The 131,967-nt window shown below is 45.2% G+C and overlaps 1 protein-coding gene across 1 annotated transcript; it reads left to right on the forward strand.

Annotated features, from left to right (window-relative positions):
- The first annotated feature begins 5,521 nt into the window (after positions 1-5,521).
- Positions 5,522-117,997, forward strand: LOC106561431 (uncharacterized). The gene is made up of 2 exons (XM_014125398.3): positions 5,522-5,790; positions 104,182-117,997. The coding sequence occupies exon 2, from the start codon at positions 104,385-104,387 to the stop codon at positions 116,850-116,852; it is 12,468 nt and encodes a 4,155-aa protein (XP_013980873.3). The 5' UTR covers positions 5,522-5,790; positions 104,182-104,384; the 3' UTR covers positions 116,853-117,997.
- The last annotated feature ends 13,970 nt before the right edge of the window (positions 117,998-131,967 follow it).

A 131,967-nucleotide genomic window follows, 5' to 3' on the forward strand; every position in this document is an offset into this window, starting at 1 on the left:
TCCATTTCCTATCTCCCTCTCTTTATTAAACTGTCTGAGTCTAAGTGAAACTGTGTCTCAGCTCTTCCTTGGAGAAGCTGGCTCAATCAAGCCCCTAGTGGAGGTTTGTTAGAACTGCACCACCTCACTGCACCACAATTGTGCTTGTGATCTTTCTATGGCAGTGCCATGGCACAAAAACGAAGACATTTTAGACACCAAGTCCTAAGTAAGAGTGACAGACAGACTCTCATTCCTCCTCCCATTGGCTTATTATGGTCTTACTGTCTTCCCACTGCTGCGTGCTGTTTTCATGTCTTTACCATCCTTTTTAGAGTAGAGCTGTTTGATTCCTCAGCAGACAGTAAACAAACACAGGCTTTCTGTGGGTGGATTAACACTGGATCTGCCACTGAAGACTCAGATTAAACAATAAATCAGCCGCATAAGGGCTGTGTGTGTCTGTTTTGGAGTCCTGCACGGGTCAGTTTTTTGGAGTCGCTCCCGCTCGGCGCCGGCCACATCATTTCAGAGCCCCACCCAATATCCATCATCAGGACAGATATTTCTCCACAACCTGACACACCGAATAGAATCGTACCGAGAGCCGGTCTGTGACCCACCAAATAACATAAATGTATTTAATAATTTTTATGACTCCAGAGTAGTAGGCTATGTCCATTCTATACATGAATGAATATGTCTGCATGTCTATTCAACATTTGGATGAAAGGAAACCATCCCATGAATTAAGATCAAATGCATATCTTCTTATTTTCACAATGCAATGCACACATTGACAACTCAAATCGCTTTGAAAAAGAGCCTTCTAATTAGCCTTCTTCTTACCTAATGAAAGCCTATAGGCGACATAACCAATACCTTTACATTCAATATTGTTCAGATAATCAAATAGTTTAACTGAAACTTATATAAACAATTCCCAGATTCGAATGGGCTATAGGTTGCAAAAACAGGCTACATTCATAGGCTACTGGCTACTCAAACATTTGCCAGCCTCACGGGTTTAAACTTGATATGGCCTGCGTATGGTAAATTAACAAAAGCCTGAATGAATGTAATAGTTAACTGATAATTAACTGAATTATTGTAAACATCTACTGAGTTGTTGCCCTCCTTGTCCACAATGACTCCAAAATCCTTCCAAACAGGGGATTTCACGAACGCAGCACCTCTTTCCACAATGGTGTATTTCATCATCATAGCATTTATTTCTATTTCTCCTGTTACATTAACCATTTTCACGTGAGCTAAGAGTTGGGGGAAAAAACTTGCCAACGTATTGTCGCGTGGCGGAAAGGAACATAAACTTGGCACGTGCATGGAATTAGGAATGTTTCAGCACCATACAAATAGTCTACTAATGGACAGTTCCCTGCTCCACTCTCTCACTGCGTTGCTGGTAGCTTCGGCCTGGGCTATGTCTGCCTCATTGCTCACATAGCCTAATAGAATTCGCAGCACAATTCAACACAACAAGCTCCTAGGTTTGTAAAAATATATAGAATGTTGATTTAAGACGTTTCGACCCACAACATAATTGTTCTGAACCACGAGCTCACCCACGGGTTGAAATAATGTTTTTACGTGGAACCGCTAGTATCTTAGCCGACGCATGACTAGTCTGTGTGTATGTCTCTAGGTTGAAAAGATGTGTGTTCCTTAGCAATAAAGTTTGCCGAAATAATCCTGTCACACACACACACACACACACACACACACACACACACACACACACACACACATTTCCCCCAAACTTCATCCCCAACTCCAGGCCTGGGCTGCCTCTCATAACAACCAGGGAAGGCAGCCCCATAACTTTAAACACTGTTTTGTGGAGCTGTGTAAATTTGACCCCATTATTCCATTGAGAGGGTCTGTGTATGTGGTCATGTAGCTGTTGAAGGGTCCCCAGAAAACAATATACCCCCTCTCTCCTTCTTCTTGTAGTCCCTTCCATATGCACTCTCTTTTCTTTCTGTTTTACCTCTGTATCATTCCCACTCTCTTGTCTCTTTCTCTCTAAGAGTTATTATACTATACTGGTCTCTCTACTTTTGATGGGTTTTAAATACTACCCCACAAAAAATTAATTTTCCTGCCATTTTTCCTGCACGTACCTTACAGTTTTATTTCCCCCACATATTCAACGTTCACCTTCTCTCTTTTTCTCTGTGTATATCCCCTCATTATCTTGAATTCTCTTAATATTAATGAATTGTGCTGAAATTTTAACACCATAACACCAAATTAACCTTAGACTTTTGTTAGACTTGTTTGCTTTTTGTTGGTGACAGGCAGACCAGTGTTTTTCTGTTAAAGTAACAGTGCTTCAACAGGGGAGGGCACCATATGGGATGTGGGGGAGGGGTGGGCAGGCGGGCGAGCGCAGGCGGGAGGGCGCAGGCAGGGCGGATGTAGTGACGTTGTTTTGTGGTGGTGGCTCTTTATAATTTCTACTAGGATCAAGGCCCTGACTACTGCCTTACCATGAACTGGAGCATGACCTGAACACTTTCCAGACCAAATTGAAGGTGAAGGGAAACAAGTTCTGGGAATTTTATGGGAATATCGCAGTGCTGAATGAGTGCAGGGAGGTCGAGTTGGAGTTGCAGCTTGAGGAAGTGGGACACAAATAAAGTTTTAGGTTCCTTTTATGTTCAGTAATCGTCTCCATTTCATTCTGACTGAGGCCCATCCTCTCTCTCTCTGATGTTTCTGTAGTTTCATATACAGACCTTGAATTTGGAAGTCTCAGAGGTTATACTTTATTTGGATAGCTTGGATAGTCCATCTGTAGATGTTCTACAGATGGTCATACTATCAACAAACTATCTGTTGATAAGCAATTGCTTGCTAAGGTTGCGGTTAGGTTTAGAAAAAGGGTTAGGGTAAGGTTTAGGGTTAGTAGATTGTTAGTTGAAATGTTACTGATAGTCTCTAGATAGTCTACAGATGGGCTATCCAAATAAAGTGTTACCATCTCTCTTTCTCTCAGAACCTCTCTTTCTCTGTCTCCCTCTCCCCCTCTTTCTCTTTCTGTCTCCCTCCCCCACTCTTTCTCTTTCTGTCTCCCCCTCTTTCTCTGTCTCCCTCTCCCCCTCTTTCTCTTTCTGTCTCCCCCTCTTTCTCTGTCTCCCTCTCCCCCTCTTTCTCTTTCTGTCTCCCCCTCTTTCTCTGTCTCCCTCTCCCTCTCCCCCTCTTTCTCTTTCTGTCTCCCCCTCTTTCTCTGTCTCCCTCTCCCCCTCTTTCTCTTTCTGTCTCCCCCTCTTTCTCTGTCTCCCTCTCCCCCTCTTTCTCTTTCTGTCTCCCCCTCTTTCTCTTTCTGTCTCCCCCTCTTTCTCTGTCTCCCTCTCCCCCTCTTTCTCTTTCTGTCTCCCCCTCTTTCTCTGTCTCCCTCTCCCCCTCTTTCTCTTTCTGTCTCCCCCTCTTTCTCTGTCTCCCTCTCCCCCTCTTTCTCTTTCTGTCTCCCCCTCTTTCTCTGTCTCCCTCTCCCCCTCTTTCTCTTTCTGTCTCCCCCTCTTTCTCTTTCTGTCTCCCCCTCTTTCTCTGTCTCCCTCTCCCCCTCTTTCTCTTTCTGTCTCCCCCTCTTTCTCTGTCTCCCTCTCCCCCTCTTTCTCTTTCTGTCTCCCCCTCTTTCTCTGTCTCCCTCTCCTCCTCTTTCTCTTTCTGTCTCCCCCTCTTTCTCTGTCTCCCTCTCCCCCTCTTTCTCTTTCTGTCTCCCCCTCTTTCTCTGTCTCCCTCTCCCCCTCTTTCTCTTTCTGTCTCCCCCTCTTTCTCTGTCTCCCTCTCCCCCTCTTTCTCTTTCTGTCTCCCCCTCTTTCTCTGTCTCCCTCTCCCCCTCTTTCTCTTTCTGTCTCCCCCTCTTTCTCTGTCTCCCTCTCCCCCTCTTTCTCTTTCTGTCTCCCCCTCTTTCTCTGTCTCCCTCTCCCCCTCTTTTTGCTTTCCTTATCCTTCTGCCTTTTTTCTTCCTCTCTCAACGTCCCTTTCCTATTTCCTCCTTTCTTTTGCTTAGTCTCTTCTTTCCCATCTCTTTTCACTGCTTCTTTGTCATTTCATTTTCCCTTCTGTCCTTTTGCCTTTCCTCAACCCTCTCTCTCCTTCTCTCCCTCTCCTTTTCTAGGTGTCATGTTCTGGTTTGGCTTGGTCTGCTTAGGTCTGTGTGTGGTTGCATTGGGGGCAGGGCTACCTAACTGCCTTGCCTGCCTGGCTGCCTGGTTGGGTTGAGTGTGGTGGCGTTGGGGGCAGGGCTACCTAACTGCCTTGCCTGCCTGGCTGCCTGGTTGGGTTGAGTGTGGTGGCGTTGGGGGCAGGGCTACCCAACTGCCTTGCCTGCCTGGCTGCCTGGTTGGGTTGAGTGTGGTGGCGTTGGGGGCAGGGCTACCTAACTGCCTTGCCTGCCTGGCTGCCTGGTTGGGTTGAGTGTGGTGGCGTTGGGGGCAAGGCTACCCAACTGTCTTGCCTGCTTGGCTGCCTGGTTGGGTTGAGTGTGGTGGCATTGGGGGCAAGGCTACCCAACTGTCTTGCCTGCTTGACTGCCTGGTTGCGTTGAGTGCAGTCAGTGTGCCCATCCCCTCTCATAATTACAGTCCTTTAAGGCCCATTTTCCCGTCTGATGGGGAGAGCATTCACTTTGGCACGAGAAGAAAAAGAAGGGGAGCGAAGGAGGAAGGGAAGGGAAAGGAGAGGAGAGGAGACAAAAAGGCAGAACGGCGGGCCGAAGGCTGACAGATGTAAAGTGTCGTCCTCATTTTTGTTTTTCTTTTAATTAAAGAATGAAAGAAGAGTGAGAGAGGAGTTGGTGACACACACAGTCATTCCTCCGGTTCTAGAGAGAGCCAAGCAGTCTGTTTGATCTGATGTTTCCTACAGCAAACCCTAATTAGAACCTCCGACAGCCCCCTGATTAAAAGCATTTTTTTCTTTCTCCTTTCTTCCTCTTTACTTTTCTTCTTCCCCCTGTCTATTTTTCTCCAAGACTGTCATAGCAGTCTTCCTCCTCCCTTTCTCTCTCGTTTCTCTTTTTCTCTTTTTCTCCTACTCCCTCTCCTCTACCAACCCTTCTCACCCACTTTCTCTCTTCTATTCCCTTCTCTCTCTCTATCTCTCCTTACTTCTCCTTCCTCCTTTTTTCCCTTCATCCTCTCAATCATTCTTACTTTCTACCCCATCTTACTCTCTTTCTCCTTGTTTCTAATCTTCCACCCTCTTTCTCCTTTTCGGTAGCCTTTTTCCCTCTCTTTACCTCTCTCACACACTTTCTCTCATATTTTCTCTATCTCGCAATTTCTGTCTTGTACTTTTCTCTCTCCCTCCCAATCGACCTTCTCTCTGCACTGCACTGCTCTGGCAGGAGAGTGGGACGGCAGGTTTTCTTTGGCAGTCTGATCCCCTTCTCTTGGCTGGGACAGGCCCTGGAGTGTGCTACTGGCGGGGAGTGTGGAGGAGACGGAGGGAGGAGGGTAATGGAAGGAGGGAGGGAGGGAGGAGGCGTGGTCTGCAGCTGGTAATGAAGACTTCTCTTTTCATCCTCAGAAGGCAGTCTGTGTGGACGGGCCCGGGGGCTGCACGGCTCCAGTGCTCTCTCTGTCTCTAACGTGTGCTGAGTGCTGCTCCACTCCGCTGTGTGCTCCACTCCGCTGTGTGCTCCACTACGCTCTGCGCTGCCGCCTGTGTGACTGTGTCTGCCTGCGCTCCGCTGAGGAAGACAGAGAGAAAGAAAGAGAGAAACTACTACTACTACAGATATGAGGCTTTCCCCAGCATTGGCTGTACTGTACTGCTCCTGAGGTAAGAGTTTAGACTACTACTGCTGCTGTGGATGTGTTAGTGTGCGTGTCTGGTCTGTACCAGTGGGGTCTACAGTATACGTCTGTCTGTCTGGATGTCTGTCTGTCTAGGTGTGTGTGAGGGGGTGTGGAGGGCAACCCTCTTCATCCATCCTCCCACCTCAAACTCACAAGTTCACACGCATACACACATGCATACACACATGCGCATACACACACACACACACACACACACACACACACACACACACACACACACACACACACACACACACACACACACACACACACACACATTGACACACATACACACTCTCTCACAGATATTTTTCCATGATGTACGCTTCTTCTTTTTCAATTTTTGACAGTTTGGTGATGCTGAGATTGTCTCTTTTAAAAAGGACTCTAAGTAATGAGCATTCTCTACCAGATAACACTTTGCATTAGAAAGATTGTAATCACTGCATGTGTGTGCCCAATACATAGTTTTGGTGGGTGTTTGTGTGTGTGTGTGTGTGTGTGTGTGTGTGTGTGTGTGTGTGTGTGTGTGTGTGTGTGTGTGTGTGTGTGTGTGTGTGTGTGTGTGTGTGTGTGTGTGTGTGTGTGTGTGTGTGTGTGTGTGTGTGTGTGTGTGTGTGTGTGTGTTTACACAAGTGTTTATGTGTGAATGCAAGTTGAGTCATTCCTGTTAAAGGTTTATCTTAAGAGTGATGGAATGTCTAAGGTGTTCAGTAAAGTATGTCAAATGGGGTAACTAATCTAAGTGCTAGGCTGAGTTGGGCTGGGCTACTAGGCTGGACTAGACTGGGTTCGACTAGACTGGGCTAGACTGGGCTGGACTAGAATGGGCTGGACTGGGCTGGGTTGGGGTGGACTGGGCTGGGTTGGACTTTTTTCAGGTTTGATTAACCTCTAGGGGACACAAGATATCAATCCCGTTAGCGGGATTCTTTGACAACATCCGGCGAAATGTAACATTAAACATTCTTGAAAATACAAGTGTCTTACACCATTCAAAAGATTAGAATCTTGGTAATCAAACTCCGTGGTCTGATTTAAAATAGCTAATACAGAGAAAAAATGGCATGCTTTTCTTTGAGAAGAGCGATCAACAACAACAAACTTTTTCCGCCATGACAGGTATGACACATTCACATCCAACGGTAAAAATATGACTTACATTCTGATATCTTGCTCTTATTTCTCATCCTGGGGGTCCCAGTGATCAAATGAAGTGCCGTTTTCTTTGATAAAATCCATTTTTATAGCCTAACACGAAACATTTTGTAAACCGCTTGTGTCGTGAATTCCGTGTCTATCAACTTTTGACGAAGCATTCGATGTAATTACACACACTAAACATACGTTTATATAGTCACGGTTGGTTTCATTGCAATCCTCTGGATGTTTGTAACACAGCCAAACTTAATGGTTCTTTTTGTGGGGCATATTGACCGAAAGGAACTGATTTGAATACAACGAGCAATAACATCATTGCGCACCAATAATATTAGCGATGTTTCGTTGATTGACTGTATTTCTGTCCAATGGTCACTGATCTTCTTGAAATCTAGCTTGGTAGATAGCCAATGAGCTGAGGTAAACGCCAGTATGTGATGGTTATAGGTTGGAACACCAGCCCTTGTCAGTAAACGCACGCGAAATGAACTTCATTCGCCATTGAAGATCAGACTTGTTGAAGGCACACGCCATTACGCACAGTTGTATTTTGTGAAGAGTAGTTTCAGGGATTGTATAGAAAAGATTATGGCGAATAAATCTGGAAAAGAGAAGTCGAAGGCTAAGTATACAAATTTGCAAACCATTTTAGAAGAAATAGATAGGGAGAGTGAGACAGAATATTTACTTGACGATGAATCTTTGAGTGACCATAGCTTTGATTCGGAGGCTGAGGAAATGTTTCTGCATGGAGAGGACATTCTTCTGGACTGATAGGTGCTAATGCTGTTGTTTGAAATATAAATAATTTGATATTTTTTGGCAAAATATATTTTTTGGTGGAATTTATAGAAATATAATCAGTAATGAAATGTGATGAAATGTGTAACACACTATGTATTGCCAAAGTACACATTGGCAATACATAGTGTGTGTATGACCCATAACCTGTGTGTTTGTTTGGGTGGATGTGTGTATGTATGTATTCAATTTTTTATAAAAATGGAATGGAGTAGAACAGCAAACACACACATGGCCACTGTTGGGGGGAGGGCAGGCAGGCCCACAACAATGGCCGTAGTTGAATGGAACAGCACTTCACCATAGTGACTGTGACATAGTGACTCTGCTGTATATAATACATATCTGTTTATTTTACGTGATGATACAAGGCTCAGACATAACAAATATTTTTTGACCAATATTTTTTGCACTTTAAAAAAAAAAATGTGTTTGTTGGAATTGCATTTTGTTACTTTGTATATAGTTATTTGCACTAAAAATGTACCTTTTTTTTGTACATATTTTTTTACCAATATTTTTTGCACTTTTTTATAAAAAAAAATGTGTTTGTTGGAATTGCATTTGTTACTTTTTTATATAGTTATTTGCACAAAAAATGTGCCTTTTTTTGACCAATATTTTCTGACAAATATTTTTGGCACTTTTTTAGAAAAAAAATGTGTTTGTTGAAAATGCATTTTGTTATGTTTTTATATAGTTATTTGCATAAAAATGTATAAAAAATTGAAAAAACTGCTACATTTTTATAAAACTTGTTTTTTTTGTGTTAGAATTGCATATTGTTATGTTGTATATAGTTATTGGCATACAAATGTATCACTTCACCAATTCGGTCACTTGGATACATTTGGGCAACTTGTGTGGGACACCTGGGTGACTTCATGCTAAATGTCATGTAGCTCACTCATTCCTGAAGTTATCAGTCTGAAACTTTGCACAACTACAGTTGCCCTCTTGTGTTCTCCAACTAAATTGTCCCCAGCATCCTATCTGACTGTTTGGCATTTGTTGTACATTGAAAGATGATGCTACAACAATCACAAAACAGAAAACGTATGCTCTTTCTTTCTCTTTTCTTCTACCAGATCTATTGTGTTATATTCTCCTACATTCAAATGAACATTGCCACAAACTTCAGAATGTTTCCATTCAAATGATACCAAGAATATGCATATTCTTGCTTCTGGGCCTGAGCTACAGGCAGTTAGATTAGGGTATGTCTTCAGGCGGAAATTGAGAAGAAGGGGGGGGTAGCCTCAAGAGTTAACTGGTGTGTTATCTTGGCTGGACTTTACTATGCGTCTTATGTCTTCTGACTTACTGTAAACGTCTGACCTGGACTAGTCTAAACTGTGCTTTGCTGTGTTTAGCTGAGCTGGACTAATCTGGGATGGGCCGGGTCATGCCCTCTCCCTCTCCCTTATGTGTGAGTAGGAGGACAAGAGAGAGAGAGACTATGTGTATGTGTCTGTGAAAGAGACAGTGAAAGGTGAAAGAGGCAGTGAAAGGTGAAAGAGACAGTGAAAGGTGAAAGAGACAGTGAAAGGTGAAAGAGACAGTGAAAGGTGAATGAGACAGTGACAGGTGAATGAGACAGTGACAGGTGAAAGAGACAGTGAAAGGTGAATGAGACAGTGACAGGTGAATGAGACAGTGAAAGGTGAAAGAGACAGTGAAAGGTGAATGAGACAGTGACAGGTGAATGAGACAGTGACAGGTGAAAGAGGGGTGAAAGGTGAAAGAGACAGTGAAAGGTGAAAGGTGAAAGAGGCAGTGAAAGGTGAAAGAGACGGTGAAAGGTGAAAGGTGTCAGTGTGTTTATTTGCTCTGCTGGTTGCTCTGCTGTGGGGCAGGCCGATCCTCTGGGCTGTTTAGAGCTCATCTCTGTAAATAAGACGGAGAGAGAGAGAGAGACTGAGAGAGAGACAGAGTGGAGTGGGACAGGACAGGATACAGCCTGCATGCGCTCCTCATCTGCAGCCCAGTGACAGCAGCTTTGATGTGAGTCCTACTGGATCTCTCCCTCTCCCGGCCGGCACCACCAGATCTGGCCCTGGCCCGCCACTTCACCCCGCCTGCTTTCATCCACATTCCCAGGGAAATCCGTCCATCTGCACTCGTTCACCTCCCCCTCTTCTAGGCCCGCCATCCCCCATTTCTCAGTTCCAGTGCACCCTGAGACCCTGCAGTGAAGCCTTCACCCCCTATCATCACAGACTCTTATGTGTGTCACAAAAGGCACCCTATTTCTTATTTAGTGCCCAATGTGCTTTGGTCAAAAGTAGGGTGCCATTTGGGATGCCTCCCTATTCTCATATGGCTCTTATTTTATTGTCTCCTTTCAATTGTCTGGTCTGGTCTGATCCTACTGCTCCTACTGCTCCTACTGCTACTACTGCTACTACTGCTCCTACTGCTCCTACTGCTACTACTGCTACTACTGCTCCTACAGCTCCTACTGCTACTACTGATCCTACTGCTACTACTGCTACTACTGATCCTACTGCTACTACTGCTCCTACTGCTGCTACTGCTATTACTGCTGCTACTGCTACTACTGCTCCTACTGCTACTACTGCTCCTACTGCTACTACTGCTACTACAGCCTCTACTGCTACCACTGCTCCTAATGCTAATACTGCTACTACTGATCCTACTGATCCAACTGCAACTACTGATCCAACTGATACTACTGATCATACTGTAACTACTGATCCTACTGATCCAACTGATACTACTGATCATACTGCAACTACTGCTTCTACTGCTACTACTGCTTCTACTTTTAATACTGATCCTAACTTCTTCTACCTCTACTACTGATCCTACTGATCCTACTGAACCTACTTCCCCTACTGCTCCTACTGAACTCCTACTACTTCTCCTACTGCTACTACTTCTCCTACTTCTCCTACTGCAACTACTTCTCCTACTGCAACTACTGATCCTATTGTTCCTACTGCAACTACTTATCCTACTGCTACTACTGATCCTACTGATGCTACTGCTCCGACTGATCCTACTGCAACTACTGCTCCTACTGCTACTACTGGTACTACTGATCATACTTCTACTACTGCTTTTACATTTACATTTACATTTAAGTCATTTAGCAGACGCTCTTATCCAGAGCGACTTACAAATTGGTGCATTCACCTTATAATATCCAGTTTACTGAGGCTACTGCTAATATTGCTACTACTGATCCTACTTCTACAACTGATTCCACTTCTACTACTTCTACTACTGCTTTTACTGATCCTACTTCTACTACTGATCCTACTGCTACTACTGATCCGACTGCTACTGCTGCTTCTACTGTTCCTACTGCAACTACTGATCCTATTGATACTACTTATGCTACTTATACTACTGCTCCTACTGATCCAACCCTAACTACCTCTCCTACCTCTACTACTTATCCTACTTCTACTACTGCTCCTACTCCTTCTACTGCTACTACTTTTCCTACTGCTCCTACTGCAACTAGTTATCCTACTGCTACTACTGCTCCTAATGCTGCTACTGCTACTGCTGCAACTCTGCTCCTACTGCTATTACTGCTACTACGGCTCCTAATGCTACTACTGCTACTACTGCTCCTAATGCTACTACTGCTTCTACTGCTACTACTGCCTGTACTGCTACTACTGCTACTACTGCCTCTACTGCTACTACTGGTCCTAATGCTACTACTGCTCTGCCTGCTACTACAGCTCTGCCTGCTACTACTGCTACAACTGCTTCTAATGTTCCTACTTCTCCTACTGCTCCTACAGCTCCTACTGCTCCTACAGCTCCTACTGCTACTACTGCTTCTACTGCTGCTACTGATCCTACTGCTACTACTGCTTCTACTGCTGCTACTGCTACTACTGCTTCTACTGCTGCTACTGCTACTACTGCTACTACTGATCCTACTGCTCCGCCTGCTACTACTGCTACTACTGCTTCTACTGCAACTACTGCTCCTACTGCAACTACTGCTCCTAATGCTACTACTGCTCCGCCTGCTACTACTGCTACTACTGATCCTACTGCTACTACTGCAACTACTGCAACTATTGCTACTACTGCTACTACCGCTGCTACTGATCCTACTGACACTACTGCTCCTAATGCTACTACTGATCCTACTGCTACTACTGCTACTACTGATCCTACTGCAACTACTGCTCCTACTGCTACTACTGCTGCTACTGATCCTACTGATCCTACTGTAACTTCTGCAACTACTGCTTCTACTGCTACTACTGTTACTACTGCTACTACTGCTCTGCCTGCTACTACTGCAACTACTGCTCCTACTGCTACTAATGTTGCTACTGATCCTACTGCTACTACTGCTTCTACTGCTTCTACTGCTCCTAATGCTACTACTGATCCTACTGCTACTACTGCTTCTACTGCTTCTACTGCTCCTAATGCTACTACTGCTACTACTGCTTCTACTGCAACTACTGTTACTACTGCTACTACTGCTCCGCCTGCTACTACTGCAACTACTGCTACTACTGCTACTAATGTTGCTACTGATCCTACTGCAACTACTGCTCCTAATGCTACTACTGATCCTACTGCTACTACTGCTTCTACTGCAACTACTGCTACTATTGCATCTACTGCTACTATTGCATCTACTGCTATTACTGCTCCTACTGCTACTACTGCTACTACTGATCCTACTGCTACTACTGATCCTACTGCAACTACTGCTACTATTGCATCTACTGCTACTATTGCATCTACTGCTATTACTGCTCCTACTGCTACTACTGCTACTACTGATCCTACTGCTCCTGCTGCTACTACTGCTACTACTGCTACTACTGATCCTATTGCTTCTACTGCTACTACTCCTCCTACTGCTTCTCTGCTCTGTGTCTGGTACTTCTGGGGGAGATGGGCCTTTCCGGAGCCTATCCCTCCCGGAAAAATCCTAAGTGACTTTCCATTCGTTTTCTGCCTCTGTCGGGCAATGAGAAGGATGGTTTCCCAAATGCTCTCCTGAATAGTGTATAGAAGCCTGGGCTAATTGAAAAAACATAAGCTTACGGTCTGGTCTGCCATGGAGGAGAGAAAGGAGACGGTCCTTGTGTCACTGGGAACTGTGAGAATGGACTTTCCAGAGCTGTCTTGAGAGGGGGAAGGGGAAAGAAATTGAAAAATACAGAGAGAGGATTATGAAAGACCAAGAAAAGAAGAGAGGAGAAAGAGGGAAAGGGAAAAATAAACAGAGAGAATAGAGTGAGATAGGGGGATACATAATGTAAATAGATTTAAAAGGAGAGTGAGAAAGCATCAACAGAAGAAAGACGTGATTCTTCAGTAGAATTCGTCAGTTATGGCATAGTGTATTTTGTTTCTGTAAGGAGTCTATAGTGTGCAACAGTAGCATGTATAAAGGGGGTTATAGGCCTGTAGGAGACTGGGATGACACACACACACACACACACACACACACACACACACACACACACACACACACACACACACACACACACACACACACACACACACACACACACACACACACACACACACACACACACACACACACACACACACACACACACACACACACACACACACTGACAGAAGAGAGACCATCATGGGATTGTTGGCTGGTCATTAGAGCACCACAAGGCACCAGTAAAAGCAACAGTAAAACACGCTTTACTGCAGTCCACCCGAACTCGCTGTCTGTGTCCTAGTCTTCCCTATAGGGAGTCTTTACAGGAGTTGAACACACTTTACTGCAATCCTCATCAACAGTGAGAGTGTCTGTACTGTAATCAGCCCACCTCTGGGTCTTTAGGGCACTTTATTCTGCTATACTGCACTCACTCTTCCACCATGGCGGTGTGCATGCCTGTCTGCCTGTGTGCCTGACAGTCTGTCTGCCTGTCTCTCTACCTCTCTTTCTCTACCTCTCTCTCACTTTCTGTCTTTCTCTCTCCTTCCATTCTCCCTATATCCCTCCCCCTTTCATCATTGTTTTCCTGCCTCTGTTTGCGGTGCAGTCTTGTTTGGTGGTGATTGAGAAACTGTCACAGGTTGCAGGTGCCACATTTGTCACACACATGTTTGCCAGTGGCTGCTGTTGTTGCCAGTGGCTGTTGGTTGTTGCCAGTGGCTGTTGGTTGTTGCCAGTGGCTGCTGTTGTTGCCAGTGGCTGCTGTTGTTGCCAGTGGCTGCTGTTGTTGCCAGTGGCTGTTGGTTGTTGCCAGTGGCTGCTGTTGTTGCCAGTGGCTGTTGGTTGTTGCCAGTGGCTGCTGTTGTTGCCAGTGGCTGTTGGTTGTTGCCAGTGGCTGTTGGTTGTTGCCAGTGGCTGTTGGTTGTTGCCAGTGGCTGCTGTTGTTGCCAGTGGCTGCTGTTGTTGCCAGTGGCTGCTGTTGTTGCCAGTGGCTGTTGGTTGTTGCCAGTGGCTGTTGGTTGTTGCCAGTGGCTGCTGTTGTTGCCAGTGGCTGCTGTTGTTGCCAGTGCCAGTGGCTGTTGGTTGTTGCCAGTGGCTGCTGTTGTTGCCAGTGGCTGTTGGTTGTTGCCAGTGGCTGCTGTTGTTGCCAGTGGCTGCTGTTGTTGCCAGTGGCTGTTGGTTGTTGCCAGTGGCTGCGGTTGTTGCCAGTGGCTGCTGTTGTTGCCAGTGGCTGCTGTTGTTGCCAGTGGCTGCTGTTGTTCCCAGTGGCTGTTGGTTGTTGCCAGTGGCTGCTGTTGTTGCCAGTGGCTGCTGTTGTTGCCAGTGGCTGTTGGTTGTTGCCAGTGGCTGCTGTTGTTGCCAGTGGCTGTTGGTTGTTGCCAGTGGCTGCGGTTGTTGCCAGTGGCTGTTGGTTGTTGCCAGTGGCTGCTGTTGTTGCCAGTGGCTGTTGGTTGTTGCCAGTGGCTGCTGTTGTTGCCAGTGGCTGTTGGTTGTTGCCAGTGGCTGCTGTTGTTGCCAGTGGCTGTTGGTTGTTGCCAGTGGCTGCTGTTGTTGCCAGTGGCTGCTGTTGTTGCCAGTGGCTGTTGGTTGTTGCCGAGGTCCACAGGGCTTACAGAGGAATGCATCTCCTGTTGACTTCCTCTCTGGGTGGTTGAGATCTCTGTTTGTTAGGGCTCTGTGAACCATGAAACCATGACCCCTAAGCCCCCATACTGCCTTTCCCTCTGCTAGTTAATGTTACATTACACTTCACCCTTGTAGGCCGGGTGCAGACACAAACACAGATTGACAGACAGGCACGCATGCGCACACACATATCTGTGTCTCACCAGTGACGACAAGAGCAGATTCACTCTCATGTAGCTGCAAGAGTAAACACACATACACACGCACACACACGCGCACACACGCGCACACGCGCACACACAAACACACACACACACACACACACACACACACACACACACACACACACCACCACTTGAAAAGGAAGGAAAGTTGAGTCCGTTACATATAGTTGACTTTTGTGACCGATGGTGATGTCATGGTTACGTCACAGGAATGGCATATTGTGAAATGATGTGTATTTCTAACTTAGCCTGATCGCAGATCTGTTTGTGCTGTCTTACGAACTCCTGAGGTCATTGTTAAGAGTTGGCAAGACAGCACAAACTATTTCTAACTGGCTTCAGTTAGATAAATGTGAAAATAGATGGGCTCTGGTAAAGGTTAGGCACTCAGTTTTATTGGGGATGGTATGTTCTTGATTAGGATGTGTTCAGTTCTGACTCACTGTGGTGTTACGCCCCAGATACTGCTTAGAATGGGAGATCTTCTGTGAATTATCTGCACCTCTGTTGTGTTTGGTGCTCACCACAACACTGTCCCTCAGCAACACAATCACTATTGTGCTGCTTACTCACAGAACAACTAATATACACACACACTGAACCACAGCTGGACTGAGCACACACACACACACAAATGCGGCGAAAGCACACATGCGTACTCATGCACGCATGTGTACACACACACACACACACACACACACACACACACACACACACACACACACACACACACACACACACACACACATACATACATACATACATACACACACACACACACACACACACACACACACACACATACACGCACACACGTACACAACCACACTCCCATACACACACACACACACACACACACACACACACACACACACACACACACACACACACACACACACACACACACACACACACACACACACACACACACACACACACACACGCATCCTTTCCTAGCTACGTTCAGCAGCAGGCAGCAGCAGGTCTGTAGATGATGTGTAATAAATAGGATTTGAAGGCTGAGGCTCTTGAAGCAAAACACAGAGTGAGAAAGAGGGGTAGAGTCCCTCAGGTTCCATCCTGTCAACTTGCTTTTCTCCTCCTCCCTCTCTCCTTCCCGCTCCTCCTCAAACAGGACACATTAAAAAAAATCCATCCTACTGTATGTCTCTGTGTCAGGTCACACCTTCCATGTGAAGGGCCTCTCCTCAGCTCCCCTGCAAATCACCCCCAGAACAGGCCTGGCTAGAGAGAGACTGCTGGGGCTGACTGGCTGTGTGTGTGTGTGTGTGTGTGTGTGTGTGTGTGTGTGTGTGTGTGTGTGTGTGTGTGTGTGTGTGTGTGTGTGTGTGTGTGTGTGTGTGTGTGTGTGTGTGTGTGTGTGTGTGTGTGTGTGTGTGTGTGTGTGTGTGTGTGTGTGTATGCACAAAGCTGTGTGTGTGGTTTATTTCTGTGTATTTGTGTTTGGTTTTTATCTCTCTCCCCAGCTCTCTCTCTCTCTCTCTGCTGATAGATTAGTTCCTTAGATCACCCATCATGTGTTTATTGGATGCTCTGTCCAGCAGGCAGATTATTGGCCTGCATATTTGCGTGGCTCTCAGAGTGCAGAGCCCAGCAGAGCTCTGATTACTTCTGACAGGGACAACAGGAGTTAAGACTGCCAAATAGAGGCCTTCTGAGAACCTCATCCATTATCAATTATCCGCCGAAATTGTTGCAACTCCTATTACTAGCCTGTTCAACCTCTCTTTCGTATCGTCTGAGATCCCCAAAGATTGGAAAGCTGCCACGGTCATCCCCCTCTTCAAAGGAGGAGACACTCTAGACCCAAACTGTTACAGACCTATATCTATCCAACCCTGCCTTTTTAAGGTCTTCGAAATAAAGTTAACAAACAGATCACCGACCATTTCGAATCCCACCGTACCTTCTCCGCTATGCAATCTGGTTTCCGAGCTGGTCATGGGTGCACCTCAGCCACGCTCAAGGTCCTAAACGATATCATCCGCCATCGATAAGAGACAGTACTGTGCAGCTGTATTCATCGAACTGGCCAAGGCTTTTGACTCTGTCAATCACCGCATTTTCATCGGCAGACTCAACAGCCTTGGTTTCTCAAATGACTGCCTCGCCTGGTTCACCAACTACTTCTCAGACAGAGTTCAGTGTGTCAAATCGGAGGGCCTGCTGTCCGGACCTCTGGCAGTCTCTATGGGGGTGTCACAGGGTTCAATCCTCGGGCAGACTCTTATCTCTGTATACATCAGTGATGTCGCTCTTGCTGCTGGTGATTCTCTGATCCACCTCTACGCTGACGACACCATTCTGTATACATCTGTCCCTTCTTTGGACACTGTGTTAACTAACCTCCAAACGAGCTTCTATGCCATACAACTCTCCTTCCGTGGCCTCCAACTGCTCTTAAATGCAAGTAAAACTAAATGCATGGTCTTCAACCGATCGCTGCCCACACCTGCCCCCTTAAGCATCTCCAATGTAAAATAAAATCTAGAATCAGCTTCCTATTTCACAACAAAGCATCCTTCACTCATGCTGCCAAACATACCCTCGTAAAACTGACCCTCCTACTGATCCTCGACTTCGGCGATGTCATTTACAAAATAGCCTCCAACACTCTACTCAGCAAATTGGATGCAGTCTATCACAGTGCCATCCGTTTTGTCACCAAAGCCCCATATACTACCCACCACTGCGACCAGTACTCTCTCGTTGGCTGGCCCTCGCGACATATTCGTCGCCAAACCCACTGGCTCCAGGTCATCTATAAGTCTTTGCTAGGTAAAGCCCTGCCTTATCTCTGCTCACTGGTCACCATAGCAGCACCCACCCGTAGCATGCGCTCCAGCAGGCATATTTCAGTGGTCACCCCCAAAGCCAATTCCTCCTTCGGCCGTCTTTCCTTCCAGTTCTCTGCTGCCAGTGACCGGAACGAACTGCAAAAATTACTGAAGCTGGAGACTCATATATCCCTCACTAGCTTTAAGCACCAGCTGTCAGAGCAGCTCACTGATCACTGCACCTGTACATAGTCCATCTGTAAATAGCCCATCCAATCTACCTCATCCCCATACTGTTATCTATTTTATTTATGTTTAATCTTTTGCACCCCAGTATCTACTTTCACATTTCATCTTCTGCACATCTATCACTCCAGTGTTTAATTGCTATATTGTAATTATTTTGCCACCATGGCCTATTTATTGCCTTACCTCCCTTATCCTACCTCATTGTATAGACTTTTTCTACTGTATTATTGACTGTATTCTGTTAATTCCATGTGTAACTCTGTGTTGTTGTTTGTGTTGCACTGCTTTGCTTTATCTTTGCCAGGTCGCAGTTGTAAATGAGAACTTGTTCTCAACTAGCTTACCTGGTTAAATAAAGGTGAAATAAAATGTTAAAAAAAGAAATCTCCTACAGGCACCAGTGGAGAGAGAGACAGAGAGAGTAAAAGAGTGAGGGAGAGAGAGAGAGGGAGCGCACGGGAGAAAGTGCGCGAGGGAGAAAGAGGGGGAGACTGGGGGGCTTCTGGATTGAGAGCTGGTGGATCACTCATAAAGCTCAGTCTGCATGGGACTGTGTGATCTATGTGTATGGCATACCACTGTGTGGCTGTGCTGGTGAGCTGAATGGTTTTGAAGTGAGGGTTATAGAAGACTTGTAGACTTAAGGGCTGATTGTAGACTATACTTAGACTGAGAGAAGACTAGTACTCTAGTCTCTGCATTCCTGCTCTTTCCCTTCTGTCTTTCCTTCTGCATTCCTGCTCTTTCCCTTCTGTCTTTCCTTCTGTTTCTCTCTCCTCCCAGAGGGTGTGTGTTGTGATGTAAGGGATGCAGTACTGTTGCAGAGGGTGTGTGTTGTGATGTAAGGGATGTAGTACTCTAGCAGTGACTGTTGTTTTGTAGTGGCATAAGGGCTGTAGTCTAGCAGTATGTTGGTTGTATATGTTACAGTGACGTGAGGGCTGTAGTGGCGTGCGGGCTGTAGTGGCGTGAGGGCTGTAGTGACGAGAGGGCTGTAGTGACGAGAGGGCTGTAGTGACGAGAGGGATGTAGTAACTTGAGGGCTGTAGTGATGTGAGGGCTGTAGTGACGTGAGGGCTGTAGTGGCGTGAGGGCTGTAGTGACGTGAGGGCTGTAGTAACGTGAGGGCTGTAGTGACGAGAGGGATGTAGTGACGAGAGGGCTGTAGTGATGTGAGGGCTGTAGTGATGTGAGGGCTGTAGTGACGTGAGGGCTGTAGTGGCGTGAGGGCTGTGGTGACATGAGGGCTGGGGTGACGTGAGGATAGTAATGATGTGATGGTTGTAGTGACTTGAGGGTAGTAGTACTTAAGCAGACTGTAGTACTCCAGTGGTATGTAGTTTACTGTGGTACTCCAGTGGTATGTAGTTTGTATATGTTGTAATGTTATAGTGAGGTGAGGGCTGTTGTATACACTGAGTGTACAACATTTTAGGAACACCTGCTCTTTCCATGACAGACTGACCAGGGGAATCCCTTATTGATGCCACATGTTAAATCCAGTCCAATCAGTGTAGATGAAGTGGAGGACACAGGTTAAAGAAGGATTTTTAAGCCTTGAGTCAATTGAGACATGGAGTGTGTGTGTGACATTCAGAAGGTGAATGGGCAAGACAAAATATTAAAGTGCCTTTGAACGGGGTATGGTAGTAGGTGCCAGGCACACCGGTTTGTGTCAAGAACTGCAAATCTGCAGTTTTTTTGCGCTCAACAGTTTGCAGTGTGTATGAAGAATGGTCCGCCACCCAAAGGACATCCAGACAACTTGACACAACTATGGGAAGCATTGGAGTCAACATGGGCCAACATCCCTGTGTAATGCTTTCGACACCTTGTAGAGTCCATGCCCCGACGTGAGGGCAAAAAGGGGTTTTGCAAAAGGAGGTGCAATTCAGTATATTGAGCTCCCTTCGTCTTTCCCTCTGCGTTCCTGCTCTTTCCCTTCTGTCTTTCCTTCTGCATTCCTGCTCTTTCCCTTCTGTCTTTCCCGCTGCATTCCTTCTCTTTCCCTTCTGTCTTTCCCGCTGCATTCCTGCTCTTTCCCTTCTGTCTTTCCCGCTGCATTCCTGCTCTTTCCCTTCTGTCTTTCCCGCTGCATTCCTGCTCTTTCCCTTATGTCTTTCCCTCATGTCTTTCCCTCTGCGTTCCTGCTCTTTCCCTTCTGTCTTTCCTTCTGCATTCCTGCTCTTTCCCTTCTGTCTTTCCCACTGCATTCCTGCTCTTTCCCTTCTGTCTTTCCCTCATGTCTTTCCCTCTGCGTTCCTGCTCTTTCCCTTATGTCTTTCCCTCTTTCTCTCTCCTCCCTCTCCCTCTGTCCTGCTTCTCGCTCCAGATGTGGCATTGTTTGGACGTATTTGTTTTCAACTGCGGCCAGCAGAAATGCAGTTCTGATGTCATACTCTATTTAAAGGGAAAGGCCATGTACTGTGTGGAAGACAGCTGAGAAGTTGTGGGTGATGTAGAGCTTTAAAGGTTATGTCTGCTGACGATTTGTCACGGACAGGCGACCACTAGTACTGAGGGATTAGTGCTTTTTGAGTTTGGTTTTTGATTTTGGTTTCGATAATTTTTTTAAACATTAAATGCATTATGAAATAGAGCTTTTTAATTAATGGAAATTCCTAAGTCAAAAATAGTGAGAATTCAATTGCCAAAACATTGAAAATATATTTTCTCTGTCAGGCCCACATTGGGTAGACATCAATAGAAAAATAGGAAATTACTATGAAATAATACATTATTTCAGTTGTGTATATCACTTAGTTTTCATTTGATGGCTTTATTATTTTAAATTTCTTAAAGTCATCATCTCATCTCTGCTCAAGCAGTAGCAGTCTGCCAGCCAGACCTAACGTTATCTCTTTGCTCACCATACTGTACTATCTTTAGTCATCCTATTTAGCTAGCCTGCCTAAGTAGCCTGCAGAGCTGTCTTCGCCTCTTCCTCTCTGATCCGTCTCCTTACGGAAAATTGATGGTCATTATAGTTCATTATCACGTTTTTGAGCTGAACTAGGTTTAATATTTGTTTAATAAAAACTACAACTCCCTTCAGCCCAGCGTCCCACATACTGTAGTTCTTGATTTGAATGTAGATAATATGTGACAACAACCATAGGAGTTGGCTATGCAACACAAACAAATCTGGGACCAGGCTAACTACTTCAACACAGTGAGACAGAAACAGTTTCGCCTATAGGGATTAGTCTTCTGGAGATACACTATATATGCAAAAGTATCTGGACACCCCTTCAAATTAGTGGATTTGGCTATTTCAGCCACACCAGTTGCTGACAGGTGTAAACATTTGAGCACACAACCATGAAACGGCTTAGCCGTGAGGGGGTAGGCCACACAAGCTCACAGAATGGGACCTCCAAGTGCTGAAGCGAGTATTGCGTAAAAATCGTCTGTCCTCTGTTTCGGGGCCTGTGGTACACTAAATGACCAAAACTATGTGGACACCTGCTCGTCGAACATCTCATTCCAAAATCATGGGCATTAAAATGGAGTTGGTCCCCCCTTTGCTGCTATAACAGCCTCCACTCTTCTGGGAAGGCTATGCACTATGCATTTGGGCAGGTAGCGTTCTCCTGGCGTCTTCAAAACCCAGATTCGTCCGTCAGACTGCTAGATTGTGATGCGTGATTCATCACTCCAGAGAACGCGTTTCTACAGCTCCAGAGTCCAAAGGCGGCAAGCTTTACACCCCTCCAGCCGACACTTGGCATTGTACCTGGTGATCTTAGGCTCGTGTGCAGCTGCTCGGCCATGGAAACCCATTTTAGGAAGCTTCCGACAAACCGTTCTTCTGCTGACGTTGTTTCCAGAGGCAGTTTAGAACTCGGTATTGAGTGTTGCAACTGAGGACAGACAATTTTTACTTGCTTCAGCACTCAGCGGTCCCATTCTGTGAGCTTGTGTGGTCTACCACTTCGTGGCTGAGCCGTTGTTGCTGCTAGACGTTTCTACTTCACAATAACAGCACTTTCAGTTGACCGGGGCAGTTCTAGAAGGGCAGAAATTTGACGAACTGACTTCTTGGAAAGGTAGCATCCTATGTCACTTCAGTAAGGCCCTTCTACTGCCAATGTTTGTCTAAGGAGATTGCATGGCTGTGTGCTCGATTTTATACACCTATCAGCGTGTGTCTGAAATAGCCGAATCCACTAATTTGAAGGGGTGTCCACATACTTTTGTATATACAGTGAGGGAAAAAAGTATTTGATCCCCTGCTGATTTTGTACGTTTGACCACTGACAAAGAAATGATCAGTCTATAATTTTAATGGTAGGTTTATTTGAACAGTGAGAGACAGAATAACAACAAAAAAATCCAGAAAAACGCATGTCAAAAATGTTACAAAATGATTTGCATTTTAATGAGGGAAATAAGTATTTGACCCCTCTCCAAAACATGACTTAGTACTTGGTGGCAAAACCCTTGTTGGCAATCACAGAGGTCAGACTTTTCTTGTAGTTGGCCACCAGGTTTGCACACATCTCAGGAGGGATTTTGTCCCAGTCCTCTTTGCAGATCTTCTCCAAGTCATTAAGGTTTCGAGGCTGACGTTTGGCAACTCGAACTTTCAGCTCCCTCCACAGATTTTCTATGGGATTAAGGTCTGGAGACTGGCTAGGCCACTCCAGGACCTTAATGTGCTTCTTCTTGAGCCACTCCTTTGTTGCCTTGGCCGTGTGTTTTGGGTCATTGTCATGCTGGAATACCCATCCACGACCCATTTTCAATGCCCTGGCTGAGGGAAGGAGGTTCTCACCCAAGATTTGACGGTACATGGCCCCGTCCATCGTCCCTTTGATGCGGTGAAGTTGTCCTGTCCTCTTAGCAGCAAAACACCCCCAAAGCATAATGTTTCCACCTCCATGTTTGACGGTGGGGATGGTGTTCTTGGGGTCATAGGTAGCATTCCTCCTCCTCCAAACACGGCGAGTTGAGTTGATGCCAAAGAGCTCCATTTTGGTCTCATCTGACCACAACACTTTCACCCTCTGAATCATTCAGATGTTCATTGGCAAACTTCAGACGGGCATGTATATGTGCTTTCTTGAGCAGGGGGACCTTGCGGGCGCTGCAGGATTTCAGTCCTTCACGGCGTAGTGTGTTACCAATTGTTTTCTTGGTGACTATGGTCCCAAGACAAGATCCTCCCGTGTAGTTCTGGGCTGATTCCTCACCGTTCTCATGATCATTGCAACTCCACGAGGTGAGATCTTGCATGGAGCCCCAGGTCGAGGGAGATGGACAGTTCTTTTGTGTTTCTTCCATTTGCGAATAATCGCACTAACTGTTGTCACCTTCTCACCAAGCTGCTTGGCGATGGTCTTGTAGCCCATTCCAGCCTTGTGTAGGTCTACAATCTTGTCCCTGACATCTTTGGACAGCTCTTTGGTCTTGGCCATGGTGGAGAGTTTGGAATCTGATTGATTGATTGCTTCTGTGGACAGGTGTCTTTTATACAGGTAACAAGCTGAGATTAGGAGCACTCCCTTTAAGAGTGTGCTCCTAATCTCAGCTCATTACCTGTATAAAAGACACCTGGGAGCCAGAAATCTTTCTGATTGAGAGGGGGTCAAATACTTATTTCCGTTATTAAAATGCAAATCAATTTATAACATTTTTGACATGTGTTTTTCAGAATGTTTTTGTTGTTATTCTGTCTCTCACTGTTCAAATAAACCTACCATTAAAATGATAGACTGATCATTTCTTTGTCAGTGGGCAAACGTACAAAATCAGCAGGGGATCAAATACTTTTTTCCCTCACTGTATAGTGTATGAAGGCCTGATTTACAGTACCGTAAAGATTTTACTAATATACACAATGCCTACTATCTCAAGTTGGGCTTTGGCTCGACTCTATCCAGAGATGTGATCATAGTGTAATTGATAGTAAGCCGATACTGCAGTAACTACAGTGTACTTCAATAGGTTAATTAAGAAGTGCCCTGTGCCCACGATTGCATAGGAAAGTATGGCATTGGCAGAGGGCACTGTTCCTGATGATCGAGGGTAGTCACATGCTCCCTGCCCTGCTACCCCTGGCTCTCTGCTGTAATTGGCCCTGTCAGTCACTGAGCCTGGCACCTCATGCCACTGTGGAATGGGATAATGAAGCTCCCTCAGTGTGTGTACTGTGTGTGCGTGTGCGCGCAGATGTACTCTACTCTGCAATGTGTGTGTGCATGCGTGTGTGTATGTCTGTCTCTGTGTTTCTCTGTCTCTGAAGAATACTTGATGTTATATGTTAATACTCACAAGTTCAATATTCAGGCCAAAATAATATCATTGACTCTGTCTTCCATAGGAATCGATTGTTTCCCCTCCTTAGGGAGTTAACATTAGAAATGGCAACAGAGGGGGCAGTGTGTTCTCTCTCTCTGTCTCTCTCTTCCTCTATGATGGCTGAGCTGATTGTGCCTCTTTACTGAGCCTGTCAAGTGTCAACACAGCAGAGGTCCCAGCTAACAGCAGCAGCAGCTGACTATCAGGCCCAAAGCTAGCTATCAGATTCCCCATGGGTGCATTGCCTTCAACACTGTTAGTGCTTCAAATACACACGTGTCCCCGCTTTAAACAGCAAGGAGGCAACCCCTATGTGAACAGTTTCCGGTTCAAACAGGCATGTTTGCTAGAACGGATACTCTCTCTCTCTCTCTCTCTCTCTCTCTCTCTCTCTCTCTCTCCACCACTCCTTCTCTTCTCCCTGGTTTGGGGTGTTTGCTTAAGGAGTTCAGTGGCCCCCATGGCAATTTGGGGGTTGGAAATTGCAATGAAATTAGTGAAGTTAGGGCAGGGAGTTTTGGGCATGTTTCCATTCAGTCATTCAGACACTTTTGTGCATAGACACACACGCACACACTTTCACCCCCCCCCCCCCCCCCCCCCCCCCCTTCCCATACATACACATAAACCCTGTTCCATACCCTGACCCTGCTCCATCAAGATGCTGCCTGCTGTTGTTGCGGCCCACATCCAGACAGGGCTTACAACCTTCCACCACAGCTTGTTTTTCACAAGAATTGTTGCTCTAAGACACTCAGCTTTGAGTTTTATAAAAGCGCAGGCCATTCTATGATCCCCCAGGATTGAATGTGTCAGTCTAAGAAAACAGGGGTTTGAATGTTTTAAAAGCATCAGGTTTGCTCATCGCTGTGGAATGAGGGTTGAGGTCTTGAAAGGTCTTGAAAGCGCAGGTGATCTAAGTTTAGGCTGTGTGTCTTCATCGGGTGTTCAAGGCTGTTTGTGGCAACTGTTTGTGTTGTAGACGTCTAGAGTTACGTTCAAGACATACTAGTTTTTCTCTGTCAGGTATTTGAGGCGGTTTTTGAACAGACGTTTCTGTTGTGTTGTAGTCATCTAAAGAGATGCGTTCAAGACATACTAGTGTGTTTTGGTCTGGAACAAAAACACTGTGTTGCAGCAGTGTAAATATAATTCTGGTGTTGTTGTTTTATGTGTGATGTATTTGTTTGACTGCAGATGTGTGTTTGGACACAGAAAAGCTGCATGTGTCCCTCTCTCAGAAACAGGAACATAAATGATCTTATAGATAGATTTAAAAAAAACTGTGGTCAACATCAAAGGCGCACACACACACACACACACACACACACACACACACACACACACACACACACACACACATTGACTGGCCTCATCCAGCGCTGCACATTTTTCTCCCTTCTTTCTCCTCCAAGCCAAATCATCCACATGGACAAAGCATAACATTGTTGTCTCGAGGGCCAGAGGGTCAAGCACATCTAGGTGATCAGTGCTTCTGCTCCACATTGTGTTTATGATGAGATGTATACACAGGACCCAGCACTGAGGGGAAGTGTATACACCCCACATCCATCCCAGAGCTCACACAGCTGGCAGGGTCAAACATTCAAAGGGTCAGTGTGCGGGGGTAGGGTGGGGGTGGAGGGAGATCATCACTGCCACGTACTCATAGAAACATAAACACACACACACGAGGGTGCGGCGCGCACACACACACACCTTTGTATGCATGTGAGCAAAACCGATCACATTCACACTAAAACAGACACACAACTAACTATACACACGTGTGTGCATAGTCACACATGCATGCAAGCACGTCTGTACACACACACACACACACACACACACACAGAATACAAAGAACACACAGAATTCATTCAACAGAATACTGTACACACAATTCATTCATTTATTCATAAATGTGGGGCGCAAACATTGCCAAGCGTCCTGATTGATTGATTGATCTTGAACATGGGTGGCAAATTCACAAGCTCTGTGTGCAGCAAAATTCATATGTCAGCTGTCTTTCCCTTCTCTCCCTCTCTCTCTCGCTCGCTTGCTCTCTCTTTCACTCTCTCTCTGTCCATCGATCACTGTCTTCACCTCCCTCTCCAATCCCCTGCCTGTCTGTCTATCCTCACCACACTTTGATTAGGGCAAGTGTAGTATAGTAGAGTGATGTGGGTGATGTAGATTGGAAAAGCACAGTGGTGAAATGATGGGGTTCTTTTCAAGCTGTTTATGAAGAGATGGGAAGAGTCATTTGAAATTGCAGCCAAAAGCCAAACGAATGTATTGTCATGCAGAGACATCTGGGGAGGGAGGGAGGGAGGGAGGGAGGGAGAGAGAGAGAGAGAGAGAGAGAGAGAGAGAGAGAGAGAGAGAGAGAGAGAGAGAGAGAGAGAGAGAGAGAGAGAGAGAGAGAGAGAGAGAGATTACCCCCAGTGTGTCCAATCTGAGTGTGCTGTCTCACTGCAGGGAAAGAGGTGCAGTTTGCATACACTTCTTATACGGCTCACACACACACTATTTTTTTTAAACACATTTTTACAAGACTGAAACAGTTGGTCCGAGAGCTGGAGAGATGGGTGGTAGAGGAGCTAAAAGAGGAGATGAAAAAATGAAGAGGTGGGGTAATGAATGATAGTAAAGATGGAGGTTAAAAGATAACAAGAGAGTGGTGAAGGAGGTAAAATGTACCTTAACATTTCAATTTCCTTCTCTCTATGTATTTTACTGAGCCAGGGTGTTTTCAAGTGACTGTAGGCCTAACATTCAGGTCTACCAGCGAGAAAGTAAAGATAGTGCAGTTGTTTGGCTTATTTATTTTACATTTTATGTAGCTGTTTCCCAAATGGGCTCCCGAGTGAGCGGTCTAAGGCACTGCATCTCAGTGCAAGAGGTGTCACTACAGTCCCTGGTTCAAATCCATGCTGTATCACATCCGGCCGTGATTGGGAGTCCCATAGGGCGGCGCAAAATTGGTCCAGTGTCGTCCTGGTTTGGCCGGGGTAGGCCGTCGTTTTAAATAAGAATTTGTTCTTAACTGACTTGCCTAGTTAAATAAAGGCAGCAATTTTGTTTTATATGGGGAACATGCTAATTCTTGCTGGGCCATTTAGTTTTCTTCGAAAAGCAGGAATAGTTTAAAATAGTTTCAAACCAGGGAAGGAAGGTGAGTTGTCATCAATCAGGCAGCCTGTGATTGTGCTTGTGTGTGTGCATGTGTACCTGTGTGAGCAACCCAAGTAATGCCTCCTCTCCTGCCCTCCTGTCCTCTCTCTGTCATCTCTATATAAGAGAGTGCATAGCAACTCCCCCTGTCCTCCTGCCCTTTAGTATTCAGCCTCCGTGCAGCAGTGTACGTCTCATTTCCGTCGTTGCATGTAGCTCTAAACGGCCAAGGATATGAGAAGAAAGAAATTTGTTATGTGAACCATGTGTGACTCCTGACACAGATGGGGTGAAGGATAAAGAACTTTGGTATTTAGTATTTTATTAGGATCCCCATTAGCTATAGCCAAAGCTGGACCTTCTCTTCCTGGGGTCCACACAAAAAATACATGACATAATACGTAACAATAATAGCCAATTACAGCTGAAGGACAGAACTGCATAAAATAACATAATACATAACATTAGAAAGGTACAGAACTACATAAAAAAAGACAATACATAGCATTAATAAACATACGAATACTGCAGTGATCCTTTTTGTTACAGCTGCTTACTGTTCCAATTGCAGGTCTGGATCCTAATCTCTCAGAACCAGTTGAGAATCTCACAACATTTGGAACCACCCGTCTCCTTGGTTTTCCCGTTTGACATCAATACTATTCATAATGAAAATGTCATTCACAGATGCTACTGAATGCAAGTGCAATGAAAACAACTATGGAAATGCAACAATTCTTCCAGCTAAGGCTTCAACCACAGTTTTCACACTAGCAACCGTACCATTCAGCGCATAAATGAGCTACAGATGGAATTTCCTCCCCGCTAAGGCTTCAATTTAATCTTTCACCTCAGCAACCATGTTGGAGTTTCCTCCAGCTAAAGTTTCAATTTTTTAAACAAGATTTTTTACTTTTTAGAGACCCACCACTCCACTCCGTTCAATAAATTAAACAGAGTCATCATCAGATTGTGGCTTCTCCGAAGTATTTCACCTCGTGCTCAAAGCAATGAGATATAAATCGAGTTTCTTCCCCACTAAGGCTTCAATTGAATCCTTTACTTTAGCAATCGTGTTGGAGTTTCCTCCAGCTCAAGTTTAAATTGAATCCTCCACTTTAGCTACATGTGGACTTCTTAGAGATTCATCACTCCACTCCTTTCAATAAATTGAACAGAGTCATCATCAGATTGGGGCTTCTCCAAAGTCTTTCATCCCCTGCTCATAGTATTGAGCTACAGATGGAGTTTCATCATGTAACATTCTTCGTCGTCTGAAGAGGAAGAATCATCGGACCAAAACGCAGCGTGGTAAGTGTTCATGCTTTATTTAATAACTGAACACTAAAACAAAAGTAACAAAGAGAATACTGAAACAGTTCCATAAGGTGCAAACACTAAACAGAAATGAACTACCCACAAAAGCCCTGTGGGAAAAGGCTACCTAAGTATGGCTCCCAATCAGAGACAACGATAGACAGCTGTCCCTGATTGATAACCATACCCGGCCAAAACAAAGAAATACACAAAATGTAGAAAAGGGCACATAGAATGCCCACCCTAGTCACACCCTGGCCTAACCAAAATAGAGAACAAAAACCTCTCTATGGCCAGGGCGTGACACATCCCCACTAAGGCTTCAATTTAATCCTTCACCATAGCTACATACGTGGCCTTTTTAGAGATCCATCACTCCACTCATCATTATCATTAGATGGGCTTCACTTATGTCCTTTGCCCTGGCTAGTGCATAGAAATGAACTAAGCCAAACATTTGCTGTGTTACAGTCTACCGCCCATAAAGGGTTAACTGAGGTAAAGTGCGTGGCCTTTGGACTTATTCATAAAATTAATCAAGTCCCGTTGATATGGAGTTTCCTCCGATTCTCTTGGGAGTTTCCTCCGTTTCTCTTATGGAGTTTCCTCTAGTTCTCAAAAACTTGATTTGTATTTCCATTTTCATTCCCTGCACCACACTCACACCCAGCAGCATCCACCAGTAACATGCAAAATAAGAATACATTATCATTCACTTCAATAAGACTTTGCTCTACTGACTAACATCAGCAAGCTGACTAGACTATCATAACATATGGAGCAGTACGTCCTTACTCTACTGAGGCTTTGCTTACAAATGCATTCTCAGAGCAGGCGCTGATATCCCGATGCCAAGGGTACATCTTATCTTTAACTTTAACCCAAACACCAGATGTGCTCGGGAGGAAGATGCTACAGCTATTTGGGTCAGAGGCGTTGTGCTGTGATGTGCTGTTTTATTAGTTTTTTTTAACCATTTACTGCAATGGGCTAAATCAGGGTGTTTCCTTAAAAAGATCTGCTTTATCAAACCTCTATCATGTCGAATATAGAGTTCAAATGTATAACATTTTGAGTTTGTATCCCAATATTACACTTCATATACGTACATCAGAGAAGACTGATATATAACAAAACCATTAGATTTAAAAAAAAAAAAAAAAAAGGTGATTAATTATAGAATTAGGAAAAATATGAATAACTTTCCACTCAAGAGGGCAATTTGGTCATTTTATTTATTTTATTTTACCTTTATTTAACCAGGTAGGCAAGCTGAGAACAAGTTCTCATTTACAATTGCGACCTGGCCAAGATAAAGCAGAGCAGTTTGACACATACAACAACACAGAGTTACACATGGCGTAAAACAAACATACAGTCAATAATACAGTAGAAAAATAAGTCTATATACAATGTGAGCAAATGAGGTGAGATAAGGGAGGTAAAGGCAAAAAAAGGCCATGGTGGCAAAGTAAATACAATATAGCAAGTAAAACACTGGAATGGTAGATTTGTAGTGGAAGAAAGTGCAATGTAGAAATAGAAATAATGGGGTGCAAAGGAGCAAAATAAATAAATAAATACAGTAGGGGAGGAGGTAGTTGTTTGGCTAAATTATAGATGGGCTATGTACAGGTTCAGTGATCTGTGAACTGCTCTGACAGCTGGTGCTTAAAGCTAGTGAGGGAGATAAGTGTTTCCAGTTTCAGAGATTTTTGTAGTTCGTTCCAGTCATTGGCAGCAGAGAACTGGAAGGAGAGACGGCCAAAGGAGGAATTGGCTTTGGGGGTGACCAGAGAGATATACCTGCTCGAGCGCGTGCTACAGGTGGGTGCTGCTATGGTGACCAGTGAGCTGAGATAAGGGGGGACTTTACCTAGCAGGGTCTTGTAGATGACCTGGAGCCAGTGGGTTTGGCGACGAGTATGACGCGAGGGCCAGCCAACGAGAGCGTACAGGTCGCAGTGGTGGGTAGTATATGGGGCTTTGGTGACAAAACAGATGGCACTGTGATAGACTACATCCAGTTTATCGAGTAGGGTATTGGAGGCTATTTTGTAAATGACATCGCCGAAGTCGAGGATCGGTAGGATGGTCAGTTTTACGAGGGTATATTCGGAGGCATGAGTGAAGGATGCTTTGTTGTGAAATAGGAAGCCAATTCTAGATTTAACTTTAGATTGGAGATGTTTGATGTGAGTCTGGAAGGAGAGCTTACAGTCAAACCAGACACCTAGGTATTTGTAGTTGTCCACATATTCTAAGTAAGAACCGTCCAGAGTAGTGATGCTGGACGGGCGGGCAGGTGTGGGCAGCGATCGGTTGAAGAGCATGCATTTCGTTTTGCTAGTATTTAAGAGCAGTTGGAGGCCAGGGAAGGAGAGTTGTATGGCATTGAAGCTCGTCTGGAGGGTTCACAGTGATCAAAAAAGGGACAGAATTATACAGAATGGTGTCGTCTGCGTAGAGGTGGATCAGAGACTCACCAGCAGCAAGAGCGACATCATTGATGTATACAGAGAAAAGAGTTGGCCCAAGAATTGAACCCTGTGGCACCCCCATAGAGACTACCAGAGGCCCGGACAACAGGCCATCCGATTTGACACATTGAACTCTATCAGAGAAGTAGTTGGTGAACCAGGCGAGGCAATCATTTCAGAAACCAAGGCTATTGAGTCTGCCGATGAGGATGGGTGATTGACAGAGTCAAAAGCCTTGGCCAGGTTAATGAATACGGCAGCACAGTATTGTTTCTTATCGATGGCAGTTACAATATCGTTTAGGACCTTGAGCGTGGCTGAGGTACACCTATGACCAGCTCTGAAACCAGATTGCATAGCGGAGAAGGTACGGTGGGATTCGAAATGGTCGGTAATCTGTTTGTTGACTTGGCTTTCGAAGACCTTAGAAAGGCAGGGTAGGATAGATATAGGTCTGTAGCAGTTTGGGTCAAGAGTGTCCCCACCTTTGAAGAGGGGGATGACAGCAGCTGCTTTGCAATCTTTTGGAAGCTCAGATGACACGAAAGAGAGGTTGAACAGGCTAGTAATAAGGGTTGCAACAATTTCAGCAGATTGTCTAGCCCGGCTGATTTGTAGGGGTCCAGATTTTGCAGCTCTTTCAGAACATCAGCTGACTGGATTTGGGAGAAGGAGAAATGGGGAAGGCTTGGGCGAGTAGCTTTGGGGAGTGCAGTGTTGTTGACCGCGGTAGGGGTAGCCAGGTGGAAAGCATGGCCAGCCGTAGAAAAATGCTTATTGAAATTTTCAATTATAGTGGATTTATCAGAGGTGACAGAGTTTCCTATCCTCACTGCAGTGGGTAGCTGGGAGGAGGTGTTCTTATTCTCCATGGACTTTACAGTGTCCCAGAACTTTTTTGACTTTGTGTTGCAGAAAGCAAATTTCTGCTTGAAAAAGCTAGCCTTGGCTTTTCTAACTGCCTGTGTATATTGGTTTCTAACTTCCCTGAAAAGTTGCATATCACGGGGGCTGTTTGATGCTAATGCAGAACGCCACAGGATGTTTTTGTGTTGGTTAAGGGCAGTCAGGTCTGGAGAGAACCAAGGGCTATATCTGTTCCTGGTTCTACATTTCTTGAATGGGGCATGCTTATTTAAGATGGTGAGGAAGGCATTTACAAAAAATAACCAGGCATCCTCTACTGACGGGATGAGGTCAATATCCTTCCAGGATACCCGGGCCAGGTCGATTAGAAAGGCTTGCTCGCTGAAATGTTTCAGGGAGCGTTTGACAGTGATGAGTGGAGGTCGTTTGACCACTGACCCATTACGGATGCAGGCAATGAGGCAGTGATTGCTGAGATCTTGGTTGAAAACAGCAGAGGTGTATTTAGAGGGCAAGTTGGTTAGGATGATATCTTTGAGGGTGCCCGTGTTTAAGGCTTTGGGGTGGTACCTGGTAGGTTCATTGATAATTTGTGTGAGATTGAGGGCATCAAGCTTAGATTGTAGGATGGCTGGGGTGTTAAGCATGTCCCAGTTTAGGTCACCTAGCAGCACGAGCTCTGAAGATAGATGAGGGGAAAGCAGTTCACATATGGTGTCCAGAGCACAGCTGGTGGCAGAGGGTGGTCTATAGCAGGCGGCAACGGTGAGAGACTTGTTTTTAGAGAGATGGATTTTTAAAAGTAGAAGTTCAAATTGTTTGGGTACAGACCTGGATAGTAGGCGGTGTTGCAATCTGCAGTAGATTTTAACACCACCCCCTTTGGCCATTCTTTCTTGTCTGAAAATGTTGTAGTTAGGGATGAAGATTTCAGAGTTTTTGGTGGACTTCCTAAGCCAGGATTCAGACATGGCTAGGACATCCGGGTTGGCAGAGTGTGCTAAAGCAGTGAATAAAACAAACTTAGGGAGAAGGCTTCTAATGTTAACATGCATGAAACCAAGGCTATTACGGTTACAGAAGTCATCAAAAGAGAGCGCCTGGGGAATAGGAGTGGCGCTAGGCACTGCAGGGCCTGGATTCACCTCTACATCACCAGAGCTATAGAGGAGGAGTAGGATAAGGGTACGGCTAAAAGCTATAAGAATTGGTCGTCTATGACGCCCAGAATAGAGAGTAAAAGGAGCAGGTTTCTGGGGGCGATAAAATAGCTTCAAGGTATAATGTACAGACAAAGGTATGGTAGGATGTGAATACAGTGGAGGTAAACCTAGGCATTGAGTGATGATGAGAGAGATATTGTCTCTAGAAACATCATTGAAACCAGAAGATGTCATAGCATGTGTGGGTGGTGGAACTGAAAGGTTGGATAAGGTATAATGAGCAGGGCTAGAGGCTCTACAGTGAAATAAGCCAACAAACACTAACCAGAACAGCAATGGACAAGGCATATTGACATTAAGGAGAGGCATGCTTAGCCGAGTGATCATAAGGGTCCCGTGGGATTCATTCAGCTAGCCAGGCCATAGGTAGCAAGCTGGCAGAAGATGGAGGGAGGTCTGTTTTTAGCCACCTCGTGCATTTCCGTCTGTAGATTAGTGGGGTTCCGTGTGGTAGGGGGGGATCAGTCCAATTGGCAAAATAGTTATAGTTATAGTGGCCCAAGAAAATTGTCCGATAGACCTATTCAGATAGCAGCCGATAAGACAGCTAACGATTAGCGGGCCGCAGATGGGTGTTCAGGTTACGTCGCAACGGAGGGGCCAGTTGGATAACTCCCTCGGGCAGATAACGTCGGTAGTCCAGTCATGAAGGCCTGATGGGGCTCCGCATCGGCAGTAAAACGGGTCCGGATAGGTGATTGTAGCCCAGGAGTGGCTGATGGAACACTTCAGCTGGCTAGCTCTGGAGTAATTGATGTTAGCTCCAGGACCGACGTTAGTCAATAGTCACTCGGGTAGCAGCTAGCTAGCTGCAAGATCCAGGTGTAAATGTCCCGAGCAAGCGGTAGAAATCCAGGGATATGGAGAGAAAATAGGTCCGGTATGGTCTGGTCTGAGTCGCGCTGTACAAAACTGGGGATAGCTTTTTGAGCTGAGGGATAGCTGATGACCGCCAACCGTGGCTAGCTGAACTCCAACGTTAGCCAGTGAACTGGCCAACCTCTGGCTAACCTCTGGCTAGCTTCTGTTGTGGATTTCAGATTTCAGATTTGAGGTAAATAATACTTTTTTAATTATTATTTATTTATTGGTGAGGCGGGTTGCAGGAGAGTGTTTTGAGGTTGAGTTTTTAGAAATAAATATATAAAAAGATATGCGAAGAAAAGATGTAAATATATATATTCATGGGACACGACAAGACGAAGGACAAAGATGTCTGACTGCTACGCCATCTTGGAAGGAAACAAATTTGACTGCAGGAAAGGGCTACATCTATTTTGGGGATCTCAAACTAGGCTGGGGAGCTCAAAGGACGCTGCACCTCTCACCTCACCATCCCTCCATCACTCCATACCTTCTTCTATCCATTTCTGGCAGACTGAAGTTTAAAGGGATACTTCAGGATTTTACAATAAGGATGCAATAAGCATGCTAGCAGATACCCATGGACTTCCAGTTATTGCGCTAGTTAGCAATGGTTTGCGAAACTACGTCTAACTTCATACTGGACTCAGAAACATACATAAAAATGGTATCCACAAGTTAATCTGGCTCTGGGGAAGTAGATAAAGGGCCTCATTGCCAAAATCCCGAAGTATCCCTACTGGGATGGGCATCCGTTTCCTACTGCTTGACTCCGTCTGGAACTCCGAGAAACCTGAGGGCAATATAACAAGAGAAAGATTATTCGACTGGGAATCGGAGGTAGCACCCTCGGCTGTTGTATTAAAATGTAGGACAATTAGTTAGCTTTGCTGGTGTGATATTTATGACCGTTCCGGCCCCTTGCACCTTATCACGTGTGCATATATATGTCAGTGTGGAAGGCTGAGTGTTTTGATTGGGGGGCACTTTCATTACCGTGCCCTCTTGTTTACTCTCTAAGGCCTGCCCCTTCATCAGACTGCACCCATGCTCTGATGACAGCCTTTGATCCTCCTGACCTATCCCCTTCAGCCTGCATTTTCATCCGCACTATTCACCATGAGGGTCATTATTACCCCCAGAGTCCCCGGAACCTGGGATGCATCCGTAGACAGTATGTTTTTACACTGAGGTTGCCCTCCTTTCCCCCGCCCGCCCTTTGCCAGAACGAGAGGCCATATTTCTCAAAAAGGTTTGAGGTTGAAACGAGAGCATACGGGTGCTCCACTGCCATCGTCGACAAGGCAATTGTGAGGGGAGACATTGAACCCCCGGTTGACTGGGTACCCGGTGCCACACAAGGGTCTTGGGCAAGACCCAAGCGCTTGATATTGGAGACCGAGGTGGAAGACACGGTTCACCGGCAACCCGCATCCCCTTCGGACGCTGCCGACGCACCTGCCCACAGGTTCGCCATGAGGCTGTGCCTAACAGGGAAAGGGGGGATGGAGCCGGTCGGGCGCAACTCAGGCGACATGGAGAAGCGGGGAACTGAGCTCGGGTGACGGCCAAAGCCACACTCCCGGCCCAGAACCCGCGCCAAGGGAAGGTAGAAGCGCAGGGCATGGTCCCCCTACCATACCCAGCCCTCAGAGAGTCATAGATACTCGCGCCATTTACCTGCGCTTCATTGGTCTGTTTCACTTGACAACCCTCCGATCTGCATTTGTTAGATGGCCCTCTGACATACAACCATTTTGTATGGTTATATCTGTGTTCCATTTCTTGTAATGTCTCTTATTGCCCGCTTTACTATCGTCCTGGGCTTATAGATCGAGACCTGCTGCAGATATGGGTACGGTCCGGCGCGAGATTTACATCCTCTCCCGTGGGTTTTCAAGGGCCAGCGAGAGTCAGCGTTAGCCTGGTGGTTAGAGTGTTGGGCCTGTAACTGAAAGGTTGCTGGATCAAATCCCTGAGCTGACACAGTAAAAAACTGTCGTTCTGCTCCTGAGCAAGGCAGTTAACGCACTGTTCCCCGGGTGCCGGGGATGTCGATTAAGGCAGCCCCCCACACCGCTCTGATTCAGAGGGGTTGGGTTAAATGTGGAAGGCACATTTCAGTTGAAGGCATTCAGTTGTACAACTGACAAGGTATCCCCCAAATGGCTGTTAGCTAGATGCTAACTGGTGATCTGGTCAGCCACTGCTTGTATAAATCTAGATGAGGTTTCAATTGATCCCTATTTGGCATCACTTTTCTTTGGGACCCATTGTTATGATATTTGGATGCAGTGTAGTTTGATATCAATAGCCTTCACAGTGAGAAGGTTTCACACATGATGATGAAAAAGGCACTTTCCCCGACATTCATGAATATCATGTTCACTGTAAATGTTGCAAATGTCAACTTAAGTACAAATCACGTAATTTACAATGAAGTTCAGACACGATGATTGCACAGGTCGTTTATTTGCATTTGCTTGAATCCAGGCCTTGCTGCTTACACACATAGGTATGACATACTGTAGCTAGGTATACGTCTTTTCTAAAGGATTCTCTCCAAACTTGACTTTCACATACTATTTTAGCTGCTCTTTTAAACTAACAGCCTTCCTTCCAGCTTCCCTCATATTGTCTGATACGAGTAGCAGATAGATATATGGACCAGACCAGATCAGACAGATATATGGACCAGACCGGATCAGGTAGAAATATGGACCAGACCAGATCAGATAGAAATATGGACCAGACCAGATCAGATAGATATATGAACCATACCAGATCAAAGCCAGACGAATGTGTTATCACAGCTGATAATGTGAGTGTCTCCTCTCCCATCTCCTCCCAGTCAGTGAGCATGGGCCCCAGCGGGGATGCCCTTTTAAGCCCCTCTGCTTGGGGCCATAGTTGTGTTTTTCTATCCCTGGGACGTCTGACCTGTTCCATGTTAGCACAGTATTAAATCATGGCCATGTCCACAGCATTATCATAACCTTGTTGATCCTGCCCATCCTATGGTTCCAACTTGTTCAAATCCCACAGAGTTACAAGAGACACGCTGTGCATAGCATAACACACACACACATTAGCATAACACATAGCTTTGTGTAGCTCATATTGCACAGTAAATATTTTTTCTTAACTCTTATTTTTCTTAAAACTGCGTTGTTGGATAAGGGCTTGTAAGTAAGCATTTCACGGTAAGGTCTACACCTGGTGTATTTGGCGCATATGATAAATTCAATTCGATTTGATTACAGATATCAGAGGATGAGAAGAACCATGCTGTTTTTAGCTCATCAAATCAAATTTGATTTGTCACATACACATGGTTAGCAGATGTTAATGCAAGTGTAGCGAAATGCTTGTGCTTCTAGTTCCGACCATGCAGTAATATCTACCAAGTAATCTAACCTAACAATTTCACAACAACTACATTATACACACAAATGTAAAGGAATGAATAAGAATATGTACATAAAAATATATGAATGAGCGATGGCCGAACGGCATAGGCAAGATGCAGTAGATGGTACAGAGTACAGTATATACATATGAGATGAGTAATGTAGGGTAAGTAAACATGATCTAAAGTGACATTGTTTAAAGTGGCTAGTGATACATTTATTACATACATTTTTTCATTATTAAAGTGGCTAGAGATGAGTCAGTATGTTGGCAGCAGCCACTCAATGTTAGTGATGGCTGTTTAACAGTCTGATGGCCTTGAGATAGAAGCTGTTTTTCAGTCTCTCAGTCCCAGCTTTGATGCACCTGTACTGACCTCGCCTTCTGGATGATAGCGGGGTGAACAGGCAGTGGCTCGGGTGGTTGTTGTCCTTGATGATCTTTTTGGCCTTCCTGTGACATCGGGTGGTGTAGGTGTCCTGGAGGGCAGGTAGTTTGCCCCCGGTGATGCTTTGTGCAGACCTCACTACCCTCTGGAGTGCCTTATGGTTGTGGGCGGAGCAGTTGCCGTACCAGGCAGTGATACAGCCCGACAGGATGCTCTCGATTGTGCATCTGTAAAAGTTTGTGAGTGTTTTTGGTGACAAGCCGAATTTCTTAAGCCTCCTGAGGTTGAAGAGGCGCTGCTGCGCCTTCTTCACCATGCTGTCTGTGTGGGTGGACCATTTCAGTTTGTCCGTGATGTGTACTCCGAGGAACTTAAAACTTTCCACCTTCTCCACTACTGTCCCGTCGATGTGGATAGGGGGCTGCTCCCTCTGCTGTTTCTTGAAGTCCACGATCATCTCCTTTGTTTTGTTGACATTGAGTGTGAGGTTATTTTCCTGACACCACACTCCGAGGGCCCTCACCTCCTCCCAGTAGGCCGTCTCGTCGTTGTTGGTAATCAAGCCTGCCACTGTAGTGTTGTCTGCAAACTTGATGATTGAGTTGGAGGCGTGCATGGCCACGCAGTCATGGGTGAACAGGGAGTACAGGAGAAGGCTGAGAACGCACCCTTGTGGGGCCCAAGTGTTGAGGATCAGCGGGGTGGAGATGTTGTTACCTACCCTCACCACCTGGGGCCTGCCCGTCAGGAAGTCCAGGACCCAGTTGCACAGGGCGGGGTTGAGACCCAGGGTCTCGAGCTTAATGACGAGTTTGGAGGGTACTATGGTGATAAATGCTGAGCTGTAGTTGATGAACAGCATTCTTACATAGGTATTCCTCTTGTCCAGATGGGTTAAGGCAGTGTGCAGTGTGATTGCGATTGTGTAGTCTGTGGACCTATTGGGGCGGTAAGCAAATTGGAGTGGGTCTAGGGTGTCAGGTAGGGTGGAGGTGATATGGTCCTTGACTAATCTCTCAAAGCACTTCATGATGACAGAAGTGAGTGCTACAGGGGCGATAGTAATTTAGCTCAGTTAACTTCACTTTCTTGGGAACAGGAACAATGGTGGCCCTCTTGAAGCATGTGGGAACAGCAGACTGGGATAAGGATTGATTGAATATGTCCGTAAACACACCAGCCAGCTGGTCTGCGCATGCTCTGAGGACGCAGCTGGGGATGCCATCTGGGCCGGCAGCCTTGCGAGGGTTAACACGTTTAAATGTTTTACTCACGTTGGCTGCAGTGAAGGAGAGCCCGCAGGTTTTGGAAGCGGGCCGTGTTTGTGGCACTGTATTGTCCTCAATGCGAGCAAAGAAGTTGTTAAGTTTGTCTGGGAGCAAGACATCGTGGTCCGCGACAAGGCTGGTTTTCTTTTCGTAGTCCGTGATTGACTGTAGACCCTGCCACATATCTCTCGTGTCTGAGTCGTTGAATTGTGACTCTACTTTGTCTCTATATTGACACATAGCTTGTTTGATTGCCTTGCGGAGGGAATAGCTACACTGTTTGTATTTGGTCATGTTTCCGACCACCTTGCCCTGATTAAAAGCAGTGGTTCGCGCTTTCAGTTTTGCGCAAATGCTGCCATCAATCCACAGTTTCTCGTTGGGGAATGTTTTAATAGACTCTGTGGGTACAACATCACCGATGCACTTGCTAATAAACTCGCGCACCGAATCAGCGTATTCATCAATGTTATTGTCCGACGCTATGCGGAACATATCCCAGTCCAGGTGATCGAAGCAATCTTGAAGCGTGGAATCTGATTGGTCGGACCAGCGTTGAACAGACCTGAGCACGAGCGCTTCCTGTTTTAGTTTCTATCTATAGGCTGGGAGCAACAAAATGGAGTCGTGGTCAGATTTTCCGAAAGGAGGGCAGGGGAGGGCTTTATATGCGTCGCGGAAGTTAGAATAACAATGATCCTGGGTTTTGCCAGCCCGGGTCGCGCATTCGATATGCTGATAAAATTTAGGGAGCCTTGTTTTCAGATTAGCCTTGTTAAAATCCCCAGCTACAATAAATGCAGCCTCAGGATATGTGGTTTCCAGTTTACATAGAGTCAAATGAGGTTCTTTCAGGGCCGTCGATGTGTCTGCTTGGGGGGGAATATACACGACTGTGATTATGATCGAAGAGAATTCTCTTGGTAGATAATGCGGTCGGCATTTGATAGTGAGGAATTCTAAGTCAGGTGAACAAAGGGACTTGAGTTCCTGTATGTTGTTATGATCACACCACGTCTCGTTAATCATAAGGCATACACCCCTGCCCTTCTTCTTACCAGAGAGATGTTTGTTTCTGTCGGCGCGATGCGTGAAGAAGCCAGGTGGCTGTACCGACTCTGATGATGTATCCCGAGTGAGCCATGTTTCCGTGAAACAAAGAATGTTACAATCTCTGATGTCTCTTTGGAAGGCAACCCTTGCTCGGATTTCGTCTACCTTGTTGTCAAGAGACTGGACATTGGCGAGTAGTAAGCTCGGGAGCGGTGCGCGATGTGCCCGTCTACGGCGCCTGACCAGAAGACCCCTCTGTCTACCCCTTCTGCGGTGCTGTTGTTTTGGGTCGCCGGCTGGGATCCGATCCATTGTCCTGGGTGGTGGGCCAAACAGAGGATCCGCTTCGGGAAAGTCGTATTCCTGGTCGTAATGTTGGTGAGTTGACGTTGCTCTTATATCCAATAGTTCCTCCCGGCTGTATATAATAAAACCTACGATTTCCTGGGTTAACAATGTAAGAAATAACACGTAAAAAAATGAAATAACTTGACTAAGTAAGCCAGGATCTGTGTATCTCATACTGTGCATATCAGAACCACACTGTCTCTATTCTAAGTGTATAATGTAAGTATTAATCAATCAATGAAATGTATTTATAAAGCCCTTTTTACATCAGCAGATGTCACTATACAGCAGAAGTGCTATACAGAAACCCAGCCTAAAATCCCAAACAGCAATTATAAACTGGGTGGTTTGAGCCCTGAATGCTGATTGGCTGACAGCCGTGGTATGTCAGACCGTATACCACGGGTATGACAAAACATTTATTTTTACTGCTCTAATTACGTTGGTAACCATTTTATAACGGCAATAAGGCACCTTGGGGGTTTGTGTTATATGGCCAATATACCATGGATAAGGGCTGCACTCCATATACCACACCCCCTCGTGCCTTATTGCTTAAGTATACAACCGTCTGCAGTCACGGCACAATGTAGCCACTCAGCAGGTACAGTACCAGAACTGCAACACTGTTGCTTTAGTTTACAAACACCTACTGTGTCATACTGAGGCATAATGCCTTTATGATTGAGAGTTATGGCAAAGCAGTAAGCATTGTAGCTTGCTTTTATAACTGTGGATTTGAGCTAGCATTAGCATTGCGTGATATCAGTTTAGGGCTTAGGTTAGGACTACAGCATAAAACCTGAAAAGAGAAAAGATGGATGATTTAAATGAAGCCCTGCCAACTAGGAGGCCCATTATCTCTGAGTGTGTGTTTGACAGCACTACGATGTCTAAGCCAGCTTCCTTTTTACCCTATTTACCTCAACCCAGCCTACTGTGGTATGCGGTCATGTCGGGTTGACGAGGCAACTTTAAAGAACGAGGAAGGAGGAGCCAGCGGCTTTAGCACTGTTTAGCATCCTACTGGCCAGCTACTGATGAGAATGCTCAAATTCTGTTCCAATTCTCCAAACATTCTTAGGAAGAACAGCTAGGTCAATTGATAGAAATGCATCCTCTAGCCCCTCTTCCCTCTCGTTCCCATCAACCCCATACAAATTCTGGTCTGAATAAGGCACACACACACACACACACACACACACACACACACACACACACACACACACACACACACACACACACACACACACACACACACACACACACACACACACACACACACAGACACACAGACACACAGACACAGAGTCGTGCGAGGCAGAGCTGCAGGTATGCTAACAACATAAACGCTGTGTTGCGTTAGCCCCAGAGCATAAAGGGTTTTTCCTGCTGCGGCCCTGAAAAGGTAAAACCTCTGAGGTTGTTAGGGCTTATCTTCCTTTCAACAATAAGAACCTTAATAGGCACATCAAGTCTGGAACCAACAGGAGCCTGAACAGCTTCTACCCCCAAGCCATAAGCCTGCTAACTAGCTACCTGGACTATCTGCACTATCTGACCCCCCTTTATACAAACTCTTTTGACTCATCACATCCGCTGCTGCTATTGCTTATTATCTATCCTGTTGCCTAGGCACTTTGCCCCTACCTATATAAACATATCTACCTCAATTACCTCGTACCCCTACACATCAACTAGGTACTGGTACCCCGTGTATATAGCCAAGTTATCGTTACTCATTGTGTATTTATTCCTGGTGTTATTATCTTTCTATTATATTTATATTTCTCTCTCTGCATTGTTGGGAAGGGCCCGTAAGTAAGCATTTCACTGTTAGTCTACACCGGTTGTTTACAAAGCATGCAAATAAAATTTGATTTGGATATGAGGTACAGTGCCGTGAAAAAATATTTGCCCCATTTCAGATTTTCTCTATATTTGCTTATTATTGACACTGAATGTTATCAGATCAACCAAAACCTAATATTAGATATACAAAACCTGAATAAACTAATAATGCAACAAATGTATACTTAATATGTTTTATATATAAAAACAAAGTTATGCAACACTTTTTCCCTGTGTGAAAAAGTAATTGCCCCTTTACATTGAATAATCGGTTGTGCCAACTTTAGCTGCAGTAACTTCAACCAAACACTTCCTGTAGTTGTTGATCAGTCTCTCACATCACTGTGGAGGAATTTTGTCCCACTCTTCCATGAACAACTGCTTTAACTCAGCAACATTTGTAGGCTTTCGAGTATGAACTGCTTGTTTGAGGTCCTAACACAACATCTCAATCGGGCTTAGGTCTGGACTTTGACTAGGCCATTACAAAACTTTACATTTGTTGTTTTTCAGCCATTCTGATGCAGACTTGTTTGTGTGTTTTGAATCATTGTCTTGCTGCATGACACAACTGCGCTTCAACTTCAACTTACGGACAGATGGCCTGACATTCTCCTGTAGAATTCTCTGATACAGAGCAGAATTCATGGTTTGCTCAATGATGGCAAGTCGTCCTTCAACTTTCTGTCATTTTTTAGCGTGTTCCCTCACTCTTTTCCCCTCTCAATCCCTCTCTCTCTCTCTCTCTCTCTCTCTCTCTCTCGCTCTGTTCCTCCAGACACAAGCACAGCCCCTCTGTCTCTCATATCCCAGCGGGGTAAACCACCGCCTCTCTTGACCCCAAGAGACCCCACACTAGTCCTGTTAGTCCTCATCTCTCTATGCCATGTAAAGCTACGGTTGTGGTCCCGTCTCCACTCTCCAAAGTTGTCTACTAATGTGACACACTTAGAGGAGGGTGGAGGGGAGAAGGGGAGTGGAGTTGGAGAGGGGGTTGGAGAGGAGAGGGGAGGCCCAGACCAGAATGCCTGCTATCGGGTTTCTCTCTATCCAGAGGAGCTGGGTCCGTGCCAGGCCCCTGCCATAGTCCTTCTCTGCATGTTCCCAGAGTCACTTTACTCGCATCATGATTATTAAATAACATGCTTGGGCTGCCGCTATTCCATTTCACCCCCGTTATTACAGAAGATATTCGCCATTACTGCTGACATTCTGTTTTCCACTAGAGAGAGGGAAGAGAGGGGGAGAACAGCTTGTCTCAATTCTGCCATTTGTTTGGGATCATATAGTGTGCATCTCCCTCTATAGATATTATTTATACATAATAGACAATTAGTCCTTACGAACTGCTGCTTCTGCTGAACTTCTGCAGAAGACCCAAAAAGTCGGCAAATCACTCCAAACGTTCTGCTTGAAGTTGTTTGATGAGAATGTAGCTCACTGCACGCTGCTCTGTGATTACCCTGTACTTTTCCATCACTTTGTCTTTATCACTTTCACTCCTCCTTTACTTTCCCCTCCACTTTCTCTCTCTATCTTCTTCTACAACAATCACTGTCTCCTTTTCTGTCTTCTTTTTATTTCATGGCGTGTGTCTTGAGAGTCAATGGCTAAAAGACCCAAAGATCTTTTTGAACAGTCACTCAGAGACCACGGAACCTTCAATCAAAGGGGCAATCAAATCAACAACTCATCAAGTCTACAGCAGGGGTCGGCAACAGGCGGCAAAAACCAGCCTGTGAGTGTTTTTAGTAAATAAATATATATATACATTGCTTTCAGAAAGTATTCATACCTCTTGATTATTCCAAGGGGTATGCTACAGCCTGAATTCAAAATGGATTAAATATAGTTCATTTTCTCACCCATCTACACACAATACCCCTTAATGACTAAGTGAAAACATGTATTTAGACATTTTTCCTAATTTATTCAAAATGAAATACAGAAATATCAAATTTGGTATTCACACACCCAGTACATGTTAGAATCACCTTTGGCAGCGACTACAGCTATGAGTCTTTATAGGTTAGTCTCTAAGAGCTTTGCACACCTGGATTCTACAATATTTGCACATTATTCTTTTAAAAATTCTTCAAGCTTTCTCAAGTTGATTGTTGATCATCGCTAGACAGCCATTTTCAAGGATTGCCATAGATTTTCAAGCCGATTTAAGTCAAAACTGCAACTAGACCACTCAGGATCATTCAATGTTGGTAAGCATGACATGAAGTTAATTTCATTGCCACATTTTTTTGCAGTTTAACTTTAGTGCCTTATTGCAAACAGGATTCATTTTTTTATTTTATTTTTGTACAGGTTTCCATTTTTTTCACTCTGTGTCATTTAGGTTACTATTGTGGAGTGATCCATCCTCAGTTTTCTCCTATCACCGCCATTAAACTCTGAAACTGTTTTACAGTCACCATTTCACTATGTTGAAATCCCTGAGCAGTTTCCATCCTCTCCGGCAACTGAGTTAGGAAGGATGCCTGTATCTTTGCAGTAACTGGGTGTATTGATACAGCATTCAAAGTGTAATTCATAACTTCACCATGCTCAAAGGGATATTCAATGTCTGCTTTTTTTTTTTACAAATCTACCAATAGTTGTCCTTCTTTATGGGGCATTGGAAAACCTCCTTGGTCTTTCTGGTTGAATCTGTGTTGAAATTCACTGCTCGACTGAGGGACCTTACAGATAATTGTATGTGTGGGGTACAGAGATGAGGTAGTCATTCAAAAATCATGTTAAACACTATTATTACACACAGAGTGAGTCAATCCAACTTATTATGTGACTTGTTAAGCACATTTTACTCAATAACATATTTAGGCTTGCCATAACATGAAACAAAGCATGACAGAAACAAAGCATGTCTAACTTTTGTTAATAGGAAGGAAATTGGCCCGGGCTATCTTTATGTCTATTTTAGATTATGGGGATATTATCTATATGCATGCAGCAGCATCTACACTTAAACCACTATGTGTTGTTTTGTAATTTTCTATATTGTATGTTGTATATATGTTTGATGTATTTCTGCAGGGCTCATCTGAAATAGAGACCCTTGTCTCAGTATGACTTCCCTGTCAAAAAAAGGTTTCATAAAAATGTAGAATAATAACAAAGGTGTTGAATACTTTTGAGCTTTTTATTTTTAATTAATCTGTACATTCTAAAAACATTATTTAATTTGTGTGTAGGCCAGGGGCAAAATCTGCAACACAACAAAATGTTGAAAAAGTCAAAGGGTGTGAATATTTTCTGAAGGCACTGTATAATTTTGTTTCTTTTAGTTTTGAGTAAAACAAGACAATAAAATCACCAGGAATTCAGCAGAAAAAGAAGAATATTTTTTTTGTATTCCCACAAATAAAAAAATAAATATATGTTATCATGTCTCAATGTAATCAAGATATGAAAGTATTGTTATTTTCAAGTAGTGCTGAGTGATTAGTGCTTTTTGAGGTTGGTTCAGTTTCAATTTTTTTTATTTTGGTAATTTATTTAAATGAGTTTTAATGACTCCACCCTACAGATCAAGTCAGAAGTTTACATACACTTAGGTTAGAGTCATTAAAACTCGATTTTCAACCACTCCACAAATTTCTTGTTAACAAACTATAGTTTTGGTAAGTCAGATAGGACATCTACTTTGTGCATGACACAAGTCATTTTTCCCCCAAAATTTTACAGACAGATTATTTCACTTATAATTCACTGTATTACAATTCCAGTGGGTCAGAAGTTTACATAAACTAAGTTGACTGTGCCTTTAAACAGATTGGAAAATTCCAGAAAATGATGTCATGGCTTTAGAATCTTCTGTTAGGCTAATTGACATCATTTGAGTCAATTGGAGGTGTACCTGTGGATGTATTTCAAGGCCTACCTTCAAACTCAGTGCCTCTTTGCTTGACATCATGGGAAAATCAAAAGAAATCAGCCAAGACCTCAGAAAAACAATTGTAGACCTCCACAAGTCTGGTTCATCCTTGGGAGCAATTTCCAAATACCTGAAGGTACCATATTCATCTGTACAAACAATAGTACACAAGTATAACCACCATGGGACCACGCAGCCGTCATACCGCTCAGGAAGGAGACGCGTTCTGTCTCCTAGAGATGAACGTACTTTGGTGCGAGAAGGACAAATCAATCCCAGAACAACAGCAAAGGACCTTGTGAAGATGCTGGAGGAAACAGGTACAAAAGTATCTATATCCACAGTAAAACAACCTGAAAGGCTGCTATAGCAAGGAAGAAGCCACTGCTCTAAAACCGGCATAAAAAAGCCAGACTACGGTTTGCAACTGCACATGGGGACAAAGATCGTACTTTTTGGAGAAATGTGCTCTGGTCTGATGAAATGAAAGTAGAACTGTTTGGCCATAATGACCATCGTTATGTTTGGAGTAAAAAGGGTGACGCTTGCAAGCCGAAGAACACCATCCCAATAGTGAAGCACGGGGTTGGCAGCATCATTATGTGGGGGTGCTTTGCTGCAGGTGGGACTGGTGCACTTCACAAAATAGATGGTATCATGAGGTAGGAAAATGATCTGGATATATTGAAGCAACATCTCAAAACATCAGTCAGGAAGTTAAAGCTTGGTCGCAAATGGGTCTTCCAATTGGACAATGACCCCAAGCATACTTCCAAAGTTGTGGCAAAATGGCTTAAGGACAACAAATTCAAGGTATTGGAGTGGCCATCACAAAGCCCTGACCTCAATCCCATAGAAAATTTGTGGGCAGAACTGAAAAAGCGTGTGCGAGCAAGGATGCATACAAACCTGACTCAGTTGCACCAGCTCTGTCAGGAGGAATGGGCCAAAATCCACCCAATTTTTTGTGTGAAGTTTGTGGATGGCTGCCCGAATTGTTTGACCCATGTTAAGCAATTTATAGGCAATGCTACCAAATACTAATTGAGTGTATGTAAACTTCTGACCCACTGGGAATGTGATGAATGAAATAAAAGCTGAAATAAATCATTCTCTATACTATTATTCTAACATTTCACATTCTTAAAATAAAGTGGTGATCCTAACTGACCTAGGACAGTGAATTTTTACTAGGATTAAATGTCAGGAATTGTGAAAAACTGAGTTTAAATGTATTTGGCTAAGGTGTATGTAAACTTCCGACTTGAACTGTACCTCACGAAGCAACAGCTGCTCTCTCTATCACCTCACGATCGCCCACTGTTCTCTCTTCAGTGGAAGAAACAGACCAGACAAGTAGATGCGCAATGGATTATGGTAATCGTAGTTAATTACCAGATTTTATGCGCTAAACATTGTAGAATATTGGCCTGTTGAAAACTACAACTCCCTACTACATCACACAGTTCAGGCTGGATCTGATTTATATCTAGGGAAATGTGTCTCATTGAACTCACAGAAAAAATGGAACAAAATGGATTTCAAATAATTTCACAGATTTTGGTCAATCAGTTGTTTAAAAAAAGAAAAATTGCTGAAATTTCTGTTAATCGCTCAGCACTACTTTTTAGGCTTAGATGTGATGAATTTGCAGTCTACAAATTATTATAATTATGTTCTAGCCCCCGACCATCCCAACAATTGGCCCGACAATCGGCCGCCTCTGAATCTAGATGCCTACCCCTGGTCTACAGCATCTCCTCTGAATTCTTCTATAGACCCCTGCTCGGCCCCTATTCATAAAGCGTCTCAGAGAAGGAGTGCTGATCTAGGAACATTTTTCCTTTCAGATCACAATAAAGAAAACTATATAAACAACAAGGGCATCAGATCCTAGATCAGCCCTCATACTCTAAGACACTTTATGAATACAGGCCCTGCCGGTTTTCAGCTCAGTCCCCAGGTCTAATGGCATAGAACAGTGATGGATGGAATGTTCCTACACCATATGCTAGAGATGCTCAGTATCACTCACAGTCAATCGGTCTTGAAATTATCTCCCTGTATTAGCATCGTTCTCTATAGCATTGAGTCATGTAGGGCCTGAATGATTTTTCACAAAATATTTCCTACCCTGCCAGCCTATCTCCCATGAGGCAACCTCAGGAACTCTTCAGGCAGGAGCTCCTCGGTTTAAATTAGGGGTGAGGAGACAGAAAGATGTTGAAAGCTAAAAACAGCAAAATAACAGCTAGTGTCTCTGGTCCTGGAGAGATAGCCTAATCCCTGATCTGTTTGTGTCAGTGACAATAAGTTGACAAGACAGGACAAACAGATCTAGGATAGGCTAGTGGAGAGACATACAGGAACAGCAACCATGTCTGCATCCCAAACGATATCCTATTCACTTTGTAGTGCACTACTTTTGATCAGGGCCCATACCATAGAAATTCCTGGAAATAGGGAGTGTAGAAGTATTAGCCTCCTGCTCTTAGACCTGCGCTTAGTAGAAACAACATGGGCCAGAGAGATTCAGCCTAGTGAAACCCACAGAGCCATGTCTCCCCCCTCTCACTCCACCACCCCGGGCCAGGGATGAGGTGATCCACACGGGGAGGAAAGTGGGGCGGTGGGGGTGGTGGATGGGGATAAAGCCGAGGCAGTGGGGAATCAACAAAAAAAAGTAGTCTAGAGCCCGGGCTGAGAAAGTGCGATAGGGCGAAAAACGCTGAAGTAAGCTCTAGTGTTAGTGGCGGTGTCATATCCCAGACTCCCTTACTGCTGGCAAGGCGCAGCACCCGGGCCAAGACGAGCTGGATGCTTAATTACAGCTGACTCGTTACAGCACCGTGATTTATTTCTGCTTTTCACACCCCTTCAGAAGAGTGTGTGGGAACTTACACACTGCGGGTCTGCTGTGGTGTAGGAAGTGTTGTGTGTGTATGTGTGTGTGTGTGTGTGTGTGTGTGTGTGTGTGGCTCTGGGGTCATGTGGGGAGAGCTGCTGTGCTGCTGCTGCCGGGATGTAATCATGCATTAGGCTTGTTTTCCTGCAGCCCCAGCTGTGTGATCTGACAGATAGTTTTTAATTTTTTCCCACCCCTGATGTGTGAGTGTGACAGGGCACAGACTCACGGTTCAGTTTAGCACAGCTTTCTTTGCTCTGCTTCTGCAGAGGGGGAAGAATCTGTCTGTCTGGGCAATGACATCAGGGATCTGGAGAGGGAGGGAGTGTGACGACTCTGAGGATGGACGGGTGGAGACAGGAGTGAGGTGGGGTTAACATGAGAACCCCCACTGAGGAGCTGATCTCCATCACAGAATGAGGGAGAGACAGGGGAAGAGAGAGAGTGAGAAGAGGACTCTTTAAAAAGGATGAGAAAATATGTTCCACTTTTAGTCTGTGTGCACGTCTAAAAATAGCCTCCTCCCTCTCTGTCTGCCACTGCCCACTGGGGCACGCTGGTTAAAGTCTGTTCTGCTTGCTGAGAGCGAAAGAGGTTGGGTTATTGATGGAGAGAACGAGAGGAGGAGGGTAGAAACACTAGAGGTGAAGTTTAGGAAAGACACTAACAAATAGAGGAGAGAGAGAGAGCGAGAGCAAAAGACAGAGCTCTGGGAAAAAGCAGCCGGGGGAGAGAGAGAGGATGCTCTCAGAGAGTTTATAAAGCTTTCCTCCCCTTTCTCAGTCTGTCCATCTGTCTGTCTGTGTGTCTGCTTAGGGGATCAGACATACAGCCATGCTATCAACTGTTCCCTCTCACTCAGTCATCATCATCCAGGCAGCCAGGGAGCCAATTGGGCTCGGCACACCACCATTACACACCTATTTGGCCCCAAGGCTTTTTTGTGAGCCTTGCTGCAGCAATGAAACTAACCTAGTGCTTAGAAATTTGCAATAACATACAGGCTTTTACAGGGCTCAGTGGCAAGGCCCTTCTCTGAGAGGTTCACCACACATGCAGACCGTGAATCACATCATACACAACGACAGTCACCCTATTATTAAAATGCCTGCCTGCCTGCCTCCTCCCTTTTCTAGTCTCAGGGACTGACTGTCATAGCTAGCTACTGTACCAGTAGGTACAGTAGCTAGCTAGAGAGGAATGGACTCTCAGAGAGAGAGAGAGAGAGGGGAATGGACTCTAAAAATAGCAGGATTTCCTGGGACGTTGAGATCTTCCACCCCAGTAATCCAAAACAATCTCTGTCTGTCCCAATCAACCTCTCTGTCATCTACAGCTACCCATGGAAAAGAATGTAGAGTAGAATAGAGCATATTACAAACGAATATAATAGAGCAGAATAGAATAGAATAGCAATAATTGCACATCAACAATGGTAGGAATGCAGGTTTAGCAACAATCAGACATTGTTGATGGTATAAGATGTAAGAGCTCTCTAAACTGAGGGCCCTTTCTGAGAGCTGGGTCTCGCCCAGTGTCATATCTCTCTTCGACATGGACCAAACTGGAGCACATCTGGTTTAGGGCCAGTAGAAGAGGTGATGAACCCTGTTGCTGCTGCTGAGCACCTACTGTAGAACAGCCTCTGAATGACCCACAGTACAGACCGGAGTTGCCCCTAGACGCTGATCTTGGGTTAGTTTTCCACACTAATGGTCAGAGTAAGGATTGGGGGAGGGGAGGCTAACTTCACCCTATTTGGGTTGAACATTCCTGCTACAACCGGAGCTATACTAAAGACACCCTCCCCACTCTTCTCCTCACCTCCATTCCTCCCTGCCGCGCTTCGCTCTCTCACTCCCTCTATACACGCCGAGATTGCCAGCAATTACATATGTTCAGACGTTTGCTCAGACGACTTAAAGAGTGAGCGCATCGCCTGCCAAGGACACGATTACAGGGGCGCAATTACTCCCCGGTATAGCTGATAAATGACTTACGGGCCCTTTAAACTTCGAACTTCGCTACATCAGCAAAATCACACTACTATGCTGGCTCTGGCCTGGCTCTGGCCTGGCTCTGGCCTGGCTCTGGCCTGGCTCTGGCCTGGCTCTGGCCTGGCTCTGGCCTGGCTCTGGCCTGGCTCTGGCCTGGCTTTGGCTGGTTGGCTCTGGCATTGCAAACTAGTTTGTTCTTTATTTTTTATTACATTTTTTCTACAATGGAACATCAGCTGGGGAGTATGAGGAAGGATAGAGGGATTGCGTCACTGATGAGAAGGAGAGGTTATGTAAGCCTGTAGTCGAGTAGGAGCAGAAGCAGCGGCAGCATGAGGCACAAGGCCAAGTGCAGCCCAGTGCTGACTGACTGACTGAGCCCCAACATTCTGACCAACCAGGCCAGACGCCATTCATAAATTCGCCTTAGTCAGGAGACAGGCACATACACGGGCCGCTGGAGTGCGGAGTGTGTGGAGTGTTCCGTCTCGTAGGCACGATAAATATGGACCGTATAGCTATCACACACACACACTCCTCCCAGTCCAGGTCTGGGAGGAGATCCCTCAGGAGATCCCTCAGGAGACCATCCGCCACCTCATCAGGAGCATGCCCAGGCGTTGTAGGGAGGTCATACAGGCACGTGGAGGCCACACACACTACTGATTTTGACTTGTTTTAAGGACATTACATCAAAGTTGGATCAGCCTGTAGTGTGATTTTCCACTTTAATTTTGAGTGTGACTCCAAATCCAGACCTCCATGGGTTGATAAATTGGATTTCCATTGATTATTTTTGTGTGATTTTGTTGTCAGCACATTCAACTATGTAAAGAAAAAAGTATTTAATAAGATTATTTCTTTCATTCAGATCTAGGATGTGTTGTTTAAGTGTTCCCTTTATTTTTTTGAGCAGTGTATATATATATATATATATATATATATATATGTATATACTGATAGATTAGTTCCTTAGATCACCCATCATGTGTTTATTGGATGCTTTGTCCAGCAGGCAGATAATTGGCCTGCATATTTCCGTGGCTCTCAGAGTGCAGAGCCCAGCAGAGCTCTGATTACTTCTGACAGGGACAACAGGAGTTAAGACTGCCAAATAGAGGCCTTCTGAGAAACTCATCCACTATCTTCTATAGGCACCAGTGGAGAGAGAGACAGAGAGAGAGGGGGAGGGATGAAGAGAGGGAGGGGAGAGAGCGCGCGTGGGAGAAAGAGCGTGAGGGAGAAAGAGGGGAGAGAGAGAGAGAGAGAGAGCATTTAGAGGGCTTCAGTCCTGAAGCTCTGGATTGAGACCTGGTGGATTAATGGGCTTCCTCTCTTCTCGGGCCTGGGATGCAACGTGTGCCAACACAAATGCCCAGGCACGCGATGCAGAGTGGCATGACGGCTGGCAGTCAGTGAGGGCGAAGGCAGGCAGGCTGGGTATTTCTGTACTGTAGCTGAGGGGTGTGGGGCTAGCCTGCTACAACAGGAGCTATACTAAAGACACCCTCCCCACTCCCCTCCTCCCAGCTCCATTTATGTCGTCAATGACAGCATTAATGACACCAATGAAGCTGGAAAGACAGCACAAACACATCTGGCTAGCATGGGGCTGGTCGTATGGCCGGGGCGCGGTGCAATGTGGTGCGCTCCAGTGAGGGCCCACAGAGGCACCACACACCCTGGCTTGTCCCTGCATCTGGGCCCTGTAATGGACTGTGACAGGGCTTCCGATCTCAGCAGGCCTGGCCGAATGGTTTGTCCATCAGAGGCTGCTCAGAGGTGCAACAGTAGCACACTCCACACGTACACAGGTTGACACATAAATAACAGTGTCACATTCCTCACCTCCTTTTTTGTGTAAAAGGAACGTTTTTTCCCTTTCTTTCTTCAGACTCAATGTTTCTTGTGGAGGAAGTGTAGGAGTAAGAGGGAAAGTGGACTAACACCGTTAACCGCAGTCATTTTGTACTTACTACTTGTTTATACATGCATGTATTTACTATTGCATGAAGTGGTGAAGAACACCTGCAACCCACTGTAACCTAATCTAGGAGTGCGTCCCAACAGTTTAATGTGGCCTCCTCTACTTGTCTCCTTTCCTTCCATTTGGAAGGACCTGAAAGAACTGGGCATGATAGAAAATCCCTCGATAGTCTTCTGCTTTTATCTATCCATCTTTCCATATCAGTGCAGTCAGTAAAGGAGGCAAGAAGAGGGGGCCATTATAGACTGTGTAGATAAACCCCAGCAGTTTTTTTTCTATTTGTTCTATTCTACCACTTTTGAGCTTTTATTTCCTGGTTTATGGAGCCCCTCCCTCTGCTCCAGCCTACAGCTTCATTCTCTGTGGTGACTCATATACTGTCTCCACCCCTTCAATGAACTCAATGACTCCTCAGCCCCAGTGGTTTAATGTTTGTTTAATTGCTCTAAGCGTGTTCTATAAATGTTAGATTTCATGCCCTCTGCATAGGGGCTCTCCCATATGCCAGTCCAATTTTCTCCTGCTTTTCTCTCCGTCAACTCCCAGCCCTAGTAGACAGAGTTTATAGGGCACAATCAAACGGGAAAAGCAGTGCCTCAAACTCAAGCTAAAAGTCCCTCGTCTACTCTAGATACTCTAAGTGTATGTGTGCGTGTATGTTTGTGTATGCGAGCGAGCATGTGTACGTGCACACTTTTCTGCCTATGCAGTAACTCATGTCATACGGATGTGAAGTGCCATAATGCATTCATAGACTTCGTGTTGAAATTGACAGAAAGCAGTAGCAGAACGTGTATCCATTCCAAGTGCTACCCAGCGGGATTTCATAAAGTTCTGCTTATCCACTAGCAGCATGCTTCTAGTGTATCTAAAGCACTTTTACACTCTTAGGAGTTCGGGTCCCTGGTGTGGTATCGTCTGAAAATCACTCACACTCATTCATTCTATCTCCACTCCGGTCAAATTGTTGACATATCACAGAAAAGTTTTCTTTGTCAAGGTTTACATAAATACTCTAGTAAGTGCCTCTTGAAAGGCAACATTTTCCATAAGTCCCAGGTTATGCGAAAAACGTTGTCCAAAGTACACAGCCCTTTACCCGGCTTGATCTTTAGCTTGGCCCAGCTGCCCACCTCACACGCAGGCTCCAGGAGCCAGAGGGGCAGGGCAGAGCCCCGGCAGACAGACTCACAGAAGGCCACTTTCTCTGATTTTCTACACTCCCTCCACCTCCAGGCCTCCAGCACTGGTCTCTACTGTGCCTCACCAGGACTGTCCACACAGAGGGGGAACAGATTGGGAATAGAAGCAGCCTCTGCTAGGGGGTTGGGGCTTTGGTCTGGTCTCCTGCCTCCAGCCAGCCACTGACCCATAATAAGACCTCCTGTTCATCATGGCACATAGGGAATGTACTGCCTGCTGAGAGAGGGTGGGCAGGAATGGTATTCAACCCGGGTTGACTGAGTTTGTCAATCAGTAATTAGGTTAGTTACTGTATAAATTGCAGGTAGGATTCCATTAGCTAGTTTTCTGTGATTCTGTTAGCAAGCTAATTCAGTTCGCTCTTAGCTGGTAGGATTTCATTAGCTTGCTACAGGTAACTGCCAAAATAAAGGAAACACTTCAGTAAATGAGGGATACAAAGTATATTGAAAGCAGGTGCTTCCACACAGGTGTGGTTCCTGAGCAATTCCTAAGCAATTAACATCCCATCATACTTAGGGTCATGTATAAAAATGTCTGGCCCAGTTAACCATTAATTTGTCAACCATGACAATGGCCCCATCCACAGGGCAAGAGTGGTCACTGAATGGTTTGATGATCATGAAAACGATGTAAACCAAATTGTGTCGCATCCCTGCATACCTCCAATAGAGTTCCAGACACTTGTAGAATCTATGCCAAGGCGCATTGAAGCTGTTCTGGTTCATGGTGGCCGAATGCCCTATTGAGGCACTTTATGTTGGTGTTTCCTTTATTTTGGCAGTTACCTGTAGCTATGATTTGGTTAGCGGTTAGCTAGCAGATAGCTTAATAATTCCGTCAGCTCTTAGCTAACTGTTTATTCAGTAGAGGTGTTGTTGTCTCCACAGCTCGCTTAGATCTAGAAAGGAACTGAAGGTGGGTGTCAGTGTGTCTGAATCAGTGCAGGTGTTGTCGTAGCCAAACCTTTTGAACTACCCATAACCGTTCCCCCAGACTACAGCTGAATAACTGGTGGTGTTGTGTCCCTGTTTGTCCTGATCCTACTGGTGATCTGACTGGATGGATCTCTGAATAATGTCTCAGTATTACTACTGACCCTGTCTGTCCAGTGGAAGCGAAGGGACTGGATCAATACCTGTGTTGTGTGGTGTAAAGGGCTGCTAGGGGCCCCTAATGCCACACAACAGGTCTGGGATCAGTGCTGGTTCTGTTCTAGCCGCTGTTGGTCAGTGCTGCATGCTTCTCTACTGGGGCTAGGGCTGAGGCCTCGATGAATGGCTCCTTGCAGTGGCCGTACAGAGCGTCATTCTTCTCCAAGCCTCATCTGGGGCTGACATCCTAAGGGGGGAAGCCTGGGGAGCAGGCAAGTCCCAATGTTTTTCTATCCCACCATTAAAGGAATGGTGGATGTATTGGGTGCTGTTTTAATGTATTTAAAGAAGAAAATAAGTTAGTGTCCAGTGATCAAGGGTGAGGGAACGGACGGAGGAACTAACAACAAGGACAATAGTTAAAATATAAGGGCCTTCGAAGGCATTCTCGCTCTCCACCCCTGTCTCTCTCTTTCTCGCTTTCTCCCTCTCTCCTTCTTTCCCTATATCGCTCTCTCTCTCTCTCTCTCTCTCTCTCTCTCTCTCTCTCTCACACACACACACACACCTCTGAGATGTGGTGGAGGGAAGGGAAAACATCCAGCACAGTGAGTAATGCCAGCCCCATAATTTCCCCAGGAATCTTAAATACCCCTGCCCCCCCCATTGGCACACGCGGGGACGGGCCTCTGCACAAATACTCCACTCAGTTGGAGCCCACTATTGCCAGGCGCCCCTGTCTCCTCTGTTGTCATCAGGCCAAGATAGGACAAAGCATTCCAGGAATAGCACCCCACAATAACCACCATCCCCTCCTCCTGCGCACTCACTCACCTGCCCCCCCCCCCACACACACACATACACAGGGGCCCTTGACTCTGCACCCCATCTCCTGTGCGCCCACATCTGACTGTAACCGTGTGAGGGTTAATGGGGGTTCTCATGGAGCAACAGCTTTTTCACAGGAAGCCTATTGCAGTGCCGACACAGGCCAGATCCCAAGCACCCATCACTAGAAAGAAGGAATGAGTGACTGTTGATCTGCAGTGCCTCTAAAGAGAGGAATGTACAGTATATATATACCTACTCATTTCTGGATTTTTATTTATTTGACTATTTTCTACATTGTAGAATAATAGTGAAGACATCAAAACTATGAAATAACACATATGGAACCATGTAGTAACCAAAAAAGTGTTAAACAAATGAAAATATATTTTATATTTGAGATTCTTCAAAGTAGTCACCCTTTGCCTTGATGACAGCTTTGCACACTCATGGCATTCTCTCAACCAGCTTCATGACGTAGTCACCTGTAATGCATTTCAATTAATAGGTGTGCCTTGTTAAAAGTTCATTTGTGGAGTTTCTTTCCTTCTTATTGTGTTTGAGCCAATCAGTTGTGTTGTGACAAGGTAGGGGGGTATACAGAAGATAGCCCTATTTGGTAAAAGACCAAGTCCATATTATGGAAAGAACAGCTCAAATAAGCAAAGAGAACCGACATTCCATCATTACTTTAAGACATGAAGGTCAGTAAATACGGAACATTTCAAGAACAAGTGCAGTCTCAAAAACCATCAGACGCTATGATGAAACTGGCTCTCATGAGGACCGCACAGGAAAGGAAGACCCAGAGTTACCTCTGCTACAGAGGATAAGTTCATTAGATTTTACTAGCCTCAGATTACAGCCCAAATAAATGCTTCACAGAGTTCAAGTAACAGACACATCTCAACATCAACTGTTCATAGGAGAATGCGTGAATCAGGCTTTCATGGTCGAATTTCTGCAAAGAAACCACTACTAAAGGACACTAATAAGCATAAAAGACTTGCTTGGGCCAAGAAACACAAGCAATGGACATTAGACCGGTGGAAATCTGTCCTTTGATCTGATGAGTCCAAATTTGAGAATCTTGGTTCCAACCGCCATGTCTTTGTGAGATGCAGAGTAGGTGAACGGATGATCTCTACATGTGTGGTTCCCACTTTGAAGCATGGAGGAGGAGGTGTGATGGTGCTTTGCTGGCCACCCTGTCGGTGATTTATTTAGAATTCAAGGCACACTTAACCAGCATGGCTACCACAGCATTCTGCAGTGATACACCATCCCATCTGGTTTGCACTTAGGGGGACTATCATTTGTTTTTCAACAGGACAATGACCCAACACACCTCCAGACAGTGTAAGGACTATTTTACCAAGGAGAGTGATGGCATGCTGCATCAGATGACCTGGCCTCCACAATCACCCAACCTCAACCCAATTGAGATGGTTTGGGATGAGTTGGACCGCAGAGTGAAGGAAAAGCAGCCAACAAGTGCTCAGCATATGTGGGAACTCCTTCAAGACTGTTGGAAAAGCATTCCAGGTGAAGCTGGTTGAGAGAATGCCAAGAGTGTGCAAATCTGTCATCAAGGAAAAATGGTGGCTGCTTTGAAGAATCTCAAATATAAAATCTATTTTGATTTGTTTAGCACTTTTTTGGTTACTACATGATTCCATATGTTTTATTTTATCGTTCTGATGTCTTCACTATTATTCCACAACATAGAAAATAGTAAAAATAAAGAAAAACCCTTGAAAATATATAAAGCCATCCTAAGGCTGGAGAGGAGTGGGGCAGAGGGAAGGAGGGAGGGGGGATGAATAGGGTCCTGTGCTCGGCCCCGTGGCGGACTGAACCCCTCTGTTTGGCCTTTTTTCTGCGCAGGCACACAAGGCTGCCTGTGAGGAGCAGGTCGGAAGCAGGAAGTGGCCGTGTAAGGCAATCTACTAGCCACTGCAACAGAGGCCCTTTTTAACCAGGGAGAGGAGCGAACGCACCCCTCGGTCCTGTCCCCCGTTGTTCCTCATGCCGCACAGCAGCGACACATCAGACAGTCCTCCGGCTGCTCACACAGTGTGTCCCCCAGGCGAGAGAGAGAGACTACTGCTAATCCTATTCTAGATCAGATAGGACAGGGGCGAAAGGGTGGGGAAAGTGATTCAACAAAAGACTGATGCAGTCTGTGAAACTATTTGACAGTGAGGAATCAACATTTACTAGTTTGCGAGGGGACATTGAACTTCACCTCATCACTCCCTTATTTTTCACAAGAAAACCTCTGCATGACCTGTATGGAGGGTCAGTGGGTCAGTACTCTGGCCATCCTCATGACCTAAGACCTTTATACTTCCTTACTCTTCTTCCTGTCTGCCCTGACCCTCAGCTTCTTCTCAGGCGAGATCAGAGACCACTCAAGGTCAAGATTAGCTCCCCCCCACTTGGTATTTATAGCCCGGCTTTTGCAGCTGCAAATAAAAAGGGCTTCTTCTTGCAAAGGTGGCCCGTCGGCAAGGCACTTTGTTTAAGTGCTGGGGAAAGGAATGCAAAGCACTCCAGCCCAGTGCCATAATTTTACCCCTTCATTACATTTTTTCTTAATTTATTTTTGTAGGGGGTAGATCAGCTTTAATATTGCAGATAGATTGTAGCTTCCATCAATGTAATTGTCTGCATCACTCCCAATCCCTCATCTTTTTGGGCAAATACATGTACGTACATACATTTACAGATATACAGTTGAAGTCGGAAGTTTACATACACCTTAGCCAAATACATTTAGTTTTTTCCAACTGCTTAAACACGTTTTCAAAACTCTACACACAATTCCCAAAACTGCACACAAAATGCCTCACATCTCCTTCAAAATTTAACACTGCATTCAAAATGCCATAAACACATGTCAGAATGAAGCATTTGCATCAAATGGCAAACACTGCTTTCATAATAGTACATTTTTGGATATACCATGTAAACACTGTTGTTCTAAATCTAAAGCTCTTTGGTCTTTCATAGGCTTATATCTACATTTCAATACAATGTTCTACAGTGAAAGTCATCTGCTGAGAGGTAACAAGTACACTGTAAACACCAATGCAATGTAGAAACAAAATATTTATTAGGCCAAACATTACTGTTGTATAAAGTAGCATACAACAAAACCATAAACATATGTAAACCAAAAGTATATTATTTAGAATACAGTAAAGAACACAATTGTGTGTGTGTGGGGTCCTGGGGGGGGGCAGTCCAGGAATTGGTAGGGGGGGCAGTCACCAGTGCTAAGCTACGCTTCATCTCTTCTCCGGGCTGGGTCTGGCCACAATACTTCGTCCACATCACAAGATATGTTTTCTCTTGCCAAACATCGAGGGAAGCATCTCCTAGCATGGCGTATCCAACCTCTATGTCCTCACATGCGTCCTCCATTGCCTGGAGAAGCGGCATGCGGCCATAGGGTTGGCGATCATACACTTTCCAGCGCCAGGCTGAGAAGAATTCCTTGATGGGATTTAGAAAAGTTGAATATGGGGGTAGGTACAAAACTACAAATTGTGGATGGGTGGCAAACCAGTTTTGGACCAGAACAGCCCCGTGAAAACTAACATTGTCCCATAAAACCACAAATCTAGCAGGCTCCTGATCTGGATCAGGGACAAGCATTGTGTAAATTGCATCCAGAAAAGTGAGCATATGGCCGGTGTTGTACGGACCCAGTGTGGCATTGTGATGGAGGACCCTGTTTTGAGTGATGGCAGCACACAGTTATATTACCGCCACGCTGTCCAGGGACATTAGTAATTGCCCTCTGTCCTATTACATTTCTTCCGCGGCGCCTGGTTTTGGGGAGGTTGAAGCCAACCTCATCCACATAAATAAATTAATGGTGAATTACATGGGCATCCAGCTCCAATACTCTCTGTAACAGACAAAAGGATATACAGATGAGTAAATATGGTATGTCTTAAGTACTGGAAATAGTGTTGCATACATACCTCTACAAAGTCATGTCGCATACTCTTGACTGTCAGAGTTTCTCTCAAATGGCACCTTGTAAAGTTGTTTCATCATCACTCGGTGCCGTTGGAGGATGCGTTGTATGGTCGACAGGCTTACAGCATTGATGTTAAATATGGTGTCATTATTCAAGATATGCTCTCTTATCTCTCGAATCCTAATTGCATTGTTTGCCAAAAACATATTTATAATTGCAGTCTCTTGTACATCTGTAAACAAGCGTCCTCGTCCTCCATGATGTCTTTGCCTTTCCACTCTGAACAGAATTCAAACACTGTTTACAGTTCCTATGCTGAACACATACTATGTACAAAAAAAGGTAGTACAGCATGATAACCAACCTCATTCATTCAATGCAGTGCAGTAAATGGATGGCTTAGAGTTACAAATGTTTATGCAATACTATGCAGTCATACGTATTTTACAGTACATTACTGTAATGCTAAAATAGTCATTAGATAGTTGCATACCTGTTCTCATTTCTGAAGGTTCAAATTATGGACGCCACTGTAAATCGACTCAAGTTGGGCTGGACTCTCAGTCCAGCCTCTCTCATGGTCAAACCGTGGTTGATCACATGATCAAGTGTTGCCCTAATCTCATCAGAGATGGCTATCCTTCCTTCTCTTCTTTGCCCTCGTCCTCTTCTTCCTTCTCCTCCAACTCTTTGTCTTCGAATTTGTCCTCGTTGTTGGCCCCTGCCTCTCCCTCCAACTCCTCTTGCTCTCTGTCCATTGTTGGCATCCATTGTTCAAAACAGGTAATCTGACCTTTGACCTATTTATAGGCCTATACTACAGTAAAGCAGTGATTGGTTAGTGAACAGTTAAGCAATTAGTGTTTGCACATGTGAGGAGTGTGTGTGTGACCTGGTGAATAAGTGTAGCATTTTGATTGGTTGTGTTTGGAAAAGGAAAGCAAGTCACTTCCTGTTAGATTTTTGTGTTTTAGGTAGAGAATTGTGTGTAGTGTTTTGAAAAAAGTGTTTTATGCAATTGACAACTGAGTCAAAAGCTGAGAAATAGCTTATGGTTTTGGATATTTGGTGTGTAGTTTTGCGCTTTGAGTGAGAGGTTTCAAAAATCGTGTGAAATGAAAAGATTTTGTGTGTAAGCAGTTGGAAAAAACTGTAAACTCAGTTTTTCACAATTCCTGACATTTAGTCCTAGTACGAGTTCCCTGTCTTAGGTCAGTTAGGATCACCACTTTATTTTAAGAATGTGAAATGTTAGAATAATAGAAGAGAGAATGATTTATTTCAGCTTTTATTTCTTTCATCACATTCCCAGTGGGTCAGAAGTTTACATACACTCAATTAGTATTTGGTAGCATTGCCTTTAAATTGTTTAACTTGGGTCAAAAGTTTTGGGTAGCCTTCCACAAGCTTCCCACAATAAGTTGGGTGAATTTTGGCCCAATCCTCCTGACAGAGCTGCTGTAACTGAGTCAGGTTTGTATGCCTCCTTGCTCGCACACGCTTTTTCATTTCTGCCCACAAATCTTCTATTAGATTGAGGTCAGGGCTTTGTGATGACCACTCCAATACATTGACTTTGTTGTCCTTAAGCCATTTTGCCACAACTGTGGAAGTTTGCTTGGGGTCATTGTCCATTTGGGAGACCCATCTGTGAAAAAAGCTTTAACTTCCTGACTGATGTCTTGAGATGTTGCTTCAATATATCCACATAATTTTCCTCCCTCATGATGCCATCTATTTTGTGAAGTGCACCAGTCCCTCCTGCAGCAATGCACCCCCACACATGATGCTGCCACCCCCGTGCTTCATAGTTGGGATGGTGTTCTTCGGCTTGCAAGCATCCCCCTTTTTACTTCAAACATAACGATGGTCATTATGGCCAAACACTTCTATTTTTGTTTCATCAGACCAGAGGACATTTCTCCAAAAAGTACGATCTTTGTCCCCATGTACAGTTGCAAACCGTAGTCTGGCTTTTTTATGGCAGTTTTGGAGCAGTGGCTTCTTCCTTGCTGAGTGGCCTTTCAGGTTATGTCGATAATGGACTTGTTTTACTGTGGAAATAGATACTTTTGTACCTGTTTCCTCCAGCATCTTCACAAGGTCCTTTGCTGTTGTTCTGAGTTTGATTTGCCCCTGTCGCACCAAAGTATATTCATCTCTAGGAGACAGAATGCGTCTCCTTCCTGAGTGGTATGACGGCAGCATGGTCCCATGGTGTTTATACTTGCATACTATTGTTTGTACAGATGAATGTGGTACCTTCAGGCGTTTGGAAATTGCTCCCAAGGATGAACCAGACTTGTGGAGGTCTACAATCTTTTTCTGGGGTCTTGGCTGATTTCTTTTGATTTTCTGATGATGTCAAGCAAAGAGGCACTGCGTTTGAAGGTAGGCCTTGAAATACATCCACAGGTACACCTCCAATTGACTCAAATTATGTAAATTAGCCTAACAGAAGCTTCTAAAGCCATGACATCATTTTCTGGAATTTTCCAAGCTGTTAAAGGCACAGTCAATTTATGTATGTAAACTTCTGACCCACTGGAATTGTGATACAGTGAATTATAAGTGAAATAATCTGCCTGTAAACAATTGTTGGAAAAATTGCTTGTGTCATGCACAAAGTAGATGTCCTAACCGACTTGCCAAAACTATAGTTTGTTAACAATCTCATTTTTGGAGTGGTTGAAAAACGAGTTTTAATGACTCCAACTTAAGTGTATGTAAACTTCCGACTTCAACTGTATATACACACATTTTTTAAAATATATTTTCCTTTATTACTTTCTCACCCTACCACCCCTCTCGCTAATTGGAGTAAACTATGGAACATTAACACTTAGGCTTCTACTTCCAGCTTATACATACTATATATATTTTATGGTCACAGTCTATTGTAGAATAATTATATTTTGTTTGTTTTTACTCCTGTCCTTCCTCTAACGTCAACCTTTCCCAATGTTGCAATTCTTCATCCATTCCTGGACCTGTGACCAAAAACAAGCTACATATGGACAGTACCAAAACAGAGGATCTAATGATTCTCTTCACAGCAAATTCTGCAGAGCTGGGAAGGTTGTATCCCCCATATATTTAACATTCTATTGGTTGCAAGAATTTTATATAATAATTGAACTTGAAGATTTATAAATGTTGAATCCGTTGTTCTTTTGTGTATCAGTTCCTGACCAAGTGCCATGGAATCGGTACGTCGAAAATCTCTTCCCAACTATTTTGCAATCTAAACTCAGCAACAAAAAAAACATCCACTCACTGTCAACTGCATTTATTTTCAGCAAACTTAACATGTGTAAATATGTGTATGAATTCAACAACTGAGACTTAAACTGAACAAGTTCCACAGACATGTGACTAACAGAAATGGAATAATGTGTCCCTGAACAAAGGGGAGGTCAAAAGTAACAGTCAGTATCTGGTGTGGCCACCAGCTGCATTGAGTACTGCAGTGCATCTCCTCATCATGGACTGCACCAGATTTGCCAGTACTTGCTGTGAAATGTTACCCCACTCTTCCACCAAGGCACCTGCAAGTTCCCGGACATTTCTGGGGGGAATGGCCCTAGCACTCACCCTCCAATCCAACAGGTCCCAGATGTGCTCAATGGAATTGAGATCCGGGCTCTTCGCTGGCCATCGCAGAATGCTGACACTCCTGTCTTGCAGGAAATCATGCTCAGAACGAGCAGTATGGCTGGTGGCATTGTCATGCTGGAGGGTCATGTCAGGATGAGCTTGCAGGAAGGGTACCACATGAGGGAGGAGGATGTCTTCCCTGTAACGCACAGCGTTGAGATTGCCTGCATAACTAAATAATCAGCTAGAGAACAAAATTATGTTAATTTAAGGCCTAATGAAGTCAACAAATTACAGGACTAAACAGATAGAGATCATTGGGTTTTTAAAACAGTACAGCTGTAACAATGTCCGTAAAAGTACTTACTACTTAGATGTTGACTTATATAAATTCCAAGCAATATAGACAGCATACATGGTTTGTCACGCTCTGACCTAGAGAGCTGTTTTTCTCTGTTTAGTTAGGTCAGGGTGTGATAGAGGGTGGGCATTCTATGTTTTTATTTCTATGTTTTGGCCGGGTATGGTTTCCAATCGGAGGCAGCTGTCTATCGTTGTCTCTGATTGGAAGCCATACTTAGGCAGCCTTTTTCCTTTAGTTTTCGTGGGTAGTTGTTCTCCGTTTAGTTGTATGTTGCCTGACGGAACTGTTTGCTGTCATTTTGTTTCTTTTGTATAAGTGTTCGTTTTTCATTAAAATATATTATAAGCACGCAACACGCTGCGCCTTGGTCTCCTCTATACGACGTTTGTGACAGAACTACCCACCACCAAGGGACCAAGCAGCGTGATATGGAGCTATGGACAATTAAGGAGGAGTATATCTTGGGTTTTGGAGGAGTTAGGGGCAGGAGAGGAGCGCCTCCCAGGGGAACAGATATTGGACAAGTGTCATGGCCTACTGGGGAGGAACGAGAGGCACCCCCAAAAAATGTTTTGGGGGGGGCACATGGGTAGTTTGGCTGGGCCAGGGGTGAGACCTGAGCCAACTACCCGTGCTTATTTTGGTGAGCATGTGCCTGCCTCTCACACTCTCTCTCCAGTGCGCCTCCATAGCCCAGTACGTCCTGTGCCTGCTCCTCGCACTCTTCCTCCAGTGCGCCTCCATAGCCCAGTACGGCCGGTGCCTGCTTTGAGCACTCGGTCCTCAGTGCGTCTCCCCAGACCGATGAGACCTGTTCCAGCTCCACGAAGAAAGCCTCCAGTGATAATCCATGGTCCGAAGCCTGTAGTGATGATCCATGGCACGAAGCCTCTAGTGATGATCCATGGCCCGGAGCCTGTAGGGATGTTCAATGGCACGAAGCCTCCAGAGGTAATCCATGGCCTGGAGCCTGTAGAGATAATCCATGGCAAAAAGCCTGTAGGGATTATCCATGGTCCAGAGAGTGTAGGGATAATCCATGGGGATAATCCATGGCCTGGCACCTGTAGAGATGATCCATGGCACGAAGCCTCCAGTGATGATCCATGGCGCGGAACCTGTAGAGATGATCTATGGCAAGGAGCCTGCAGAAACGGTCCCTAGTCCGGAACCCACAATGACGCTCTCTAGTCTGGAGCCTCCGGCAATGCTTCTCAGTCTGGAGCCTACGGCGACGCTCCTCAGTCCGGAGCCTCCGGCGACGCTCTTCAGTCCGGAGCCTCCGGCGACGCTCCCCAGTCCGGAGCCTCCGGCGACGCTCCCCTGTCCGGAGCCTCCGGCGACGCTCCCCAGTCCGGAGCCTCCGGCGACGGTCCACAGCCCGGAGTCTTCAACGGCGGTCCGCAGCCCGGAGTCTTCAACGGCGGTCCGCAGCCCGGAGTCTTCAGCGGCGGTCCGCAGCCCGGAGTCTTCAGCGGCGGTCCGCAGCCTGGAGTCTTCAGCGGCGGCCTGCAGCCCAGAGTCGTCAGTGGCGGTTGGCGTCCCAAAGCCTCTGGCAATGATCCACGGTCTGGTTCCTCCGGACACACAGAAGCGGGGGGATGAGTGGGCGGTGGGGGCGCTACGCCCTGAACCAGAGCCGCCGTCAATTATAGATGCCCACCCGGACCCTCCCCTATAGGTTCAGGTTTGCGGCCGGGAGTCTGCACCTTTGGGGGGGGGGTACTGTCACGCTCTGACCTAGAGAGCTGTTTTTTCTCTGTTTAGTTAGGTCAGGGTGTGATAGAGGGAGGGCATTCTATGTTTGTATTTCTATGTTTTGGCCGGGTATGGTTTCCAATCGGAGGCAGCTGTCTATCGTTGTCTCTGATTGGAAGCCATACTTAGGCAGCCTTTTTCCTTTGGTTTTCATGGGTAGTTGTTCTCCGTTTAGTTGTATGTTGCCCGACGGAACTCTTTGCTGTCGTTTTGTGTTCGTTTTTCATTAAAATATATTATGAGCACGCAACATGCTGCGCCTTGGTCTCCTCTATACGACGCTTGTGACATGGTTAATATTTGCCATTTACCTTTGCTACAGTAGATCACATTTATCAATATTTTTTTATTTGATTAATTGTAAACTTTATTTAACTAGGCAAGTCAGTTAAGAACAAATTCTTATTTACAATGACGGCCTACCATGGACGACGCTGGGCCAATTGTGCGCTGCCCTATGGGACTCCCAATCACGGCCAGATGTGATGCAGCCTGGATTCAAACCAGGAACTGTTCTTGCACTGAGATGCAGTGCCTTAGACCGCTGCTCCACTCAGCAGATTTTTGTAAGCAAAAATCAATTATAGTCAAGGTGGGTGGAATAAATCATGTTTATCTTGAACAAATGTAAATTTAACAAGGTTTTCAACACTATTGATGTTTATTGCTTTGAACTGAAACAATTGGAAGGACAAATGTTACAGTAATTTAATGGAAATTATAAATGAGCCCCATTGAACACAAATTAAGGCCGGTCTACAAACCACATGAGGGACAGAGTTTTACTGTGTGTTGCAAATGTATTTCTTGCACTTGATGCATGTGTACTGTGTCTTCCTGTCCTTCTTGGGTCCACACACATCGCAGCACTTGTTTTTGTTGCTTCCGGCTGCACTTAGTTCAGGAATTTTACTAACATCTTACTCACTCATTGACATATATAGTTACAGAAGACCAAGGTAGGAGAGTCAGACACACACACACATTCAACAACATCACTCACACTTACTTCCGGTATTAGAGGTGTTGGTTCTGTGGGTCGGGCGGATGGGGCACCAGCATCCTCCTCCTGAATCCTCCTCACGATGGCTGCAGAAGCTGGGGTCCTTGGGATATGTTGCCTCCTCTGGATTTGAGGTCTTACCCATGCCTTGCCCAGCTCGTTGAGAAAGAGCTGTCTCCTCTAGAGCTTCCCTCTGTTCCCATCTGGGTTGAACGCCATCCAGATGACAAACGCGTTGTATGCCGAGATGTCCAAGATGTTGAAGAATATCACAAGTGACCAGCGTAGGGTTCTACTTTTGCAGCTGTAGCCAGTCACCAGCTTGTCTAAATATTCCACCCTTCCTGTTGTGGCATTGTAATCCATTATTATTTCTGGGTGTTGATGTTCCTGGACACAGATTCTTCCATCCCTATGCAGCGTACCCATGAGTACCACATGTTTGCCTTTCTTTGGCACATAGGACACTAGGGACGAGTCGACCGTGAACACAAACTTAGATAGGCGAGCTCTGGCTTGTTTTTTCGTACTGTTCCTACCAACGTCAGCTTCCGCTTGAGGAGCTCCTGTCCCAGCTTGTGCGAAGTAAAAAAGTTATTGCATGTGATATTGTGGCCACAGAGTCCCTGTGTCACGTCCAGGACAAACCGCATCCCTTGGTTGTTCTCAGGGTCTCCTCCACCTGGCTTTCCGTATACAGTTCGAAGATCCACGCATATGAAGAAGCAACATCACAGGCAGCTAGCTTTCCTCTCTGCCGCCGAGCTGGTCTGGTGACTCGGTTATCGAAGGTTATCTGCCAGTTTCTGCATCCCACAGGGATCCCACGGACACCACATATGTAGTATAAATGTGTAAGGGGATTCTTTTACATGTTTTTCACAGAAAATTAACCAAGGCCATTGAGTCTCATTTTGAAAAAATTATTTATTGTCATTTTTCTTTTAGTAAACATTGAAAATGGGTCCCACAGACCCAAACACCACACAAGGGTTAAGTGAAACTGGTATACTTTTTTATTTATCACAATTTTCTTTAACCAATTATGGTCTTTAATGCAGGGACGCCAGACAAGTTCCCTACTTTTTCCCCCTTTTCTGGGTAGAGCAGACATTTCCATATATTTTTGTTAACTGCATGTGTAACATAACTCCACCAGTCCTATTTATGATATAATTTCTAAAGATTCTACCTTTTTTATCAACATTTTCTTTAACCAATTATGGTCTTTAATGTAGGGCCGACAGACAAGTCCCTTCCACTTTCCTCGTCCATTTTTGCGGTACTGCTGCAATTAGTTGGTTGTAATTTTGTGGAGAGCAGACATTTCAATATGTTTTTGTTAGCTGAATGTGTGACAACTCCACCAGTCCTATTTATGATATCATTTACAAAGATTGTACTTTTTTTAATAATGTTTTTTTTTAATCTATTAGTATATTTGAGTTTAACCACAATATTTGATGTATTATTTGTTCTGTTTTTTTCTGGTGGATAAAATTGAAATTGCAACCAACTTTCTATGGTTTGTTTTAAAAATAGCAATTTTTGGGAGATTATTTCCTTTTCAAATAACTGAAAGTGCGAGGTTGTAATCTGAATAAAGGGAAAAAGGCCTTTCTTGAACATGGGGTGAGACATTCTTACTAATTTGCTAGAGAACCAGTTTGGATTTAAGTATAACCTTTGTATGACTGAAGCCTTTAGTGAGAGGTCTAATGCTTTAATAATTTCTGCCCTCCAAATTCATATTCATTATATAAATAGGCCCGTTTAATTTTGTCTGGCTTGCCATTCCAAATAAAAAAAATTCTCACATAATTTAAATAACTGTTCACTAGGTGTAGGCAAGACCATCAGGGTGATTTTTCCATAAATAATAAAAATGTATTGTAGTGAGATCATTTATTTCTTTGGGATATGTATTCCGAGTATGTCCACATCACCATCAGACCATTTTCTTGGTAAACTACACTTAATGTAAAAGTTTTATTTTTTAGTGATGCAATACGTAATATGATACACTTACCATAGTTTGGTTGTAATCCAGAGAGGTTAGAAAAAATATCTAGATCCTCTATGATGCTGTAGAGGGATCCAAATTGTGGATTTAAAAGAAAACATGACTCATCAACGTACAATGACACCTTTGTTTTTAAGCCCTGGATTTCTAACCCCTTAATATTATTGTTGGATCTGATTTTAATAGCTAATATTTCGATGGCCATAAGAAATAGATATGCCGATAGTGAACAACCTAGTTTTACTCCTCTTGACAGTTTAAAACTTTCTGAGAAGTAGCCATTATTTAGCTATTTTACACCTAGGGTCACTATACATTACTTTAACCCATTTTATAAGAGATTCTCCAAAATTGAAATGTTCCTGGCATTTATATATAAACTCCAGTCATACTTTATCAAAAGCCTTTTCAAAGTCAGCTATGAAAACCAGGCCTGGTTTCCCCGATTTTTCATAGTATTCTATTGTTTCCAGTACTTGTCTTATATTATCTCCAATGTATTGTCCATGTTAAAAACCGGTCTGATTAGAATGAATAATATCCGACAATACCTTTTTAATTCTATGCGCTATACATTTTGCTAGAATTTTTGCATCGCACACTGAAGTGTAAGGGGTCTCCAATTTTTTAAATGGACTGGATGTTTATATTTACCACTTATATCCTGTTTCAGTAATAATTACATTTACATTTACATTTAAGTCATTTAGCAGACGCTCTTATCCAGAGCGACTTACAAAATGGTGCATTCACCTTATGATATCCAGTGGAACAACCACTTTACAATAGTGCATCTAAATCTTTTAAGGGGGGGAGGGGGGGGGGGGGGGGGTTAGAAGGATTACTTTATCCTATCCTAGGTATTCCTTAAAGAGGTGGGGTTTCAGGTGTCTCCGGAAGGTGGTGATTGACTCCGCTGTCCTGGCGTCGTGAGGGAGCTTGTTCCACCATTGGGGTGCCAGAGCAGCGAACAGTTTTGACTGGGCTGAGCGGGAACTGTGCTTCCTCAGAGGTAGGGGGGCCAGCAGGCCAGTGGTGGATGAACGCAGTGCCCTTGTTTGGGTGTAGGGCCTGATCAGAGCCTGAAGGTATGGAGGTGCCGTTCCCTTCACAGCTCCGTAGGCAATCACCATGGTCTTGTAGCGGATGCGAGCTTCAACTGGAAGCCAGTGGAGAGAGCGGAGGAGCGGGGTGACGTGAGAGAACTTGGGAAGGTTGAACACCAGACGGGCTGCGGCGTTCTGGATGAGTTGTAGGGGTTTAATGGCACAGGCAGGGAGCCCAGCCAACAGCGAGTTGCAGTAATCCAGACGGGAGATGACAAGTGCCTGGATTAGGACCTGCGCTGCTTCCTGTGTGAGGCAGGGTCGTACTCTGCGAATGTTGTAGAGCATGAACCTACAGGATCGGGTCACCGCCTTGATGTTAGTGGAGAACGACAGGGTGTTGTCCAGGATCACGCCAAGGTTCTTAGCACTCTGGGAGGAGGACACAAGGGAGTTGTCAACCGTGATGGCGAGATCATGGAACGGGCAGTCCTTCCCCGGGAGGAAGAGCAGCTCCGTCTTGCCGAGGTTCAGCTTGAGCTGGTGATCCGTCATCCACACTGATATGTCTGACAGACATGCAGATGCGATTCGCCGCCTGGTTATCAGAAGGGGGAAAGGAGAAGATTAATTGTGTGTCGTCTGCATAGCAATGATAGGAGAGACCATGTGAGGATATGACAGAGCCAAGTGACTTGGTGTATAGCGAGAATAGGAGAGGGCCTAGAACAGAGCCCTGGGGGACACCAGTGGTGAGAGCGCATGGTGCGGAGACAGATTCTCGCCACGCCACCTGGTAGGAGCGACCTGTCAGGTAGGACGCAATCCAAGCGTGGGCCGCGCCGGAGATGCCCAACTCGGAGAGGGTGGAGAGGAGGATCTGATGGTTCACAGTATCAAAGGCAGCAGATAGGTCTAGAAGGATGAGAGCAGAGGAGAGAGAGTTAGCTTTAGCAGTGCGGAGAGCCTCCGTGACACAGAGAAGAGCAGTCTCAGTTGAATGCCCAGTCTTGAAACCTGACTGATTAGGATCAAGAAGGTCATAATGAAATCAGACCTTGTTGTTGAGTGTCCGATAATCTACCATTTACATAGGAGTGGTTAAAACATGCTAATAAGGGTCCTCTGAGTACATTACAGTTCAAAACTTTGGGGTCCCCTTGTTTTTGAAAAAAAAAATTGTCCATTAAATAATGTCAAATTGATCAGAAATGCAGTGTAGACATTTTTTATGTTGTAAATCACTATTGTAGCTGGAAACGACCATCACTCCTGTGTTCTAATGACACATTGTGTTAGCTAATCCAAGTTTTTCATTTTAAAAGGCTAATTGATCATTAGAAAACCCTTTTGCAATTATGTTAGCACAGCTGAAAACTGTTGTTCTGATTAAAAAATATATATTAATCTTGCGTATCTTAACTTCCATCATTTACAATGAATATGCATAATAATGTCGACATTTCATGTAAAGGATTGTTACCTATAACCAGGATTGCCATTGCATTACATTTTTGTCAAGCAATTATTATTTTAGCAAACAATTATTGTGATTCATCCTATATTGTCCCTAACATACTTACCCCCAAGCAACAGATGTGGGATACATACAGTTGAAGTGGGAAGTTTACATACACTTAGGTTGGAGTCATTAAAACTCGTTTTTCAACCACTCCACAAATGTATTGTTATCAAACTATAGTTTTGGCAAGTCCGTTAGGACATCTACTTTGTGCATGACACAAGTCATTTTTCCAACAATTGTTTACAGGCAGATTATTTCACTTATAATTCACTGTGTCACAATTCCAGTGGGTCAGAAGTTTACATATACTAAGTTGACTGTGCCTTTAAACAGCTTGGAAAATTCCAGAAAATGATGTCATGGCTTTAGAAGCTTTTGATAGGCTAATTGACATAATTTGAGTCAATTGGAGGTGTACCTGTGGATGTATTTCAAGTCCTACCTTCAAACTCAGTGCCTCTTTGCTTGACATTATGTGAAAATCAAAAAGAAATCAGACAAGACCTCAGAAAAAAAATTGTAGACCTCCACAAGTCTGGTTCATCCTTGGGAGCAACTTCCAAACTGAAGGTATCACATTCATCTGTACAAATAGTAATACGCAAATATAAACACCATGGGACCAACGAGCCGTCATACCGCTCAGGAAGGAGACTCGTTCTGTCTCCTAGCGATGAACGTACTTTGGTGCGACAGGGGCAAATCAATCCCAGAACAACAGCAAAGGACCTTGTGAAGATGCTGGAGGAAACAGGTACAAAAGTATCTATATCCACTGTAAAACGAGTCCTACATAACATTACCTGAAAGGCCACTCTGCAAGGAAAAAGCCACTGCTCCAAAACTGCCATTAAAAAGCCAGACTATGGTTTGCAACTGCACATGGGGACAAAGATCATACTTTTTGGAGAAATGTCCTCTGGTCTGATGAAACAAAAATAGAACTGTTTGGCCATAATGACCATTGTTATGTTTGAAGGAAAAAGAGGGAGGCTTGCAAGCCGAAGAACACCATCCCAACCATGAAGCACAGGAGTGGCAACATCATGTTGTGGGGGTGCTTTGCTGCAGGAAGGACTGGTGCAATTCACAAAATAGATGGCATCATGAGGGAGGAAAATTATGTGGATATATTGAAGCAACATGTCAAGACATCATCCAGGAAGTTAAAGCTTGGTAGCAAATGGGTCTCCCAAATGGACAATGACCCAAGCATACTTCCAAAATTGTGGCAAAATGGCTTAAGGACAACAAAGTCAAGGTATTGGAGTGGCCATCACAAAGCCCTGACCTCAATCCTGTAGAAAATTTGTGGGCAGAACTGAAAAAGCGTGTGCGAGCAGGAGGCATTCAAACCTGACTTAGTTACTCCAGCTCTGTCAGGAGGAATGGGCCAAAATTCACCCAACTTATTGTGGGAAGCTTGTGGAAGGCTACCCGAAATGTTTAACCCAAGTTAAACAATTTAAAGTCAATGCTTTTTTCGCCTTTATTTAACCAGGTAGGCAAGTTGTGAACAAGTTCTCATTTACAATTGCGACCTGGCCAAGATAAAGCAAAGCAGTTCGACACATTCAACAACACAGAGTTACACATGGAGTAAAACAAACATACAGTCAATAATACAGTTGAAAAATAAGTCTATATACAATGTGAGCAAATGAGGTGAGATAAGGGAGGTAAAGGCAAAAAAAGGCCATGGTGGCAAAGTAAATACAATATAGCAAGTAAAACACTGGAATGGTATATTTGTAGTGGAAGAAAGTGCAATGTATAAATAGAAATAATGGGGTGCAAAGGAGCAAAATAAATAAATAAATAAATACAGTAGGGGAAAAGGTAGTTGTTTGGGCTAAATAATAGATGGGCTATGTACAGGTGCAGTGATCTGTGAGCTGCTCTGACAGCTGGTGCTTAAAGCTAGTGAGGGAGATAAGTGTTTCCAGTTTCAGAGATTTTTGTAGTTCGTTCCAGTCATTGGCAGCGGAGAACTGAAAGGAGAGACGGCCAAAGGAGGAATTGGCTTTGGGGGTGACCAGAGAGATATACCTGCTGGAGCGCGTGCTACCGGTGGGTGCTGCTATGGTGACCAGTGATCTGAGATAAGGTGGGACTTTACCTGGCAGGGTCTTGTAGATGACTTGGGGACAGTGGGTTTGGCGACGAGTATGAAGCGAGGGCCAGCCAACGAGAGCGTACAGGTCGCAGTGGTGGGTAGTATATGGGGCTTTGGTGACAAAACGGATGGCACTGTGATAGACTGCATCCAGTTTATTGAGTAGGGTATTGGAGGCTATTTTGTAAATGATATCGCCGAAGTCGAGGATCGGTAGGATGGTCAGTTTTACGAGGGTATGTTTGGCAGCATGAGTGAAGGATGCTTTGTTGCAAAATAGGAAGCCAATTCTAGATTTAACTTTAGATTGGAGATGTTTGATGTGAGTCTGGAAGGAGAGCTTACAGTCTAACCAGACACCTAGGTATTTGTAGTTGTCCACATATTCTAAGTAATTGAGGGTATGTAAACTTCTGACCCACTGGGAAAGTGATGAAAGAAATAAAAGCTGAAATAAATCATTCTCTCTACTATTATTCTGACATTTCAAATTCTTCAAATAAAGTAGTGATCCTAACACCTAAGACAGGGAATTTTTCTAGAATTAAATGTCAGGAATTGTGAAAAACTGAGTTTAAATGTATTTGGCTAAGGTGTATGTAAACTTCCGACTTCAACTGTACACACACACACACACACACACACACACACACACACACACACACACACACACACACACACACACACACACACACTCAACCCCTTTCCCCCACAAACAACTATAAGCTCAGATGCTCAACGGTTGTTATATCCCAGAGCCCGACTCAAGAAAGACTTGATTTATTAATGTATATACAGTTACTGCTGTTTTAGAAAACATTCAAGATTGTGCAAAATTGTCAAAAATTGGAAGATTTGATTAACCAATGTCAAGTCCTAGGTGATGATCAGACACACCCCCTTCCCCTGAAACACACACACACACACTGGTCCCCCGTTGTGACCATTTTCCCAAGCATCTCTGTGCAGTCATACCTTTGATTATTTTGTGCCACCAGGGTCACAATAATATGCCCCCTCTCTGATTGTCCGAGTGTGACCCCCTCCCCATGGGTTACTGCAGCCAGTAATGCCAGCACTGCCATTACCTGGGTGGGGGCACCCCACCAGAATCCACACCGGGTCGGTACAAGTTCGTCAAGCTTCTCATTAGCAGCTTTGAGAATTTCCTTGTATATTATTCTCTCCCATCAGGGGGCTCTTGCTTTGTAAGACCAACCCTGCCAGGCAGGCTCAGAATCTTGAGGGGGCTGTGCTGCTCTAGTAGGTCTCTGTCCACATTCCTCTTTCTATTTTGGCTGCATATAGGCAACTTACAGTACGCCCATAAAACAGATAAGGACTTCTCTTTAGTGTATGGGTCGCTTCATTTTAACTTTAATTGCGTTGGCTATTTCCAAACCATTACCATAAAGTGGTTTTGAACAGGACGCATACCACCTCGTCTCTCCCGCAGTACAAAATAAACAAACACAATAAAAGGATATAGTTAGAATAGCGGACGAAACGTCTCAAAATGAGAGTTGAGCGATGGTTGGGATGATTGAAGCATTTTTTCATTTTTTCCAGGTGTTAGTTAATGTGCAACTGGGCTATAGAGGTGGACCAAAGTGTAATGTGATGGCAGAATGGTAATGTGAGGGTATTATCACGGTTTGTGTTTGGGCAGAGTGAGTGGATGTGTCGAAGTCTTTGCTTGTGTGTCTACGTTGAAGTTCAGGGAGGTGGTGGAGGAGTATGTGTGTGTGTCCGTGTGTATGCCTTTGTCTGTGCATGTGTGTGCACACATGTGAGTGCATGTGAGTGGCACTGAAATAGTGGCTAGAGTGCGCGGGTGCTGAGGGAGAGCCCAGACCATGTTGGAGGACAGAGACAGACTACTACAGAGAAGAAATCTTGTGGTATTGTGACATAGATGAACGTGTTAGGAACTGACCTGGTCATGTCTGGGCCTCTGGCAAAGCACTCAGCATTCAGCTAGGATTTGAAGGTCTGCCCAGTCCAGGATACCTCTCAGGACCCAGACTCAACAGACAGAAAAACTTAGACACAAAGATGGACCCCAGACTCAACGCTCACCGTCCCACTATGAGAAAAAACAACAGAACAAAATAAAAACACCTCTGAAGGGTTACCGGGGTTCTATTTTTTACAGAATACCACATCATGCATTGATATACTTAGAAAAGGCTGAGTCGTAATTAGGTTATTTGGACGTTTCCTCTGACTATTTCAAGGCAGACAGGAAGGCAGGCAGGAAGGCAGGGTGAATTAGGAAAATGCTGGTACATAGTGACTAGCATTCAGTGCCCAGAATACCCTCTCTTTGGTGTTGGCAAATTGAACACAAATTGGAATAGAATGTGAAAAATAAATACAATAATGACGACTGCATTTTGACACAGCTTTGACTCTGTGTGTGTTACCATTTAAAAGTTAGTATGCAGTGTTACGTTGTTGGACACCCCTGCTTGCTCTAAACAGCACTGGATATGTGAGATTTAGTATATTGCTACCCTTGGAGGAAAAACGTAAGTTTGTATAAAAAAACTGGATTGTTACAGTTAACCCCGCTCAGATATCCAGTCTGTTCATGTACTCGCGCACCTTGTTTGGACTGCAAGGTAGCGCAACAGCAGACCTGCACCATCCAGTGAACCTCCTTTACTACTTCTTAAACTCAATATAACCCAACCTACCTGACCTCATCCTATCCTTTAAGCTTCTTAAAGTTTTACACATTTGCCCCCGGCGTTCAGCAGGCCCCATCTGTCAATCAGATCACTACAACTCTCAACGTTCATCACGACTCGTTCAAAAACATTTTCTTTCCTCCAGGCATCGACCCCCACCTGCCCTTCAGCTCCTGTGACCTCATATGCGGAACACTGTGTCTCCACTAAGCCCCTCCCCTTCATCTTCTTCTTCTTTGAAGAAGCTTCTGCCTTGGAACTGTCTTGATTCCTTAGAAATAGAATGACTAGAACAGACATCAAATCTATTTAGATGGTTGACCCAGTAGGCAGAGGAAAAGTAGTAGAACAATAGAGGAGAAAAAAGTGAGACTGATAGAAGTTACAATTAAGTGTATCCCAGAATACAGTATGAGGCTAGCAGCAGACTTCAGAGTAGGAGGGAAGAGAGATGGATTTGTATAATACTGTGTGGACAAGAGAGGAAGCAAAGGGAGGGAGAAAGATGGTGGAATGTGGGAATGACTAGAGGATGAGAATGGCGGTATTGCAGTAGCGCTAGAAGTTACCTAGATCGAAGGCGTGTTATGACGATATGTTTTTCTGTGCTACTATTCTTTTCTCTGCCTGCTTCAAAGTAAATCGTAGGCTATAGGCTATATGCATCATGGAAGAGGTATTTTTTGAATGAGTTGACAGTGCCTGCATTTCGTATGTGTGGGGGGATTGTATTCCAGAGCCTGGGTGCTGAGCTGCTGAAGGCTCAGGCACCTACGGTGGAGAATGGAGGGTTGACAAGGAGACCACATTGGAGGAGTGGAAGGAGTGGTAGGCTGCATAGACTGGGAGAAGGTCAGAGAGGTAGGTGGGTGCCAGCTTGTGGAGGGCTTTGTAGGGGAAGAGGAGTGTCTTAAAGTCAATACGGTATTGGATAGGGAGCCAGTGTAGTTTGATGAGGATTGGTGTGATGTGTTCAGTTAATCTGGTGCGGGTTCTGGCAGCAGAGCTGTGGACCAATTGGAGTTTGGTGGGGATACCAGTGAGGAGAGTGTTGCAGTAGACCAGTCGGGAAGTGACGAAGGTGTGGATGAGGGTTTCGGTGCTGGAGTGTGACAGTGAGGGGTAGAGCCTGGAAATATGTCAGAGGTGAAGAACGCTGACTGGGTGATGGTAGTGCACTATACAGGAACTAGGTTGCCACTTGGGACACAGCCCTGGCCTCAGACTTGTAGTTTCCCTTTGTTTCCATTAATAGGTAATGTAGGACTTCCTGTCCATCAATCAGCCAATCCGCTCTCTCCCTGGGCTGTCTGTCTGTCTATCTGTGAGCCAGCCTGTGCCGTGCCCTTTAGCCATATTTTTCTTCCACCTTTTAAAACACGTTAATTCATCTACAGAGGTCCGGAAACACCTTGACACTCATACTGTACAAACTGAACCAACTCATACACTACTCTTACTGTATGAGGAACTCATACTCACTGGGTATTGGGAAGTGCAGGAAAGTGCTCATGCATGCATGCATGCCCCCCACACACACACACACACACACACACACACACACACACACACACACACACCACACACACACACACACACACACACACACACACACACACACACACACACACACACACCACAAACACACACATTCACGGCCAGAAATACTTACACGGTCCCGCTCTCATGCTGCCAAATATAAACCCACATTAAAAACCCATTCAGAAATATGTGTGTACTTTTGCATTCACATGCACAAGACCTGTATACACAAGACAGTATGACATACATGTAAATGAACAAACAGAATTCTCATACATGCTTATAACAAGTACTGAAGCAGTCCACCTGCAAGCTTAGTGTAGGGTGTTACCCCACTGACTTTATGAAACTTGGCCTCTGTAGAGAACACCCTGTCCAGACATGTTGGCACTCGATGCTCTCGAGGGATTCCTCCCTCCCTCACTGCCATGCAGTCACTAGCAGAGCGCCGAAGGTCATGGTGTGGCTGGTAGGCAGGGGCCATTAAACTCTTACAAAACTCGCTGTAAATTCCATCCCTACTGGTATCCCAGGTTACGTGACTGTGTTGTTCCCCATTCCTAACCTGTAACCGTTCCCAACCTTCCACACCGGAGGATATTTTCCCCAGATTAGGAACACCGGAGGCATGGACGCAATCAGAGTGCCATCACTCTTCCTCATCATTAACGAGCCTCACAAAACTTCCAGGCTAGTATATCATCCTATCCTCCTCCCTTAGTGTTAGTGCCCCAGCGCAATTGCATTACGAGAGCCAAAAATCAAACCTCAATTACAGATTCCACCCGAACAGGATAAGACTTGATTATCCTGTAGGATGTAATCTTGGCAGAGACCCAAATCAGTTACTCGATTTGAACGTTTAAATGTTAAGGTTGTCACAAGAGACTATAGCAGTGGTATTCAAAGTCAGGGTCGCTAACCCTAGTGGGGTCGCGGGGGAGCTGCAGTGGGGTCGCCAATAAATAAAAAAAAGTGAGAAATAAATTAGGAGTACAATGTAGAAAATAGTAAAAAAAAAAAATACAAAAAACCTACGTTTCACATCCTATATTCAAGTGTATTCAAACCTTTTCAGCGGGGACCCAATTCTTTCCGCTAGAATTTCTGGGGACCTCATTTTTTTCACAAGATTTTCTTGTGACCCCACCCCAAATCTAATGACACAACATGGGACAATATACAAACGTTTTTGAGAAAGATAATTTGGAGAAAAAATGTATTGAGTACATTTATTTATTGGTTTCTTTTCATCTTTTCAAGGTTATTTGTTGATGGAAAAAATAAAAAATGTTGTGTCATTAGATTTGGGGTGGGGTCGCGAGAAAAATCTTGTGAAAAAAATGAGGTCCCCAGAAATTCTAGCGGAAAAAATTGGGTCCCCGCTGAAAAGGTTTGAATACACTTGAATATAGGATGTGAAACGTAGGTTTTTTTTTTTGTTTTTTTACTATTTTCTACATTGTAGAATAATAGTGAAGACATCAAAATTATGAAATAACACATATGGAATCATGTAGTAACCAAAAAGGTGTTAAACAAATCAAATATATTTTTTACTTGAGATCTTCAAATAGCCACTCTTTGCCTTGATGACAGCTTTGCACACTCTTGGCATTCTCTCAATTAACAGGTGTGCCTTCTTAAAAGTTTTTTTGTGGAATTTCTTTCCTTCTTAATGCATTTGAGTCAATCAGTTGTGTTGTGACAAGGTAGGGGGGGCATACAGAAGATAGCCCTATTTGGTAAAATACCCTATTTTGTAAAAGACCAAGTCCATATCATGGCAAGAACAGCTCAAATAAGCAAAGAGAAACGACAGTCCATCATTACTTTAAGACATGAAGGTCAGTCAATCCGAAAAAGTTCAAGAACTTTGAAAGTTTCTTCAAGTGCAGTCGCAAAAGCCATCAAACACTATGATGAAACTGGCTCTCATGAGGACCGCCACAGGAATAGAAGACCCAGAGTTACCTCTGCTGCAGAGGATATGTTCATTATAGTTACCAGCCTCAGAAATTGCAGCCCACAGAGTTCAAGTAACAGACACATCTCAACATCAACTGTTCAATGGAGACTGTGTGAATCAGGCCTTCATGGTCGAATTGCTTCAAAGAAACCACTACTAAAGGACACCAATAATAAGAAGAGACTTGCTTGGGCCAAGAAACACGAGCAATGGACATTTTACTGGTGGAAATCTGTCCTTTGGTCTGGAGTCCAAATTGGAGATTTTTGGTTCCAACCGCCATGTCTTTGTAAGACGCTGTGTGAGTGAACGGACGATCTCTGCATTGTATTTCCCACCGTAAAGCATGGAGGAGGAGGTGTTATGGTGTGGGGTGCTTTGCTGGTGACACTGTCTGTGATTTATTTAGAATTCAAGGCACATTTAACCAGCATGGCTACCACAGCATTCTGCAGCGATTAGCCATCCCGTCTGGTTTGCGTTTAGAGGGACTATAATTTGTTTTTCAACAGGACAATGACCCAACACACCTCCAGGCTGTGTAAGGGCTATTTTACCAAGAAGGAGAGTGATGGAATGCTGCATCAGATGACCTGGCCTCCACAATCCCCTGACCTCAACCCAATTGACATGGATTGGGATGAGTCGGGCCGCTGAGTGAAGGAAAAGCAGCCAACAAGTGCTCAGCATATGTGGGAACTCCTTTCAGACTGTTGGAAAAGCATTCCAGGTGAAGCTGGTTGAGAGAATGTCAAGAGTGTGCAAAGCTGTCGTCAAGGCAAAGGGTGTCTATTTGAAGAATCTCAAATATAAAATATATTTGGATTTGTTTAACACTTCTTTAGTTATTACTTGATTCCATATGTGTTATTTCATAGTTTTGATGTCTTCACTATTATTCTACAATGTAGAAAATAGTAAAAATAAAGAAAAATCCTTCCATGAATAGGTGTTCTAAAACTTTTGACTGGTAGTGTATATGTTACCTATTTATCATATTTAGAAGTTCCTATCGTAAGAAATGCTTTAGTTTCCAGACGCCAACATGTTTGCGTTAGCTCTTCAGAGCAGAATATAGATGAAGATAGATTGAATTTCCTTGACTGTTGGAGTGATTATCATTTCGACCAAAACGGCCATGCTAATGCCACCTATAAAGACTATTATAGTCCCATTGTAACTTTGTAACCCTCTAAAAGCATTCTGGGCATTACAGACAGTAACTGAACCTCATCATAGCTCCTCCACCACCAGTGTGTTTACTTTATCCTTGATTAAGTGGCGGTCAGAGTCAGCAGGAGTGTAAAAAATGGGAAATAGGAGCTTTGTGGAACAGTGCAAACGGACACATACAGGTTACCTCCTGGGCTAGAGGAGCTGCTTTCAAAACAACCGATCTGAATGACGTGAAGACATATTTATGTACGGCCCTCTGCCTGTCCACGCACGCTCCTCTCTGTGATTACTCCGTCTCCCTGATTCATGTTAGGGTCGGCATGCTTCCTGCTCCAGCAGGCCCTATCTCCTAACTCTAAACTACGTCACTGGCATCTCCCTCTGGCCCAATGTGCCTGTGGGAATGGGCCCCAATGTGGAGCTCCGCTCTGGGGACCTCCCGCAGCCTGTTCGGCTTCCTCTGGTTTAGAGGATATGTTAATGGGGCAGAGCATGGAGTCCTTGTGTCAATAAGGACCCTTCCTTTGTAATGCAGTCGTAAATGGGAGACAGTTCACCCAACCCACCTCGTAGCTTTCTCTCTCCAATGGGTCGACTAACTAAGCTAGCAGAAGCAGGGATGTTGACATACAACTACAGGCTGGACTAGTGTGTAGAGTAAAGTGGAGGAAAGCAGTATATGCATGCCTGTGTATGTGTGTGTGCATGCATGTTGGTGTGTGTGAAAGCATGTGCTTGTGAGTGTGAGTGTGAGTGTGTGAGTGTGTGAGAGAGAGAGAGAGAGAGAGAGAGAGAGAGAGAGAGAGAGAGAGAGAGAGAGAGAGAGAGAAATTGTTAAAATAATATATGTCATATCCTTCCAGAGAAATTCACTTTTTCCAGACTTTGTTTTCCTAGGGATGTGTTTGGGGGGAGACTCTCGCTCACTTACACTTAGTGAAATAGGTACATATGTATTGCTTCAAACACTTTCTGTTTCTCGCTACAGTCATATGGTAATGATTGAGGTGCGTTTCTGACGAAGATTTGGGTTTCATAGCATCGTATTTGGCTCCTATTAGCAGTTTTCAGCGTAATTACCTCCTCTCTTTTATGATTTCCTCACAAATACTGAGGAGTCAGGATGAGGAAATCAGCGTCTCCATATTTTCTTCGCCATATGCGGCTCTCCTGTTTACGTGTGTATGTGGGGGGTCCATATCTAGACCTAGCCTCAATATTGTTCCAATCAATTGAGGGAAACTATATGCAGTGTACTTTGAGAAGTCTACTTAACCAATCCTTTATTAATGAAGGGTCAAGTGATATATAAGAGTCTCTTTTGAGGTGTGCAGCCAGGTCAAGAAAATGTTGATGGAGTGTGTCCTTACCTTCCAAATATCTTCCACTTGAAGTCAGTCTGAGCTTTAATATGAACCATCAGTTTATTCAGTTATATTTAGCTGTAGCCGATTGTCCACATTAACATGAACACACACTCGTACTCAGACACACACACTCATGCACGTACACATACACACTCACACACACACACATGCACGCACACACACACGCTCAGATAGCCTGAGGTCATTATGGCTGGGGTCATTATGGCTGAGGTTACAGATGACTATTATTAATGAATCCAGCTCTTTATCTCTCGTGCTCTCTCGCTCTCTGTCTTTCTCTCTCTCTCTCTCTCTCTCTCTCTCTGTCTCCTCAGCAAAGCTTTCTTTACAGCTAATTAAACATTGCTCCATTTGAGCAGCAACCAAATCCTCTGACCTAGCTAGAAGTATGGACTAGCAAATATTGATACGCTGAAATTAGGAATGACCTAGCTAGAAGTATGGACTAGCAAATATTGATACGCTGAAATTAGGAATGTTGGAGGATTCATTTTGATGGGATCTGTGAAAGAGGACTTTGTTCATTAAGGGTTAGGTTATCACAGCTTTGGGCCAGAGTCAGTAACTGTTGTCTACCTTGCCCTCAGTAATATCCTGTACATGCAGAAATCCCAGGTTTATTTTGCACGCTTTCCCCATTCGTTTCTCTCTCCGACCGACTGCCACACATGAGTAATATTCCATTGCCTTGCAGAAATTAGGGAAACTGTGTCAAAACGAAGGAAAATAAATGTCTTTCAAACACCCCGAAACAAAGATTCCATCATGTTTGTGGAATGTTGTGGTTAGCAATATGGAAACAGACGGAGACAAAAATCCAGCGGTTAGAAAAGAACGAGTCTGAGAGAGAGAGGGAGAAAAGGAAACTTGGGAGGGTGTAAGAGAGCTTCTGGAGTTACACACTAAAGCCCCCCCCCCACACACACACACACACACACACACACACACACACACACACACACACACACACACACACACACACACACACACACACACACACACACACACACACACACACACACACACACACACACACACATTCTTCCCTCCTACCATCTCCCCCACTGGGATCATTCTTGTTGTCACCCACAACTTGGCAGAGTGACAAATTAATTGTTATTCTCTGTGAAGCTAAACTGCTAAATATTTATTTTTTTAATCAAATAAACTAAATGGGCTACAGCCGTGTTGACAGGTCTAACATCCAAAGCTCTTGCTAACAAAACAAACACGTCAAAGCTAGCTAGCTACAGTTCCAGATTAATTATTACTGGTATATGTCAGTATTAGGGCTTTTTCTCCCCTTGTCCAATCAGAGATGTGCATAGGAAGCCTTTTCTGATGAAGTTTTGCCTTGGCTGTACTCACAATCCAAACTATGCTAACATTTCTCTCTTCCCCACCCTTCTGTCCTCGCAATCCTCACAATGCTGCCATATCTCTTCTTCCCGAATCCTGCGTTTAAAGCAGCCCAAACAGAAAGGAGACCTTTAAGGCAAATTGTTTGGATAATGGATGTTTCCAAAAATATAGAGAGTAGGCAGGCCTACTGACTGCAGGTTTGGCCTAGCGCCTGGCTACTAGCTGGTGAGCATTCTGTTCCCTGAGCCTCAGCCCATCACGCTGCCACTGGAAGAGGTGTGAGGAGAGCTGTCAGCCAGCCTTCTCCGCTGCTACCCGATCCCTCGCTCTGAACCCCTCAGGTTCCGCTCACAGCACCCAGCTAGCGCACGGACACACATGCACACACTTCCTGCGTACTAACACACTCTGACAAACTCCTTCTATACCTCCATTACAACTTTGTTACTCCTCCTTGGAGATTCACTCTCCTCCTTCTCCTCTTCTTGTCTCCTCTAATCTCCTCTCCTCAATCATCACCTCCTTTCCTCCTCTTCTCTCTTTCTTCTTCTCACTTCTCTTTCTCTGTCACACTTCTTGTCACCTTCCTCCTCCCCTCCTTTCTTCTCTTCTCCTTCTCTCGCCACACTCCTTTGACAGGTCTTGGAGACTACTGAGAAGTGATATGTCACTACAGGGAGCATTTGGAAAAAGTGAAATTGTTGCAAAATGCTACCTAATGCTGCTTATTGATTTACATTGTCATAAAGGGAGCCTTTGTGTATAGAAGTGGACTGCTCTGCTGGTGGCTGGCCTTCCCTTGGCTCAGGCACTACTCACTGTCTCTGGGGAGACTGGCTGTAGTATTTTATGCTCTAAGTCTACTGTGTGTGTGTGTGTGTGTGTGTGTGTGTGTGTGTGTGTGTGTGTGTGTGTGTGTGTGTGTGTGTGTGTGTGTGTGTGTGTGTGTGTGTGTGTGTGTGTGTGTGTGTGTGTGTGTGTGTGTGTGTGTGTGTGTGTGTGTGTGTGTGCGCACACGTATGAGTGTGTGACATGCATAATGTTATGTCTCTGATATACCACTCGGTGTTTGGGGGCACTACCTCACCAAAGATCCTATCCTAAAAACATTGCTGTGAATAGAGCTTAATCTCTGCCCACAGCCAATGGCAAGCGATACTAATCATGGATGACATTCGACAGAATAAAATTGTCAATATAGAATTAAATTGAAATGAAATAGCGTATACTTAATCCATAACCTCTTGTTACCATTCTGTTGGACCTAGGAACACAAGCATTTCTCTACACCCACAATAACATCTGCTAAATATGTGTATGCGACCAATAAAATGTGATTTGATTCAATTTATCAGTATGATGCATCTAAAAAAGTATAGCACATTTATTGTGGTGGGAATATGTTATGAATTGACCCTATGTCTGTGAAAGAGCTCAATTGGACTGTACATTTATGTACATTACTCTGCATTATGAAATCTTAACTAAATGCTGATAAACAGATTTTATTGGGAAAGAAGTGTTCTACACCTTGGGAGATATAAGCTCATGGGAGGGTTGGGGCCTCTTTGTAAATAGACACTGCAATACAATTATGGGCATAAGCCACTGATGTGATGGATCGACAGAGATTTTCACTGTACGAGAAAAGTGCTACAAGCGTATTTTCACCAACCTACACCACATACATCCTGCACCAGAAGGACAAGGGAAAGACGTTCAGGAAATTGAGTTTTCACTCGGGGGAGTTTTGAGTTTTCCCCCACTCACTCCCCCTCTGCTATAAAATGAAAAACTTTATATGCTGCCTATGGGCAATTCCACTTTAACGCAAATACAACTCTATGCACAAGGACTACTTTGAACAATTTACACAGAACCTTTCTCAAAAACACATTTACTGGAAGAACTGTGCAGATTCAAAGTTTGGTAACAGAATTACGGTAAAAATCTCCCTCCGTTTTTTATGCAAAAACACTGTTAAATATCTGCTCTGAATTAAGATTCAACAATGTCTGCAGAAAGAATGGGCTGTCAGCTATTATATGACACCTTGAGTTTGAAGAAATCTCTTTTGGTCATGGAACTACAGTAAGTGAAGTGGATTTACACTTCAAGGTAACGGAATTACATCATGGATCCCTGATCTGTACTACACAGAAATGCATAATTATGGACATGAATGTCCTTCTTTTCATGGTGATGTACCCCGAACATGTACACAAAGTTTAAATGTTCAATATCATCCTTTGCATAATGGGTATTATTCTACACAATGGCTGTTATTCTAATGAGCTCTGCCCCCAAACAAGACCACATCTGGTTGTTCTGGAGCGAAGCAAATCTGAACCAATCATAGACGTATATCTGTTTCACAAGTTTGGACATCACAGTAGAGCACAGTAGAGTACAGCACAGCACATCACAGTAGAGTAGAGCTCAGTAGAGTACTGTAATGCGTGTATACGGGAGGCGAAGTCAAGTGCAAGAGAGCGGAGTATAATAAACAGGCGCACTTTAACACCGGTTACCAAATGACAGCACATAACACATACAAGTGCAAAACACGGTCTAAAACAAAAGTGCAACGCCTGACAATAATCCACATAACAAAATAACAATCACTCACAAATACAACATGGGGAACAGAGGGTTTAATAATAAACAAGTGATTGGTGAGTGAAGCCAGGTGTGGTAAGACAAAGACAGAACAAATGCAAAATGAAAAGTGGATCGGCGGTGGCTAGAAAGCCGGTGACGTCGACCGCCGAAAGCCGCCCGAACAAGGAGTGGGACGGAAGTCGTGACAGTACCCCCCCCTCCTTGATGTGCGGCTCCAGCAGCGCGCCAACACCGACCTCGGGGACGACCCAGAGGACGAGGCGCAGGGCGATCCGGATGGAGACGGTGGAAATCCCGCAGCAACGAAGGGTCCAGGACGTCCTCCACCGGCACCCAGCATCTCTCCTCCGGACCGTACCCCTCCCACTCCATGAGGTACTGAAGGCCCCTCGCCCGACGTCTCGAGTCCAGGATGGTTCGAACAGTGTACACCGGGGCCCCCTCGATGTCCAGAGGGGGTGGAGGAACATCCCGCACCTCAGCTTCCTGGAGTGGACCAGCCACCATCGGCCTGAGGAGAGACACATGGAACAAGGGATTAATGCAATAATCTGGGGGAAGCTGTAATCTATAGCATACCTCGTTCAGTCTCCTCAGGACTTTAAATGGCTCCACAAACCGCGGACCCAGCTTCCGGCAGGGCAGGCGGAGGGGCAGGTTTCTTGTCGAGAGCCAGACCCTGTCCCCCGGTGCGAACACCGGGGCCTCGCTGCGGTGGCGGTCGGCGCTCGCTTTTTGCCGCCTCACGGCCTGTTGTAGGTGCACATGGGGGGCGTCCCAGGTCTCCTCCGAGCGCTTGAACCATTCGTCCACCGCAGGAGCCTCGATCTGGCTCTGATGCCACAGTGCCAGAACCGGCTGATACCCCAGTATGCACTGGAAAGGAGAAAGGTTAGTGGAGGAGTGGCGGCGTGAGCTTTGGGCCATCTCTGCCCAGGGGATGAACGTCGCCCACTCCCCCGGCCAGTCCTGGCAATATGACCGCAGAAACCGACCCACATCCTGATTTACTCTCTCCACCTGCCTGTTACTCTCGGGGTAAAAGCCTGAGGTATGGCTGACCGAGACCCCCAGACGTTCCATGAATGCTCTCCTGACCCTGGACATGAACTGGGAACCCTGATCAGAGACTATGTCCTCAGGCACCCCATAGTGCCGGAAGACGTGAGTGAACAGGGCCTCCGCAGTCTGTAGGGCCGTAGGGAGGCCAGGCAAAGGGAGGAGACGGCAGGACTTAGAAAACCGATCCACAACAACCAGGATCGTGGTGTTGCCCTGTGAGGGAGGAAGATCCGTCAGGAAGTCCACCGACAGGTGCGACCACGGCCGTTGTGGAACGGGTAGGGGTTGTAATTTCCCTCTGGGCAGGTGCCTGGGAGCCTTGCACTGGGCGCACACCGAGCAGGAGGAAACATAAACCCTCACGTCCTTGGCCAAGGTGGGCCACCAGTACTTCCCACTAAGGCAACGCACCGTTCGACCGATGCCAGGATGACCAGAGGAGGGTGATGTATGGGCCCAATAGATCAGACTGTCGCGGACAGCAGACGGAACGTACAGGCACCCAGCTGGACACTGGGGGGAGTGGGCTCTGTGCGTAATGCACGCTCGATGTCCGCGTCCGGCTCCCACACCACCGGTGCCACCAGGCAAGAGGCCGGAAGTATGGGAGTGTGATCCATGGATCGCTCCTCTGTGTCATACATCCGGGACAGTGCGTCTGCCTTAGCGTTCTGGGAACCTGGTCTGTAGGATAGAGTGAAAACAAAACGGGTAAAGAACATAGCCCACCTTGCCTGGTGAGGGTTCAGTCTCCTTACCGCCCGGATGTACTCCAGATTGCGGTGGTCAGTCCAGATGAGAAAAGGGTGTTTAGCCCCCTCAAGCCAATGTCTCCACGCCTTCAGAGCCTTGACAACAGCCAACAGCTCCCGGTCCCCCACATCATAGTTTCGCTCCGCCGGGCTGAGCTTCTTCGAAAAGAAGGCACAGGGGCTGAGCTTTGGTGGCGTGGCCGAGCGCTGAGAGAGCACGGCTCCTATCCCAGCCTCGGATGCGTCCACCTCCACTATGAACGCCAAAGAGGGATCCGGATGAGCCAGCACGGGAGCCGAGGTAAACAGAGCCTTCAGGTGACCAAAAGCCCTGTCCGCCTCAGCCGACCACTGCAGCCGCACCGGTCCCCCCTTCGCAGTGAGGTAATGGGAGCTGCTACCTGACAAAAAACCCGGATAAACCTCCGGTAGTAGTTGGCAAACCCCAGAAACCGCTGCACTTCCTTTACCGTGGTGGGAGTCGGCCAATTACGCACGGCTGAAATGCGGTCACTCTCCATCTCCACCCCTGCCGTGGAAATGCGGTACCCTAAGAAGGAGATGGACGTTGGAAGAACAGACAATTCTCAGCCTTGGCGTACAGGTCATGCTCCAACAGTCGACCAAGCACCCTGCGCACCAGGGACACATGCTCGGCGCATGTAGCGGAGTATATCAGAATGTCGTCGATATACACCACTACACCCTGCCCGTGCAGGTCCCGGAAAATCTCATCAACAAAGGCCTGGAAGACCGATGGAGAATTCATTAACTCGTACGGCATGACGAGATAGTCATAGAGCCCTGAGGTGGTACTAAATGCTGTCTTCCACTCGTCCCCCTCCTGGATACGCACCAGGTTGTAAGTGCTCCTGAGATCCAATTTTGTGAAAAAGCACGCCCGTACATTGACTCGATCGCACTGGCGATGAGAGGCAGCGGGTAGCTGTACCTCACTGTGATCTGATTGATCCCTCGATAGTCAATACATGGGCACAGACCCCATCCTTCTTCTTCACAAAAAAGAAACTCGAGGAGGCAGGTTAAAGTGGAGGGCCGAATGTATCCCTGCCCCATGGATTCGGAGACATATGTTTCTATAGCCACCGTCTCCTCCTGTGACAGAGGATACACGTGACTCCTGGGAAGTGCTGCATCTACCAGGAGATTTATCGCACAATCCCCCCGTCGATGAGGTGGTAATTTAGTCACCCTCTTCTTACAGAAGGCGAGAGCCAAATCGGCATATTCTGAGGGGATGCGCACGGTGGAGACCTGGTCTGGACTTTCCACTGTAGTCGCTCCGATGGAAACCCCCACACACCTCCCTGAGCACTCTCATGACCACCCCTTGAGAGCCCTCTGTTGCCACGAAATAGTGGGGTCATGACAGGCCAACCAGGGTAAGCCCAGCACCACGGGAAACGCAGGAGAATCAATAAGGAAGAGACTGATTCTCTCCTTATGACCCTCCTGTGTAACCATGTCAAGTGGAGCGGTGGCCTCGCTAATAAGCCCTGACCCTAATGGTCGACTATCTAGGGCATGCACAGGGAAGGGCATATCCACAGGAACCAGGGGAATCCCTAAACTATGAGCAAATGAACGGTCAATAAAATTCCCAGCTGCGACTGAATCTACTAGCACCTTATGCTGGGAATGCGGGGAAAAGTCAGGAAATGAAATAAACACATACATGTGAGCAACAGGGGGCTCTGGGTGAGCCTGGTGCCGACTCACCTGGGGTGATACGATAGTGCCCTGCCTGCTGCCTCGACTCCCTGAGGAACCCCCTCAACACTGACCAGCAGTGTGCCCTCTGTGGCCACAGATGGTGCAGGGAATGTCCCCTCCTCCGGTCGCCCTAAGTGCAGCACCTCCCAGCTCCATGGGCGTCGGAGCGGAGGTGCTGGGGGATGGAACTGACAGGTCCCGATCCGGACGTCCGCGGGCTGTCAGCAGGTTGACCAGCCAGATGTACAGGTCCACCAGCTGGTCCAATGTGAGGGTGGTGTCTCGGCAGGCCAACTCCCGACGGACATCCTCGCGCAGACTGCACTAGTGATCAATCAGGGCCCTGTCGTTCCATCCTGCGCTGGCGGCCAGGGTCCAGAAGTCCAAGGCGAAATCCTACGCGCTCCTCGTCCCCTGCCTCAGGTGGAACAGACGTTCATCTGCGTAATGGTCCATTCACTCTGAACTCTGCGTAATGGTCCAACGCCGCGACTCCCTCACTCCATACGTCGTTGGCCCACTCCAGGGCTTTGCCTGAGAGGCAGGAGATGAGGGCGGACACACTCTCACTCCCCGAAGGAGCCGGGTGGACGGTCGCCAGGTAGTGTTCCAGCTGTAGTAGAAACCCCTGGCATCCGGCAGCCGTCCCATCATACTCCCTCGGGAGCGTGAGTCGAATCCCACTGGGACCAGGTGAAAGAGGGGTGGGACTTGTTGTAGTGGGGCTGGTGGAGGCGGTGAAAAACCTTCTCCTCTCTCCCAATGATCCATAGTCTGCAGCACGCGATCCATGGCTGTGCCCAGACGTTGCAACATGGTCGCGTGCTGCTGAACGCGCTCCTCCACTGCAACTGGGAGGGCGTCTGCTCCTGCTGACTCCATTCTTGAGGTGAGTGATTCTGTAATGTGTGTATATGGGAGGCGAAGTCAAGTGCAGGAGAGCGGAGTAATATAAACAGGCGCACGTTAATACCGGTTACCAAATGACAGCACATAACACATACAAGTGCCAAAACACGGTCTAAAACAAAAGTGCAACACCTGACAATAATCCACGTAACAAAATAACAATCACTCACAAATACAACATGGGGAACAGAGGGTTAAATAATAAATAAGTGATTGTTGAGTGAAGCCAGGTGTGATAAGACAAAGACAGAACAAATGGAAAATGAAAAGTGGATCGGTGGTGGCTAGAAAGCCGGTGATGTCAACCACCGAACGCCGCCCGAACAAGGAGAGGGATCGACTTCGGTGGAAGTCGTGACAAGTACAGTAAAGTAGAGTACAATATAGTCATATAGTTCAGTAAAGTATAGTTCAGTACAGAACAATACAGTACACTATACTGTACTCTACTCTAGTGTGCTCTATTGAACTGGACTGAGCTCTACTGTACTGAACTGAACTATGTGCTATACTCTACTGTGCTTCACTGTACTGCACTGTGTGCTGTCCAAACTTGTGAAACATAGATGTCTATGATTGGTTCAGATTTGGTCCATGGACTTTGATCTGTGGATGTTGAAATTAAGGCCGGTCCTGACCAGCCCAAAAAACGACATCTGTGTACATTAAAATGAAGGCCAGGGAGGACTGACCAAATTTCAACTACTTTTCAACGTCCATGGACTTCCGGTATCAGTCGGTGCTCAGTGGGTGCGGATGCTGGTTACAGTAATGGAACGAGAGGGGGCTCATGGGTAGGTGTCAGGAAGATCCGGGAGATGTAACATTAACTGGAGAAAGAGGAGAGAGGCAGAGAGAGAGTGAGGGAGGGGTTGTCTAGACCGTTTTTATACTCTTACTTTGACCACCAGACAACAGAAAGATAAGGAAAACAGTTATGAGTTGAACATAACAGTATGCCAGTGGAAGGAGGACAGTAGCGGGTGACCCACCTGTGGTTTGTGACTACTATGATTTTCCCATTTTAGCCAATTCAATTGCAGTAATTGTGTTACCGAAAAGCCGATTTGGTAACAGAATTATGAGTTTTAATTACTTAATAATACATTTTTACAATATAACTAATTGGTAGGTCTACCTTTACTTGTTACTTCTGTGAATGTTCATTATCCTCCCTCCTCAAGAGGGAGAGAAATTAGAAAATATCTTAAAGATATGTGGGTTTTTGGTAACAGAATTACAAGGCACAAGGCAAATAATTTCTCCAAAACTAATAATGTGTGTTGATATTATTTGGCAGGGGCCTTTACTTCAACATTAATTTGTTTTGATATATTTCTAATCCTTTTTAGGGTAGATGTTTTCTAAGACCCCTTTTTCATCTGTTTGATCAGGAATCAAAGCGTTTACTTATTCCTAATTTTTAAGATGGAAAATGGTTGAAAAATGTATCTATGCCTTCATTTCCCAAAAATAAAGACTCCGAGCTTTAATTTGACACTGCATTTGATATACTCCTATGAACTTCACATGTTGGTGCTCATGTGTACTTTTACATGGAAATGACCCTAATAGTTGTGAATCATATGCACATGCATACCCTCGCTCACGTAAATACTGACACTATCTTTTCCTCTTTCTTGCTCTGTCTCTATCTCTGCCTCTCTCTCTCCCACACACACAGACACACAAACAGATGTACACTCTATTGTTCTGACAGAATGACACACATACACAGGTAGTCATGCATCAAAATATACTCAAAATGGGTTTTGCACACACACACATCAAACCTCATCTAAACTCCCACCTCAGCACTAATGTGTCTGGGTGGTGTTGTGGTATGATGCTTCTATATATGCTTCTATATGCTGCTGCTGATGGTGGCGGTGAGGCTTAGTGATTTGACACCAGGCCTGCAGAACACACATACACACTGCCTTAATTGACTCGTAAAACCCACTAAAATGCACTTTTATGGGACAACTTTCAGACCAGTCACACAGGGTTTGATATCGAGTCATGCCCGGCTAACAATCCTGTCACAGCCACACTGCTTTAATGCCCGATCCAAGACCACTTTATACTTAAAGCCGTATCAAAGACGTCCACCACATTGGCAGATTGATATGTGTAGAGCTGTTGTGTGAAGTCATTCTGAGTCTGAAAGGAGACTGACTAACTGTGGATTGTGGATGGAGTAGGGCTGGTGTGCTAGTCAGGCCCTGCCCTAGAAGTCAACCAGGCAGTTGTAAAGATATAAATGAGTCTGTCCTCTTTATGAACTGACAGCTCAGACTCGGGTGCTACTTCTGTGAGGCCCCTGCGATCCCGCCACTGCTCGCTTTTGTTTTTGGAGGCCCGCATTGTCCGCACCCTCTCACCCCTACTGCGTGAACCCAGGGGCAAACACCAGACGAAGACATGATGTATGGGCTTGGCTGTTGACGCTCCAGACCATCTAGGGCAGGATCAAGCACTATGAGGCCTATTAGGGAGAACCTTCATTGGGGCCCGCTTAACACACACGTCTGGCCGGCCATTGATGGAGAGCGCGGCAGACACAGTAGACACTCCGGCTTTCAGAGCCCTGCGGAGCTGGAAAGGGGATGTGACTTTTCACAGCCAGTCCCCAACCCAGCCAGGACCACAGGCACCCGGCATCCCCTCCCAAGCTGCTAAATACCACTCAGAGGTTGGCTGGAGGCTGGACCAGGCTGGACAATATGGAAACTTAAACCAGTGACCTAACAGTAACACTCAGGGACTTGGTGGATAGAGGGGCTTCCACATTTAGTGGGGCCTTAACTCACCATTGCAATTTTTATAGTAGCTAAGGTTTCATCCAATTAGCGACAGATTTTCATGCAAATATTCGAAAGAAAATATGCGCATTTTCCTACCAATGGTGTGTTTCCACCAAACGGACTTGTTGCGGATAAAAATCAGTGCATGATGACAGTGCACACAAAATGTTATTTTTTGTTTAGGTTTACATGTACCAAATAAAAATCGAAAGTCCAATGTGTTTCCATCGCATTTTCAACTCTACCGATAGTTTTGTCACAAAAACTGATACGTTAAATAGCAAATGTGCCTATTCTGGTCTTGGCACGTGTGTTCTAGTCAACAGCTCGCAGATACTGTGCGGGTAGGCTAGTCTACATGATGAGATTATTATTGATAAGAGCGAGAATATTTTTTCTTTTTCAAACGGCAGTCAAGCATTGATCATCATGTCAACAGAATAAGACCCTCAATATTTATTGGAAAAGAGCATCAAGATCACCGTGCACTTTCACCACCCTGTAAAGTTCATCATTTATTTAATCTCTAGCCTAATAAATTGCATGGTTTCCCGAGTCATAGTTGGAGGACCACACATCATATCATCGCATGACTCAAGATTACGTCGATATGAGGATTAATATATCAATATTTTCACAAAGGTATTTCCACCTCCATTTCTCACATAATACATTTTACTGACACAAAAAGATCCCACCATGTCAAATGAACAAATTGTCTGTCGGCATATTTTTTTTTTACCTGTTTCCATCACAGCTGTCGTAATTATTTTTATTCAGTATGACTTTACTTGCTTAAAAACTGTGGATGGAAACGTGGTTACAAACAGAGAAATGTAGACAACAGGGTTGGGGGTCATACCCATTTCATTACAGTCAATACAGGAAGTTAACTGATATTTCTATGAAGAACTGAAAATAAATTTGATTTTAATGATTAATTATTAAAAACTGTAACATCCTATGTTTCACTGAAACGTGGCTGAACTAAGAAGCGGACAATATAGAGCTGGCGGGATTTTCCATGCACCGGCAGAACAGAGACGCTACCTCTGGTAAGACGAGGGGTGGGGGTGTGTGTCTTTTTGTCAATAACTGGTGCGCGATGTCTAATATTAAAGAAGTCTCGAGGTATTGCTCACCTGAGGTAGAGTACCTTATGATAAATTGTGGACCACACTATCTAGCAAGAGCGTTCTCATCTGTATTATTCGTAGCCGTCTATTTACCACCTCAAAGCGAAGCTGGTACTAAGACCGCTCTCAACCAACTCTATAAGGCCATTAGCAAAGAAGTAAATGCTCACCCAGAAGCGGCGCTCCTAGCGGCCTGGGGATTTTAATGCAGGCAAACTTAAATCAGTTTTACCAAATTTTTACCAGCATGTCACATGTGCAACCAGGGAAAAAAATCCTAGACCACCTTTACTCCATACACAGAGATGCATACAAAGCTCTCCCCCGCCCTCCATTTGGCAAATCTGACCACAATTCTATCCTCCTGATGCCTGCTTACAAGAAAAAACTAAAGCAGGAAGTACCAGTGACTCGCTCAATACGGAAGTGGTCAGTTGACGCGGATGCTACATTACAGGACTGTTTTGCTAGCACATATGTTCCGGGATTTATTTAAGAAAATATATATTTCACCTTTATTTAACCAGGTAGGCCAGTTGAGAACAAGTTCTCATTTACAACTGCGACCTGGCCAAGATAAAGCAAAGCAGCACAAACAACAACACAGAGTTACACAAGGAATAAACAAACGTACAGTCAATACCACAATAGAAAAAATCTATATATAGTGTGTGCAAATGAGGTAAGATTAGGGAGGTAAGGCAATAAATAGGCCGTAGTGGCGAAGTAATTACAATTTAGCAATTAAACACTGGAGTGATAGATGTGCATAAGATTAATGTGCAAGTAGAGATACTGGGGTGCAAAGGAGCAGTAAAAAAATTACAATATGGGGATGCGGTAGTTGGATGGGCTATTTACAGATGGGCTGTGTACAGGTGCAATGATCTGTGAGCTGTTCTAACAGCTGATGCTTAAAGTTAGTGAGGGAGATATGAGTCTCCAGCTTCAGTGATTTTTGCAATTCGTTCCAGTCATTGGTAGCAGAGAACTGGAAGGAAAGGTGGCCGAAGGAGGAATTGGCTTTGGGGGTGACCAGTGAAATATACCTGCTGGAGCGCGTGCTACGGGTGGGTGCTGCTATGGTGACCAGTGAGCTGAGATAAGGCGGGGCTTTACCTAGCAAAGACTTATAGATGACCTGGAGCCAGTGGGTTTGGGGACGAATATGAAGTGAGGGCCAGCCAACGAGAGCATACAGGTCGCGGTGGTGGGTAGTATATGGGGCTTTGGTGACAAAACGGATGGCATTGTGATAGACTGCATCCAATTTGCTGAGTAGAGTATTGGAGGCCATTTTGTAAATGACATCGCCGAAGTCAAGGATCGGTAGGATAGTCAGTTTTATGAGGGTATGTTTGGCAGCATGAGTGAAGGATGCTTTGTTGCGAAATAGGAAGCCGATTCTAGATTTAATTTTGGATTGGAGATGCTTAACGTGAGTCTGGAAGGAGAGTTTACAGTCTAACCAGACACCTAGGTATTTGTAGTTATGCACATATTCTAAGTCAGAACCGTCCAGAGTAGTGATGCTGGACAGGCTGGCAGGTGCGGGCAGCGATCGGTTGAAGAGCATGCATTTAGTTTTACTTGCATTTAAGAGCAGTTGGAGGCCACGGAAGGAGAGTTGTATGGCATTGAAGCTCATCTGGAGGTTAGTTAACACAGTGTCCAAAGAAGGGCCAGAAGTATACAGACTAGTGTTGTCTGCGTAGAGGTGGATCAGAGAATCACCAGCAGCAAGAGCGACAACATTGATGTATACAGAGAAAAGAGTCTGCCCGAGAACTGAACCCTGTGGCATCCCCAAAGAGACTGCCAGACGTCCGGACAGCAGGCCCTCCGATTTGACACACTGAACTCTGTCCGAGAAGTAGTTGGTAAACCAGGCGAGACAGTCATTTGAGAAACCAAGGCTGTTGAGTCTGCCGATAAGAATGTGGTAATTGACAGAGTCGAAAGCCTTAGCCAGGTCGATGACTACGGCTGCACAGTATTGTCTTTTATCGATGGCGGTTATGATATTGTTTAGAACCTTGAGTGTGGCTGAAGTGCACCCATGACCAGTTAGAAAACCAGATATCATAGCAGAGAAGGTACGGTGGGATTCGAAATGGTCAGTGAGCTGTTTGTTAACTTGGCTTTCGAAGACCTTAGAAAGGCAGGGTAGGATAAATATAGGTCTATAACAGTTTGGGTCTAGAGTGTCTCCTCCTTTGAATAGGGGAATGACCGCGGCAGCTTTCCAATCTTTGGGGATCTCAGACAATACGAAAGAGAGATTGAACAGGCTAGTAATAGGGGTTGCAACAATTGCGGTGGATAATTTTAGAAAGAGAGGGTCCAGATTGTCTAGCCCAGCTGATTTGTAGGGGTCCAGATTTTGCAACTCTTTCAGAACATCAGCTATCTGGATTTGGGTGAAGGAGAAATGGGGGCTTGGGCAAGTTGCTGTGGGGGGTGCAGGGCTGTTGACCGGGGTAGGGGTAGCCAGGTAGAAAGCATGGCCAGCTGTAGAAAAATGCTTATTGAAATTCTCAATTATCGTGGATTTATCGGTGGTGACAGTGTTTCCTAGCCTCAGTGCAGTGGGCAGCTGGGAGGAGATGCACTTGGCATTGAGGAATACACCACCTCAGTCAGTGGCTTCATTAATAAGTGCATCAACGACGTTGTCCCCACAGTGACTATACGTACATATCCCAACCAGAAGCCATGGACTACAGGCAACATCCACATCGAGCTAAAGGCTAGAGCTGCCGCTTTCAAGGAGTGGGACACTAATCCGGATGCTTATAAGAGATCCCGCTATGCCCTCAGACGAACCATCAAACAAGCAAAGTGTCAATACAGGATTAAGATTGAATCGTACTACACCGGCTCTGATGCTCGTCGGATGTGGCAGGGCTTGAAAATTATTACGGACTACAAAGGGAAACCCAGGCGCGAGCTGCCCAGTGACGCAAGCCTACCAGACGAGCTAAATGCTTTTTATGCTCGCTTCGAGGCAAGCAAAACTGAAGCATGTATGAGAGCATCAGGTGTTCTGGATGACTGTGTGATAATGCTCTTGGTAGCCGATGTGAACAAAACCTTTAAACAGGTCAACATTCACAAAGCCGCTGGGCCAGACGGATTACCAGGACGTGTACTCAAAGCATGCGCGGACCAACTGTCAATTGTCTTCACTGACATTTTCAACCTCTTCCTGTCCGAGTCTGTAATACCTACATGTTTCAAGCAGACCACCATAGTCCCTGTGCCCAAGGGAGCGAAGGTAACCTGCCTAAATTATTACCGCCCCGTGGCACTCACATCGGTAGCCATGAAGTGCTTCGAAAGGCTGGTCATGGCTCACATCAACAGCATCCTCCTGGACACCCTAGACCCACTCCAATTCGCATACCGCCCCAACAGATCCACAGATGACGCAATCTCAATCGCACTCGCGCACCTTTTCTCACCTGGACACAAGGAACGTCTATGTGAGAATTCTGTTCATCGACTACAGCTCAGCGTTCAACACTATAGTGCCCAGGAAGCTCATCACTAAGCTAAGGACTCTGGGACTAAACACCTCCCTCTGCAGCTGGATCCTGGACTTCCTGACGGGCCGCCCCCAGGTGGTAAGAGTAGGCAACAATACGTCTGCCACACTGATCCTTAACACTGGGGCCCCTCAGGGGTGTGTACTTAGTCCCGTCCTGTATTCCCTGTTCACCCACGACTGCGTGGCCAAACACGATTCCAACACCATCATTAAGTTTGCTGACGACACAACAGTGGTAGACCTGATCACTGACAATGATGAGACGGCCTATAGGGAGGTCAGAGAACTGGCAGTGTGGTGCCAGTGTCACGTCCTGACCCTGGTATGAGGTCATTTTTCCCTAGTAGATTGGTCAGGGCGTGACAGGGGGGTGTTTTGTCTATGTGTTTTGGGTTTTCTGTTTCTATGTGGGTTGTCTAGAGTTTCATTCTATGTTGTCATTTTCTATGTTGTGGCCAGGTATGGTTTCCAATCAGAGGCAGCTGTCTATCGTTGTCTCTGATTGGAAGCCATACTTAGGCAGCCTGTTTTCCTTTGGGGTTTGTGGGTAGTTGTTTCCGTTTAGTCTAGAGTACCTGACGGGACTGTTGTTGGTCGTTTTCTTGTTGAAGTGTTTTCATTAAAAATCAAAGAATGAGCACTATACACGCTGCGCCTTGGTCTCCATTCAACGACCCCTGTGACAGCCAGGACAACAACCTCTCCCTCAATGTGAGCAAGACAATGGAGCTGATCGTGGACTACAGGAAAAGGAGGGCCGAACAGGCCCCCATTAACATTGATGGGGCTGTAGTGGAGCGGGTCGAGAGTTTCAAGTTCCTTGGTGTCCACATCACCAACTAACTATCATGGTCCAAACATACCAAGACAGTCGTGAAGAGGGCATGACAAAACCTTTTCCGCCTCAGGAGACTGAAAAGATTTGGCATGGGCCCCCAGATCCTCAAAAGGTTCTACAGCTGCACCATCGAGAGCATCCTGACCGGTTGCATCATCGCCTGGTATGACAACTGCTCGGCATCTGACCGTAAGTCGCTACAGAGGGTAATGTGAACGGCCCATTGAATCACTGGGGCCAAGCTTCCTGCCATCCAGGACCTAAATAATAGGCGGTGTCAGAGGAAAGCCCCGCAAAAAATTGTCAGAGACTCCAGTCACCCAAGCTATAGACTGTTTTCTCTGCTACCGCACGGAAAGCAATACCGGAGCGCCAAGTCTAGGACCAATAGGCTCCTCAACAGCTTCTACCCCCAAGCCATTAGACTGCTGAACAATTCATAATTTCGCAACCGGACAATTTAAAGTTTGATTTGAATTGGAAATCCAATGTATCTCCTCAATTGACTGAATTGAATGGAATCGACACGCAACATTGCTGCGCACCTCTGATCCTGGTTGTGGGTCTGTATCCTCCAGGTTCACTTCTCTCTCACCTGGTGTCTTTCCTCCTCTCTGTAGCAGAGACAGGACTTTGACCCCAGGCTGAATAACAGGCCCTCTTCAATTCACTGTGGCCTCTCACTTGCATTGTAAAGTGTCTCACACTCTCTGTAAAGTAGTCCACACTCCACACGGTTTATCCTACTGTTGCCCCCAAGGCCATAAACCAACTAGACATTATCCATTGTGCTTGTCAAAAGTACTGAGGCATTACCACATTTCATCGCAGCTATATTTCATCATGATCTTATTTGGTTTTCCCTCCTGTGCTAGTGGGTATTGTGGTGCCTGCAGAGTTCATGGGGGGGATTCCTGTCATGATTGTCAGGCATGTCAGCACTAATGGTATGAGAGATGTCCATATCAGATCCACTATACTGAGATGATCTGATAGGATCTGAAGGGAAGGAATGTGGGTGTGTCTTCTGGCAGATGTAAAGATTCATGTTACATAGGTACAGGCTTTAGGGTGTTGCCAATTCACATGCAAGCCACATGTGTTATTCTATTCATTCCCATACCGAACTAATTTGAGTCTATTTGTAACTGTTGCATACTATATGTACTGGCACTGGGAGTGGGATATTCATTATCAAACAAATTCACTGGGATTGCACAGAAGAATTCAGAAGACTTTTCAAGGCACTCCTTTGTAGCTATATTCTTGGGGTTTAGCTTTGTCTCATAGAAGTGTGCTTAATATGGCCTCATGCAGGATTAAGCACATGCCTCATGCCCAGTTGTCCATTTCAGTTTGGCAGATTTCTGACAGATATTGGATTATTTTCTACCAAACCTGTGGGATCTATCAGAAGCTTTTTTATTTGTGCATTAGCGGAGAGAGGAGATATATTCTGACTGTTTAAAGCCTGTCTCTGTACCATGTGAATAGGCTATATAAACAAGAGACCTTTTTTTAAATCTTGGGATTTGGATTGCAGATACATTTTAGATGCAACAATATACAGGCATCACAAGCAAAAAGACAAAACACAAACAAATTGGTGAAAGCACTCAAAAGTGCTATAAATTAATGAATAAAAAGGAACGTTGGATAGAAAGTAGATTCTGTTGTCAGCTGCTAAGTGTTGTAATGAGATACAACATAGGAATTCCTCTCTCTAAAGGTACAGCCTTCCCTGGAGGTGCCATTCTGTCAATGAAAGTGGTCTGTCCCTGTCCCCTGCATTTGGAGAGTCATTCTGCTAGTGAAAGTGGTCTGTCCCTGTCCCCTGTATTTGGAGAGTCATTCTGCTAGTGAAAGTGGTCTGTCCCTGTCCCCTGTATTTGGAGAGTCATTCTGCTAGTGAAAGTGGTTTGTCCCTGTCCCCTGCATTTGGAGAGTCATTCTGCTAGTGAAAGTGGTCTGTCCCTGTCCCCTGCATTTGGAGAGTCATTCTGCTAGTGAAAGTGGTCTGTCCCTGTCCCCTGCATTTGGAGAGTCATTCTGCTAGTGAAAGTGGTCTGTCCCTGTCCCCTGCATTTGGAGAGTCATTGTGCTAGTGAAAGTGGTCTGTCCCTGTCCCCTGCATTTGGAGAGTCATTCTGCTAGTGAAAGTGGTCTGTCCCTGTCCCCTGCATTTGGAGAGTCATTCTGCTAGTGAAAGTGGTCTGTCCCTATCCCCTGCATTTGGAGAGTCATTGTGCTAGTGAAAGTGGTCTGTCCCTGTCCCCTGCATTTGGAGAGTCATTCTGCTAGTGAAAGTGGTCTGTCCCTGTCCCCTGTATTTGGAGAGTCATTCTGCTAGTGAACGTGGTCTGTCCCTGTCCCCTGCATTTGTAGTCATTCTGCTAGTGAAAGTGGTATGTCCCTGTCCACTGCATTTGAAGAGTCATTCTGCTAGTGAACGTGGTATGTCCCTGTCCACTGCATTTGAAGAGTCATTCTGCTAGTGAACGTGGTATGTCCCTGTCCACTGCATTTGAAGAGTCATTCTGCTAGTGAAAGTGGTCTGTCCCCGTCTGTGCTCCTACTCTCTCCTTCTGTGTACATCCACCACACCCATCCTCAGCCATTGTCAGAGATGTGTAATTACAGAGCAGGCCTGTGCTGTTTAAAATACAGGGACAGAGCCATACCATGTGTGTCACAGGGCCATGGAGGTCAATGGATAGGCCTGCTCTTTACAGGGCAGGGAAAGCCAGGCGTCCCTAATTGTGGGTTGCACTATACTGTGTGTGCATGCGTGTATGTTTTTGTGAATATGTGTTTTTGAGAATGAGAGAAAAAGGTAAAATCAAGTCATATATCAATTCAGTGAACTTTCTTGCATATCTGCAAATGCACTCACACACACATATACACACACACACACACACACACACACACACACACACACACACACACACACACACACACACACACACACACACACACACACACACACACACACACACACACACACACACACACACACACACACACACACACACACACACACACACACACACACACACACACACACACACACACACAGACAGACACAGAGAGAGGAAAGGAACTAAAGCATAACAACGTCAAGCCAGATGTTTTTCCTCCCATGTCTTTAAGACCATCACGTTTACATTAGCTCATTAAACTTCCTTTAGCCTCCACTTAACCAATCATCTGCAACTATCAACTTTACCTACTGGCCATTTCAGCTGCTCTTACTTACTTATTTAGTGACAGGGAAAAAATCTATCAATCTGTTAATGGCCAAAAATAGTTTATTGCAAGACAAATGAACAGTGGGGACTGTTCATCAAGAGGAACAGTGAGCTATTTGAATGGGTAAAGACCCACATTCATTGCCTTTTCCTACCGCAAAGCAAGCGTTGGCGTGTGATTATTTTCTCTCCCTGTCCCCAAATGATCTTAAAGGTCCTAAGTACAAAGAGCGTACACAGTCACCGTGGGTGTGTGTGTGACTTTCACCTGCTGTCTGTGGTACTCCGCTGTGGAGCAGGAGAGTCACAGACTTCACCAAGGGGGGAACATTCTGCTGCTAACTCTGAGCTGCTTCTGGTCTGACCTCAAACGAAGCAGCAGAGGGCCAAAGTAAACCAGGATATAAGCACTGTCTGGGATGCCTGAGGGAAAGGCAACAAGCGTAAACGTTCACCGCCCTCCTCACTGTCTAAAGGCCCAATGACTAATCCCCTGATATTGCTCCATGATCTAAACCTGCATCCCTTTTCAACTGGCCAAACAGTCTAGCATTGTGTTGCTGTTCTTTGGGGCTTTTTTAATGACTTACTCATTGGCAATGTGTGTCCAGTGTTGAATCCTCTTCCTCCTAAGAACCACAGTGTTCCTCAGAACAAGACCTCACTGTTACAGTAGCATGGTTAGATGCATTTCTGCTCTGCATGTACGTTTTGTGTGTGATATACCTGGTGTGATGTTATTCCAGTCAGATCCACTCAGTAGGCACTACCTTATGGTATGCACGGAGGCAAGCCTTGTCTATAAAAGCATATTGATTTATATCATAGCTATAGGAGACTCATATCTATTGACCATGACAGTGCACTGAGTGAGTTGAACAGTTGAATTGATGTTGTTTTCAAATATATCTGGACCACTTTATAATGTGATGAAGTACATTTGATCTAGGATCCCTGCAGACTGTACACTGTATTTGTGCCTTGTGTGGCAGTACTGTGAAGCAAACCTGTGGCAATACTGCTCTCTCCTGGCAACAGCTGGAAATGTTAACCTTTTTTACTAAATCGCTCACCTCCCATCCTGCTCTGTTGGTTTAGTAAAGCAAATATCCCAGCTGATTTATGTAACTTTTCTTTTCTCTGTTCTACAAATAGTTATGTGTAACTTTATACCTGGATGGTTGGTGATTGATTGAATAGGTTGTTTTAATGATTCAGTATTTTAAATGTATTTTCTTTATTCAGGTGGAAGCATTTTATTCTTCTTGATACAACATACATTTATAGAAATGCATTTCTAATGGCAATTTTCATGCTTTTTTTAATGAAAAGCCTCTCAATGAAAGCAAAAGTGCTAAAACTGTTTATGTGAAATGTGGTGATTTTCAGAAATCTAACCCACTCTTTTTCCTGTCTGTCTCTGCAGGACTCCCAGACGGTAAACTGCCAGATCAGTGGTCCACGATGAGAGCGGAGAGATAATCGTGCAGAGAGCCGTCCTCCCATCTCTGACGTTTGTGCCACTGGAAGCAGCATATTGTTCCAGACTCCCAGACTCGTCATGCTCCTGCTTCCCAGATAACGCCAGATAACGAGGACCAGGCCTGAACAGCACCTCTCGTCTGCACCATGGCAGGAGAGACTCAGCGCACGTATGCTGTCAAAAAGCTGGATGCTGAGTCCAAACTGAAGGATGAAGGCACTGCACTGGAGCAGTACGGCAGCAGTGAGAAAGCCACAAAAGAGTCTTCAGAGCACTTCTCAGGTGCGGGCGTGGAGGCGCGGACAATCCGCAGAGGAGCCAAGTTTGTAGACAAGGACAGGGACTATACTCAGCAGCGCGAGGCTGTGATCCGACCTCAGCAGGCGGGAAAAATTGACTTCAAGTCACTGCAGAACCGGCCTAAGTTCTCCAGCAACAGGACGTGGCCCAGTGGTAAAGGCAGCCCCCAGTCCCCCAGTGGGAAGTGCCGGAGCAGAGACAAGGGCAAGCGGTCGGGGAAGTCTGAGCGCGGTAACCCACAGCAGCTGTACAGACTCAGCATCACCAATCCACGTTCTAACCCTACTATTGGTATTGCCTACCCACAGCAGAAGGTCTCGCCACCCAAGAAGATGGAGGCCAGCCGAAGCCCAGTTACGGGCAGCTACAGGTTCCACGTGCCCAGTATACCAGAGCGAGAGGCTGAGCTGCAGCAGGAGGAACTCAACTACAGCCGCTGCTTCCAGGAGACCTCTTGCAACCTCACCTCCCCAAGCTATACCTCACAGCTACTGGGAACCACAGGTGGGACATCCACCCACCAACTCCCACCCCAGCAGCAGCAACCAGGCCCAATTGAGAACAATAATAACTCACAGCCAAGCAGCCAGCTGCTCTTCCCAGACTTTCAGTTGAGTGGCTCCAATGACTGGCAGTCTCCAGAGAGGACTTTTAACGGTGCTAACTATGGCATTTCCTCACAAAAATCCACTGTTCTCAAGGAGGCGAACAAGGCGAATGGTAGCTCTGTATCTTTTCTGTTTCAGTACGGATACAAGTTGTCGGAGGACTCAAACCCAGACCCTTTTGCCTTTGATCAGAACCCCCAATCCCAGGACTATATAGACCCCTCCTCTTTGGCTTCTTCCCAGGTGACTCATAACTCTTTTTCCTTTCAGCCATCTGGGGAGGGAAAGGAGGGGGTTCAGAATAACACTCAATTCAAGAGTGACCAGCCAGAGGACAGATCTTCCTACCCCCATCCTCCACAGCTACCGAAGTACCTGCAAGCTCGACAAGGGGCGGCATCCTCTATGAACTGCCCCAGGGGCCTGAGTGAGGACTCGGCTAGTAGTGAGAGCTCTGGCTTCAGCTCCCAGCAGTCGGAGAAGGGTAAGAGTGCCCTGCCAGAGAGCATGGAAGTGTTCGGCCATAGGGATGCTGCCCTCGCTTCAGGAAGCAAGAGGAGCTGCCCCTCCAAAGACATTGCTGCTGACAGCCAGAGAACACTTATTAAAGGCAGTGTACACCATGCCAAAAATATTGCACAAGGTACAAGCTCCCAAATGCACTTTCCAAACAAAGCCTACAACAGCAGCCCTCCACTCAATAGTATCCACATGGGTTCAGTGCCTTTTGACAAAATAATCAACACCAAGGCCCATAGTAGCTTACCACACTCATGGGAGGGACTGAATAAGAACTTTTCACCAGCTGACCAAAACACTATGCCTTATCCTAATATGAATGATACGTTTCAGTTTCAGAACCAGCCAGATCAAAGGCCAAACACATCCAAAAGCGGTAGGATGCCATGGCAGCAGATAGGCCTCACTTCTGCCATGACGAACCAAAACAGGATTGAGTTGTCTAGGCAACTAAGCAACCAAAAGCTCACTTATTTGGTAGCACCCTCTGACTGGCAGGATGACACTAAATCACATAAGAATGGTTCACTGAAAAGCCCCAGCTCTTTCCAAAACAATAGACCTAATAAAGGATTCTCAAACCCAAGGCAAGAGAGTATCAAACAGGGCTGCAGTACAATACCAAATTTTAAAGTTGAGACAAGTCACGCAAAGGTCTGTGAGTCCAAGAATAAGCCCATATATTTTGGAATGAACCAATCATTGCCTGGGGCATCATCAAGAACACATGGATATCCACCATTACAGGTCCCACCAATGGGGCTTATAAAGGTGTCACCATATGAATCTCCCTCACCCTCCCCAGTCCATAACCCAGCCTCTAGCAGCACATGTTCTTCACTCTCCCCAGCCTCAACAAGCCCTGTCAACCTCTCTGAGGACAGCCAGATATCAAAGACTGGGCATCCCCCTCCATTCTATCCCCAGCACCAAGTGAAGGCACAAGGACCTACAGATAACCTCAGCACTAACTCTCATCATTTCCACTCAGACGCCTCCCGTAACCTGCCTTACACCCCAGAGAGGGCAAAAGATGACATGATGAGCTACCTGCACGACAACGGACATCCAAAGCCTACTATGGATGGCAACAAGGGCTATATGGAGGGCTTTGGGGTGGAGCATCACCCACCTCCACCACCATACTCTGCACATCAACTGTTAGCTACGTCTTTAGCCACGGCAAACCTTGACCAACTGGATGTGCTTCTCACGTGCAAGCAGTGTGATCAGAACTTTACTAACCTGGCCGCATTCCTTGGCCATAAGCAATACTGTGGACAGCATGCATTTGCACAAAAGGTGGATGACACCAGAAGAACACCAGGAAGTTCAACACAGTTTCACAATGACATGATAAAAGCTTCATCCTCTGGGACCAGTTTATGTCAAAGTGTCTCCATGGCAAGGTGTCCATCTGACCTTCACCTGTCTCTGCTGGGGCTCAATAAGAACGGAGAACTTATGTCTGACAGCGAAATAAAAGGGGATTCTAAGGACGACCCCATGAAACTCAACCTGTTCTCTGGGGTAGGTAACCTTCCTGTCTCACTTCCTGACTTGGAGATAGAGGATGCAAAGTTAGATAGCCTAATCACTGAGGCTCTAAATGGACTGGGGTATCAGTCAGACAATGCAGAGATTGACAGCAGCTTCATTGATGCATTCGCAGATGATGACCTCAGCACTGTCAAAGTATCGTCGAACAGGCATACTCTAAAAACCAAAGACTCAATGGTCTTTGAGTGCAAAAGCAAACAATCTACTGAAGATGACAGGTCTCTGACACAAGGAAAATATATTTATGACTCAGACATTGAGAGCTTTGAGACAGACAGCAAGCACACAGAAAGCAAACTTGAGAAGACTTCTCTGAATTTTGAGCAGGAAGAGAAAATGAACATAAAAAAAGAAGTGTCTCATAAAAATTCAAGGATCACCTCAGTGGAGAAACCGAGGGAGCAAGAAAATAAAGTGAAAGATATAAGAAAACAAAGTGAAGAGGAAAACATTAACACTCCAAGGTTCCTCTTATCCAGCAAATTTTCAGAACGTTGTGGAGTTCGAAATCTCCAGAATAGCTCTTTGTTGAGTGGCTCAACCTCTTCCCAAGTCTCCTCTGCAAACAGGAGTTCACCAACCCAGAGGATTGCAGCAAGGGAGAGTAAAAGGAAAAGGACCGGTGCCGGTACCTGGAGCAAAGAACTCATCCACAAAATAGTTCAACAGAAAAACAAGTTAAACAAGCTCCATGTAAAAGGCACCAAAAACCTCCAGTTCTCGCTGGTGATGGAGAGACTTACGCCCACGGTGCCAAACCCAATGTTTGGGGAGTATGACTATGTCTCAGACTCAGATGACGAGTGTGAGCCTGTGAAGATAGCAAGCCAAGGTCGCCTGAGCCAAAGTGGCCGCTGCAAGTACACCTACACAAAGGAGTGCAAATGGCGGGCTAGGAGTGACAGGGACAGTGCAGCATGGAGGCACGAGTCAAAAGAGTGCTTTCAGGTGAAGAAAACTGAAGAAGTCTCCCTATCTCCAGAGAAACCTGGCTCTAACCAGAGACTTGGGAGGAGAGGCAGCCGGTCATCCACAAGCAGTGAAGTCAGCACGTCTGTGAGTTTCTCCAGCGATAGCATTAATAGCCCCAAAAGCACTGATCACACAGACTCAGACTGGGAGAAAAGAGTGGAGATCAGGAGGAAAGACTCTTCCGAGCAGAGAACCTATGAGCGATCTCCACAAAAGATATGCAAAGAGACTAGCACCCAACTAGCACTGACATTCACCAAATCTACTAAGAGGTATAGCGCTGATAAGACTCTCCACTCTACTAACAAAGACAATTCAGTGGCCACAAGGATCACTAACTCCCATATTGAAGATGTTGATCCAATATCAGCACTACCAAAGGTGAGGAGTTCAGTCAAAAACCTTGAGAAATGTAGAAGCACAGATGTGCCCTCAAGGGAGAAAGATGACTCATTTAGTAGAGAAACTGACACAATAGCAAGTTCTGACAAAAACACACCACTAAGGACAGCCAACAAGTCCTCCAAAGGGGAATCATTACATTTTCAATCTACTAGTTCTGATCTCAAATCACACCAGCTTCAATCATCACATCCTGCCACAAACAACAAGGAAGGACATTCTTATAATAAATTCAGAAAGCATGAAACAACCTCAAATGAAAAATCAGTATACAAAAGAATAGAAGAGCAATCTACACAGCCACATTCAAAGATATCAGACATTTCTACATTTGATGAACACAATGAGAGTGTCCATTCCATTAAAAACCCATTGACTTTCAACAATGAGGTAGTCCCCAAGTCCACACCTCTTTTCAGTGCACTAAAAGTGTGCCTGTCTCCAACTGAATTTCACGAGCCTCTGACGCAGAAAGAGACATCACATCTCATCCCATACCCCCTAGAGCAAGACCAGAGTCTTATGAAGTCTCCACTCTCATTTGACACATCGTCAATGTTCGGGGACCTCTCGGAGGCAGGATATGACAATGGCCTCTACACTGACGTTCCATTACACAAAGAAGGTTTCAACTCCTTAGATACCACCAATGACAAAAAGGAGGTGTTTACCTCATCATCCTTACTTTCTCCTTTCTTGGAACAGAGGGACTGGGGCCTAATGGTTGATTTCACCATGTTACCAGATGAAATATCCCAATACAAAGACAACTCTGATAAATCAAATGAAAAGAAATCAGATTACAATCATGTTCCTTTGTCTCTGCCAGACAAAATAATGGACTACAGGGCGCATCTCAACAGTTATGTGTCAGAAGATGATCTAGAGATAAAGAGAATTGTGACAGAGTTGGAAAATCAGCTCCAGACAGCCAAGCTGAGTAGTCCGCCACTTCTTACTGAGTCTCCGAAGCAGCTGAAGATGAGCAAATTCTGCCCACTGAGACTGGACCACAAATCTGAGAATGAAGACACTGGTCTGGATATGGGCTGCCCTGTGCAAAGCATGTCAAGTATGCCGTCTGACCCACATTCAGAGGTCTTTTCTGAGCCTGGTCTACCATGGTCCAGTCCATTTGAGTTTGAGTTGATGGAGGGTCATCATACTCCAACCCATGCTGTACCCAGTATCCTTGAGCAGTTTAGCGAGATGGATGACTGTGAACACAGTATGATAACCACAACCTCAAATGCAGAGAAAGAGCAACTGCAACAGGATGACCACAAAGATGAAGGCATGGGTGTTGACAAGAGAACTGCCATAGAGAAATCTGAAGAGATTCTAGAGAGCAAGACCTATGCAGAAAACCTGACAAAAAGCCTGGAGGTGATATCAGATTCCATTTTCAAAAACGATCCCATCACACCTGAAGTGGAGGAGCCAAACCACACCTCACCTAAGAGCCCAGAACACTTAGTCAATGAAAGCCAAGCTCCATCTGCTGATGCTGCTGAGAGTAGAGATCATAATGAAAAGGTTATTCCTGATGAGGCGAACGTTGAATCCACACACTTCGAATTACAGCCTCCTCTCTCTGAAAACACAGAGCTCCCACCTGCTGTAAAAGAGATTGTTTCTCTGCAGCCAAGTGAGTCTATACCTTACAATGACAGTGGGTCAGAATTCAAAGACATGCCAATCAGGAACAAAGCCACTGAAGACAGTTGTGTTATAGAAACTGATTACTGCTCAAACACTGAAATGGATAATCCACCAATGAATAAGGAGACCTGTGAGAACCAGAAGCTTGAGAACTGTGGGGATGAAATCATTGAAGCCAAAAGGGCCCTCCTTGAGCATACAGAGCTTTCACATACTACCATTGATGAGCATCGAGAGCGTCCACATACTACCATTGATGAGCCTCCGGAGCTTCCACATACTACCATTGATGAGCCTCCGGAGCTTTCACATACTACCATTGATGAGCATCGAGAGCGTCCACATACTACCATTGATGAGCATCGAGAGCGTCCACATACTACCATTGATGAGCGTCCAGAGCTTCCACATACTACCATTGATGAGCATACAGAGATTATAGATACTTCCATTGATGAGCATAGAGGGCTTGTGGATACTTCCATTGATGACCATATAAAGCTTCTAGATACTTCCACTAATGAGCATAGAGGGCTTCTAAATACATCCATTGATGAGCATACAGAGCTTCTAGATGCTACCATTGATGAGCATCAGGAGCCAAAAGATCTAGTGGAGGACATCAGTTGTAATACTAAGTATGTGAGCCAGTCCTCCAACGGTTCCAACCTAGCAGAGCAGGAAATGGATGATAACTTGGATAATATGCTTGAAGAGGTAGAAAATGCATCTGAGGAACAATCCATAGATGTCCAAAGTCACTCTGAGAGTGTATGTCCTTCGCCATCTGCAAATGAACAGACGGAGGACAATACAGAGGAAGACAACATTGAATCTGACAGTACAATACAGGATGAGGTGATAAGCTGTACAGTTCATTTGAGGTGTAGTACCCCTGAGAATGACATTGCCAATCAATCAACCCATGTCTTCATGGAGACTGTCACAGATAAGCTTTGCAGTGCACGGTTGACGGAACCCAATACAGATCATGGTAACCACAGCTCAACCTTTTCCAACATTGAGTCAGATGATGAAAGCACCATGTTGGTCATTGCTGAGCATGACAGTGACCTTGACAGTGATGCACACATGGAACATACACTTGAGGAACAAGCAGAAACAGAAAAGGAACCTGAATGTGAGGCCAACCACAGACAAATGGAAGAGATTCCAGATGTTGAAGACATTCAGGAACAAGTTCCTTTACATCTCATGGCATTTTCCCAGCATTCACCATGCAAAGAGGACTCGCAGATGGACGAAAGGCTGGATAATATTCCAGATGATGCTCCTCCATCCAGTCCTGTTCTACCAGCTTCTCCACACACACCTGTGGTGAACCCTGACACACAAGAACAAGAACAATCACAGCCAATCACATGCAATAATATGGATACTATCCCAGCCTCAATCCATGACACACAATCTCTTAAGGAGGAAAACTGTGATGACCTAAATGCCAAAGAAGTACTGCATATTGATAACCCATTGACCATAAGAGCTGAGATGGAGTACTCTTTAGGAAGTCCTCCTCAACTGTACTTGGGAATCACAGAGGGTAAAATCTCTAGCACTGAAGCCTGCATTCCCTCTCCCCTACCCTTGACCATTGCAGCAGAGCCATCTGAAGCAATGGAGGCCCTTATGAAGAGAGTCTCCGTATCACTGTATGATTTCAAACTAAGCCCACTGAACTACAATTACATTCCAGATGAGCCTCCACAACTGAGTCAGTTTGATTACACTCCTATCTCCCCAGCCAACGTGGATAAGGATGAGCCAGCCATCAAGCAGAGGCCCAAGGATGACTGTGAACCTTGTGATCTAAGTGATGATATGGCATTGACGTCAGACAAAACAATGTGTGACATTGATCTAAGCGATGACACGGCATTGACGTCAGACAAAAGAATGTGTGACATGTACACAGAGTCACCTATGAGTCCACACCATACAGCCAAGCTAAGTCCACCAGATGAATCTTTGAACAAGAGCAGCATCCAAAATGACATATCATTTCCATTCATTTTATTGGTTCTCCCTTCTCAGAGCACTGCTCAGTCCATTAGCGATATAAAGGAGGATTTGGACGTTTGCCCAGTTCCCCTTCAAACTATTGACTATTTGGACTTACATGTTGACTTGCTAAAGAGAGTGGATCGAGAGGTGCTGCCAGAAGTCCTAGATATCAATGAGGTCCATAGTGAGCAGAACACCCGTCCTTTGATAAAGGAAATCTCAGATGATCAGCTCACTCCCAAACCACTGATCATCTGTGAGAATGAGCCAACCCCATTACCATCAGACCAAATAGAATCTCTAACAGTGGAGGAAGGTCAGTGCTCAGCAATCCACAAGCAAGAGGAAGAAACCATGCAGAAAAAGACAAATCTGTGTGAGATATGTGCCATGTTTTTCCGGACGGTGCCAGGATTAAAGAGACACAAGGCCATGAAACATTTGATCAGGACTGAAAGAAGCCCACATTTGGAAATTGCAAATCATCAAGGGAGCCTACACAGTTACCAAACATCCCACTCTATAGAAACAGAACATAGAGATGATCTAGAGCTCCTGGTTCCACAGACCTGTTTGCAAACAGAAAGCAATGATGTCTCTGACAATCACTGCCCTGAGACAAGTAATAGCTCCTTCATAACCAAACAAGGAGAAACAGATGTAATCCTGGAGGACACCACAGGTGAAACAAATATGGCAATGTCAGTTGATGACATATTTCAGCAAATGCCTCCTCAGTTGACAAAAGCCAAGAAAAGCTACAAACCACAGAAGAACAAAAACAATGAGGTGAACGAGAAAACAGACATATTACAGGCAATTAGTCCTGAATTCCAAACCCGCCTAAAGCAAGAATACTGCAAGTCACCTGAGAAACAAGACATAACCAATTCTAGTGTTAAACACATAGTTACAGAGCAACAGGGAGTCCCATTTGCTGTAACAAGTAACAGTGGCATTGAACAGATACCCATGTCTCCAATAAAGGTTACAAATCTGCTCACCCAAGATATGGACTTGATTCAAAGCAACACTGGTACAGAAGAGGGGAAAGGCACAAATTTGTCAGAGATCGTCAATGGCCTAGCAGAAGTTAGTATGGATGTTGGAAGCGATTATGGAGTATCTGTAAGTGAGAATATTAGTAGGGAGTATGATACATCTAGAGAGAATTTGTATGACACAAAAGAGGCAGGTGAGCAACAGACTTCAGACCAGAGTCTTTCCACAGAGATACTGGGAGAGGTTGCAGTAAAGATTGAATGTGAGAAAAACAGTTGCCCAACAGATGAGGTGGAGAATCTCACCTGTTTTAAATCTTCTCCTGCAAGCCCTCCTGGACTAATCCCTAATTTGAATGCTTTCCTTGATGATGAAAGCACATTCTCACAGTTATTCCCCTCTAGAAACGTTGAACTGAAAAGGAAAAAGTGTGCAAAGGTTTATGGCAAGAAGAACAAGAAGCAGAAACTATCACCCGATTCATCATTAGTTCAAGACCATCCCCCTCCTGACCTGTATCTGGAAAAGAAAGATGACTATAGAGAAAATCAGTTGGACCTAACATTTGTCAACAATCAAAATGAACCTTGTAAATATGAAACGATATCCATTGATGATGCTATCATGTTGAACATGTGTCATAATAGCACTTTAAAGTGTGATTCCAAGAAAGTATGTAACCTGAAACAAGACACAACAGATCACAAAGACATTCATGAGAATACTGTGAAGCATGGCAGTGACTTCCTGTGCCCACCTGAGAGCACAATCGACAAAGCATCATTGGCATGGAGTGCCTCCATTGACCTTGTTACAGATGCTGTGATCTCCTCTGACCCAACTTCCTGTAAAGCAGAAGTCCCAACCCCACAACATCCTCTTCCTATCATAGCCCCTTCTGCACCTTATCCCGAAGAGCCATGTGCTACAGAAAATGTGTCTCCTTTCCACAGCATTGACATCCCAAACCTCAATACCACATTCCAGCTACCCGAAATTCAATTATTTGACTCCATCAAGGACATCCCATTAGCTGGACCCATTGGCACTGATGATGCACAGACCAGAGACACTGCAAAGCCCAAGAAGCTCACAGAGCGCAGAGGAAGAAAACGACAAGAGGGCAGCTTAAAGATCAAGGAAAAACATTACAAGTGCAAGGTGTGCTTCACTTGGTTCCTAACCCTGGGGGAGCTTAACTTCCACAAGCTATCCCACAACCCCTCTCCACCTCCCACCTGCTACATGTGTGTCCAGCGCAAGTTCAGCTCCCGGGAGCAGCTGAGGGACCACCTGAGGGAGAAACACGCCAAGAACAAGGCCGGCATCTGGACCTGTGGTATGTGCCTGAAGGAGATATCGGATGTGTGGATGTACAATGAGCACTTACGGGAACATGCCACGCAGTTTGCCCGCAAGGGCCAGTCACACAGCGCTATCCTGGGGAGTCTGCCAGGCTCTGGCATGCAGGAGTCAGCTGTGAAGAACTTCATCACTTCCATCATGCAACGCCGCCCTAGCAAGGCCAGCAGAGAGTCCAATAAGGTCTCCAACAAGGAGAAACCAGCCACAGTAGAAACCACTGGGCAGGAGGTGAAAACTACAGAGGTAGCTCAGCCCAAAGTTGTCAAGCCTAAAAGGAACATTGAAAAAGTGGGGAAATCTAGCATGCTGACACCAGTTGAGGTTCTGCACAAAACAGAGATGGCGCCAAAGAATGTGGAGATGCACCCCAACTGTAAAGACCCCTCAAGAGACTGCCACCACTGTGGCAAGCAGTTCCCCAAACCCTTCAAGCTTCAGAGACATCTGGTTGTGCACAACTTAAATAAAATTTTCCTGTGCCACAAATGCCCAGTGACCTACCAAGAGCCACAGGAACTAAAAGAGCATCTGAAAAGTGAGCATGAAGAGGTGGATGAGCTTGACTCAAAGCATACAACCCTCTACACCTGTGAGCTGTGTGCAGACGTCATGCATGTGATCAAGAAATCTTTCATCTGTAGCACCTGCAACTACACCTTCTCTAAGAAAGAGCAGTTTGACCGACACATGGAAAAGCACTTGTCAGGAGGGAATAAGATCTTCAAGTTCAGAGGAGTTCTCAGACCTATCAAAACATCTGCCTCCAAAGAGAACGATGAATGTGAATTGCCAGCAAGCAAAAAGAGAAAGATTCTCACTGACAATCTACAAGAGAACAGCTCTGACAGTGGCATCGCCAGCATAGCCTCACTGCACTTAAATCGGAGTGCTGAGATGCCAGTTCTGAACCCCTCTGTACACACAACAGAGGGCTCTACACAGACCAGGGCAGATGAATATCACACTGAAAATGATGCCATTGTGAAGACTGAGGAAATGGCTGAGGAATACACTGACATGCTGTTAGAGCTGGAGCATTGTACATTTCACCTGGGCTCTGAAGGTCTCTCCACTGCTACACCCAAAACAGAGGACATTGTTCCCAGTCCTTCGTCAAAGCTGCCTGTTAGAGACATTGGTGAGGCGGATGGCAAATCATTCACAGATCCATGTGATGTGAAGGAAGAGGACAATCCACTTGAGAGCAATACAACTGAAGAGAAGAGGGAGTGTTTCGCAGATGATACGCAGAGCACTCCGGAGAGCAGCACACAGACTAGCACTGCAGAAGCTGAAGGGAAGAAGATACAGAGGAGCGATGCCACGGCATCGGATGAGGAGTTGTATGTTAGCTCAAAGACACCCTATTCACATGAACTCCACCATCCTCCTACAAAGCATAAGGCATCTACCATTGTGATGTACCAAATGAGGGAAGATGAGCAAGGGCAACAGTCAACCAGCACTCACAGCCATGACAACAAGCAAAAGGACAAAGCCTCCACACCCAAGCCCAGTGAAAGCATTAATAAACACAGCTCCAACAACAGCCCCAGGGCCATGGAGTCAACACCAGTCCACCACACCAAGCTCACTTCCCATAGCTCAGCTTCCAGCGAGGACAAAGACTCTGTGAGAAAAGAACAGAAGAAGAGAAAGGAGATGAGGTCACCTCACAGTTTACAGAGGGTCTCCTCTCCTGCCACACGGGAGAACCTTGGTGTCGACGTCAAGGCCAGAAATAAGTTCCGACCTAGCAAGTGCGAGAGTCCAGCGGTTCACAGGAAATCAGACGGCCCCAGCGACTACCCGGTGCTCTCTTCCGTTAGAGATGATGTGGTCAGCAACAAAATAGTCTCTAAGCACAAAACATCAGGGAGTTTAGGCCTTCAACCAAAGAGAAGCTTCCTCGATAATTGCACGCCAAAGAAAGCCGAGATCGTGCATCATTTTAATGGGGATTACAAAGCCAAAAAGGGGACTCTTGGACGGGCTCTTCATTCCCCAGTTTCTAAAGTGTCAGCGCCTCCTATGAACAATTCCTTGAATAAGTCTAGGCCAAGGACAGGGGTGAGGTCCATGGAGAGCCACTCCTATAGGACAGCAGAGTCTCAGAACAACCTCCTGAGCCAGCTGTTTGGCCAAAAGCTCACCAGCTTTAAGATTCCTTTGAGGAAGGACACTTCAGAATCAATAAACTGAGTGTGTGGGGGGGGGGGGGGGGGTCTGTAGGGAAAAAAACTAAAAGACTGAAAAGACATTTCATGACCATGAATGAGATTGCATGGATCTCCTCTGTGAAATGTTTGTCTAAATACTTATGTTGTCACTTTATGTCTTCTTCTCTTGTAAATGTGTTGTTATAACACAAATGTGAGGACTAATGGCAGAGATGATTTTATGAATCTAGAATGAAATGGCTAGTAGGGCAAATCATTGACTAATTCCTGCTATTCTTATGTTGAACATTATCTTTTTCAGAGATTATATTTCATTAGAAAAATGAAAGAAAAAAATTATACTTGAAAATAAAACCTTACTTTTAATAATATTTCAAAATAATGCATGAAAGTTTCACAATCACAAAGTGTTCATAGAGGATATTGTTTTTTTTTAATGCAACAGGACCAAATTTCATCCCAACTGATTTAAACTATGTCAGTGCACCTTTTGTGTATGCTTCTCAAAAAATTACTCCTTTTGTATTATTTTTACCTTACTGTACTGCATTGACATTCATTGTATTAGCCTTTGTATAAACATTAACTGGTGCTATGTTATTTGTCATTGTAATGTGAACGCCAATGTCCTCTATCTGAAGGGAACATGAAATCTGTAGCCAACTGTTTGTGCTGATTCTCTGTAGTTTCTTTAAAAAAATTGTAAAACGACTGTGTAAAACCTCCTCCAACAAAGTATTCATCTGTAGGTCTTTAGGAAAGGAAATTAGGAAAGCTTCCATCTGTACGAACTCAGGTGCATCCAAGGACTATTCACAGTCCTGAGACCTGTTTTAGGAGCTCCTCCCATGCACTGATACTACCACACACAAAACACACACTCAGTCCTCCGTGTCTGTCCTCCAACTGTTTAATTATGAATATTATTTACTAGCACAAAAAAGGTGCTTTATCTTGTTTATATGTATCTTATATAGTATGTTGTTGTAGGTAGATGATTTCCTGGTGCAATGCTCAATGTTAAAGTTTTATTTTAATAATGTGCAACAGAATCAAAGTGGGAGAGAAAGAGAGAAAAGAAATGGAAATACAATGCCTCTTGTATGGTAAAGTGGTTCACTCAGTGCCTCTTTTAAAGTGGTTATTAAAAATCTGCATTGGTCTCTCCTTGCTTGTTTCTTCCTTTGGTTTATGACGTATTTTGAAAATTTTCCAACATCCATCTCTGGAGACCGCTGCTGTCACCAACGCATCAGAAATTGGAAACAGGAAAGGCCATTTGTGCCTGGAAGCAAAAACAGGTGCACTGACAACCATAACAGCGTCTGACTCCCTCTTCTCTGAGCACTTCGATGAGCTAGCTCGTTATCTGAAGGATGAGCACAAATGTAGCTTAACTTCAGGGAACATGAAATCAGAAGCAGGAAACATTAATCAAACCGTATGTACCAGGCGTATGGGACGGGCCAACTAGGACTGGATCACTTCCATCTTTTTTTATGTAGCTCTCTCGCCGTGTGTTAAGTGGCTTCTATCCCTACATGAGCCCATTCTGTCATCACATAGGAATAAAAAGCCATAGGACACAGCGGCAGATAGGCTGAGAGGGACACAGGGGCAGGGTGGAGAGGGGCTCCTCTGACCTCCTCACGTCATCCACGGAATTACCCAGCAACCTGAGAGTGTAGAGGGAACGAGAGAATCATGATAGATAGATGGAGAGCAGGAAGGTAGACAGACAAGGAGAAAAGTGAGAGGTTATTTTCTCATTCAAGGACCTCCAGCTCAAGGAGCTAGTTTTTGGGGAACACAATAGAAATGCTTCTGAGCAATTTAAAGAGGCTGTGGTTTTCTCACACACCATTATGTGTCCCAGAGGAGAATGTGATGACTTTACCATCATAGACATTCAGAGCGTAAGGAGTAAGAGCAGGAAGGTCAGTGTGTTTAGATGGATTGCAATCCATTGTCTATGGGTATGCGTCCCTATTGTAAGTGGACTGTTACCATTCATCCAATGGGATTCTCAGTTGGTCAGTGAGTCATATGAACTCAATCAGTGCTCCTCTCAACGTTCCTTCTTCGCTTTGCAGGTGGTCCATTCAAAACATAACAATATGCTCTATCTTAAAATAGCATTAAAATCCTGCAAAGTCAGGATGCCGAGTAATTCATTCTCTATGTGTAGGTGTATCCAAAGGTTAATAAGAAATGATCCACACAAAAACATGAATTATATTGAATGTCAAAATTGCACACATCACGACTTGAGTAATTTAACAGACGAAGACAGATGAAAACTATATTCAAGGAAATGTGTTTGTCAAATTGAGCTGTCAAAATTGTAACAGCAGGACACTGACATGCGTCATACTCTGCTGTTATTTTTGTCAGTCTGTATTTACCTCAGTGTATATGTATATACAATATACTTACTCACTGTATTACCTCTTTGGATTCATTGGACTCATTAGGCATCTACAGGTATCCTCTGTATCATCTGTGGGTCGATAAACACACAATTAAAAGGAATCCAAGTACTTTTCATCACAATTTAGCCTAGAAACATGTCAAATAGAATGTGCAAGCACCACACCCCCTGTTGTCAGGCTTCCTGGTATCGTCTGAACTAGGAGGGAAGGGAATTCTCCAGAGGCGCAGTCATGCAGGAGCGCTTTGCACTTTGAAGTAGAGTGACATTATCAGTAAGTCATGGCCTTGAAATAGCATGGTATTTCTCTCTCTGTCTCTCGCTCGCTCAGTCTTTCCCTTTCTCATTTGATCTGCCACTCTCCTTCTTTCTCCCTACCTTTCTCTATCTCCCTTACTATGTCATTCTCTCTACCTCTCCCAATTCTCTTGATCTCCCTTTCTCTCTACTGTAGCTCTCTTCCTCACTCATTCTCCCCCTTCTCCTTCTCTTGCCCCACTCCCTCTCTCCTCCTCTTTTCCTTTCTCTCTCCTAATCCTTTCTTCTCGCACTCACCTCGCTTTTATCTCTCTTTCCCCCTCTCTATCTCTCCCTCCTCTCCTACCCTCTCTATCTCTCCCTCCTCTCCTACCCTCTCTATCTCTCCCTCCTCTCCTACCCTCTCTATCTCTCCCTCCTCTCCTACCCTCTCTATCTCTCCCTTCTCTCTCCCCTCTTCTTTTCTCTTCCCTTCTCTCCCCCTCTCCTCTCCTGTTTCTCTGGCAGTGTGGTGTGGTATGTTGCTGGCTGCTGGCTGGCTGCCACTGAGGGAGGTCGGGAGATCAGGGCTAGATAGAGGCGAGCTGCTGGTCAGTGGTAATGACATGAAGGCTGAAGGGCTCAGAGGTCGCCTCTATCGGGATTTTGGGGCTCCAGCTTTTACAGATACAGCGAGAGAGAGATAGAGAGAGAGAGAGAGAGCTGTAGCATGAAGGACCGAATTAACTGAACGATCGATTTGCAAATCATTCTCTGCATAAGGGAGAACCCTCCATGCTACATCACAGAGGTTTGATGTTTCTCTACTAGGATGATGTCTCTGAAATCACTACAGTGTATTAAAAACACACAAAGAATAAAGTATGAATAATGCAATACAAACAAGTTCCCCCGGCATGAACAAAGGAGACAAAGGAGTCTTTGAAATCAAGATGTAAAACTAACCCAGCCCAACAACCATCAAAACACTCGCTCTGCCCCGGTATAATCTTCATACAGAGGGAGTAGATGAGTAACTACACAGGAAAAGCTCCCTTGGGACTCACGTCTGAAAATAGGATTCAAAGTAAGTAGGGTGTTTACAGCAGGATAACAGCATCAAAATGAACAAGGAGATGAATAAATAGACGAAGGTTGTAAAAATGGAGCAACATCAGGTCAGCATAGTTTCTTAGAACAGAGAATAATAAAACACATTAGAGCCCAGCCAGATATCTGTTGGATCTTCTAATTACTATCATCTCAGTGGGGAGCCTGGGGTCCTTAACTGCCTATGTGGCCTTTATATACGAGAACATTTTTAATTTAGTCAGTTACTTACAGCAGAGGAACAGACGGTGCACAGTAGCTACTAGTGGTTGTTTGTTGTTCCAGGTTTAGCAGGATAAATAAATGGGGTCGCTTTGCAGGGGCTAGGCAAACAAACCAATATTCTTGCGCGTCGGCTGGCCTCTGTGTGTGTGTGTGTGTGTGTGTGTGTGTGTGTGTGTGTGTGTGTGTGTGTGTGTGTGTGTGTGTGTGTGTGTGTGTGTGTGTGTGTGTGTGTGTGTGTGTGTGTGTGTGTGGTGTGTGTGTGTGTGTGTGTGTGTGTGTGTGTGTGCACGCGGTGTGTGTGTGTGTGTGTGTGTGTGTGTGTGTGTGTGTGTGTGTGTGTGTGTGTGTGTGTGTGTGTGTGCACGCGTGTGTGTGTGTCTGCCTGACTGAAATAGAAGTACTGCCCTAATATGTTAATCCAACATAGTTTCTAAAAAGTTCCTAAAATAGTTTATTAACAGTTTAGCTGTCCAAAACAACCATGTTTGGATGACTCTTGAATATTTACTTAAAGTTTCTCCCCTTTAGGCAGCACTACTGGTATTTAGTGATAATTCAACAGTGTAGAACCTCTATACAAGCCTCTAAATTTAGAACATCACCACTATGCCCCATGACTGGTGATGTTACTCAAAATGTGCATATGCGTACTTACACTTTATTAACTGACACAGGACTGTCTATGTCAATTAAATGACAACAGGGATTCCTTCTGTCCTTTTCATTGCTTGCGCTAATGGTCAGTGTGTCCATCAATCCCTGCACCAGCCCCCCCTCTTCCCTGCACCAGCCCCCCCTCTTCCCTGCACCAGCCCCCCCTCTTCCCTGCCCCAGCCCCCCCTCTTCCCTGCCCCAGCCCCCCCTCTTCCCTGCCCCAGCCCCCCTCTTCCCTTGCCCCAGCCCCCCCTCTTCCCTTGCCTCACCCACCTCTCTTCCCTTGCCTCACCCACCTCTCTTCCCTTGCCCCACCCACCCCTCTTCCCTTGCCTCACCCACCCTTCTTCCCTTGCCTCACCCACCCCTCTTCCCTTGCCCCAACCAACCCTCTTCCCTTACCCCACCCACCCCTCTTTCCTTTCCCGACCCACCTCTCTTCCCTTGCCCCACCCACCCCTCTTCCCTTGCCTCACCCACCCTTCTTCCCTTGCCTCACCCACCCCTCTTCCCTTGCCCCAACCAACCCTCTTCCCTTACCCCACCCACCCATCTTCCCTTGCCCCACCCACCCCTCTTCCTTTGCCCCACCCACCCCTCTTCCCTTGCCTCACCCACCCTTCTTCCCTTGCCTCACCCACCCATCTTCCCTTGCCCCACCCACCCCTCTTCCTTTGCACCCCCCACTCCTCTTCCCTTGCCCCACCCACCCCTCTTCCCTTGCCCCACCCACCCCTCTCCACTCCCCTTTCTCCACCTCCCTTCACACACCCCTCTACCATCGTCACACACCACTCTACCGTCGTCACACACCCACACCCCACATTCTCTGTTCACTGTTTCTCCATGGCCGTCACAGAGAATCGCAAAGGATTGGAAATGTGATGTGACATGATAGGATTTTCAGCGTGAATCTCTCTCCGAGCCTCTCAGAAAGTGTAATGTACTGTATGCTGTGACAAAGTAAATGGTTTACCAACACACTGTGAATGGACGACTGACTGACTGGCTGGCTGACTGTGAGATTTCCCAAGTCTATGTTTAATACGTTCAATATGCTTCGAACAGGCGCAAACCTTTGCAAACAGAAATTGTAGCAGGAGAGGCTGCGAGCACTGGACGAAATGCCATGTGCAACAAGATGACTCACCACTACAGTTGTGACACCTGTCTGACCAGCAGTATCCCACAACGCACAGCACTCTCTCACCCCGTACATCCACGACCTGTTACGGCACACGCTCTGTGACACAACACCTCTAAAATCCACTCTCCTCCACTGGTCCACAGTACTAACCAGAGCCTTAGATAGATAATATAAGGTACTAACCATCCCCTTCTTACAAATACCACACACCATGGGCGGCTATGATATATCCTTCTCATTGTCCTTTTTCAGCTTTAAGACTCTGTATCTGATTAGACATGAATTATTCAAGCTCTTTAATCCCCGTAGAGGATTGAAATAGAGGCAAATGAGTCATCTGTTAATTGAAAACATTGCGTTAATGACAGTGCCCTTAAGTCTAAGGTGAATAGCCACACACACAAGCTCAAACACAAGCACACAGACACACAGACACGCACACATTCATTTCTGAAAAACACATACACACACACATGTGCAAACACCCACACCCCCTCTCCACACGCACACAACCCCCCCCCCCCACACACACACACACACGCACGCACATCCACACCCCCCTCTCCACACACACACACACACACACACACACACACACACACACACACACACACACACACACACACACACACACACACACACACACACACGCACACACGCACACACACACACACACACGCACACACACACACACACACACACACACACACACACCAATGCTATGCTGTGACAGAAAATAATTACAGTAACGCTCAAGAAAACATAGATGAAGCAGATTCCAGATCCCACTCCTGTCAATCTGTGCCAGGGTCTGAGAACTTCAAACCATCAACACACAACAAACAAAAGGCATTCATGTCAATGAATGAACGCAAAATAAAATACCGGTATTCAGTGACTCTGTATACGCACCTGCTTGATTCCATTCATTCTGTCTATCCGGTTTTCTCCTCCCCTTTTCTCTCCTCTCCTTCTCTCTCTGTCTGTGTGTCAGACTGGGGCTGGAGTGTTCAGCTCTGTGTGTCGGGGACTGGGGGCTCAGCTGCAGAGACTGACATCATCTTTACTGGTGAGGAGGTTTTCCCCTCCCGTTATCTGCACTCCTCTCTTTCTCTCTCTTTCTCTCTCTCTCTTTCTCTCTCCCTCTCTCTCTTTTTCTCTCTCTCTCCCTTGTATTTTCACTTTCTATTTCCCCTTTTTTCTCTTTTATGCTCTTTTCTCAGTGTCATCAGATTGAACAGAGCCTAAGTCTGTGAGACACAATGGCTCAAAAATGAAGACCAAGTCTTCCAAGGCAGGTGGTACACTAAACCAATGCTTTACACTGCCTGTCAGACTTTTAGGTATTTTAAGCCAGTCATCTGAATGGTTGAGGCATAGCTTTCCTAAAGTAGTCTAATACCTCAGAGGTTTAAAATACAGAAGAGCAGGTCTGGGATATTACCTCAAAAGTCTAAAGTGACTTCCACTCCTCATCTCCTAAATCCTAACTGCCATTTGCAGAAATCTAAAAATTATTAGGTTAGATGAAAACAATATGGGAGGTTGGTAAGTTGACGAGGGAACCTGTTTTCTCTTAATCTTTCAAATCAGTGTGAATAAAGGATAAGAATTGAGGAGAGGAAGCCTCATAGACTATTAAGATTCAGCCCTGAGAGGAATCCTGTGTAGACTATTAAGATTCAGCCCTGAGAGGAAACCTGTGTATTCTTAAGATTCAGCACTGAGAGGAAACCTGTGTAGACTATTAAGATTCAGCCCTGAGAGGAAACCTGTGTAGACTATTAAGATTCAGCCCTGAGAGGAAACCTGTGTAGACTATTAAGATTCAGCCCTGAGAGGAAACCTGTGTAGACTATTTAGATTCAACCCTGAGAGGAAACCTGTGTAGACTATTTAGATTCAGCCCTGAAGAAGAAACCTGTGTAGACTATTAAGATTCAGCCATTGTCCCAACTGTGGGGGGGGACTCTAGTGGTGCTGCTGTCCATGGTGCTGATTACAGCTGAAGGAGACATCAGGACGGACAGCGGTGACCCTGCACAGACCTGCACCAATTAGCAGAAAAACCTGTTTTAGGTGGTGCAGAGCCTTAATGAACATGCGCACGCACACACACACACACACACACACACACACACACACACACACACACACACACACACACACACACACACACACACACACACACACACACACACACACACACACACACACACACACACACACACACACACACACACACACTACCTCCCCTATTTCCAACGGGCATTTCTCTATGTCGCAACTCATTTAGGCTTACATTCATCATGGTAAGGTAACAGTGGCAGCTTGGATTAAAATGGATTAGCCCTATTACAGGAATGCGTGGTGCCTATTACATTAAAAACTCACCCCAGACACAGCTGCCCACAGAGCCACATACACAGCTTCCCACAGAGCCACATACACAGCTTCCCACAGAGCCACATACACAGCTTCCCACAGAGCCACATACACAGCTGCCTACAGAGCCACATACACAGCTTCCCACAGAGCCACATACACAGCTTCCCACAGAGCCACATACACAGCTTCCCACAGAGCCACATACACAGCTTCCCACAGAGCCACATACACAGCTTCCCACAGAGCCACATACACAGCTGCCCACAGAGCCACATACACAGCTACCCACAGAGCCACATACACAGCTGCCTACAGAGCCACATACACAGCTGCCCACAGAGCCACATACACAGCTGCCCACAGAGCCACATACACAGCTGGCCACAGAGCCACATACACAGCTTCCCACAGAGCCTTTTACACAGCTGCCCACAGAGCCACATACACAACTGCCCACAGAGCCACATACACAGCTTCCCACAGAGCCACATACACAGTTGCCTACAGAGCCACATACACAGGCTCTCTCTCTCTCACACACACACACACACACACACACACACACACACACACACACACACACACACACACACACACACACACACACACACACACACACACACAGCACACATATGCAGACACACACACACACACACACACACACACACACACACACACACACACACACACACACACACACACACACACACACACACACACACACAGCACACACACACACACACACACACACACACACACACACACACACACACACACACACACACACACACACACACACACACACACACACACACACACACACACACACACACACACACACACACACACACACACATATGCAGACACACACGTCGGAGTAGACAGATAAAAAAGGCAGTGAGGGCCTGACAGGTCTGGTTTGATGTTGGTGGTTAAGGGGGTGACAGAGGGACAGACTGAGATGACCTTCTGAATATTATTGCTGGCTGCTCTGCCAGTCACACCGTACACTGCTTTTTGTTGTAATAACTCTCCTCTTAAGAGGTAGCTTTTAGAACCTCTCCTCCTCGTTTCCATAGTGACACTTCTCCTCCTTTGTGTGTGTGTGTGTGTGTGTGTGGTGTGTGTGTGTGTGTGTGTGTGTGTGTGTGTGTGTGTGTGTGTGTGTGTGTGTGTGTGTGTGTGTGTGTGTGTGTGTGGTGTGTGTGTGTGTGTGTGTGTGTGTGTGTGTGTGTGTGTGTGTGTGTGTGTGTGTGTGTGTGTGTGTGTGTGTGTGTGTGTGAGTGTGTTTGTACCAGACCTGATTTCAAATCAGTGTTTCATCTAGAAATACATTTCATATAAACTAATTGCCTTTCACAATGCAATGCTCACAATACGATTCTCTTCTCATTTGTTTAAATACATTTGACCATCACTTAATCCAACTGGGCTTAATGGTTAATCACTTAACCGTTTGGTAAACCTATAGATTTAAAACTGGTTTGTCTACTATATATGGATTTAGAGAACTACAGAAATAAAAAGTGTGTTTGTAAAGTATAAACATCTAAATTAAATGTATGATACATGATAACCATATATAACGACTACTCCGTATTGCTAATTGATTTCACATAGTGGTAACCACAATTGGTCACCATATAAAAGGGTGTGTGTGAACACTTGCGATTTCTTTCAACATGGAGCAGGACAGACAGCAAGGGAGAGGAAGAAATCAAAGAGCTCATGGACAAGGGGCCCGTCAGAGAGGTGGGCATGGTTCCCATCAAAGAAGTCAAAGAGGTGGGCATGGGCCCCGCAAAGAGGCCAAAGAGATGGGCATGGGCCCCGTCAAAGAGGTGGGTATGGGCCCCGTCAAAGAGGTCAAAGAGATGGGCATGGGCCACATCAAAGAGGTCAAAGAGGTGGGCATGGGCCCCGTCAAAGAGGTCAAAGAGGTGGGCATGGGCCCCGTCAAAGAGGTGGGCAGGGGCCCTGTCAAAGAGGTCAAAGAGGTGGGCATGGGCCCCGTCAAAGAGGTCAAAGAGGTGGGCATGGGCCCCATCAAAGAGGTCAAAGAGGTGGGCAAGGGCCCCGTCAAAGAGGTCAAAGAGGTGGGCATGGGGCCCATCAAAGAGGTCAAAGAGATGGGCATGGGCCCCGTCAAAGAGGTGGGTATGGGCCCCGTCAAAGAGGTCAAAGAGATGGGCATGGGCCACATCAAAGAGGTCAAAGAGGTGGGCATGGGCCCCATCAAAGAGGTCAAAGAGGTGGGCATGGGCCCCATCAAAGAGGTCAAAGAGGTGGGCATGGGCCCCGTCAAAGAGGTGGGCATGGGTCCGGTCAAAGAGGCGGGCATGGGCCCCATCAAAGAGGTCAAAGAGGTGGGCATGGGCCCCATCAAAGAGGTCAAAGAGGTGGGCATGGGCCGCGTCAAAGAGGTGGACATCAGAGAGAGGGAGGCAGACGGCAGGGAACTGTTGTGTCTAATGAAGTCAGGGCCATCGTCGTTGACCATGTGGTAAACAGAGGCCTTACCATGGCAGAGGTTGCCATATTAGTTCACCCCAATCTGAAAAGATTAACTGTCAATTCGATCATGAGAACATTTCTCCAAGAAAACCAGTAAGTCTGCAGGATATGCACTATGCTTTACCATTACATTTACAGTAAATTACATATTGTAATGCATGTAAATTTACAAAACATGTTCCAGTATTCTTACAGTATGATCTATTGACAGTATACTCTGTTCTATCGTCAGAATTGACAGTAGACCCCATGGTGGTGGCCGTGGCCATTTGAGCTGAGCGACCAGCAGTAGTGGGCTCTGGTGGAAATGGTGAGGGCCAGGAATGACATACGGCTTTCCGAAATAAAGCAGGCCATTGAGGAGAACGATGACACCTTTGCCAATGTGGCATCCATCAGCCTACCAACAATCGCCCGCCTTTCGAAGAGGCACCAGGTATCTAAGAAACACATTTACCTGGTGCCTTTTACCTTCACTAGGGTAGGGGGCAGCATTCGGAATTTTGGATGAAAAGCATGCCCAAATTAAACTGCCTGCTACTCAGGCCCAGAAGCTAGGATATGCGTATAATTGGTAGATTTGGATAGAAAACACTCTAAAGTTTCCAGAACTGATATGGCAGGCAAAAACCTGAGGAAAATCCATCCAGGAAGTACTATTATTTTGAAAGACTGTTTTTCCATTGAAAGCCTATCCACCATACAAAGACTTAGGACCCAGTTCACGATCTCTATGGCTTCTTCTACATGTGGCCAGTCTTTAGACATTGTTTCAGGCTTTTACTCTGAGAAATGAGGGAGCTACAGCACTTTCAATGAGTGGACAGTGGACATTTCCAGACATGAGTCCAGCGTGTGATCGTGAGCGCACCTTTCTTGTTTCTCCTTTTCTATTGACGAAGCTTTTGTCCGGTTGAAATGTTATTGATTATTTATGACAAAAACAACCTGAGGATTGATTTTAAACATCGTTTGACATGTTTCTACAAACTTTTATTGTACTTTTTTGACTTTTCGTCTGGATGTTGAGAGCACGCTTTGTGCCTTTGGATTACTGAACTAAACGCACCAACAAAACATAAAGAGGGACATAAAGAGGGACATTATCGAACAAAACGAACATTAATTGTATAACATGGAGTCCTGGGAGTTTCACCAGATGAAGATCATCAAAGGTAAGTGATTAATTTAATCGCTATTTCTGACTTTTGTGAGTCCTCTCCTTGGCTGGAAAATGTCTGTATGGTGTTTTGTGGTTAGGCGCTGTCCTAACATAATCGCATGGTGTGCTTTCTCCGTAAAGCCTTTTTGAAATCTGACACAGCGGCTGGATTAACAAAACGTTTATCTTTAATCCAATGTATAACACTTGTATCTTTCATCAATGTTTATGATGAGTATTTCTGTAATTTGATTTGGCTCTCTGCAATTTCACCGGATGTTATTTGAGACAATTCATTACTGAACATAACGCGCCAATTTAAACTGAGGTTTTGGACATAAAGAGGGACTTTATTGAACAAAACAAACATTTATTGTGTAACATGGAGTCCTGGGAGTGCCACCAGATGAAGATCATCAAAGGTTAGTGATTCATTTAATCGCTATTTCTGACTTTTGTGAGTCCTCTCCTTGGCTAGAAAATGTCTGTATGGTTTCTTGTGGCTAGGCGCTGTACTAACATAATCGCATGGTGTGCTTTCACCGTAAAGCCCTTTTCAAATCGGACACTGTGGTTGGTTTAACAAGAAGTTTATCTTTAAAATGGTGTATAATACTTGTATGTTTGAGGAATTTTAATTATGGGATTTCTGTTGTTTGAATTTGGCGCCCTGCAATTTCACTGGCTGTTGTCGAGGTGGGACGCTAGCGTCCCAATGATACCAGAGAGGTAAAGAGAAACAACGACCGGGTGAAACAACTGCGGGCCGAGTATGTTCAGGTATAGCACTATACTGTATACTGTATTACTGTTACTATTTGACACACATGCTACTTCACAATATCATATTGGAACTATACTGTAAAAATAACTAACCAAAATATTTTTTTAGAGGGTGATGGTGCTTGATGCTGCTGTGAACCATCACAAGTATATCTCTGTTGATGAAGCGTAATTCAACCTGGCCAAAACTCAGCACCGTGGGTGGAATCTCATTGGCCAAAGGGCGACCATCCAAGTGCCTGGGTAACGTGGGGCAAACATCCCCATGTGCGCAGCTATTTCTGAAGATGGTGTGGTAGAATGTAGGCCATTAATTGGATCCTACAGTGCTGCACACCTCATTGTGTCTCTCAATGAAATTGAGCAGGCCTGTCAAGGTGAAGGGGTCACCTATGTCATTGTGTGAGACAATGTCAGGTTCCACCATGCAGAGGTAGTTCTGCATGGTGGTTTTTATCCCATCCCTGATTATCCCATCCCTGATTTTTGATCCTATACCTGACGCCGCGCTCTCCTTTCCTCAACCCTATTGAGGATGGTTTTCAGCATGGAGGTGGAAGTGTGTACGATCTTAATCCCCCACCCTCCTTCTGGCCATGGATGAGGCATGCGACGACATCAATGCAGACCAATGTCAAGCTTGGATTCACCATGCCAAAAGGTTTTTCCTTCGGAGCATGAACAATGAGGACTTTCACTGTGATGTGGATGAGAATTTATGGCCAAATGCTCAAGAAAGGCTTGATGCAAATGAATGTGTGCCAAACGTTATGTTTTGTTTTCATTCTTTTAATTTGTTTAATTTAATTTCTTACATTATATCTGAAAAATACAATGAAATATTGCATGAAAGATTGTAGAGGATGTCTTCTTTGATCACACCTTTGATTACACATTGGATAGATACTGCATTATGGAAATTATAGATTTTCTGTCAATTTTGTTGGGTAATGTAAGTGTATTGTCTAATGTGAAAACTGTGTAATTTATTGTAATTTACAGTACTGTAGCATACTACGTTCAGCACTTCTAAGGGCGATTTGAAACACATATCTTGCATTGTTTGCTATTAGATGAACTGGTAGTTAAAACGACTAAATTGAAAAGATATCATTATGTTTTGGTGATTAAACCAATGTACTCATTACGTTTCAAAATAAACATATATTTTGAATCAATAGTTGTGTGGTGAGAGATGTTTACAATCCAAATGAATGCACAATGTCAGGTTTTGAATGAAGTGTGACCAATTTGGAGTTTTGTACTGACTTTTAAAAATGTACCACATACTTTTTAAAATAGTACCAAAGCGGTAAAAAACTGTTTTATTATTTGAAATCAGTTCAAAAACTTTATCTGTGCTTGATTAAGATTGCCTGGCTTAATGGACCAGCAGAATAGTCCCTAAACTGCAAACCCTGCTGATCTGGCATTTCATGCTCAAATGTAAAACAATTCTAACAGTACTTGAACCCAGGTCTGGTTTGAACCCATTCTAACGATTTCACAGCATTTCTTTACATACTTAATGAACAGTAATCTAAGAAAAATGCAATTATCCAGGAAACCGATATTTATCCTCTGGCTCAAGGGATCAATCAGCAGAACTATTACCTAGATAGTGCTACCTACTCTAAACTGACAGCATGCTGCAATTTAATGAATTATTAATGATCAGTGTTGGATGAGGGAATTTATTCACTTTCAATCTTAGGCTACCTGGGTGGATTGGGAAGAGTCAGGGTAGAAAACATAGGCAGTTGGCTGGGGATAAAGGGAGCATGTGTAGTGTGTAGTGTGTGTGTGTGTGTGTGTGTGTGTGTGTGTGTGTGTGTGTGTGTGTGTGTGTGTGTGTGTGTGTGTGTGTGTGTGTGTGTGTGTGTGTGTGTGTGTGTGTGTGTGTGTGTGTGTGTATATATATATATATATATATATATATATATATATATATATATATACATCTCTGCTCATGGCCCAGTAGGAATCTGCACAGAGAAAAAGCTTAGCTGGAGAGCAAATCCTCTCTCCCCATGTAGCCCCCACCATCTCAGCCAGCCAGCCAGGTTCCACATCAGTGAATCAATATCAGAAGCAAGGACATCATGCGGCAGCCATCAGTGACACAGTGTGTTGACAAATCATGGCAGTATGGTCTAAACGGAGACGTCCACCTTCTTGGCATGTCACAAAATTGGGCTCTTGCTACACCTGACACCAGTAATTGAATGATTTATGAGCTAGGTAATTTCCAGTAAGAATGAATTTATTGTCTATCATGCATGATATAACAGTGACCTTAACCCTTGTCAAGACGTTCGGGTATGTTGGCGTAGCGGCTAAGATGTTAGACTGTCAGTCACTGGACCCAGGTTTGCGTTCCGGTCAGGGCTACACTGTAAATTCGCTGTAATTTCCGCAATGAACAAATCCATGTACTAAGAAACTGTCAACTATTCCCTACATTTCGTGCTGTCAGAAACTAGTCT

Source organism: Salmo salar, chromosome 10 (genome assembly GCF_965601325.2).
Source record: "Salmo salar chromosome 10, fSalSal1, whole genome shotgun sequence".
NCBI classification, from domain to species: Eukaryota; Metazoa; Chordata; class Actinopteri; order Salmoniformes; family Salmonidae; genus Salmo; species Salmo salar.

Coding starts and splice junctions, on each gene's coding strand:
- LOC106561431 (XM_014125398.3), top strand. CDS start 104,385: ATGGCAGGAGAGACTCAGCGCACGTATGCTGTCAAAAAGCTGGATGCT.